This window comes from Sylvia atricapilla, chromosome 7 (genome assembly GCF_009819655.1).
Source record: "Sylvia atricapilla isolate bSylAtr1 chromosome 7, bSylAtr1.pri, whole genome shotgun sequence".
Classification (NCBI taxonomy): domain Eukaryota; kingdom Metazoa; phylum Chordata; class Aves; order Passeriformes; family Sylviidae; genus Sylvia; species Sylvia atricapilla.
This window is the reverse complement of record NC_089146.1, coordinates 12,416,525-12,553,103: the sequence shown is the minus strand read 5'-3', so window position 1 is coordinate 12,553,103 and position 136,579 is coordinate 12,416,525. Positions and strand designations below refer to the sequence as shown.

General features: G+C 41.4%; 3 protein-coding genes across 3 annotated transcripts in view; 2 read left to right on the top strand and 1 right to left on the bottom strand.

Annotated features, from left to right (window-relative positions):
* FASTKD2 (FAST kinase domains 2) overlaps positions 1–10,482 on the top strand; it is a 10,767-nt gene extending 285 nt beyond the window's left edge. The window contains 17 exon segments of the mRNA XM_066322637.1: positions 1–782; positions 1,182–1,285; positions 2,698–2,806; positions 4,162–4,285; positions 5,412–5,553; positions 5,831–6,001; positions 6,389–6,552; positions 7,047–7,059; positions 7,061–7,096; positions 7,098–7,156; positions 7,159–7,215; positions 7,218–7,268; positions 8,687–8,727; positions 8,729–8,772; positions 9,762–9,823; positions 9,826–9,872; positions 10,337–10,482. The exon segment at positions 1–782 is cut by the window's left edge and continues 285 nt beyond it. Coding sequence (XP_066178734.1) covers positions 123–782; positions 1,182–1,285; positions 2,698–2,806; positions 4,162–4,285; positions 5,412–5,553; positions 5,831–6,001; positions 6,389–6,552; positions 7,047–7,059; positions 7,061–7,096; positions 7,098–7,156; positions 7,159–7,215; positions 7,218–7,268; positions 8,687–8,727; positions 8,729–8,772; positions 9,762–9,823; positions 9,826–9,872; positions 10,337–10,456 — 2,004 coding nt within the window. The 5' untranslated portion in view covers positions 1–122 and the 3' untranslated portion in view covers positions 10,457–10,482.
* Positions 10,483–22,493: 12,011 nt separating this feature from the next.
* On the top strand, positions 22,494–36,283 carry CPO (carboxypeptidase O). Its single transcript, XM_066323302.1, has 11 exons — positions 22,494–22,573; positions 25,802–25,877; positions 26,293–26,417; positions 28,970–29,084; positions 30,130–30,231; positions 31,038–31,142; positions 31,647–31,757; positions 32,852–32,942; positions 33,524–33,726; positions 34,636–34,720; positions 35,918–36,283. Exons 1-11 carry the CDS (start codon positions 22,494–22,496, stop codon positions 36,184–36,186), a joined length of 1,362 nt encoding a protein of 453 aa, XP_066179399.1. The 3' UTR covers positions 36,187–36,283.
* Positions 36,284–66,627: 30,344 nt separating this feature from the next.
* On the bottom strand, positions 66,628–132,455 carry KLF7 (KLF transcription factor 7). Its single transcript, XM_066322635.1, has 4 exons — positions 132,032–132,455; positions 101,321–101,933; positions 80,964–81,087; positions 66,628–74,656 (listed from the first exon to the last, which is right to left on the bottom strand). The coding sequence occupies exons 1-4, from the start codon at positions 132,131–132,133 to the stop codon at positions 74,605–74,607; spliced, it is 891 nt and encodes a 296-aa protein (XP_066178732.1). The 5' UTR covers positions 132,134–132,455; the 3' UTR covers positions 66,628–74,604.
* Between the last annotated feature and the right edge of the window lie 4,124 nt (positions 132,456–136,579).

Sequence of the window (136,579 nt, the reverse complement as noted above, 5' to 3'; positions counted from 1 at the left end):
AATTGTTTTTACAGATGAGCGATCCTGTGCAGTTTCTTCAGAACTGTTTCCACTGGTAGAATGTCATTGCATCCCTTACTTTGAGTTGGCTTTTCAAATCTATTCATGAGGCATTAGCAGAAATGAATAATAAAATAAGTTACTTGTTAAATACTGTTAGATGTATGCACAGGTACAGTTCTGTGCTCACTCCCAAATCTTCAGCCACAACAAGAGAATGCATTTTATGGATTGGCAGATACAGGGATCCCTTAAGAAATGTGAACTTCAGGAAATTACTTTTAAATATTTTGCCTTCTCTGCATGGATCATCTCTTAGATTTTTATCTCAAAAGACAGATGTTTATAGCACAGGTGCAGAGGTGTTAGTGAGTGAGAAGGCTTCCCAGAGATCCTCGGAAGTTGAGAAGTTGGATGATTCCGTGAGCTTCAAACCAAAGCATGTAGCGGACAACAGTGACCCGTTCTTTACCAGTCTCCAGAAATGCACCTGTCCTTGCGATGCGCTGGACTTGGCTTCAGAGGCGGCTGTTTCCATTAAGCACTACACAAACGCTTTAACCATGGCTTGGAGGCTCTTCAAAGCGCTGTCAGAAGAGCAGCAGCGCTACGAGAAGCAGCTGATGTTTGAGCACCCGGCTTTCGCGAAGCTGTGCCAGCAGCTGCTGCGCAGCGCACGCAGGATGACGCGCGGGGACCTGGTGTTCAGCCTGCATGCCCTGGTGCACCTGGGGGTGCCACAGAACACGCTCCTCGTCCAGACCTTGGTGAGAGTGTGCCAAGTAAGTATGAAAATCCTTCTCCTAGATCTGGGCTGATTCACCAGTGGGTAAATCTTGGAAGCTGAGCAGCATCAGAGAGAGTTGGAATACATCCCTGGTTTAGTCTGATGTTCCATGGAAACAGTTCCCACAATTTGTGTGTGCTTCTAATTTCCTTAAATTTAGAAACCACTGCTTGATTTCAGATTTAAAAGGGAGACATCTCAAAAATCATTACCCCTTCCAAATCAGCTAAGTTTGACTGATGTGAGACCTTGTGGGCTCTGCAGAATTAAAGCTTCTAAATTGACTTTTGAGGGGAAAAACAAAGTGGCAGGTACAGATTAAGAGGGGTCAGTTTTTGTTTTCTGAAACTTTTACTGGTTTGAAGTAATCTGACATTGTCAAAACTTTTAACAGGAGAAGCTCAATCAACTTGATAACCGATGTATCTCAGTTTTGGCAACTACTTTAGCAGGGATGGATAAAGACAAGAATGTGAGCGCTCTTCAAGCTGGATTACAGTGAGAAAAAGATATCTTTCACGTGTCTTTTGTATTGAAATGTTGTTAGAATGCATGTCTGTTAGGAATCATTGAGGCTATGTCTGCACATAGAATGCGTTCTGTGGTTTTAGCATTTAAATAATCACATGAGATAGGAGCTGTGTTAGACAGTGAATTTTGGCACTGGCACTGTCTTTGCAGTTTCAAGGAGGAAGGCTTCCAGTGATAAAGGGTGCTAGACTGATCCACAGGGGATTGTGTTCTGACTGCAGCTTCACCAGTGTAGTTTTTTTGTGATGTTGATAAAGTCTCTTCACATTATCTATCCCTTTTTCATCTGTATGCACACAGGAGGTAATGAGACTGCCTTCATTAGGGACCTGTCTGATTTTTCATTATTAAAAACATTGCTTAATAGCCTGGGAATATTTTCTTACAGTTTAGTAAGTGAAAATTCAGGTGAAGACTAGTCCTGTCCAGCGAATCCCTCTGTGTAGTGATTTATCAGAATAACTTCTTTGGCTTTTTTTCTGGGCCCCTGTGATTTATGTGTGTAACCAATCTTCTCACTCCCATGAGCTGAATTTTATTGAGGCTATCACAAAACTTGCCATGGATTAGTACTTTTGACCCTGTATTACATTCTGCTTTGAGAAAGTGGATGTGATACCCAAAAACCAGGTTCTCCTGGAAGCATGGGTACACAGTTCTTGAAAGTTAGTGGAAAGCAGGAGTCCCATCTGCAGTATTCTGTCCTGACATCTGGAGCTCTGGCCCATTTGCAGGGATTTATTTCAGACCAGTGCACTGCCTTAGAAAGTGACACTTCATATTTTTGTAGTTGTGCTTACCTGTGCCAGTATATTTAAGGTTAGTTCAGACATAACAATTACAGTACGACCCACTGAGCCAGAGGAGTGCTAGGAGTGCCCCTTCATCTTGTGCATATGATCTCCATGTTAACCTCTGTCTGTTCAGCCCACAGCACTGTTTTGTTTTATTCCTCACTCACATCCAGTTGTTGTCTGTGTCCATTTCTGAGTTTCCTGTCTGTTTCAGAACTTGCCTGCACATCGATTATTTAAAGATAAAAGTGTGCAATTTTCTTTTTCTGCAGAAGGGTGTTAATTCCTTGAGGCTTAACAGCACTCATATTTGACTGTCACATGTGCAGCCTGGTCAGGTGCCCCTGCTGTTAAGTGTATCAGCAGCAACATTCATCTATCAGGATTAACATTAAGAAGGCATTTGTAATTGTTTCCATGTGCAACTATGTCATGTAGAATTAAGGCAGCATTTCAAAAAAGGAAGATGAGAGAGGAGCAGGGAATTACAGCTTTAACGTGGGGGATACATCAGTGAGGAAGAATGGGGGTACTTGACTGTTTCTGCTGAAATGAGGAGAGCTCTTGTGTGTGTTTCTCCATCAGGTTGCTAGTGGAACAGCGCATTTCAAGTATCAGAGACATCTTTGTTTTGCAAAACCTGATGAAATGCCTGGGAAAAGATACTCCATTTTTTCTGAAGAAGAAAATAGAGGTAAAGTAGTTAGAGGCTCATTTTTACTGCCACAAAGCCTGTGCTCTTGCATCATTTATAAATTGTGTATGGTTCTTTGCAGACACTGAAAGAGAAAATGGAATAGAAAGGCACTGTATTTGCTATATGCATCATAGTGCAGCTATATCTGTAGAAAGAACTTGTATTTGGAAGCTGGTAACAAAAGGAATTGGTGCAGTAAAACAGCAGTGCCCTCACCTCTTTGGGTTGGTCACATGGTGCTTCACAGAAGTGATTACAGGCTGTTTCCTGATTCCCTTGCCCAGCCTTTGACTGAAGATGAGATGACAGAAAACTGGTCTGTGATGGGGCTGTGTTCAGTAACTGTACAGGGCAGGAGGACTGGTGAGAGTGAGATGGCAGAACTCCCCAAGCCCCTGGTCTTGTTTTTCTGTGTGGGTGATAGGTCCCCTGGGAAGTACAATGGCTGGCAGCAGGCTGTAGGTTTTATGACAGGGTGTACTGGGTTTTGTCCCCTGATTTAAAACCCCATTTGGAAACTTTCTTTCAAACAAGGCCTGCCGGTGTTTTCATCACATAACTGAAGGGCTCTGAAGTCAGAGGTTTTAATAGCATTCATGAAACATCATAAAACTGAGAGGAAAATAACATTTGCGCTTGTTAACTTAAGGGAGCACTTAATTTTCTGAGCCCACAGAGTGCTATTTTTTTACAGGGCAATTTCTTATCATAGATACATTTTGTATTTAACCTCTGATACGTGTACAGTAAAAATACTGTATTTTAACAGCCAATACAGTTTGTAGGGTTTGTTAACTGTCATTTATATCAATCTAATGACGGTTTTGATAAATGAAATCTCCCTTCTGGCATCTGAGCTGACCTTCTCTGCCTCAGTCCACATTTGTAGCTGTGTGTTTGTATAAAATATAGGCCTCTCACATACTGTTGAATCACTTTGGAGGCTTACAGCTTTCATGCACATGTAGAACCACAATTGGACTACTATGAACTTTTAAGTTGACTTTGTCTGTTTTATTTCTGCTACTTTCTTGAGGGTTGGTAGAAGATGTGTATTCACAGTATTTGGAAATGACCTTTACTGTGACTTTTTTCTTTTAAAATAACAATATGAAGGCAAATTGCTAGAAACTTGTGTAGTAACACATTTCTAGAGCACTTGACCTGCTATAATTGTATATTAAGAAATTGGCAGTAGTTATTACATGCTTTTACTGGTTTTTTGCTTCTTTTTCTTTCATATAAATCTGAACTAAGGACTTTGGGAAAGTTTTGGTGATAATGTCTTCACCAGAAAGCTGTGATAACATACCTGAAGAATGAAGGATTTAATAAACTCTGGTTCACTTTAGATGGCAGTTGTGAGAGAAATAGACGATTTGACTTTTCCGAACGCTCTGCGTATGTTTTTGGCTCTTGCTGCAATGAATTATTGTTCCCTTCCAATCCTGAATCCCTGCAGTAAAAAGATCCAGGGTAAGAAAAAATATGTTAATTAAATTTCCCTTCCTTATACCAAATTCTTCCTAATTATTGTCTCATCTCCCTTTTCTGATTTCCTTTAAAACTCAGGAAACATCTTTATTTTACAGGATATTATAGTTATGTGGAGCCATTTGACAAGCAGCAGGACAGAAAATTACTGATCAATAATAAAAGCAAATAGCTCTTGTCATCTCTGCCCTTCTTAACATTTATCTGAATTATATATTTTTCTTTACGTTTTTCTGTACACAGGATTTAAGAAAAATAATTTAATTTTAGCAAGGAAAAGAGATTTCAAATAAAATTTTATAACAAATCTGAATTGGAAGTTGACAACTTACAGGATGGATTGGTGACTTTGTGTGATTAGTTGGTAAACTAAAGGGAAAACAGCATTTCCTTGATTACTGGATTTAATTATTGAGTACTGCTTAATAATTAACCTCATGCTGTAGCCCATAAAAATATTAAATGAAAGCTAATGCTTTCACCTCTCTCTGTATCTTTTCAATACATTGCTTAAGTATATGTGGTCAGTGTGTGTTGATTCGTGCTTAAAATACGTAAGAATTTGTGTCTCAAAAAGCATTAGGGTAGCAAAATATCATTTTAATAGAAATACCCATGTTGAGGCTGCTTGTATAGTCTTTGTTTGTCCTGGTCGTTCATATATGTTAGGACACAATGTTTAATTGCACATCCTAGTTTCTCCCATAGGACTTTCACCACACTCAGCACAGAGGCCAGGTGGCAGACACAGAAGGAGTAGTGACTTTCTTCAGCATTTTTTTTAGTGCATGCTGAAAATCAAAAATCCCAGAGCAAAAGACATCCTGGGAACACAAGCTACTTACTTATTCTGTTGATTTGTCCCCTTTTGCTGATTAATGTATTGTAGCTTGATTCTGGCTCAGTTTGGTTTCTTCTGTCTCTTGGTTTCTTAATGTGTTTTAGCTCAGTTGAGCTTTGCATAGCTAGTCACAGTCTTCTGCAGTTTCTTGCCATATTTTTCCCCTCCTTCACACCTTAACCAAACTGTTCTCACAATGTCTAAATGTCTCCAATCTACAGCTCCCATTGCTTTGTATCATTCTTCCATCTCTGACCTTTTTTACAGAAAATGTCCATGATGTTCCATTTCGGCAGTTAATTCTCATTCTGGAAGCTTGTCACACTCTCCTGTACCGTAATGTAAAACTGTTTTCAGCATTAGCAGACTATGTTAATTCTACTGCCTACCTTTGGGACAAAAGACAGGTAAATTTTTTGAGACCAAATAATTTATAGTGGTACTATTAGAGTATTTGCTGCTTTCATCTTACCTTTCCTCATGTTTGTGCATGATCTTGGGAGAACAAATGTTTATGAATACCAATCTGATGAAGCTGATAGATTTTTAAAATGCTGTTCTATGTATTGATAAGTAAAGAAACAAAAGTTTTGAAGAATTTGCTTTCATTAAAATGTCTTCTATGAAATCACAGGTAGGATCAATTCACTGGTTTCTTGACTTACAAAACTATCTTTTCTTTTAGATTATCCTTTTCTCTCTGCCTGTGAGACACTTGGCTATCAGCCTACTGAGTTGCTGGATTTTTTTGCTGAGAAGGTGACAGAGGACCCTGATTTCCTCAACTTGAAAAACCTTCTGACTGCTCTTCGAGTGTATTCACGACTCAACCATGTTCCCAGAGTCCAAAAGCATCTGTAGGTTTTCATTTAGAGTGCCTGATAATATGTTACATAGTCATTACAGAGTAATGTAAGGTAACTAGTATTTAATTTTATTTGTGAAAGAGCTCATAGTCCTGTTTCATTCATCTGTAAAGTAAATTGCTGTGTCTTTTCATATTTTTTCTAAATATGATTTTTTTTCTCTAAATGAAAGACCAACCAGGTTCTAGACTGACCAGGCTACTAAATCAGTTGATAGGTAGCTGTATCCTCAAAGTAAGAATCAAACACTAATGTTAGATAACACAAAATACAATAAAGATAATAAAGATTTCTAAGTTGTATTTTTGTTTGAAATATGTGTTTTATGTAGCCTTATTCGTGTACTTAGATTGTGATTCTAAGATTCTTTTGGAAAAGGTTTTTTGAGACTCTTCATAGCTGCTTGAATAAGTGCCTGCCTCAGATTTCCGACACAGAACTGCTGAAGGCAGTGTATTCACTTGGCATCTTAGGATATCTTCCCCATCGTGCACTTGATGAGCTGCTGCAAAAGGAGGGCAAGAATGAACTTTTTCTGTCAGGTCAGACCTTACTTTGTCATGTTCTTGTTTTAAACAGGATGTCTCCCTGTGTATGTAATTTGTTGTAATTGTGTTAGAAGATTAGAAATTAAAGAACACAAGCATGATTAAAATTAATTTTGAAAACCTCAAGACAAAGCTAATTGGTGATGGTGATCTGAGTGATCTGCACTAGGGAATCAGGCTTATTGTCTTGGGCCCCATGGTGGCAGCAGTTTAGCAGTAAGTTGCACTTAAACATAGGAAGTCTTAACCTTTACAAACTAACTTTTGTACCTGGAGTCATGAGTAAAAGTGGGATTTGGATTCCTCTGAGTTACAATAAGGTCCTTGGAATGCTTTGTAGAAGAGTGTGGTTTCCACATTACGATTTTGTACAGCTAGTAGACATAGTCAGTGAATTTTCAATGCTAGAACAGACTAAAAATGATAGTAAAACGAAAAATTCTGTGGGATAATATATTGTATGTAATATTTTTTGTATCCTTTTTCAGATGATCCTAAAGAACAATACAGTGATGCTTCACTCTGTGAAAACATGTATGACTTGACAGCCCTTCTTTCACAAAGCCTGCATTTGTGCTGACTGAGAATTTGTCCTCATTAGATCTCTTATCCTCAGAAAGGCTCAGGAGGCACTGATAGAACTGCTGGGAGATGAGAACTGTTTCGGCAAAATGTTCAGCTGCCATACGGATATCACTGGGTATGAAGCAGTATTACTGTCCTATTAGTTTAATGTGGAGTATAATCCCCAAAATAAAAAGATGGCAATAAATTTGCATGTGGTGCAAATGATTAAAAATTTCACCTTGAAGATACAGTCTTTTAACTATGATGTCATTGATTGGTGAATCTACTTTTAATGATGCTTCTGTTAAAGTTTTTAAGTCTTCTTACTAAACTTCTATGATTCCTCTTGTTTACAAAACTGCTTTGGACTTTTTTCAGGTGTCAATAAGCAGATGCTAATTGTACATAAATCCAGTGTGGCCAACTTTGAGAGACTTGACCTGTTAGTACCAAATCATGTTAAAAACAAAGCCAAACAGCAGCTGCCCTTTTCTCTCTTTTTTTCTCCATCTTTTTTCTCCTCTTTTTTTCCTCCTCTTTTTTCTCTCTGCTTCTCCCCTTTCTTTTATTTTTTTTTCTCTTTTCTCTCTTTTTTTTCTCTCTTTTTTCTCATCTTTTTTTCTCTCTTTTTTTCTCTCTTTTTTTCTCTTTTTTCTCTCTTTTTTCTCTTTTTCTCTTGCTCCTTGTTCTTTTTTCTCTCTTTTTCTCTTTTTTCTCTCTTTTTTCTTTTTTTCTCTCTTTTTTCTCTCTTTTTTTTTTCTCTCTCTTTTTTTCCTCTTCTTTTTTCTCTCTTTTTTCCCTCTTTTTCTCATCTTTTTTCTCCCTTCTTTTTTCTCTTCTGTTTTTTCTCTCTTTTTTCTCATCTTTTTTCTCTCTTTCCTTTTTTCTCTCTTTTTTCTCTCTTCCTTTTTTTTTTTTTCTCTTTTTTTTCTTTTTCCTCTCTTTTTTCTCTCTTTTTTTTTTTTTTTTCGCTTCTCTTTTTTTTTTTTTTTCTTTTCTTTTCTCTCGTTCTTTTTTTTCTCTCTTTTTCTCTCCTTTCTCTTGTTCCTTCTTGAAGTTCTGGCTAAGATTTAGGCTCTACTTTATGAGATGGGATATGACTTCTTGTGTTTCTCTTACATTTTGATATTGCCTTTTTTTTTTTGTTCCAGCCATTCAGCTTACCAGTTTTTCTGTACTAGTAATAATTTTATTCCTAAATATTTCTAATGAGGAATTGGATTGTGAGAAAATCCAGTAGGCAGACTGTGATCAAGAGTAGTTTCTTTAAATGATATGATTTCACTCCATAAACTTAAATCTGCACTTTCCCGAAACATTTTTTTTTCTTGAGATGGGAGAGCTATAATTTTATTTTCTTTATATCTTTGCAGGAAGGGAAAATCTATCAGTAATAATTCAATTATAAAGAACAGCAAGTAGAAACAGTCCTGATGGTGTCTATTAACTTTTTTCAAATGAGTTGTTAATTTGAAAGCAATTTGAACGATTAATGGGTTCAAATGACAACATTAATTTTAAACCTCTTGCCAAGTTAAATCTTCTGTTGTTTTGTTTTCAGATTTTGAAATCAGAATGGATTCAGACAGAAAGAAAGTGCTCCCCCATAGCTGCAACAGATGATCATCCGGACTCCCATGTTCAGAGGTGTCTTTTTTGACTACATATTTTTTCTAGCATGCTAGTTTATTTGCACGTACCCATCCATTACTCTTCTCTTCGGTTCAGTGATTTGCAGGAGCAAAGGAGATAACTCAAGTTGTTATTTGTGCTCACTGGTCTGTCCAAAAGTTGCCATGCCAGTGCAGAGCAACAATTCCCAGTTTCAATACCTTCTTCTAGCAGACGCTAACACTAAATTTCAGAGAAAGAGGCAGGAAACATCACAGTGATGTGATACTCTTGTAATGAATGCAGTAGCAATTTTAAAAAAAGTATTTGTCCCATTGAACATTCAGTTATTCTCTCAAGTCTCAAAAATTTGCATCTCAGTGATGTGTTATGGTAGTTTAATTCAGCTGCTGAAGTATAATTTGAATAAAAAGGATCATCATATCCACATTTAGGTGATTAATTTAATCTTGTGTAGAAGACTGACCTCTCAGTAACTGCAGCAGGACATATATCATTTAAGTACTGCTTAAGCAGAACTGGTAACACTTAACATTTATGTGCTGATCACTGCCACAGCATGTGATGAAAGGAGAGCAAGTGGATTGTGTAACAGAAATTCACTGTTCCAAGACATTCAGCTTTCTTCACCCTTCCAAATAGGTTATTAGGTGGCAGGAAGTGACTGATTCTGAATTAGCAAAGGATCAGAGTAAATGCAGAATCTGTCAATTAATGGAGAATGTTGAATGATCTTTCCTCTTATTGTGGGAGAAGTGGAGATCTAAGTACCTAATCTGCTGTAGGTATTTGGTAGATGCTGTGAAGCTCATGGAAGAAAAGAGTCTAATCACTTAAACCTGAAGAAGGAAGAGGATAATGAAATTTGTGCAGTCCCGATATTTTTGCCTACCGGAAAGACACATGTATATTCTGCAGTGCTAATCAACATCATCGAATCATTGTCTTATAAATGATTATTCTGCATTTGTACAGTGAAGTATTCCCTGCTTCCTTGGTTGCAGGTTGGCTTTTCTGTTTGCTCCTGTGTCTGCCTTCTGTCTGGGTAAACAACATCCCCAGGGGAACTGGCAAGAAGACGGCATCTCAGTAAACTGGGCTATCATGTGATTCTGGTGAGAAGAGCCCTGCTTCTGTCTCTGTTTCAGTGCTGTTAGCAGCACAGTGCTGAGAATGTTTGGTAGATCACGTTTTGTTCTTCAAAGCATGAAGGTCCACCAGGAGTGGTAGGCTTTCTCGAGAGTGGTAATTGTGTATCCTTCTAGTTAGAGGGTAGTGGTGCCTTCACTAGGGAGAAAGACAAGAGTAACTATGAAAGACAAGCTATGAAGCACTTACCATTATCAGTAAATAAACAGTTGAGGGGAAAAAAAATCAAGCCACAAATTGCTTGTACCTGAGAAAACCTGTGTTTTTATAAAAAATTTTCCCTGATTTTTTAGACTCTATGAGACTCTACAAGTGAACTTGTTTTCAGCATATAACTTCCTGTGGCCTTCTCATTGCTGAGTGCTTGGTTTGTAGGACAGGGTAGTTTGGGCAATAGAAGTAATGTACCCTGTCCTTTTACTTTTTTCAGATCCAGAACAAGAAGTTTCAGGAAATGAGAAATGAAGATGCAGTTCAGTTTTTGAAAAGAAAAATTTATTCAGAAGATGCTTCCTCTTTTCCTGAAGCAACTTTGCAGGATAATAATTAAAATAAACTGAGTTTTGGGTCTCCTGATTCTCTTTTTCTTGTGTAATTACTGTAAGGATTTTAACAGAAGAGAGAATTTTATAATAACATGCCTCTCCACCATATTACTAAGAAAAGTTTGAATGAACACTGCCTGCTGAGTGGGGCTTTCTTTTTATGAATGAGTGGAGCAGATTATCTTAGTGGAAGGAAATAATTGATCCAAAAAGCACTCTATTGCTGTTTCAAATGTCTTAATTTAATCTCTACTTTGCTTCCCTTCCTGCATGCCCTTAGTCAGATTTCTCTTGAACTAAGCCAGGGAAAAGATATCTGTTTCAAGTGCTGTTGGAACCTGGCCTACAACTAGACACTAGAAGGATTTCCTTTCAATATATAGTTCTTTATGAGAACTATATATGGTAAATCAGTAAATAACTAAGCTAAGCCTAGTGTATATTAAAAAAGCCAAGTCATGGGGAAACTTTCTGAAAAAATCAATCTCGCTCAGTTTTCAGAAAGTTTAGGGCCAATAATGGTCCTGTTTGCTGTGTGCTTTGTCTTTTGAACCCTTTGCTTCACTGCTACTGTAATAGATTTTGATGCTTCTCACTGCGAGAATACAGATCTGCTGTGTCTTTATAGGCTGACTCCTCTCTGTTTCTGATATTAGAAGCTCCACAACTATTCAAAGAGGTGTTACAACACTCAGATTTGTTCATTACACCCCGTGATGCATCTCCACTGACCTGTTATGTAGTGGTGCAATTGATGATGTTGGCAGAGCTCTAGAACTGCAAAGCAGCTTTGGACCTTTGATAGGAAGGAGCAGAGAGAACTGATACGTCTTTTCTATTCTTGGTAACGTGTACCTGATAAAAGGAATTTTGATCTGCTGGAGTTGCTCAAGTTGCTAGCAGCTGGCTTGTTTCTGTGGTGTAATGAGATCTTCACTCACAATTTTGCTGTAGCACAGTCACAGGCCCATGAGTATGTAAGGGAAGCAGGGAAACAGCAATACTTTCTACAGTGACTGTGTGCTACCTAACTGTGGTGCCCTTGCTTCACTTGCTAAGCTACAAGCACTGTGTTCTTTGTCTTTCTGAAGTAGCATGGACACATGGTTAAGGTACTACAATGATGATATAAAAAAAGGTATTACAGTAATGAGATAAGGTGGAAAAAAACAATACGCTTGGAAAAATTCACAGTCCAACTTTTTGTGGAACATGTAGATAGAATATGGTGAATATTTACAAAGGAAGCAATACAACCAAAGCAGCATGGCCATCTCTCTGTAGCAGAGAGCTGTTCAGCATTTCAGTCTCTGAAATGCAGCACATGCAGAAAAACAGATTTGAGGAAATTGTAAAACTTAACAGCCAGAGCAGAGATCATCTGCTTGACTTGATGAAAAGTTTGCTACACTCCCTTTTTGGATGTTCTACTTTAAGGAAGCACTGTCTGTGAAGCAGGCTGGTCAGTGCCATTCTGTTGTTCTGAGCAGGACTCATGGTACCAGCCTGCACTGGAGGATGAAATATTCTGTGCTGCAGGGCCAGGTAGCACACAGAGCTGTGTTTGAGAAAGTATTTGGTGCTGTTCAAGTTGGAAACCTGCAAACCAATACTTGCTGTGTCAGCCGTGGCTCTTGTCTGGGCTGGGGAGCTGCTTCCTCCAGCTGCTTCAAGCTTTTCAGTCATGTCTTCAGTTGTAGGTATGTAAATTCAGGGACAGAACTTTGGCAGGGGTGTCAACAGCCTGGACAGAACTAACCACCAGTGGGTACAAAATGGCACAGCATGTTAATAAACAAGCTAATCACTATATATTCTTTCAAACACCTTGTGAGTAGGTATACAAGCAGGGTGGAAGTGTAGTAGTCTGCTGTAAGGATCACCTTGCTTACTAAAGTTTCTTGCTCTGTGCTCTCTCAATAATTTGTGTCATTTCTATGTCATCTACACTGATTCAGAGTTCCAAGCGGTATGTAGCTGCTGCCAGACACTTCAGAGCTGTGAGTTTCTTGGATCTTTACATATACCAAAAGCTAGTCTGCTGAAAATAAACACACATTTTTCAGGTGTCTAACTTATGTAGTAAGGAAGATCTAATCCCCTTTTCTGTGCATTACAATCTATATTTAGAATACCATTCTCCTCTCCTGAATCATTATTAAAATTAGTGGGAGAGTCACAATGAAAATCACCAATAATTATTTTGTGTTTTTAATTATGAAGTTTGTCACTGCATAGAGTGCTTGGTGTGAAAGGTGCAAATCCCCCTTTTTAAGGCAAACAGGTACAAAATGAATTATGTTAGCTGACCTGCCAATGAGGCTAACTGGAGATGTAAGCTGCACCTTTTTCTACCATCTTCACAGTCTGCCTCCAGATTCAGGAAGATGTGTTTCTAGCCTTTGTTCACACTTGGAACACTTTGTAAGTGCAATGGCTGGAATTTTTTTCTCAGTGAGGAGTGAGAAACAAGGAAACTGTGCATGGCTTTATTTCATACAGCCCATGGAGGTATTTTACTAATGGATGGGACCCAGACATTTGCTGTGATGTTTGACTGACTAAAGGTACTTCAAGGGCGTATTGAATCTGTAGCAAGCCAAGGTTCTCAACTCCATGTGAAATGAAAATAGGTAATTCATGAAGTAAACTAAATTGCTGAAGAAAGAGAGGATTTTCAGTGAAATAAAGGCTTGTTAAAGAAAGTATAGGTCTTAGAGTACTTATATATATATATGACTTAAAAACAGGGGACTCAGCTGCACAAAGCAATCATCTATTTGACCAGACACACATAGGAAGGCACTATACTTTTTGTTCCTGGGCCACAAAGAAGTTGGGAAAGTAGAAGCATATCTTTCCTTCATTCTGAGTGATGAAATACTGGACTTCAGTACTTGTCCTGCCAATCTCAAAGAAACAAATGCTGCCTTTCATGATACCTGTTTTTACATGCTCCTTGCTGTAAGACATTATTTTATTCATAAATCTTGTCTTTTTATAAAACAGTAAAATGCCACGATAAAGCTCGATTATCTGGTAATGTTTTCTTGAAGAATAATGCATATACTGTTCATCTTTCAAAATCTCCACATCCTCAGAAAGCTATACGTACAAAAGGGTGACAAGGTTAGATCATTGTCATGTATCACACAATCAAAAAGAAAACACTGAGAGAAGGGTTTACAAATGTAAGTTATATGGCAAATTTCACAGGCCCAAAGATCCATGTTAAGCATTGCAGGATGTGTGAACAGATCTAAAATGAAAGCAAGAAACGGGCAGAAGATGTGGGGTGCAAAGGTCAGGAAGGTTCTGCATTGCATTAACAAAAAATTAACTGGTATCATCTGAGCAAAAATGAAACAAGCTTTGTGAAGTAATGCAAAATGAGAACAGTGAGTGTTTGGAAAAAAACACTCCAGTGTTTTTCCATATTTTCCATATATTCCATATTTCCAATTTTCTCCATAAACAGCTGGATTTGCAGACCCTGATGATTTAAGTTCTCTCCTGCTTGGATTTTCTTATGTTTAAAACTATTTTTGAACCCTAACTCCAGCCTTCTCAAGGTATGAAATATTCTGGCCATTCATTTCACAAGCAAGAACTCTCTTTGAAATTTCTACCTTGGTCTCAAAATGATATAGATATTCACAAGTGACTGTGAAAGAGGGACTAAAAGTCCATTGCTAGAGTGTGATTTTTGTTAAGAAATCAGAATCTAAATAAACTGCATCTTGATTTAAAGACTGTTTGTCAGGTATTGCAACAGTTTCTGCATGGACAAGAGGTTGAGTAATGCTTTGTATGCAGAGACCTAGAGATCTGGCTCTGGTTCATTGGTAAAGTGAAGAAAATACTGTTTTCCCTCTAATTGGCTTCCCCCCACCTCTGGTCATTGCAGTAAGTATTATTGTATATTGCATTTGTTAATATTGAGCTATTCTCTTTGCACACAAATATCAGTGCATGTAAGCTTGCATGAACGAGGTTACAGTTTCAATATCTCTTTACTGACGCTAGAATATTGGAATTAAAATAGAACTGCAGGTGTTTTGCAAAGCTCAAAATAAATGAAACGTGCTGAAATTAGTTATTTCAGAACAAAATCAGAGCCATAGTTATCTGATGGTTGTGACATGAATAGTTTTAAAGAAGTATGATACTTAAGTGTAGATTTTACTGAACATGTAAACCTTGTGGTATTGAGTTTTTTGCTGTAGTAACCACAGCAGTTTTAGTAGTTCTTCATCTCTTTTAACTGATGCAAATATAATATAATTCTGCGCTATGTTTAAAATCAGTCCTTCTAGTTGTAACAGGTTTCCCTTCCCTTTTTCAGTATTTCTGGGCAACAACAGTATAAAGTGAAAATATATGAATGTGATGGCTATTGTAAATAGCTACCCAGAAATAATAAGAAGGAGAATTTGTATCTGTCTGCAGCAAAAGTCCCACAGATAATCAGTGAGCTTTTTGTTTCATCGTATTTCCTCCCTCCAAAAATGCTCATATGAGTACTCCAGTAACATTGTTGCCATGGCACCTATTAAAGCCTAGATAAACTCCTGCTTTATGAGGCAAGATGATTTTTTTTATATATATATATAAACAGAAGAATTTCTTCTCACTTTTCTCACTGCCATAGGTAAGGGACTCTATCCATGCCTACAGACAAGGGCATTTTTTACTGAACACTCCTGATTCTTGAGTGGGCTCCACGGTTTATTCTTACCAGTCTAATTCACAAAGGGCACTTCCAAAATTTTCTGTATTTCCCTGTTTGATTTTCATGGTACAGATTCTGCTGCACATAAGGTGTCACCTGTACTTGATCACGATTTAGAAAGGTGGGGAAGTATGTGGGGACGGTGGGGAAAGGGGGAGTGGCTCCTCAGCTGGTTTAGATTAAAGTCAGGGCACTGCAGCAAATATACACCAGCTGAGACAGTGGCCCTACAGCTTCAAAAAACTTCAAGTGTTAAGTGAGCCCAGTTTTCTCCTTCTGCAGTAGGGAGCAGCTGGTGAATTGACCTCTGCACAGAGGCTGGTGTAAATAGCAACAGTTGTCACTGAAGCCTTGATTTGTGCTAACATAGATGAGATATGATTCAGGAAATATATAATGACCTGTTGTGGAGGAGCCCACATTTGAAATGTCATTCAAATAATAAAAGACTATTTAATCTTTAAAAATATGTGTATTGAAGACCAATACTGGATTGTCATTTGCCCTTGTGATGGCTCAGCAGTTAGATATGAGCTTTATAAGAACAGCAGTTCCTTGACACACAGAATTCTCTAGAAAAGACAAAGGAAACCTAGACCCCTTGAACACTGTTCTGTATGGGGCAGAAAGAGGGCAAAGATGATGCATTTGTATTTCTTGGTTCAGAATATGCTTCATTTTGCCAATGAATGATTTGTTCCAAGGACGTGCTAACTTCTAAATGAATCTTCAATCTGGGTCACTTCTGTGTAAGTGTAAGGAACGTGACAGAGAGCTGAAAAGTCAAGCAGACAGAAAAACTGTGTGTTCATGTGTGTTTGGAGATTTGCTCTGTATAAGTCTATGCTCAAGGAACAGTACAAAATGGTGAATGCCTCACTGATGTCAGCAAGAAGACTTTTAGAAGGCAATAATCCCCTGAAAAGGTAGTATTGAGGAGACTGAAGGTGGTTTCAATTTCTGCTGATGCAGAATAAAAAAAAAAGAACTTTCCAAAATTTCCGCTGTAGGTTTGATACTCATTTGCTGAACCTAATAACTCAGCATTTGAAGGAGGAAAAAGAGAACAATGAAGGTATGAAAACCACCCTCTCTGAACAGACATAAAATGACCTGACTCTAAGGTAGTAGTCAGAGACATGAGGAATTTGACTTCAGCTTCCTGCTTTGCCACTGGTATCCTGTCTTCTGACAGGAAAGGCATTGAGAAGGTCCTTGGGGTGCACCCAGATTCCTGGTGTTCTGCACCCATCTCATTAGTGCATGACTCCAAGAAATGCCTTGTTTGGCAGCAGTGGCACAGTTCCAGCACAGCCAGGTGTCTGTGTTCCCTGTCTGTACCTTGGGGATGCCCCCATGTTGAGTTGCTTGCATTTATAAACTCTCCCAGGCAGAGCTGGCTGATGTTTCAGATCCACTGAGCAAAGAGTAGGAACAGTTCAGATATGAGAATGGAGAAAGTCTTGGCTGCCTTTGCTGAGGAACTCCAAAGTCTGTGACCAATGCAAGCCATGTCAGCAGCCTTACTGCAAATCTACAAACCATGCAAACCTGCAAACCTGCAAACCATGTCACACAACAAGCACTTCAAAGTTACCTAAACCCAGTCCCTTACTCAGATACTATTAGCAGCAATTATTTTTAACAAAATCACACACCAAAATACGAACTCTTTCTGCTGCATGTCATACCCATAGATACACATCACACTTCAAACCTGGCTTACAAATTCTTTAAGGCTCATTTGCAAAAATATGCTGGAAATTCTACTGCCTGTAAGTTACGCAGGATAGACTCATTTGACTCAGGCATGGTCCGCTCTGAGATCTTCTGTCAGGTACTATTGACCTCATTAATGATTTCTGAGATTCCTCAAGGACATCATAAGCATGTTTAACAATTTTTCATGGTAGTTGAGGGGGCTGGAGAATTACTCCCTCGCATGGCCACACATACATAACTACATGCATGCAAACAATACATTTACATTCAGTGTGCTGGCATTGCACAGAAAGCTCTGTGTGTCTGTCATTGTTGATAGAATGAAAGACAAAGGTTAATATTAACATGTTTTATAGCTACAAAAGCTAATTACTTACTATACAGTCTGTATTGTTTGTGTTTAAGAAATCATATGCAAGCATATTCGCATCCAATCATGAAGTATTTTAGCACTTGTAACAGAACTCATTAAAATTATCTTGCCTATTCTAGGACACAGTGCAATAAGATTGTTTTGTAACCATTAGGCAATAATGGAGATTTATGTGCTGTCCTTTACAGTTCTGCTGGTAGGAATAATATAATACTAATTTATTTACATGCAAAGGTAATTATTTCATTTAAAAATGCAAGCCAGGTTTTTAATGTTACATGACGTCTTCTGTAAAAAGGCCTAATTAAAACAAACAGTGCATTACTATGACAGCTAAAGCTTTACAGGAAGTTTTGTTTCTTCTCAAAATAGAGGATTTTTGCCTAATTCTTGTCCACTCAGAACAATAACACAGGATCAAACACTTCTGCATATTTTTCCCCCTAGAGCAATACCTTTGAAATCATGAGTTCTAATAATGTTATCAGAAGGCATTCTTATAAAAGAAATTTTTTAGGACTGGAGAAGGTGAGTTTAAATAAAACCTTCTTTTTCTGACAGTTGATTCAAGCACATTAAAATCTTTGAGCAAATTGAATCTTTGATCAGACTTCAAGTACAATATTGTGCAGTCAGCCTTGTGTGTGTGGGCTTGGGCTTCAGCAATTTACCATTGTACCTGCAAAACACTGCTCATACTTTTTAAAGTTCAATTGCACAATTCTTATGCAGAATAATTTCCCATAGGAATTGTGTTTACATAGGGATTGTAGGATGTTGTGTGCAATTCCTTGTAAACATGATCACCCTTGACCCCTAGAACAGAACCAAAAGTGTGTTTTACCTTTGAGTAACACATGGTAAATATCATCTTGAATTCAGACTGCATGATCCTTAAGCAGTGATATTTTGCTGTCTAAAGGATGAAGTAAAAACAACCATTCAGGCCACCTACTGTTAAGGAAAGACAGTTCAGTACTAACGTTTTTCTTTCTTGGTTAAAGAAAATGGTGTCTGAGGAAACTGCTCTGCCAGGCTAGTTAGACCAATACAGGGTTTTGTCAGTTTGGTTTCATCCACTTCCATAAGGAGCTGCTTGCTGAATGGTACTTGAAGCTCCTCTCTGATAGAAAAGCTGTCTAAAAGCTGCATCACAGGACTTGGGCAGAAAAGGCAGGTGTTGTTTCCCACACTGACACAACACACTGGTTTTTACAGTTGCTCTCAAATATGTGGGTATGCATGTACATAAATGCAGTAAAATCTATTGAGACATCCTTGAAAGTGTCTGTAAATGTGTATTTCTTGAAATTGCTAGATCATGTGCCAATAGTCAAATTAGTTCCACTAAGATAAAGCTAATGTATCCTGTGTCGCTTGATGATCTGCAGGACATTTAAGGTTGGCTTAATGGAGCTAATTTAAGGTTTGCTAGTAATGTCATTCTAATCTAGTGTATGTTGGCTGGAATTCTTCCTGGTTTGCGATTATTTAAAAGTCCCAAATGTAAGGTTAATGGGGTGTTTTCATTGTAATATCAGAGACAGAGAGAGAACAAGGAAATGTCAGCAAGATGACCCTAGGACAAAATTGTTGTAATTCAGAGTAGTTTCCAGTATATTCCCATTTATCCTAAGATTGTTGCTGGAACTAATGAGGTTTGAGGACACTTAGTACTGTCAAATCACAATGGAGTCCAGAGACTTTCATAAAACCTTTCTATAACAGAATTGTGGAAGCTGAAGGCTTGGAATACTGAGGGGAACAATGATTCACAGTGCAGACCACACAACATATTGCTGAATACACAAATGCTACAGAATTACATATATATGTGTGTGTGTGTGTGTGTGTGTGTGTGAATATATATATTTAATCTTGTAGAATGAATTGGAATGTTTTTGAACACTACTTACATAAAACCAGAAATCTTTTAGCACTCATAGAAAAAGACAATACCTATAGAACATTCCTCTGACTAGACAATGGGAAACGGAATTGTCAATTCATTGTGTGCTTCCCCCAAGTAAAATTACAGTGATAACCAGAGGATATTTTAGTAAAACAGCTGAATTATCTACCCCCCTCTTCAGTGGAGCACAAGTCTAGGATTTAAGACACATTACTCTGCTACTGTTTTGACCCTACTGAGTGATGATTCTTTTTTGGACACATATGGTGAGCTTTCTGCAGCAGTGAGAGAGAGAGAAGAAAATTTAATGGAGGATGATTTTCTCTGAATCCAAATGATGATTAAAAAAATGTTGATTGTTGAATTCCATCTAGTTTAGTTAGGTTTTAGTTTCAGTGTCGGATTTAGCTGTGAAATGGGAAAGCTTAACATGATGAACTGGTGTTTGTGGAGACACACAAATGTATACATTTTGTTGTCTTTTTAACAAGCTCTTTGTCCTTGAAAGTAACATGCAGTTCAGTAGAGAATCCGGGTGCAGGCAGCTACCTGGATCAAACTCACTGCTATATGATAGTTGTTTAAAATATGTGGTATGCTTCAGTGTGCAATCTTTAAACAAAACAGCTCTAGCTTGTGGCTGTTGTTACACAGACTCTATGCAGATAAGTCACAAATAGCTGAGCATATGTGTGGTGCAAGGTTAAAACAATAACAAGCAGGTCGAATCATTCAAACACTGGAAATCACTTTGACTCCAGGCCAAAAGCTTAGCTGGAGATGATATCAGTATGGGATAAAAAGTGGATAAACTAACAGGCTTAGCAGCCAGCTTGTTGGAGTCAGCATATAGTATCTATACTTCCAGCAGTAGAGCAGATGGTCATATATTTAAGGAAGCACCAGACACAGAGTCAGGAGATCTGAATTCTATTCCTGGCTCTGCAGCAATGTTCCTATGTCACCTTGGGGAGTCACTTTTTTCCCCCTTTTTTCTTAATCTTTTAAGTAGTGGAAATAACATTTGCTTGTCTAACAGGGCAGTTGAGAGGCTAAACTGATGCTGAAACAAATGCTCTGAAGCTCTGAGAAGAATGTATGGAAGACATGCAAAGTGAGCTTTTCTGGAGAAAAGAGCACCACGTGGTTTCATGTTGCATGTTTGTGCCACGAATTTATGACCTTTTCTCCTCCCAGAAAGTTCCATGCCTTTTTGCCCACTATTTTCAAGGAGGTAATAAATGGGTTAAGCTGCCTTCCATGTTTGCTAGAAAGATAAGCAGCTGCCAGTAAGAACCTGACCAAAGAACAGACTTTATTACTGAGAGACACATTATTTATGCCCAAAAAGGCAATAGGCTTGTTGAAGTTAACTGCTCATCCCAAGATATTTTTTGCATTGGTAGAGGAATGATGTCTCTAATAGCCTTTATTCTGAATTCAGAAGTGCTGCTTGCAAGCTGAACATAAGTAGAAAATGAAGTATTGTCTTTCAGGAACAAACCTGCTGAAATCCCCAAAATAAGTCCATTTCTTAAATCAGAGAGATGTCCATAATTATTTCCACAGGACTTGCATCTAAAGCCCAGTAAAATCAACTAGACTTTAAAAGAATCCAAATCAAAGACCTAGCAAGCAACTTTCATTTCTTCTGAATTCTATATTCATTAAGCAAAATTACTCTATCTATCTACCTTCATAACTACTTGGTATCATAGGAATGATGTTTTCACCACAGAATAAACAGCTTCTGCTTTCAACATGAAGGTGAAAGCCCTCGGCTGGAGTAGAATTTTAGCGCTTACCATAATTTGTTCCATTTCTCTTTATGCCTCCATATATTTTTGTTCCTAGATTCTGAGTCCTTCTTAAGGGACTGAACCCCAGTTCAAAGCCAGGTCTTTTAAAAGGGCACAGACAACACTGCATAAGTTTTAAAAACATTAGTCTGCCTCATAGCAGTGGTGGAGACAAAGGAAACAAAAGCAAAGGTTATCAGAGCAAATGTCTTGAGTGTAAATATGAACTTCCAACATGAATTAGTTTTGCTGATTCTTCACAAATGAAGCTGCATCTAATCCTGTAAACTTGACTTCTTTCAGCTCTTCTGGAAGTCATTGTGGGTTGGATATCTACATGGGAGAAATACTCAGAATTTTCAGGTCCAGGCTCTCAAGAAGATTGCAATAAAAAAGAAAGGTCTGGTGTGATTTATGAAGAAGAGCATGTTCTTCTCTTGCCTGCAGCCTGGTTTTGTGAGAACACACTTTTGAGCTAAGCTGTTCCTCTTTTATACTGGGACAGTTCTGCAGTCTATTTCCTTGATAACAGCCCTCGTAAAAATGTAAGAGGACCCCATATGCTGATGAGAAGAATCTATAAATATCCCACGGTTACAGCACAGTATCATGTCCATTACATATGTACACAAACTGACTTACCGGAGTCTCTGCACCCCAAATCCATGCAGTTTTCTTCATCAAATCACCACAAGATAGTTTTAATCCAAGAGAGAGCATGAGGGAAGCAATTTCTTTCTGAAGGACTATGCTATACATCTAACTACAGTCTACAGATGTTTACTCTTGCTATGTGAACTAAACAAGAAATAAAATATTTCAGATAGTAACCAGCCCACTTTTTTTTAAAATATATAACACAAACACTCTTTATGACAGTGTAGAGTTGTAAGTCTGTGGCCAGAATCTGTGTCCAGATCTGGGCCAGATAAGAGGTGTTTAGATGAGACTCTGAAGTCCCAATATATCCCTTTTATGGAAATACTGGTTGTTCTTTCATGTCCTCTTTAGGTTAGGTAAGTGATAGAACTGCACTTAAGAGGTCACAGAAGTGTTCCATAAAGGCACAAACACAAAAAGAGTAAGGATAGAGCATATTTTACTATTGTTTTTCTGTTCTTCCCTATCTCTAAGACTTTTATGAGCAAACCATTATGATTTGCCATAGATCTTGCAGGTAACACTTTCTCTAAATACTACCAATTTTGTCACAAAACCTCTTCAAAGGCAGAAGGGTGACATGAAGAAAAATGTTCTTAATTCTTAGAAAAAGTGTTTCAGTAAGAATGTTGCCAATTGTGCTTGGGGTGCAGAAGAGACCTTTAAGGATTAAGAAAAAGTAAATTATGATTTATCTAGAACTATTTACAAGTGAAGTTAATGATTCTCCACGGGCAGGCTGCCCTCTAGGATGAGTCTAGTATATATATAATAATTGTATAATCCAGATCTTTCCTCTTCCTCTTTAGTTCTTCACTGTCAGTGGTGGGCTCTTTGTGCAAAGATGTGGCTTTCTCTTCGGATCATCTTTTCTCTGGGGATACTAATTCCTGGAAAATTCAGCTTGAAATTGCAATATGACAGGTGAGTGTGAACAGGGTTTCATAAAGAATTGTGCATGCAGTGAAGTTCTAGAAACTGTGTAAGAATAATAACAATTTTGAGCTGAAAACTGGACACAGGGTTACTAAGCTGTAAGTTTTGTAAGATTGGGAAAGAAAACATGAAGATGGGAAATGAAGAATGAGAGAATCAAATCCAAGCCAACAAAGACATAGCTAGAGCTGTAGGAGCCAGAGAATGGCCCTCAAATGCACCTCAGGATGTTCTGTTTCCATTAGTTGAAATTCATTTCACTTAGCCTCTTTCATAATGAACTTTGAAACCAGATGCTGCAGGAGTAAAATGCTTTTTCTGATTATAAAGCAAGGGGTATGACTGAGCAAAATTACATCTATTAATAAAAGACAGCTTAGGTTGTGTGAAAAAGATAGTGAAGACCTGTTGGAAATCTGTAACAATTACAAAAAAAAAAAAAAAAAAAAAAAAAAAAAAAAAAAAAAGCCAGGGGGGTTATTCTAGACAATCTTCATTCCAAGGTGTTCAGAGAATGAGATTATTACATTTTTTTATTAGTGATTAATGTTTTGAAAAGCATGAAATCTCTAGTTATGCTTTATTTTCCATTCTCAGTTCCACTTCGGAAAATGACTGATGTAAAATTATTCTGTTTGCCTGTCTAAACTATTTTTGTTCCATTCACCCTCAGCCTTCAAGGAATGGTAGGTAACTGCCATTGTGGCAGCTGGGATTTGCAGGGTGGGCATGACCACAGTGTGGAGGTCACCTATCCACATATAAGTTTATACATGGAATTTTCTAAAGTAAATGGAGAAAGTAGTCCGGTGCTGAATGCCTCTAGACAAATTATATCCCCTGGAATATAGTCATAAAAAGCACAGAAAACCAAGCATTACCTTCAGCAAGTAAGTTCCCTCATAATGTACCCATTCAGCAGCTCTCCTGGAAAATCTCCTAGCAGAGCATACAGAGTCACTACTTCAAAAGTGTTATTTCCTTGGATAATATTCAGTCTTTAGATTTGTATCTAAAGAGATACAAATTTGTAGAGATGCAGCTAGAGATTTCAGTAAATAGAATTCAGCAGGCCCTTGCTAATGTATTTTTCATTTTTATTTCTAATTATTGTCCAGACTTGAACCTTTTGAGTACTTGCATGGAATTTAAAAACAGGTATTGGATGGCCAGTCTGACATTGGGTGGGCAGCACCTACACAAAGACCAAGTCATTAGTAAAGCCCATTTTCATTGTCCTCTTCTCTGTTTAAAAATGAAATGACATATCAAATCTATGACCATCCAAGGACACACAACTTACGCTGAGAACAGTCCTTTAATTTGTTAAGAAAGCTAAACTGTAGAATTTTAAAAACTGTAATTCTCATGGGGTCACATGGGTTGACTTTGCACTTCTGCACTGAGAGATTTAGTCCATAATCATAAACAAATGTATGTTTTTTAATCTCAGTTTACTATTAAAAATGGTTTGTCTCCACACTGGCTATTGTGAAAGGTTTATCAGTAAATAAGAGCTGGCCATCTGGCAGCAATCTGACTGTCTGGAATTTCTCTGATTTGGTGTAATTAAGACATAATGTCAATGAGGATAGAAAGATATTACAGGATATTGTTTCCCTTCCTGATAGACAAAGAACAAAGCTAGCCTAGGCATTTAGAGAGAATAAACTCTGAACTGCAGCTGAGATGTTTATTCTGCTAGCAAAGATGTTTATCCTGCATCTACAAGGTTTATTACAAAGACATCATGACTGTTGTACCAATCTGTACAACATGACTGTCGTACCATTGCTGTCAGCAATACAAATATAATCATTTTGCCCCACAGATATGGGGCTATCAGCATCTCATAAACCAGTAGTAAACTGCTTGTTTTAACTATCAAGTTCTCACTCAACAAAGTTGATATTTTCAAGAGAGATGTAAAAACCCCACCAATTCCCCTATTCCTCTGGGGATAAAGTAAATGAATAGTGAATTCTACTTGTATTCATATTAAGCTGATAATTGTACATTCCTGCATGGAAGCACAAAAGACGGCAGTTGCAGTTCAGATGATGAGAGCATATTATGTTGATGCCCAAAATGACCATGGCTTGCTTTTGCAACAAGAATTTCTGTTACGAAAGCTTTAAAATGTAAAATGTTCATTTTTTATAGTTGTCTGAGAAAGACTCCACTGAAGTCACTGAAAGAGACTGTGAAACAGTTTTTGGTTGCCAGCAAATAGGAAAGTTTCTAGCATTCCCCATTCTATTCTGTTCTCATCAGGAGTGGATAACTGGTCTCCCACCTCTGAGTAATGCAATGCAGTTTCAACATCCACTCCTCACTCTGAAACTCTTTCACTGGAAACATTCCAATTGCTGTCAATCCTGGAAAGCTGATCTGAATGAACATTGAAAAACACAAAAAGCCTCCAAAGGCCTTTTTAACGGAACATATTGATTTGCTTTTTCTGCATTTCCATACATTTTATTTTGTTCTTTGTAAACTTTAAATATTTTCATCAGATAAGCCTGTAGTAGAGGAAAATTTCTTGGGATCTCATGAAAACATATACTAAGACACTGGATTCTGTATGTTTTCTCTAGAAATATAAAATGATAGATTCTGTACTATAAATTTTTATTTCATGTGAATTGAGTAAGAATATGCAGTTCTAGACACTGCAATATTCACTATTTTGGAATAAACTGGCTATTCTCATGACAAGCAGTTTGTGGACAACTCAAGTTCCTAGCAATGCTCATTTATCATGACTATCAAAAGTTTCTGCATGCTGAAATAGACCAGCCAAGCACAAAGTTAATCTGGAATTATTGAATAAATTCCAAATATGAGGAAAAAAAGTGACATCTTATCAAATAAGCAGTTTATCATGTATTACCAATGTCCTCATTTTGGTCCTGGTCCTGAAAAGGCAGAAACACACACCAGGGCTCATGCAAGCAGTTGGCTTCTGTGAAGCTGGTATGGTGAATAAAGCACTGCCACTGGCAAGGAAGCAAAGTGGCTAATGCTTTAGCAACAGAAAAGTCACATCACTTAGTCCCATTTGCAGCCAAAACATTCCACAAATTCATAGTTCATGTCTTTGTTGGAACAGCTCTGTCTTCCTTCTACATAACAAAAAATGTCCTTTTGATTTATGAAATCATGGATACTTTAACAGATGTTAAAACTGATCTTGTTTCTCTACCGAATTTCCAGGGACCAGGTTTTGCATATTGTGCCAGAAACACTTCAGCAAGTCCAGCATCTTCAGCTCCTTTGCAGTACTTTCACAGTAAGTTAAAACAACCACATGTTCCCAACGAGCAGAGTGGGGTCTTGGGCTGTAAAACAGATATGCATGTAGCTTATGAAAGGAATGAAGGTCAAAGCAAACTTGAAAAAGCTTTATTGAACTATTGATTTTTCTTGTTAGTGTAGTATGGAATTACCCTTCTACTACCTGAAGGAATTTATGTGAAGAAGTTAGTTCCTTTGCATGGCTCTGTGAAAGTGCTGTTCCTTATCAGTGGTGCCTGAGTCAGTAAAAACACTAAGCTTGTGCTGTGTGCTCTATGAACAGATGACTGGAGAGTTACTGGGACAATTTGAAGGAAAACTTCTTTCATTTGTTGATATGCAACTACTCTAATGTATTTCTCATTCTGAAAACAGAGTTTCATTTGTGCATTTCTTTCTTCTCTGCACAGCTGGATTTGTGGAAGCCCCTGCTGCCTGAAGACATCAGGGCTGGGGAAGACCTGCACATTAGGGTCCCAGCCCCTCTGGTGCAGGAGGTGAAAGACACCTTAGATCAGCATATGATCTCTTACAGGTACCATCTCTAATACCTTGATGGGGGAGTGTGGCTCTAATAATCTCCCTTGCTATCAGAAAAGGACCAAGGCTATCAGTGTGGCTCTAATAATCTCCCTTGCTATCAGAAAAGGACCAAGGCTATCAGTGTGGCTCTAATAATCTCCCTTGCTATCAGAAAAGGACCAAGTATCTGATAAACAGTCAGCTAGTACCAGCAATAGGACCCAACCTTTGTTACAAATGCCTCCAACTTACCTTGACCAGCCAAACCCAGAGATGCTATGAACCTTTAAAAGCCCATTTGCCTCTGCCCTATGTATCTACTTTCCACCTGTCCTGGGCTGTGACTTTGGAGCTGGAACCTGAGACAGCCCAATCTGTCTTGTTTCCTGCTGTGGCCTTCTCAGTGGTCACTGAGAAGATGGCACTTGGATATAAGACTCAGTTTTTTAGTCTAAACTCAAGAGGCCAAACTCGGTGTAATCACTACTTCTAGGAGCATGCTTTGCTCTTGGAACACATGGATATCTGAATGGAGGGTCCTTCCACTTCTGGAGTTTTAATTGGTGTCACTGCAGGGAAGCAGTCTCTACCTCTCCTTTTCCTTTCCCCGTCTCTTGTTACTCCTCTGGTTTGGAGAAGAGATCTTTCTAAGTGAATATCCAGCCACATTCTTTAAAAGCTTAATTTTTCTACCCCACTCCCTTCACCAGGCTGGTGAGAATTTCCTGGCAACATCCAGCCAAAGAGAGACATCCCAGCTTGGGACAAAGATCCCAGTGGCAGGTGGGCACTGTGCTCACAACTGGAGCCACAACCTGCAAATGTCCCACAATGTTTTATCACACCTATGCAGCCACGTCTTCCCTAACTTACAACCAGAATATCTAATCCAGATACAAAGAGTGTTTATAAAGGCAAATGGGATTAAATAAGTTCTGTTCCTCACACAGTCCTGTTCACATTTGGAATTGACTTTTTCAGGTAACCAGTAGCTAGTTTAATTTAGCTTTATTTAATGTAAATAACCCTGTAGTCATTCAGGGCTGATGACAAATGGCCTATGGACATACACTGACATTTACAAATCAAAGATGAGTTTAAGGAGGATTGGTGTCACTTCAAAGCTGTTTTGAGTTAAAGCTGATCTTGACATCCTGCATCTTGCCTGACATGTTCCTTTAGTAAGTGTGATGCCCTGACAACCAGAGATGAAGAGATACGAGGTTGAAGCCAGTACAAATTATCTAGCATGAGGTTTAGATATTCAGTACTTGGACAACATTCCAGAGGATATTTAACCTCTTTTTTATGTCAAGACTCTTCATTTTCTAATGGTTTCGACTGATTCTAGTGGAAATTTAAATACTAACCCGAAATTAGCAGCTCAACTTTGTTTTCCCTCGGCCAGTACTGAATCTACCTTACATAGGGTTCTAAAGAAAGAGAGGAGTAATTATTAGTCAAGATGAAAATTTTGGGTTTGAATTGCAAAAAGGCTGAGATGAGTACAACAATAATAGAGTCAAAGTTCCTATAACAGATTCAAAGCAGGAACCACCCTTTAGAAGGCACTTGACGTGCAGGGAAGGTAACATGACAGTTAGGTAAATAATGATAGAGACATAAATGACAAATTATAATAAGGACATCAATATTCCAACTGTGTCAGACCCTGTGGTTTCAATTCTCCAGAGCACTGATAACGTATTTTGTGCGTGTGGTTTCACTTCATGGGAATTTTCATTGCCTGAATTTTAGTTTGAAGTTTAGATGTGAAAAAACATCAAAGCTCAGAGTTAAAGTCAGCTGTAACTACTGTTAAAAGTTTCTTATGTGCAGTTTCCAGAAATGCTGAGAAGTGCCACTGTCAGCAGAAAAGCCTGTTAGTGCTTCCAGCATTTGAGATCAACAGTGTTGGAGCTACCTTTGCAATTGTCTTATCGCAAGCATTTACAATGAGCACAGATTTGCAGCAGTTACAAGTTACTGATTGCAGTGACAAGAACAGCCTCTGATCCAAAGTCCACTAAAGCAAGGAAAAGGTTTTATTGACTCCCTGGATCATGGAATCATGCCTCTGTTATACTAGTTTCTGAGCTATTTTTATAGCTAAAAAGCAAAAAGACCTTTTTGAAGGAAATAAGGGGTTTGTTCCGAGTTTTGCGAATTGCAATGAATATTTCTGTGAAATCTTTGCCAATTGAAAATGTCTCAATAAAATACAATGAAACCCTAATCTTAAATTTTTCTCTTTTGCTTCCTTTTCTCAAATGTGGTATTTTCGGAATTTTGCTTAAAAATAGAAGTGGTGAAGAAAAGAAAATCTTGAAATTTTTTTCTTGGTAGAAATTTGGCAGCTTAAAAAACCTGGTAAAAATTATTATTGTTAAAATCCTGTGAAAATCTCAGTACTTTGAACTTCATTTTACATAAAAGTAACCCTGGCAAATCACAACAGAAGAGGTTAAATCCTTTCATTTGCTGACATAAGCAATGTACCCACCATGGCAGTTCTGCAGTAACTGTTCAGGATTGTTTTCTATCTTCCCTTTCTCCATCCTTCAGGGTCCTAATACCTGATGTACAGAAACTTGTGGATCAGAGCATGCCAAGGGAGAGGAGCAGCGCCAGAGAGGTCTCAGGAGGTTATGCCTACACCGAGTATCATCCAATGGAAGAGGTAAAGAAGAACCGAACTCTGCTTGTGTGTTTTGCTGTTTTCTGTTCTGTAAATGCCACAGCAGGCAACTCTGTGTTTGCAGAAAGCTCAGCTAAAGTCAGTGGACCTCTTTCTGACTTTCCTCTTTAAAAAATCAGTCCTTACTTTTTGACTAAAATTCTAGCCTCTTTGAATTGAATATGGATTTGCCATTGGCTTTGATTAAATCCTCAATTCTTCACTGAACAAAACATAAAATGCTTTGTGCAAAGTAGCTGCACAGTTTTGTAGATAATATTCTGTGGTTCGTTTGGTTGGTATGCTACGTTTCTACCCTGTCAATCTTTATCTCTAGTTTTTATTAAGTCTCAGTTTGGTGCTGGGTCAAATGTGAAGTACAATGACTATTGTGGTGTCTGGAATCCCAGTGAGGAAGAAGAGGTGAACAGTGGGATATCTGTAGAAAGAAGTAATTTAAGGGCAGGGTTTTGACACTTTAGGAGAAAACACTGTCATAGGGATGGGCAGTGATGACTTCTTGGTGCCATGTTTCACACAGCAGTTGGCAAACCTGGAGAAAATCAGAGCATGGTGGTAATTCTTTCTCCTAGCTGCATAATAAAAGTGAGAGAACAGAGTCAACCCTCACGTATATTTTGCTTGAGCTACCCTTTGAGGATGACTGCTGCTGACTCAGATGTGGAAAATCAGTGCTGAGAGGGAAGAGACTGTAATACTGTTTTGAAGAGTTGATGGTATGACTTCTTACCTTGGGCACTCAACAAGAAGATGCCCAACAGGATGGGCATGTTGAATGAAATCCAGAATGGAGTATCCATATTGTATTGCAGCAATATTCTCTTTCAACACCTAGTGAGACATGGCCATGCCTTTGCCCAAGGGCACGTGAAACACCTTCCATGCCTGTAAGTGGCATCACAGACTGAAATAAATTGAGAAAAATGTTGCTTCTCTAAACAAAAGAAAATGCTTTAAGGTGGAAATGCAAGTGGGAAAGAGAAGGAAACTCCCACTTTGGAGTAAGAATTCTTTGCAATTATTTCAGATTTATCAATGGATGACTCAGATTCAGAAGAACAACAGTGAGCTGGTGACTCAGCACTTCCTGGGGAAGACATTTGAGAATCAAACAATGTATTATCTACAGGTAAGGGAGGAAATTTTCCTTAATAGTAAAATATATCTTAACAATAAAAGTACTTAGGAGAAGACAGGATTCAGATGTTTCCTAAGACGGTGTTCACCCCAACTCACTGAACAGGAGATGGTTTTACTCCTCTACATTACAGTAAGATTTGCCAACTTTCACGGACACTATCATTATGAGCTTTCTATTGCTATTATGTACTGAAAACAACAAATTTAACTGAAGCCTTGTTTAGAAATACAAATCAAGATGAAACTAGCTTGGCAACAGCTGTGTGTGAAGATAAAGACTTTTGGTTTGTTATTTTTATTACTTTTTACAGCAGATAGCCTTTCTGCTAGCAGTATTCCATGACTTTTTTTTTGGACACACTGGCAAAAACCATAGTCTTACTATTTGGGTTAGTTATTGCCTAATCTCTTACTATCACCGAGTAGTATTAGATTACCTGCCTTTTTGTTATTCCTCTTCTAAAAAAAATACAAACATTAAAAGCCTTCAACTAAGAGCAAGCACTCCTGTGAATGACAAATACAAGTGAAAAAGGAAAAAAATGAACTGTTCAATTAACTGTTCTACTGACACTCCTGCTCAACAGACACTTCAAATCTCATGCCTCGTGATACTATAGAGATTGGGTTATTATGAAAAAGAGCTTGTCATAAAGATATCTGTAATAATAATAATAATAATCTCAGATGGCTCGATGGCATATCAAGGCACATATTTTATGTTTTTTTGTATTACATTAAACTATTTTATTGTGATGTAACAGTTTTTAAATTATCACATTTACATTCTCTCAGATCAGCCAACCCTCAAATAAACCCAAAAAGATAATTTGGATGGACTGTGGAATTCATGCCAGAGAATGGATCTCTCCAGCCTTCTGTCAGTGGTTTGTGAAAGAAGTGAGTCCTTACTCTTCCATTTAGATAATAAGAAAACCATATCACTTTAGACACTTCAGTTCTCTTTTCTGTTGTGGTACCAAAAATTATGCTTTTCTGTTAAAATGTGATTTGCAAAATTAGTGTATATTAGAGATATCTGTGGAGACCAAAGTCCAAATCACAGTTTGAGATATGAGATAGTATTAATGCGCCAGTTTCTCCACCTGAGTATTTCCAAAGTCTTCTGAAACTCATATCAACCTCTCCTTTACCCACAGTGCTGTTGGGTCAAGCCTCCCTGTATCAAAAAGTCACAGTCCTCTTGAAATAAAGAAAGCCTAATCTATGATATAGCAATGTTCCATGTGTACAGAAAGTACCTGGCCCACTGGAGATCAAGTAGATGTTGAGTATCATGGTGATATCCAGGAGTGAGTGATTACCTGATGATAGCTCTAAACTTGCTTTTTCAGTAAGTATCTTTAAATCCTCTGCTCAGTGCTCTGTATTTTTTCTTTTCAGATTCTTCAAAATTACAAAACTGACCCAAAGATAAGCAGGTTTCTACAGAATTTGGACCTCTATGTCTTGCCAGTTCTCAATATTGATGGCTACATCTACTCCTGGGAAATAGTAAGTAGTGAAAATCCAGGAACTAGATTGAAAGTCAGATGGGCCTAGAATGTTTTGTTACTTTTAGATAGGGTCATTGAAATTAAACAGAAAACAGCAATACTCACATAAATCCTCTCATGAGAGAGAGATTTTGTTTCTCCTGGCAAATCAGTGATCACTTGTGATTGCAAACATCATGAGACTTGAGAAGACAAAACACAAGACCAATTGTTTTTGGGTTTCTGGGGATGGGATTATTTCTTTGATAACAGCTCAAGGCCTGGTTGTTGGACTTAACTATGTCTGGAAGAGTCATTAATTCTTCATAAAAGATATCTAGCAGCAGATGGGTCTTAGCACCTTTGCACGGGACAGGAGGAGAATTGGTCAAATATCAGGCTATTTTGTTATGAAATAGGTGTGCCCTCCCAAATAATCTTGTTCTTCTGATACAGAGAATAATGCAAAGTGTTGGTCTTTAGCCACTCACACCATGCTTTCAGGTCCCTGTGCCCAGCTGAAGCATCCTTTAATGCAGAACCTTTGGCTGGCCCATGGCTACCATCATGTGGCTGTCTCCCTGCTTGCTCCCTGGCAGGTGTAGGTTATACCAAACCTTGCACTCGGATCCACAGGTAATTCAGCTGGGAAGCTCATACAGGCAGTGCAGTGAGGTCTGCACAGAACCAAGTATAGCCGTGAGTATAGCAGGGAACCAAGGAGCAGTAGGAAGATTAGCTGACAAAAAAGAATTAATTTTCCTGAATTGGAAGCATACTTCCATCTCTTATCCCTCACAATGCCAGGTCTTGCTTAGGAGTGCCATACTGCACAGAAGCAGTTGAATACCCCAGAAAAAAGTATACTCTAAAAAAAAGGTCAGGAGTCTTATTTTAGGGTGCATGCAGGTTTGTAGCAGATGAGTGTGGCTGTAGTAGGTGAATTGCTCTGTCACTGAGCTTTATCATATTTGCACACAGAGTTGTACTCTTACAATACCTGGGTTAGTAAGAATGCAGAGGTCAAAAATTAAGGAGTATTTACAACACATATTCACTGGACCATATGGATCATTGAGTTATTATTATGTAACAGAGGTTACTTTTCTTCAGGATCGTTTGTGGAGGAAAAGCCGTTCTCCATATGAGAATGGCACTTGCTATGGCACAGATCTGAACCGAAACTTCAATTCATCCTGGGGCAGTAAGTTTGAAGTATTTTGGATGGTGAACACAAATGTAAAGCAAGAGTAATAACTAGTTTCTGAAATAAAATGTAGTCCTATAAGAAAGGAATATTCATCTTGTTGTCATCAAGGCCTATGTTAAAATAAAATCCTGATTTGTCAAAATATTAACTCACTGACTTTCAACCAGCACTCATTTTTGTGAGCAGAAAATTGCTCTTACGTAACTATACCTCTAACTCTCTGCAGGAGCAAGCATCAGCTCTAGGAAGGAATGTTAGGAGTTAGTCACTTAACAGCCAGCATTTACATTTACTATGAATTTCAAGGAGCCTCCGAAGCTTCCCTGGCATGTGGTACACTGTGGTGGTGTCAGAGTGTTTTTGTTGCAGCCATCCTGTAAATGCACAATAAATATTTCAGTCCTGTAGCAAATTTTAGTTGCTACCTACTGAGTGTAATGCTCAAGTCCCACTGAGCTGTCTAGTCCCCTGCCCACATAAACACATGCCTTAATACTCCAAGATAAATTTCCCAGTTCCCTCTGAACTGGTGTTCTACATTTCTCCATTGATTCAGTGTTTCTGTTCCTGCCCAGGTGTTGGTATATCTTTTAACTGCAGCAGTGATATCTTCTGTGGATCTGGACCAGAATCAGAGCCTGAGACAAAAGCCGTGGCTCAGTTTATCAAAAGCAAGAAAAGTGACATTTTGTGCTATTTAACAATGCACTCCTATGGACAGCTCATCCTCACTCCATATGGCTCCACAACCAAACCTCCAAGTAACAATGAAGAACTGGTAAGGCAGAACATTCATCTTCTACCTTTATAGAGAGCAAGTAGAGGCAGTAGTATGTGGTGTAACTTTACTTGAACTCTTGCCTTTCCTTCAGAGGAGCTGGGCTTGTTCAGGGACTTGGCTTCCAGAGTTACTGCTCCTCTGTTCAGTATCAGTAAGGTTTATTTGCCTCAGAAATCCTAATTCTTCATCTTAAATCAGGAAAAACCGAACTATTACAGATAGGGTTAATGCAAAGCAAGGTAACTGGAGAAGAGCACCAACTTTTATTGCATAAAAGAATGAATTTGTATATATAGTTATGATTGTATCCAGAAAGGGTATTCCAAACATGCTCTCAGAAAAATGAGAGCAAATTAAGTACCTATTTCTTGGTTTCTTCTTCCCTCAGTTTCTGAGTGTTCTGATTTCAGTTCATTTACATGTGTATTTATGAAGATTCAAGTAGCTGAAGCACTAGTCAAGAGCATGAGGGATTTGGGTTTGGACTTCATATGAGTCATTGGAGAAGTCATTTATTTTGTCTATGGATCAGTTTCTGAGGATGGTGGGCCTGTGGCAATTAAACTAAGAGGTCAATCACTGCTGTAGTCAGTACCAGTGTCTTATACAGCATAGACTCTAAATTCTCCAAAATACAGGCTCTAGCTTTACAGTAAAGCAAATAGCATCTCTACCTAGTAGCAGAGTAATCTTTAAAATTTTAAAACAATTTGCATTACAAAGAATCAAGAAAAAAATTGTCCAAATTTTCTAATGGGTTCCTCTAAAGACTTGAAGTAATATCAAAACCTAAAGCTGATCATATGTAAATGTAAAGCTGAAAGAGACAAAAATTTTGGTCCACTCAAAATAATTGCCAAAGATACTGCCACTGATGCCAATGCTGTTCCTATTTTGAATTTGCAGATGCAAGTTGCAAAGGAAGCAGCTGCTGCATTGAAAGGAAAGTATGGGACCAGCTACAAAGTAGGATCAACTGCTTTAATTTTATGTAAGTTTTTTAATGTTTCCCTTTGACTGCTCTGTGTTTCAAAGAATTTTTGTGTCACATGCATCAGCAAGTACTGTTTTGCTGAGTTTCTACTTTGAGTAATATTTAAAGGCTGTTTTGGTGCAACATGGCAGCAGCAGACATTTGAATACAAGATAACTCTGTAAGTTATAAAGCTGACTGCAGGAACAAACGAAGCATTGGTCAGAAGCTAGTTCCTACATGGATTCCTCACAGATCCATCACAGGGGACAGAAGGAGATTGGTGATAGATCATCCTGACCTTGCTGAAGTCAGCAGCTAAAGTCCTATTTGTCTTCACTGAAATCAAGCAAAAATTAAAATCCCACTCAGGTCCACATTTACTCCAGCAGACATTATCACAAGGCAGCTGCTTGCAATTCTGTGTGAAGTGTATCGGTTTCAGCCCTGTTCCTAATAGACTGGATGGCCACATCACGAACACATCATAGCTAATACAAGTTGACAGCCTTTACAAAGAGGATTGAAGGCCCTAGAGACTGCCTAGTAAACCCAATATTTTCCCAGTAAGCAATAAGTCACGCTAGTCAGTGAGAACAGTAAGTAGCTGGCTCCAGAACCCATGCAGTTTGCATATTCCAGTGGCTGTCTCTGCCAGTCCCTGAGTGACAGCCCCTGAGTCACAGACTGCATGAGCAATGCAGTGTAAGTGCAATGCAACCTGCCTGTGCCTAGGGCTGCATTTTGCCAGGGTTTGTACTTACACTGAATAGGTAAGAAAAACAATCCACAAGGAAGAGGAACAGAGATACAGGAGAAGCCAGAAATTTTTCAGATTTGACCAAAATTATGTTTTAAAAATAATTCTAGTCAGTATCCATGTAGGAAATGAAGTACAAAAACAGATAAACGTCCAATCCAACTTGTACCCCACACTAATCACAGTAAAAAGCTAAAAACACAGAATCCCTGAAACTCATCTCTTATTATTGTACAATATCATTTTATAAAGAATCGTGTCACTTAGGAAACTCCATGGAAGACTTAGTATAGGTAAGAATTACAGCACCTAGAAACTGTTCTCTGTGTCACAGTGATACATGGTTACTGCTTAGTTCAGGGATTCCGGTATAACCTTGTATTAACTATAACAAGAAGTATTTTCAAAGAAGCATGCTTAATAGAAATATCTCCTCTCTATTTTTAAATTCACAGACAATAACTCAGGCTCCTCACGGGACTGGGTCCACACGATTGGCATTCCACTCTCCTACACATTTGAACTGCGAGACACAGGTGACTATGGATTTCTTCTCCCCACTAACCAAATCCAGCCCACGTGTGAGGAGACTATGTTGGCTGTGACAACTATCATAGACTATGTTGATAAGAAGTACTTCCCCAATGGAGACGTGATGCTGACCTCCAGCAGCTTGGGCCTGAGCCTTTGCCTGAGTATTGTACTTACATGGACTGCTCTTTAAGAACAGCTTAGCCCAGCAAGAGACTCACATGAAAAATACAATGTCCCCTCAAAAATAAAAGGTTATATCAGCAAAGGAATTTAATGTCAAGTATTTCAATAAAGACTCATCTCATAAAATAAAAGGATGTGTGGTTTGATAGCTATGTTTTTGGGAAGAGGGAAAAGATAAAGAGCTGTGGCAATTTCCCAAGCTTCACTTGATGGCTCTGCTTATTCTTTAAGTGACCTTAAAACATTCATTCATGACAAGCACCCATGGGGACAGAGCACCGTTTCTCCCTGGTTCTTTGGAGCATGTTTTCAGGGATTCACCTGGGCCTGTGCAGCCCTTCTGTCAGGCACAGTCCTAACCTGTCACAATCTTCCCTACTGCCTGAGTGTGCTGACTGCTCTGTGTTGCTGGCCTTAGCAGGATGCCTGTGACTTAAAAGTCTTCAAATCCCACTACAGAAAATTGGATGGCTTCCTTGTCCTCCACTTTCCTTCCCTAATTTCCTGGAATTTGTTAGAAAATTCAGGCCCTCAAAAGCTGGTGAAAGGTCATGATCAGGAAACCATCTACAACAGCCTGAAACAAGGTGAAAAGCTGAACTGGTGCCAGCATATAGGGAGGTGTGGCCCTGTCAGTTGGATGCAGTCAGATTACAGAAGATAGAAGAAGATAGAAGGTGCCCAAATCCTCCAAAAGTTTGAAAGCAAAAGCGAAAAGAAAGAGAAGGATGGGGTGCTATTCCTACAAACAGACCAGAAAATTATTTTCTTGCATTGTCAACTTCCAAAACCGACTAGTGGTGACATTTATCCTCCTTAATTTAGACTCCTGAGGGATTTCATTGAAGATTGTACATTTAAAAAAAAATCTATTTGCAAAGAGGTTTCTTTCTTACCAACCACCTTAACCCTTTGGAGCTGTCTGTACAGAAGGGGGTCCAGTTGTCTGCTCTCTATCATTTGGGAGAGCCTGCAACCTTCAGAGATTTGTCTGGGATCTTATGCAAAACTAAAAGGGAAGTGGAGTGCCAGAGAAAGAAAATATTTCAGCCCATTGAGCAGGGACTCTCCAGTTGATCCACTCAAAAGGGAATGCCAAGGTAAGAGCTTCTGTGTTGTTACAGCCAACACCAGAGGGTGCAGGGCATTCACTGAAATAAGGAAAGCCTATTTTAACCTGTACTCTGCTTTTGAATCCAGGAGTCCTCATCTCAGAAATATGTCCACCAGGTTTGGCTCCTACAGGTAACAGATGGGGGTTTTGTCATGATAGAAAATTAAGAATCCAGGGAATAAGAAAATAAAAAGTATGAAATGTCTGATTTTCTTAACAAATGTCAAGATTGTGCTTGAGAATTGAAGAGTACTAATCAGAGATTTTTCAACAAAATATTTCCAGCTTTGGGGAAGAGAATGCTGTCCAATTATCTTCCAATGTTGCCAAGAGAAAGATGTGTATCACTTCACCATGGTATCATTTAAAAAAGATAAGATACAACCTTACTGTGATTTTTCCAAAGCACATCCTGTTGTCATTTTGTCTGTATTATTAGTTGACAAATCTTAGCTCCTGTGTTCATTGTCCACAGATTATTACCAATTGGTGTAACTAAATCTGCCTAACTCCTGCAGGTTCCCCAGGGCATTGTCTTTCCAGACCAACCACTCATTTACAGTAAGACCCGTCTGTTGTTAGGTGCTGGAGCAGGTGTCACTAATTAGCACCTCTCCCCACAGAAGCTGCATTCCCTAAACTGCTGTTTAATTTAGGATGTGACTTTCAAATCTTTATATTTGTATTTGTATATTCTGTCTTTGGAGCTGTGAGAAACTAGACAAGTCCATCTGGCCCATGACTGTGAGCTATCTTTAAGCAAGTGAGGTTTGACCACAAGTGTTCTGTAGCCATTTGCTGGTGCTCCCCAGTGCCACCAGCAGCAGATGGCAGCACCCTCTGGGAAACGATGCCCACATGCTGACCTGGCCAAAGCCAACCCAAGCCTGGGCTGCCACCAAACACTTTCCAAACCTAACTCACGACTATGTTGGTAGGAAAATGCTGCCAGTCAGGGCTTCCTTTCTGGATTCAGAGACATTGCACAGCTTCTATGCCCGGAGCCAGAGAGGAAGTGAACTGGTTTTGCTGATTGTGGGTATCTTCTGGTAGAAAGATTTATCACTAAAAGATACAACCAGGTGTGTCCTAAAGCTAATTAGCAGGCTTCTGTGGAATGGCTCAGTCCCTCACTAGCTCCTCTTGTTGTAATAACATCCATCAGGCATGGGAAGATACTCCTGAACAGGGCACTGAGGCAAGAGGATATGGGGAGATTTTACCCCAGCACTGCCAGCATTCAATAATCATAGAAGTGGAGAGGAAGCCTTTGCAGAAAAAAAAAAAAAATATATATATATATATATGTATATACATATATATATGGCAATAATCATTACCTAAAAGAATGTCTACTGATTATGCCTGTGTGTACAGCTCCTTGGATCTGTTAGCAATGGCTCACTCCTTTGTGCAGGGAAACCACAAATGAACATTGTGTGGAAGCAGCACCTTGCCCTTACTGCAGAACAGACATCCTGCAAGGAGTGCTTACAGCCCCTCTTAGGAACTATCATTGCACAAGCAAGGCACAATCATTAAAAGGCCAAAGCTGCAGCAAATTGTTGTTTACAATTTCACCTGGGCTCTATATTTCACATACCCTCCCAGTTTGCTGAGCTCTCTGTGTATCTGTTGTGCCTGTACAAGAGTGACATGTATGGCCGACAAAAATCACTCCAGAGATGGTGTATTTTATCAATTGTGTTTTGCAAAGGAAAATTTTAAAGAAAAATGTAGTATGGCTGTCTGCTGAAACTCCCCTTACTTCACAAATCCTGGCTTTCTCTCTCCAGCATTGCTTTGTTGCCTTCTCTGGCCCTTGACAGTTTTGCTTTATGATGAAGTATGGAAAGAGCTGCATTCTGATTTCCTGATCATGTTTCATTATCCTACTTAAATTATAGTGAGACTTTAGATTCACTCATGTAAACACATGCTAAACAAAAATTGTCATGAAAAACTAGAAAATTCCTCCATTCATTGTCATTTCTCCCGAGTGATTTTACCAAGATCCATGCTCCTTCCCTTTCTTTCTCCCAGTTAAACACCAGTATTGTGCCTGCTTTATTATATAACCACTACTGTGAAGGTTTAATTACTTCTGGTCATTCAGGTTATTGAAAAAAACAAGGGCATCCCAGTTACAAGTAAGAGTGTTCTATATTATCCTTCTTAACAATGTGTTTGTAGTACAAAAATAAAGATTGATAAAAGGACCATCAGTGATCTCATTCCATTTCACACAAGGAGCTTCTCTCTCTGCTAATTTTTCCTCCATGCTATGTTAATTTGATACAGTCCTCAGGCTCTAACAAGTTAGCAACACTGCCCTCATTAAGGAAAGTGAACATATCACAAGGGAACTATATTATTAAATGACTGTGTGTAGCCTCATTTCTTAGAGCATCACATAATAAAAAAGCAAAAACCTACAGTTTTGAGAGGGCAGTAGAAAACATCTCTTGCAGATTACCTTCTGGGGAAGCATTTGCAATTCAAGTTGTTACTTCCTGATAAGCTGCTTAAGTTCCAAATATCCTTCTTTTGTGAAGATTCTATTCCAAGTAAAAAACTCTCAGACTTAAATATCTTACACTGCCTATGAAAATTGGGCGGAGTCTTAACCAGAACAAACCTGCTCAGAAACACAGAATGTTCTCAGTGTGTTCCAGACAATTTTCCAAACATAGTCTGGGGGCCTACTTCAGACAGAAAGATCAGGCTCTGATTGAAAATCAAAGTATCCTGAGCTGGTTTTCAGCTCCCTTTAGCCAAAAAGCTGTAGGTACACGTGGTCCTGATAACCTTTATCTCTTATCTCATTGCCCATGTATTCTTCTGGCTTCATCTAGAGTGAGGTTTCCTTGATTGGGAATATCTGGGATGTCCAGTCACAAAATTATGTATCATACACAAAAAAACCAGCAAAACCCATTGCTTTATTGAGACATGCTGTTCTAACCCTTTCCTTCCTTGTAGATGGCTGGCCAAGCTACTTTGTTTTCATTACCACTAATCTGAGTGGGGACAAATAATAAAACAAAATTACCAGGGGTTATGACTGGGCATCGGGATTAGTAAACTTGGGTACTCTTAATCTTGTCTAGAATGCATTTTATATTTCTTGTATCTGTCTTTCAACAAATCTGTATGATCCCTGTTGGTATAAAATATAACAGAATAATTTGATAACAACCTGTCATCACTTGCTCCTGCCTGCCAAATCTCATGTGGTCTGTTTATGCGCATGGTAGGCATTCATAAAACTCACTTCTTTTCTGCAAGCTGGCAAATAATATGAGTGCACTATTCAGAAGTGGCAAACGGAAAGAATAAGTGCCATGTCATCACCACACCTTTTCATTCACCTCAGTACCCAAACTTAAAGCACATCCCATCACAGCTGCATTCTGTTGTGTGGGAATGCCTCAAATGAAGGCAATGTAATTTAGGGAGAGGTGGTTAAGATTGTACAGTATCAACTGGAATGGAAAATCTCTAGAGGAGGGATAGCATTTGTGGAAATGCTGGATATTTATTGTGCTGACAAAGATGTAAGTACCCTGGATCCAGCAGTGAGAATGAGGAAATGGATAGGTCACAGACAGACTAATCATGCCATTTTCCTAACTTTAGCCTCTTCTGCATGAGTGTCTAGAAAGACAGGCCTTGCTTTTAAAATGCAAACTCTTCCTGTTCTCAAACACCCATACAGCTTTACCTGGGAGGGTTCTGTGGAGGAAAAGGATTACTGATGAATGTTACTTATCTCTGATTAGCGAGGCACAGGGCGGAAGAAGGATAAAATTAATGAGGGAGATAGAGTACACCAATAACCAGCCAGCAAGCAACATACAAGTAGGCAACAAACTCTGTGGTAATTAGATGTGAAAGTCTATTTGCCAGAGACACATAACTGAAGTTCCCATCCTGAGACTGCAGTTCAGGCCTTTAAGTCATTTACTGCTTGTGCCAGGGCAAGTCTATCAACTGACTGCAGTAAGCACTCCCCATCCACTGCCTAACACACAAAAAAATGTATGTTTGTATTTTGTGTCTGTGTTCCTAGTTTCTAAACACAAAAGAAAAACGCATGAACCTATGAAAAGGCCACTTTACTCCAAATTTTATCTTTTCACTTCAGTCACTGTTTTTGCAAAGTCTTGATTTGCCTCTTGGGACTCTTTTTCCCCCCCAAACTACTCAGTTAAAACAAATGAAAGAGATTTTTTAACTCAGGTTTTGTGGGGGCTTATGCTTCAGCTTCCACTTGAAAAATGAGTCTTCACTTGGATGAACAATGTCCCTTGTGGTTGACTACTTGTGATACTGGAATTGCTCACGAATTTGTTGACGTTTGCTTCACCAGTTACCTGTGACATTGGTCTGAGCCAATCACAGTATGATTGTGAAAACATTTAAAGAGATCATTATCTAGACGTAGAAATCTGGGAAAGCCAGCTTGGTGTTGAACAGTTAACTAGGAAATATTACAAAAGGGTCATGCACAGGGATAACAAACCATCCCACATCAGAAGACTATAATTCTATTGGGGACATGACTGCACAAGACTGCACAGCCAAAATGCATTACTTGGCATTGCTCCCATCTCAGAGACAGGTATTAAGCTACTTGTGCATGGGCAAATCTATCCTGATGTATTTCATCTGCTATGCAAAAAATCCCATTCATTTCAAAAACTTGTTAGTATCTTAAATTCCCAAAATATTATGCAAGGATGTTCTTAGCACCCAAGCAACTGGGAATCAATACCAGTCTTGAAGAGCAAGATGAAAAATAAAGTTTAATAGCAGTTAGTCATGGAAAACAATCGAAATCATTTTTTCATATAATTTGGAGTGCCAAAATTAAAGGATTCTTGAGTGCTAAGGCCATCTCCATCATGATGATCCTGTGTCTTATTGAGTAGGACCAGGGTATAACTCACTTTTTGTGACCCTGAGTTATCAAGGACATGCTGGGCAAACAGCCAAGGTAATACAAGCTCCATAACAATAATCTATATTTAAAGTTAACATGATGGCTAGTCCATGATGGCTATGCCAGTTGGAGGAAGGCTAGACCTTCCAGCTCTGGTAACTGCTTGACTTAGTATTTTTTCAGTGCATAAGAAATGTTATAAAGTAAAGCATATATCTTGCAAGTGAGAGAGAAGTCATGCAAGGTAATCAGCAAAGAAATGGGAAGAAGTAGCAGAATGATAAGGTGGAGAAGCAGTGAATCCAAAAGCAGTTTGGACACATTTTTAGGGAAAAAAGTCAGTAAAACCCTTATGGCTTCATCTGCACATAGGACTGTCATTGTGTGTGCCAGCAGAACAGATCCAGATATTGATAGGAGTCCTGTTCTATTTAAATGACACAGAAATGTGTGGAATCAAAGAAGTTAGAAATGGAAGACTATCTGTCTCTTAGGGTTGCTCTCTGGGGTGCATTCTGGGTGATTGTCTACTTGAGTCAATAAAGTCTCAAGCTTTCCTCTTCTGTGTTCTCCTTCAAACCGTAGAGTTGTACGTTTGCCCTTTAGCTTTCCTTTCCCAATGTGTATGACTCCATTCAGCAGATACAGTTTTCACACATATACTTGTTTCATTCAGCCAGGTTTACTTGTCTTAGCTACTCCTGTGGGTCTCATGGACTTCCAAAGATTCAGGACAGCCACTGGCTTCACCTATTGATTATCTTGTGACACAGTGTCCCATGGATTAAAAAAGAGTAAGTTCCAGAAACTGTCACTTCCATTAGACTGTATGGATAAGATGGATCATAAAGGGTTTTTCCAGTAGTAATACATAGGATTTTGTCCAGGCTACTAGCAACCTGATATTTATCTACTGTATGCTTTCTTTATAATATCTGAAGATTGAGTTCTTCAACTCAAGAGAAGAGATTTAGTTCTTCAACTATCAGCCAAGGAAAACCAGGAACTCCATTGGAATTCTCTAGCTAAGCTAGCTGTTGAGACAATGCTTGTTCAAACCCTATACCCAGTCATGTAGGATCACTCAAATTGGGTGGTCTGGTCAGTCCCACTGATATTATTCTTCAGTCCAGGCGAAGGTCTTCTTAGAGGATCTATGTTGATGCAAAAATGACCAGAAAAGAACAAGTTATTCATTTTTGAATCAGCTAACATGGCACTTTCCTATGCTGTAAACTTTCAGGGACAGACACCATTTATTTTACCTCCCTATACATCAAATGCAACAACATCTACTGCAAAATTATTTGGGGTGCTATTTGAACAGCAAAAAATATTTTTATGGGACTTCAGTACCTCCAGTGAGGCCAACACAGTGAAACCCTCATGGCTACTGAAAGTGTTACTCTTACTAGAGAGACTACCCAGCAAAGCACATGTGAACACATGAAAGGAAAGAGAGCCCACTTACTTCAGGTACCTGAGAAGATGGACCACAGACACAGAATGGGCCCTACTCACAGCCCTGTATTCAAACAGAGACACAGAGCTTTAAAACAAAAAAGGGTTTCAAAGGAAAAGAAATTGTTTCCAAGCTCAGGTCTAGTCTGAAAATACATAGCATCCTAGAGCTAATTGATATTTTCTGCCTATCACATTTCTTCCACAAAGCATTTTTAGTAATGTAGTGCAAATTTCTCATTCTGCTTTTCTAAAGAAAAAACAGGAAGAGCATTTGATAGAATGTCTAACAGGCATTCCAGTGAAATACACCGTATTCAAAGGTCACTTTTTTTTGGAGAGACCTTAGATTTCTATATGCAGTGCAGCAGGTCTTACCTAAAGGAATAAACCCAAACGTGGACATGGTGCCATAATATTCTTTGAAATTACTGACTCCACCTCTTTCTCAGCTTAAAACACAAAAATACTTGAAAGAAACCCATCAGGAGCATTACTGTGATGCTATGTCAGGAGGAGGCTGCAGTGAGCTGGTGAAGTCTGACCTCACAGAAAGCTGGAGTGTCTCAGAGGACTCTTCACTAAAGAACAACAGCATTTTCTATCCCAAGAGTGGAAACAGAAGCTGCTTAAGGAGAAATCATCCTCTTTGTTGAGTAGTCATTTTTTCTAGATGAAAAGGAAGAGAATTTGTAAAACCACAATGTGCCTCCAAGATGTAAGTAAGTATTGTTTAATATGTTCAAGAAGAAAAGATAGCTGACTACAATTTAAAAGGCAATGTTAAACTTCCTGTAATGACTATTTCAAATTTAAGCTTGAAATTAGTCCACATCAACACAGTCTAAGCACATCAACAGTGTCTAAGAAATTTCTAAGGTTTCTGTCACCATGGTAGCTAAGTGGCAATGGGCTTAATCCTGCACACATTGAGTCCACAGTCAGACTTCTCCTGGCCTTAGCAATGCTGGATCTGACCCTGTAAATCCTAACATACTTGAGCCCACAGCTTGATTTCTAAAACCCTTTTTACCCACTTTCCCACGGCAAATTGGGTAGGGAATTCTGTGGAAGCCATTCACTTCAAAGATGTCCGGGGGAGATTTCTTTCATTCAGCAACAAATCCCTGACTGATTAAAAGAACTATGTTGACAGCCCTACAGGAAGCCATGCCATCTACTCCTTGGGCAGCAGGCACTTTTGGCAACATGAGCCAATTTAGAGGACAGGGAACAGTAAGGGAGGGGAATCAGGAGTCAGACAAGGTCCCTGGAAACTTGCAAGCTGTTTTAAAGAGAAGCGAATTGTTTCCTTGGTTAATGCAATTCCCAGTCTCTCACAGTCAACTAGACAAATCAAACCGTTATACTAAAACATTTATGCTGTCCTTTGTGGATGATGATAAAATGTAATGATTAGATAATATGCAGGAGTACACATAGTAACTCCTCAACAAAATCACCAGGTCTGTGGTATAAAGATGCCTCTAAAAGCCCAGGGCCATAGACATAAACACTTAGGCTCTAATCACCTTCTGTTTTTATCCTCTTTTCCTCAAGAAATAAGGCCTGAGAGATCATACTGTCTATCTCTCAGCCTTTCCTTAATAACTTGTGAACCAGCTGGCTGCCTTCAGCCAAACTGGCAATGTGAAAGAGGTCACAAAAGCAAGAAGTACTTGCAAGCCCTGTAAGAAAAGGTGGCTGCATGGAGCACAAAGCCGATGTTTGTGCCTTTAAGAGGGAAAGGGGTGCACGTTGAGGTCAGTAATTAGGACTTGTTTGAAAAGCGCTGGTGGGGGAAGGCTCTTCAAGAGAAGAGCAGAGGAAATTGCGGGTGCCTTTTGGCACACTTATGATGGAAATTGAAGAGAAGTGGGTTGCAGACTGTGTGTGGGCAGGGACACAGTTTCTGAGAAAACTAGACTTCATTAATTCTGCTGCTTGGTTGTATTATTGTTTTCTGTAAAAATGATGAGGATTATTAGACATAGTTGGTAATTGCATTACCAACATGAAAAGGCCTTAACAAAACACAAGGGGATGATGAGAAAAGAAGCTCCAATACTGAGAAACCGTGCAAAATGTCATACAGAAGAAAAGCCAAGATCAACATATAACTGACACTGCATGTTGACTAAAGTAATGTATATGAAAGCCCTCAGAAATAGGAAAGAGCCTGCAGGGCATTTAGAGTAAGGGTGGCACTTTCATAAATTGGTGTATGTTTTTGGACATACCAGAGTTCAGCCAATGGTGGTTCAGAGAGTTCTTTGATCCCTTGGGAAGCTGGACAAACTGAAAGACCTTATGCATTGCACTGTGGCTTCCTGTGGAAGTGTTAACTCAGAGCTGACCATCGCACGCTCTAGAAACACACTTTAACAAGTTTCAGTTTTGTAGGAATATGCTTAGAGCATCAGGATAAATGCTTAGAGACAAAGCAAGCATCAGCCCTAAGAAACCACATCCTTCAGACAGATCTGAGATGAGGCCTGTGGGAAATGAGGAAGCTATAAGCTACGCAGGAGCTGCCCTTATGGAAGTGACTGAAGAGTCAGATTCTGCTCCTATTTGTGGCTTGAAAAGAGAGTAAGCCTGTAGAAATGATGGGCTTTTTTCCAATTTAAAGGCAATCTGGGAATAAAACCCGGTTTCTATAAATTTAGCTCCTGCTGAAAAGACTGTCTCACTCCTCAATTGTTAAACTACTGCTTTTTAAAAAGCAAACAGAAGGCAAAGCAAGGAGGGAGTTTTTCTCTACAATAAGATCTGATAAACACATACTCCATTTCTTCATCAGATGACAGGATGATAATTTGAACAACTTTTTCTGTTGTGTAAGTGTCACAAGGCGCAAGGGAACTACTAATTCCCTTTCCTGCAATGACTCAGGCAAGGATTTCCCTTAGTTTTGTTATTAGCCTAGTTGCTGTTTTTCCTCCTATCCATTTTGTTGCTTAGGAAACTGCTAGTCACAAAAAAACTTCACAAAAAAAAACAAAACAAAAAAAAACCCCCACCACACAACACAACAACCCAACAAACAAACAAACAAACAAACAAAACCCCACACCCCAACCCCCAACCCCAAACCCCCCCCCCCCCCCAAAAAAAAACCAAGGCCCATTCCTGCCACTGCTACACCAAGTTATAGAATGCTAAATGCTCTTGCCTCCTGGGATATCTGCCTGCACAGAAGGAACATGCTGTATTAGTATAAATAGTTGCCAAGGGAGTAATTTTTCAGGCACTGACACAGTTTGCTCTCCAAAAGCCAGGTAGTATAGATTTATTCTTTGTGTATTTGGTACGGTAACAGAAGTTTGCCAGCTGAATCATGTAACTGGGCAATGACTTCTGTGGCAGAGGGTTGGTTGGAAGACAGAGTCACAAAACAGAGCAGCAATTTCCCTGTCAATACATTAGGACTGTGCAGTTCTATAATAATTATACCTACTTCCCTATGTAAAAATAAGAACAAATTCTTTTCCCAGGGAGGTTGTTTAGCATACATTCTAGCTCAGTATGATTATGAAGCTCCACAATAACTTTTCTGCCATGTTTTCATCAGAAGATCTGCTTTCTAAGACTGATCATCATAATTTCTTCTCTTCCCCCTACATTTTTTATCCTCCCTTCCCACCTCTCACTTTATAGAAGGTGAAACTGCAGCCAAGAGCTCTGGTCAACAATAAGAGATGCTGAAAATTCCTAGATTCTGGTCCAGTCTTCTAATGACTAGAGTCATGACTATCACTCTAAAGAGAAACCAGTGTAAAATGTTGTTCAACACTTCACACATGGTAGAAAATGAACCCTGCGTTGCAAGCCCTGTCTTTTGTCATTTTCTCATTTTTTAAAACATCCAAATATGTAATATCTTGATAATGAGTTGAAGCTCTTTAGATTTCAAATCTCTTGAAAATTCTGCTTCTAATTTTAGGATCATAGCTACAGGTTTAAGAAATTAACGTCAGGCTCCTATTCTTGACAAGCTGAAAGTGTGGGTTTCTGGCACATGCATTTAAAAACGGATGTGTTATAAATTGGCTTCCTAGGGCCTGAGGACTTTGGAAAAAAAGACTTATTAAAAGTTATGCAGCATTAGGAAGCAGAACACATTCAAAAACTTCTGCTGTACAAGATGACTCATAAGGTTATACCACCGATTTTGCTAGTAACACCAGAGGAAAATTATGTCCTAGATCAAAAATGCTCAGATGTTGTGAACTTGTTCCTGGGGAAAGCATATGACACATTTTACCATGATTATGTCCTCAGCTGAATGAAGTGACTGAGAAAGCAGATAATATCAGCATATTCAATGCAAGCAGCAGGCAATGAGGGGCTAAGTTGTTATGTCTTGATCTTGTTCTTATTTGTAGATGCTGACACATCTCCCTTGGACTTCAGGAAAGTAGGACTGACAGCAATATAGCAGTTCTTAATTTCCTGCTTTCTTTTCCAATGCATTCTTCCTATCTGTAGTTCCCTGTGACTTGTCTTTTTAGATTCCCTCCCTAGGAAGCTTGTTCATGTCTTCCTATCTGTCTGCCTAAGCCAGTGTAGCTCTTTTCCTTTATATTACATTTGCTTATGAGCCAGTGGTATCTCTAGAAGAGCTGGTACTTTCAACGATCTATCTGAAGCATGGACAAAATGATAAGACTGCTAATACCCTTACAAAATTACTGTCCTCCCACTGGCAGGGGCAAGGACATAGATGGGTTGTATGTGAACCAAAATCTATGATCAAGAAAGGACAAAGAGACAAAAGCACTTTCCCAAAAGAAGAAAGCAGATGAGGTTACATTCAAAATATATGTTCTATCGTGAAGCAGCAACCTATGGTTGAAGACAGGGTCATGACCAGCCCACCCTTCCTTTATTCTTAAGTTAGGAGAATTTATGTATTAATTTCCATTTCTGTAGCTCTTAAGACCAATACCAAGAGGTCAGGGCCATGCTATAAAAGGTATAGTGACATCTAAAACAAAGGCAGTTGCTCTTCCCCATAGATAGCACATACCTTGCAACCTAGACAGTCTGCAGCGCAAGGAGAGTGACACATTGCAAAAGGGAAACATATGGAGGGCAAAGCAAGAGCCAAGCCAGGGGCACTAGAGCAGGCTTGTTGCTCAGTCACAGGCAGAAGCAAACATCCTGATTGATGTCTGCTGCAAACTAACTGGGTCATGCTGGCTGAGGGTGTGAAGCAGATTTCATTTCCATTGCCATCCTGTTTTGCTACAGGCAGCAGGAAAAGCACAATGTGACTTCAGGAGCCCACAGATAACTGCCTGGAACTGACAGTACAATCCACTTGCCCCCATCACAGGGAGAGAACTTTCCTCAAGTATGGTTGCTTTAATTCCCCCTCATTTTTAATGTAAACAAGAACAACTGAATCAGATTTAGCAAGGTCTTCTGGCTCCAGCTCCTAGACTTTGAGCTCTCATCTGTCTGTTACCTCTCTCAGCTAGGAACTGCTCAGTTCAGCTGGGAATGCTTCTCATCCATTTTCTTTGCTGATTTCCTTTGTAAACCTTCTTTAGATGATAATTTCTCCAGTATCCTCACTGTAGTCTGTATGTACAGCATCAAGCATGACATGGCACCAGATCCCTTTTTGAAACATCTATAATTTACTAAAATTCAAACAGAGCTATAGGAAGGGCAGAGGACAAAAAACAACTCCAAGAAGTTATGGGGAGCAAAAAAAGGAAAAAAAAATTATGAGTGTTCCATTACCTTCTGCCATGAGGAAAAGGGAAACAGTTGTGCCAGCAGCTACCAGGAATGTCCTTAGTAAGGGCGGGGGACACGGTAGTTGTGGTTGGTGGTAAACAACAGGCACCTGTGTATCTCACACCATCTTTCCTTTTTAAATTCATTTTAGCATCTCTTTTGACAGCTTCTACCTTTTTTCCACTTTATTTTAATCAAATAGAAGCAGTTGGAAGAGGGGCCATTTCTGAGTGCCTAATGCTTTGGTTTAGAAATCTGGGGAAATACAGGGTCACTTCCACCTTGTCTGAAAGGTATAAAAAACATCTGACCCTACACAGGTTACTGCTTCCTTGTGGATTGTTGTTGCAGGGTTAAGCCCTGTTTTAAAAATGGAGGAAAACTTGCATGGAAAGAGCCTGGAGGCTTTTGGACTGGTTTATAAAAATAGCTGCATGAAGGAAAAAAAGAAGAGAAAAAGAAACATGAAAAACAAATTCAACACCAAATAGTTTCTAGTGTATCCATCTCTTGCAACTAGTGTGATATTAATAGAACACACAGCAGCAGGGAGTGGGAAAATAAACATATTTTCACTCACATAAAGGGACTGCCTAAGTGACTCACATATGCAAAAAATAAATAAATGGCTTCCCATGATAATCTGAAACTATATTTTATCCACATAAACAACTCAGTTTCTTAACGGTAACCTAACATGTTAAATTCAATCGGTTTTATTTGAGGGCATGGACAGATTGAATGATCAGTCTCTATTACTCTGAGCTTTTTTTTTTATCCCTTCCTTACAGTGCCATTTTTCTTCCCACTAGACATTTTAGTTCATTTCCCTGAGCCTTCTTCAGCTTAATAGCTGCATTTCAGACTTACAGGGAAAAAAAAGCTATCAAACTTCCAGAGGGGAATGAGTGTAAATGAATGTTGTGCATGAAAGGGGAAATACAGCAAATAAAAACGGAGTAAAAGGGCAATTTTCAGCATTGCATGTGCTACACTTAGAGGATAACAGTTATATGTTCCAGTTTCATAATGGAGATGTTCAGGGTCAACAAGGTGCTGGCTTCAGATGCTGTAAAATCAAGAGGAAGAGGGTTTTTTGTCTTGTAGAACTGGCAAACAGGTATTCCCCTAGAGAAATGGAATGAGGACACAACAATTAACTCTCCCGTTCCTGCAATCGGAGTGCTAATCACATCCTTAGCAACTGCATGGTCACTATGGCACCGACAACATCTTTTGCTCAAATCCTTTCTGACTCATTCTCCCGGTAACTTTGGCGATGGTCGGAGCAGAGGTGACGTGCACTCGCTGACACTGTGCTGAACGGTTCCATCAATCTCCCTTCTGCAATATTGGACGCTATTGCCAATCAGGATGAGCTCCAAGGAAAGAAAGGAAGCCAGTAAGTGTCCGGAGAATCTGTGCTGTTTGCTTTTCAGAAACATTGTGCAAATGACAAACACAATGCTTCGCTACAGCCTCTCTGCTCTAATAGTCTTAAATGTGAGGCTAATGAACTTAAGCTTTCAACACCATTGAACCTCATTTATACTGTACATACCCTCTGTGTCACATCCTTTTGTGATTCAGATACCAAAAACGATAATGAAGCTATCAAAAAAAAAGGAAAGGAAAAGGCCACAATCTTAAAAAAAGAAAAGCCAGTCAGATTCATCTTTCCACAGCAACTATTTTCCTGGGAGAAGCAGTGGGAAAAAAATATAAAGGTTGTAATGGAAAAATGCTGGATATTGAGACACTTAAGGATGCTAACAGAATCAGAAACTAACATACAGGAAATAGACTGTCCTTGACAGAGTTGCTTAGAGTGGTTGCTGAATCTCTCCTGCAAGAGAGTCTAAACCCCATGCACTGCAGACACAAACAACTGGAACCAGCATTTATTCACTGAACATGAGGGGTTCACAGCCCTAATCTATAACTGCTTTGAGTGCTCCAGTGACACAAAGCAGATGGAAGCCCAGCCCTCACTGTCTGAAGAGTACTGCTGATTCCCTTGCCTCCCCAACAGTATAAAGTGATGAAGGAGAATTTACTCAAGACTCCACCCTTTTATTTTCAAATTTCAACATTTTGGTACATGGGAAGACAAATCTTACTATCAGTCAAGCAGAGAGAATGAAACAAATGTTTTCAGGAAGAAGATGGACGTAATGTAATAAAGTATATTAAATCAATATCAGGACACCATGAAATTAAAAGGAATAGGAGGAAACATTCCATGGCAGCATATTTGCAATATCTCCCCAGATGCAGGATTATGTCCTGTGATAAAGCTGGTACTGATCATTTCTGGAGGCAGAACCAGCAGATGCTTTGTGGACCTAGGGTGAAAAAATCTGTTTTCATATGTGGGAGGTAACATTAAGATGGAAGGTATGGATACTAGGAGGAAGTCAACTGAAGTAGGAGTAGTGCTGACTGAGAATAAGACAAATGCATGACTTAAGAGGGAGTCACAGAGTGGACATCCTCTATGTCAGTATTTAGTATGTGCTCCTCATTGGAGGACCTCAGGTCTTCACTTTCCTAATAAATACCTGCAACAAATATGCTCTGAATGATGTATATACCACTCACTGATTGCTGGGCAAACATTATCAGTGTCAGTATTTGCTTTTTTTTCTAGAGCCATCATTGTTTGAGAGGGTATAAGTCGTTTTGGATAATGCTCTGCTTGAGATGTATCAACTAATTCACAGACAAAAATCATCCTGTATGCCTACTCTGTGCTATATTCATTGCATCTTACTTACAGTGAAAACAACTGCTAGTCATCTGATAAATCCAGAACCTGAGTAATAATTAGCGATAATGGACCTGGAGGTAAACCCATAATTGCAAGTTTGGTCAGCTTACCCAAAGCCTTCACCACAAACTTTATGAAAAACACTGCTCCCTATTTGCATGAAGTTGTAGTACCCACAGTATGGTAATTTGACAGAGTGACTGAGCTATAGAGCTGTGCAGTAACACAGCTGTTCAATATATAGGTAACTATATTTTATATAACAGCCCCCCAAGGTAGATGGAAGTTCCCCAAGATTTTTGGGAACAAAATGCCCGGGGAGTCTCCTGCTGTGCTTGGAAAGAAGACAGAAGACAAGTGGATTGCAAAATCAAAATACTATGGTCTTGGCTCCCTGACATAGGTCAAGAATATGCTGTTTGGAAGTTGAACACATATCTCAGATCTAGAAATCCATGGCACAGCATCAGAAGTTTTGAAAGGACAGCTTTGTTACCCATGGTTGTTTTGCTCACTTCAATGTTTTTCCTCTACCCTGCTCTATAATCAGGTTACAGTTTAGCCTTGTATATAAAAAATGTGCCTTTCAGTAGCTGTTTAAATTAATGATTATCTTATGAAAGTCAGTTGGGAAGGTGTTTAAATCCACGATATGTCTTTTTACCTGTGCAGAAATTTGGTTTCATGAACAAGAATTTCAAGCATCTGAAGAAGCCAGAAATCTGTGGTAAGGATCTGACAAGAAATTTTGTGTTCTATGCTAGAGCTTACATTTATATGAAACATTACCAAGATCCTGCTAAACAGGAATTTGTCTTGTCATTACACTGTTTGGTAACTGCTGGTCAGTGTAAATCATGTTTTTCTTTGTGCATAGTCTGAAGAGAGCAAGAGCCTCTCGCAGCTCCAGTTACACAGGATAGTTCAAATATTAAAGCCTGTGTATTCAGCTCTCTGTACATTCTTGGGACATTTCCCAAAGGATCAGATATTTCAGTAACACCACAAAGTTCCTTGCTTCCTCATTTTTCACTTCTGATGAAACTTCCTCTATCAAAGACCAGAGTTAATGATCCAGATTTAATCAACAAAAGTATTTACATTTCAAAATAACGAGACCCACTCAGCTGGTAACTTGTTAATTAGTTCCCAAGCATTCTCCTTTTATCCTCTGGTGCTGCAGTGGTGCAGCTGACAATCCTTCCAATATTAAGGGAAGTTATTTGAGAAGCGTTATCTCAGAGTCCTATCTTGCTCCAGGATCAATTTACACCAATGTGTTGATTACAGGAGAACTAGTGATTTACCCGGAGGTAAATGCCTTCATGTATCAGACTGTCTTACCCTTCCTAACAAGTTTTTGCCTTGTACTTTTGCAAGTTTAATGTCTACAAGGCAATTAGGTATCTGAATTTAAGCCTCTTTGCCCTGTTATCTTTTAGAAATGCGATTCTTTCACTCTAGAGCTCCTAACACTTGATCCACACTCACAGAATAGCTATTTATACCACTTTATAATTCAGTCTCATTTTTTTTCTTAATTCTACATAAAAGCTCTTCTACCCAGCAATACAAACGTACCAGAGTGTAAATAAGAATCTGCCCACAAATAATTTTTTTAGCGGCCCAACATTTGCAAACGTGAATGGACATAAAGAATGAGGATCTGTTCCCAGTTTCTGTCTCAGTACTAGTAAAATCTGAAATACACATGCTGGGTTTCAGTCTTCTCCAACAGCTCCCTTAGCAACTGGAAAACTCCATCAATTAGTCCTCAGTGCAGGATATGCTTCAGCTGACCTGCTGGTAAACAATTACTCCAAAGCCTAGATCGATTTTGCCCTGTGATTATCAATTCTCCCATCAGACAGAAACAGATGATCTCAAAAACAAGAAGACATTTCAAGAATTAAGATCAGGATGTGTTACCCCACACAGTTTCCTCCCATAACCCAACTTTGTAAAGCACATAAGTGCGTGTTTATCTTCAAGCACAATTAATCACCTTTTTAGTAACAGGAAGTTTTTTTCTGGAACTGGAGATTACATCTTCTCTTCTGCAGTTCCATACTTGCGTGGTTGTGCTTTCTTTTTCCTTTTCATTTTCTCTTTCTTTTTCTTTTTCAGATTAACATTTCCTCTCTTCCTTTTTCACTGTCATATGTAATACAACTGTGCAAAGTTCTTCTCTTTCCTAAACATGGTGGGTGGGCAGGGAGAGAATTATTTAAATCATATGGTGGGGGAATAAGTTATAAAAATAGCAGTATATTCCTAACTTTTTACCAGGAATTTTTTAAACATTAAAAATTCCCTGGAGGCCAGAGGACTAAGTACACATAAGATTGAACCTGGCTTTTTAATTAATTGTTTATCTTCTATAAATTATTTTCATAACTTTCTGAAAACCACAAATTAGCTCCAAGAAGCTGCACAAATTGCAAGTAAAACAAAAGAAAAGAAGAAACAAAACCTTTATCCTTCCCAAGTCTCTGGGATATTTTTTGAATAGCCATCTAATTTTAAATGTTTGTGATCATGGCAAAAAATGCTGCCACATGTTGCAAATGTGGAAAATACTGCCAATATTTTAAAAATATTTGAATAGAAAACTCTCATATTTTAATCAGACATTTAGAGTCTGGATGTGTTGCCTGTACAGCCAAGGCAATTATTCTGATCTTCACAAAAATGTGATCCAGCCCTAGCATTGGCTGAAGTTATGCTTTTTGGATCTGAGTTCCAGTGAACAAAATTCTAGAAATATAATTAATGGACTGGAGGATTCAGTTGGGTGTATTTCATTTGCAGTACTTGAAAGGAATCTAGTCACTTCCTTCAAGATAATCTCATGTTTTTACAAGGATTACTTATGAAGATGCATTTTTTCACAAGGTTTCCAGCTTGTTTGTCCATAGGAGGAATAAATCTTGAAGACTATCAAGATTTGATTGCCAAATTTCTGTCAAGCAGGGAACTAAGTACCTGCCTATGCAAAAACTGCTCATCTCATGAACACTCCCTGATTAAATAGATGGCTCACTAGAACAGAGTGGCTCCCCTGACTCCTTTTCCTGCACTTTAGAAAAACTTCACCATCCTAGAATAGTCTATCGATAGCACAGGCATTCACAACAGAGTGGACTCTGATCCACTTTCACTGTTAAGACAGATCTTCCATGGACACCAATGAGTTTGACCCTGAAATACACTTTTCTCACTTCCTGGTCAGAGCTCAGCTTTGCTGTCCACTTCATGTAATGCAGACCACAGATCTATTTATTTAGGATCCAGAATGAGAAGTGAGAGTTACAGAAAATCTGTTCTGTACTACTGTAGTTTAATTTGGATATTTGTGGGATTCAGTGGAGAGCCAGAAAGACTAACCCAGTTATGAAATGTTAGCCATTGTCCATCAGGCCTTGGCCACATAATTTTTCAAATACAAATAATCTCTGTTGTGACTATGAAGAAACAGGGTTGGGGTTTGGTTTACCTTCCTTTTGTTTTGTTTTGTTTGTTTTTTGTTTAACTTTTACATGACATTTGGATATCTGTTCCTACAAAGAACTGTTCCAATATTTGACCTTAAACTTTGTGGAGCAGCCTTCTACACCTCCCAAATTTAATTCCTTCATTTCAGCATGTGCAAGGTATAAGATTAAGCAGCTCAAGGATGCTTTGGGGCATTCTGGTCTATTATCTGCACAGTGGTGTGGGAGTCTGCAGATATCCACATCAGCAAGAAAACAGGTGGATTATTGTCACCATAGTTTTGCAGTTCTATAGCTTGTTCACTAGCTTCTCCATTTGATTTTGTAATTTTTGTTAGAAAATTCTTCCTTTGTGAATTTTCAAGTTACTCCTTGGCATGCTGCTTACATAGGTTGCTCAGTAATGCTATGGTCCCTTTTATTTACTTCTAACTCCAGTTGTGTCTTGTCAGCCATTAATAGATAAATATTTTACTATCTGGTTTTCTTCATCTACTAAAATCTTTTCTACATAGAAGAGTCTGGCAGCTGCAGAGTCCTCTTCCTACCCTTCACTCCATAACCTTACATATCCTCACTCCAGAGATTACAGTAAGTCTTACAATATTCCCTTGTATTTTAACACTCCCTCATTCTTCAGGAACACCTATTACATCAAGTTCTCCTTCCATGGTCTTACACTCTGCCTTCATCTGTTATTATTTTTAAGCTTGTGGTATGGAGACATTGATATTACTTAGTTTTGGCCATCTACCTATTTTTAAACAACTCCTCTGCTTAGCTCCCTGCTTCAGAATATACCACTGTGATTTCAGTTTAGTTATCCTTAATGTCATCCATCACCCCTTTTCCTCCCACCTTTTAGAACTGGATACAGAGTTAAGATGCTAATGGGGGCAAGATATGAGGAAATGGAGGCATTCTTTTACCCAAAGACACGACCACTCACATCCTACCCAGTGCAGACAATTTGCTGCCTGATCCTGCATGCTGCAATGAGATCAGAGCTGTGTGGCCACAAACCCCTTTCCATAATTAGATAAGGGCTGCATTTTCCCTTGGAAATGCCCCTCTTTATCATCAAGATATTTCAAAGCTCACTTTTCTTTTTTAATTTTTTTTTTTTAAGCAATAGGACAGCTGATTTTTCCTAGCAATTTTTTCCCTGTCAGGAAAATGATAATGAAAAACAATTCTATTTTGAATTCTTTCAGCTATTCCATTACTGAATCTTCCATTGGCTCACTGGAAACTGTGAGAAAGGGTTTGATTCTTTTCTGTGGAAAGAACATGGAAAAAAACTTTACTAGGCTTTTTGTAGCAAAAGAACAATTTTTCTTTTATCCAGGATTTTGCTTCAATTTTGTATAACATTTCTTTGAAAATACATGTCCCAGTTTCCTTTTAAACTTCTTTATTCTGTTCTGCTACTGAAAAGGCTGCAGATGGAAGGGGAGAACCAGGAACTCCCCATGTCAATCAGCTCTATTCATTCAATGGCTGTATTTATTAGTTTCATTAAAAACATATTGAGCAGGACTGGTTCCTCAGTTCTGCACGCCTACACAATCCTGACTGCCTTGCCATTCCCCTGTCAGTAAGGGCTCTATACTGAGGCCTCTCTCAGCTTGAGATTCCTCATGAAACACGAATCCAAGAGATATCACATGCTTTTAGGTCTTGTTGGTAAGGCTTCACACAGCCTAACGGGTGTGGAGAGGGATGGGGACAGTTAGATGAGGAAAAAATAAGTACTCAAGATGAACTGATAATTCATTTTTAAAAACACCGAAATGGAAAGAAAAAGTTTGTGTGAAGCTTGGAAAATGTCTCCATTGCTATTGCCATCACTGAAAATGAATGTACATGTAACATCTGACAAGCACATTGCTCATAAACTATAGTTTTGTAGGAAATAAAGCACTTTGGGCTCCCATCAGACAAGGGAGCAGTTCTTGGAGAAGGCTCTTAGTTTGTAATGCTGAGGCGTGGAGTGGTCCCCTTCAGAAAGTATCATGTTCTTTATATACCTCCTTCTGTTATTAAAATCAAAACTATGTGGAAGAGCAGAACTACAGCAGGAGCCTGCTACTTACGGTGCAAAAAGAATGGGTGCCAGCAGAAGTATTAAAACTATGTTGGTTGTCTTTTAGCACTTCTGTTGGTGTCTTTAAAAAAAAAAATCCTTCTTTTGTTGTATGGCAAAATCCAAGAAGTTTTGTACAAATCAAAAGACATCCATACTCAGGACTGAGAATCAAGGTTGCAGTCTAAGTGCTACTTAAGTTGAAAACCTACCTAGTATCTCTAGTGGTCTTTAGCTCAGACACCAGACTAGAGATGACTTGTCAGAAAAGGAAATTAATTTCTGTATTCAGCCCTGAAGAGTGATCCATAAAAATCTATGTGCTCAGCCACATTAGAAGTTAACGTGTTCCTCTCTTTGGAAACGATCTCTCTTTCCATAAACATCAGATTGGATAACTGCTACCTAAATACCCTGAAGTGTTTTTCTTTTCTTAAATACATATAGACCACAAACTTTAACACCTGCACCCTCACAATTCTTCAACAAGGAAGAGACTGGAGTTTGCACTGATGCACTTAAGCACCCTCAAAGATATATCACATACAATCTCATCCATACATATCCTCTTTTTTTTTCTTAAGTTGGTCATAGTGGATCAACCCACAGTGTGTTACATAACCATGGTGCTTGTTTGTCTTTTATTAGAGATTTTAATAGAGATTCAAGGATACAGCAAAAACATCTGCTTTATTTTAAAAAAAATGTTATTACTTGCCCTGTCCTCAAAATATTTGATCTGCATAGCCACATTTGACAGAGAATTCTCAGAAATGCTTCTTTTCCAGATGATTAAGCATAGGTGCACTGGCATCACAAAATATCTATCAGTATCACATCAGCATGGCTTCAGCCAAGACTGAATACATACACCCCCTGATATTTTTGTGTCTTTGTGTGATGAGAAGTAAGCCCTACTGAGACAGAGAGCTCATCCAGTTCACAAGCACATGCTAAGTCCTTACCAGATTACACACAGCCCCTGAGTGATGCATCACACAATTCCAACAAAGAACACAGCAGAGAAGACAAGGCAGGGAGGGGGGAGAACCATGGCAAGCACCTACCTGGTGCTGCCAATGAAGGTATGACTTTGACACCTTGGCAGTCAACAAAGGAGAAGCTGGTGATTAACAGGATATAACTTGATTGAAGGCAATACAAACTAGGAATGACATGGTGTTGTAAACAGACTAGCAGACAGGTAAGACGAGGGAAATTAGTCTGTAGCCTCTGTCTTTGGAATCTGATAATTTCTTTAATGCAGGTAACCCTGTCTGGTAGAAGATCGTTATCATCCCTGGTTTGGGAAGTTAATGGGAGGATAAACACTCCAAATATCAATAAAGATATTTAGGTATTGAATTCTACTGTGAATTTGGATCAAAGTGATAGGTTTACATAGGCACAGGAGTATCTGGCTTGACACACAAGGTTTCTTAACACTACACTTGTATTACACTCAGAAGAGCTTTGTTCCTCTCCTCTCTGACATTGCTTAACTACAGGGGTGGGGTAGGAGAGTGTCCTTAAGGATTGTGGTGCCGCCAGAAAGGGAAGGAGGGAACACAAAACCTTTCCTATTGCTAAGTACCTGTGTGTATACACATGTATAAATACATATGCACATCTGTGGGTTCACACAGAAAGCAGTGATGGTTCTGATGGGGCCTGATGGGTTCTGATGGCTGTTCACTCTGACAGTTGCCAGCACACAAAATACATGTCTGGTTCCTGATAGGTGTGTATCCCCTTGCACACCTGGAGATGCTTGGCACAGGTAAGAGCGACTACATTCACCAACCCTTAAATTTAAGTAGTGTAGAAAGTGGTTTAGTCCTCCACTTCAAATAGTTATTCTGGGTAAGCTGTGGGGCATAAGGCATGTGAAGGAAGAATCATAAATATCCTTGACCTATCAAGTGTTTTCACCAGCCACAATTTTTCACCAAACACAGCAAAACAAAAAACTTCCTAAGTATAAAGTGATTTTGGCATCAGACTCTCTGTGTTTTCAATCCAATCACATTGTAAGACAACTGGCACCATAATCAGATGAATAAAAATTCTGGCACAGTCTGAGGGTCACGTCTTTTTACTGGAACCATAGATTTTTCTAAAACTATTCACAAATTCTTTTCAGAAAAATCAACACAAGGAAAAAATAATTTACTCTTTGTCTTACTGCAAAATTGATGTACTTATAACAAAGGGTATTGTACCAATGGCTAGAGTTACATGGAGTTGGTTTTGGTCAAGGAGAGATGCTGTTCCCGACTTGGCATCAAAGTCAACTCAAGTTCCCTGCAGACTAGGCTGTAAATTCCTAGAAATTTGATACAGCATAGAATTCAGAAATAAAAAATGATAGTTTAAACCATCCTCTTGAGCTTGGCTACTGTCAGTAGAAACCCTTTCCCCACTGCTTACCATTAATATTTGTACTTCTGTTAAGTGTACCATCTGTATTCTCCCCATGGAAAGAGGAAACCAGCATTAGGCTTTCACAGCAGAATCACCCAGGCAAAATGTCTACATAGATATCAACAACTTTTTTTGTATTTGCTAGAGCCATGGAGCAAGTGAATTCCACGGCCATTGTGTCCTTAAGCTCTTTACATTTACCTCAAATGTCTTCAGTGGTGTAGGTACAATCTGGCCCTTCCACATCCTCATACAGTCCCTGACCATACAGCTCCTCATAACATCTTGCTCTATTCAAAATCAAACTTGAGTTGAGGTTTTCTTTGAATGTTTTGTCTTCATTGTCCTCTTCCTACCTCTCTCTTCTGTTAAAAAAAATCAATAAGGCATTTAAATCTGAGTGAACATTTCTCTATTAAATTGACACAAACATACAAGCAATTTTCTCAAAGTTGTTGACCACTTTTCATCTGTTTAAGCAGCTCCCAAGCAAGTCCTTCCCTATGTGGAAATAGGGCATTTCTGAATAGTGAAGAATAATTGGCCAAAACCCTTTTGACACAGTGACTCACTGACAATGATTTCTGATTAATTAGGGGCACATTCTCCTCTTGATCTGTATACAACATAACTCCACTAACATCAAAGAGAAAGCTGCCCTCCTCAAGTTTGTCAGGCAGCACCTACCCAGGGGTCTTTTGCTGGTCTTTTGCTCAGGGGCTGAACAGAATTGCTCAGCCTCTGGATGTTTTTTTTCACCTGCCCACTGCTGTGGGTGGCTCTTGCTGCCAGTGACACCCAGTGCAGGCAGCGGCAGGGAAGGAGGAGGCCTGCCCAGCCTGGCAGCCATCCGGGCTGCTGACACCTGGAGGCACCATGCTGGACATCTGAGCCACCAAGCTGAGGTGGCCCAGCTCTCGGAGGCTGCATTCAGAAAGCAGGGCAGCTACTTCTCACACTGCAGATCAGTTAATTTTGGTCAATACCTGGTCACAGTGACACAGCTCCTGTGATCTCCTGGTGCTCCTCTCACAGACATCCGTTGTTATCGGGGAGCCCGAGAGCAGCTGCTGGAGAGAATGGCACCGTGTGGCAGAGTTGGCAGTGCTCATGTGGACACAGAAAGGCACCTGGAGCCTCCTGGGGCAGCCTGCTCAGCACAGCTTCCTACTCACACCACTGAAATCTCTTCTCTTTCCCCACACAATCTCCTGAAACAGCACCCATGTGTCTGCCTTTGAGCACCCACTGCCTCTAGGTCCCACCCAGGCAGGGCCGCGGGGGCTGACAGGGCCATACCAAAAATTGAACAGCAGGGACAACCAGACCGTGGCTGTGTTGAGTTTACTAATAAAAATGTGACTTGCAGATGCCTAGGTGGCTGAGTTCAGTCCATACCATGGCTCACGGGGGGCAGGCCACTCAGCATCAGGAATGCTGATCGAAAAGCAGATGCGGTAATAGTAATGTCCACCCACAAAGATCATGGCAACATTTTACAGTTCTTTGGTTACATTTTATAATTCTTTAGGGAAAATAACCCCCCTCCTGGCTCTACAGAAAGCCTGGACCGCTTTGCAATGAGGCACACCAAAAGCGTGAGGTGGCAGAAGAGGGGTGACAGAATCACTGTACAGGGAGAGGGCAGCATTGCTTCCACATACCAGGAACGAACCCACCTGACGGGACAACACGTCATCCTGGGCTTCCCTTCAGCCTTTATGCCCCTGCTGCTGATGGCACCACGTCCAGTTCTGAGGCCTGAGCAGGGCTGGCTCCTGCAGCCGATGCCGAAAGGTGCGGGGCAGGCCAGACGTCAGGCAGACCTGTGCCTGAGGGGGGAAGGCGCCATTCCAAGGGCGCTGGGCTCTCCCCAGGCCCCGGCTGGAGGCGCCGAGGGGCCCCGGTGGGGCCTGCTCTCCACAGGGCTAGGGAGGGAAACTGTCATCCCGCAGCACAAAAACAGGGAAAAGGAGAGAAACGAGGAGTGGGCTGACATGACTCGGGGAAACGCTTGCAAGATAAGGATCAGAAAATAAAGGCAGAATGCAAACAGTTAAGGTTTATTAATCACCATGACTTGGGATTGCAGAGTGTTTGAGGTGATCCCTTGGAGCTCCTTATGTGACTTTACCTGGAGACAAAGATCTGAAGCTGAGTCCTTTCCTTCTGTGCCACAGCTCAGGAACTGTATTTAGGTTACACACTGGCAGCTCTCACTGTTTCCCAGAGCATCAGGTGGTGTGCTTTGATCATGAGGACTGTGCCCTCCTTCCTATTCCAAATTATCTTTTTTCTAGCAGCTCCTTCTGTACCATAAGGCAGCCACACTATTTCAGGGTCACAGGAAAGAGGTGGGAAGTAACATTTATTTTTGGGACCAAAATATTCACCTGAGAAGGCCAAGGCTCTCACTGCTGAATTTTAGGTACTTGTATTTATTTTGCAAGGATAAGAAGTTTTGTTGAAGGGCAGGAAAGTTCCTGTTTCTCAAAGATCCTTCCTGAATATTCCAAAATGCTTTTAAAACTGTATCATAACTCAACTACATTTCTCCTTACCTGCAAGCTTAGTACTAGTCCTAGGTTTCATGACACCAGCTAGACTGAATCCTGAGAGGAGAAGGGCCTCATGATTACCTCATTAAATTAGAAATACTAGTAAAGATCTTCAAACCAGAAGGCAAATATTTGCTTGGAGTGGGACTTTCAGTTTCCACACTCTATGTTACTTGGAGATCTCAAGTCGAATTCTTGTTCTACCTGTTTGAGATACTTTTGTTCAGTCTGCACCTCCAAAAAGCCCAGCAGAAATTCAGCAGATAAAGATAAATTTGACTGAGTTTGGAAGAGTATTCAAAGCCCTGAAAAATTTTAACCTCAAGACTAATTAGCTGCAGCATCTTTGTCTTGTTCAGTTTTATTGACTCTCATCAGTGAACATTAAACTGACAGAACAGAAGCAGACAATGGATCTGAAACGATGCACAGGGGTGCATGAGGAAGGCTCTATGAAAATAGGATGTAGCTATTAAGATTTCAGACAAGAGATTTTCCAAAAAGTGAAGTCAATGGACAAGCCATGGACACAGAAGGCCCTGGAAGTAATTGTTCCAAAAACCTTCATTAGCTCCCAGTATCACAGAGGCACATGATGAGGCACTCGAGATCTCAGTCAGCAGATATGGCTAGTGACTAGGTCTTTGGAAAGATTTCCAGCCAGGCAGTCAGAAACTGTGAATGAAAAATTGTTTATTTCATATCAAAACTGGCATCTTAAAAAAAACAATTAAACCCAGAAGTACTACAACTATTTGTAAAAGGCAGTAAAATAACATGGTTCTGGTGGCAAACTTTTGCTTTCATTGACATTTGATGTTTTTCACCTTGTTTACTCTCTTTAGAAAAAGGTGAGTAAAGCCAAAAATAAAAATCATAATTAAAAAGAAGATTTTTTTTTTTTCTTTAAGAAGAGGGGAGAAAAACCTGAGAGTGCTGGCGTTGTTCAGCCTGGAAAAGAGAAGGCTTTGAGGGAGACCTCACTGAAGCCTTCTAGTGCCTTAACAGGGTTCATAAAAAGCACGGTGAGAGTTTTCATATAGGCAGATAGTGACAGGACAAGTGGTAATGATTTTAAACTAAAATTGGGCAGGCTTAGATTAGGTATTAGGAAGAGATTCTTTACTCAGAGGGTGGTGAAGCAGTGGAACAGGTTGCCCTGGGAGGTCTGGATGCCCTATCCCTGGCAGCGTTCAAGACCAGGCTGGATGGGACTCTGAGTAACCTGACCTAGTAGATGACATACTTCCCCCTGGCAGGGAGATTGGAACCAGATGATCTTTAAGGTCCCTTTCAACCCAACCTATTCTATGACTCTATGTCTGAAAAGTCATGCTCAGTTTGCACATGGTGAGTTTGCATCAGATGAGCTCAAGAGGAGACTCATATACAGTTTAACCCTGGAAGTAAACAAATTTTTCTTTCCTCAGAAACTCTGTATCCAAAAGCAGGAGTTGCCCAAGGTGTGTGGCTGTGTGCTACTGAAAAATTTCGAAGAGGAGGAGTTAATTCACTTTATGTCCTTTTCCCTGGCCTCCACACCAGGGAAGTGTCTGACAGCTACTCCTGCAGACTAATAACCTACATGTTTCTAAGAGGACATGTTTGATAGCAAAGCATTGTATTTTCTGAAACTTCCTGGAAAACATCCAGGTTATATGCTTACCTGTAATAGATAATCATCCCTCCAGGGTTGGATTTCATGCTGTGCTGCCCTTCAAATGGTTCTTCCAGAAGTCTTTGGAAGTCCCTCTCACAGGTGGAGAGCAAAAGACTAAATTACACTAGAAGTATCTTTGTCTAGATGTGCAGACACATAATATGCAACTGTCAGACAGATCAAGGTAGGTGAGATGCTAAAAGCTTCCAGAAGTTTTCAAGGAAGAGACAAAGTAAAGGAGCCTGGACCTTGTCTTTAGGAGGGAAAAAGCCATCATGTGAAAATTTGATTTGCAGAAATAATTCTGTCGAACATGACTCCATTCATACCTACATCATACAAATCAACCCACAACAAAGAGACTATTTTTTTTCAGCTATGACATCTGTCTCAATCACTCAAACTCTGTGACACCAGGATACCACTGTCACACTGAAGCAGACAGAACATGGTCCAGTTTAGACCATTTGAAACACAAGCCCAAAATGTGGACCTGTGCTGAGCCGTTTTTCAGTGCTCAAGAGTTGTTTGTTAACATACACTCAAACACGACTAATTACATCCATCATTAAACACCTGGTACAACCTGAGCAACCAAAGCAGCCATGAGCATCACTTCTTCATTGTCTTCCAACTTGACCCCACATGGTTTTTCAGAAATGCTTAACAACATCTCAATTCCTTTTGCCTTCAACTTATCCCCTGGTGTGAGCTACCTCTGGACATGTCTCCCTTCATTAGCTACAGAGGGAGTATAAATGGGCAGGCTAGAACGATCATCTGACTTCTAGATGCAGATGTCAGGAGGGGAATCCTACCCCCTGTCTGTCTGTCATAAACAATCCTAGCAGGTTCTCCAACAGGGCAAGTGAGGCATGTTGTCCCAGAAATGAAACCCAGACAGCAGGCATCAGATGGGCCCTTCAGAATGTCCTGCTGCAATGCCCACTGAGGTTGCTGCAGTGTGTGGGCACAAGGCAAGAAAAACCCAAAGGGATATTGGCCTGTCTTGAGAAAGTAATTTCATTTTATGTCATGACACTGCAAAGTAATTGTGCTCAAAATAACTGGTTTTACTGCCTAAATACGTTTTTAGTACTTGAGCATCCAGGTGGATTCAATTGTGCTTGCAATTTTGCAGACATTAATGAGGGAGACTAAATGACTGAGGCGGGGAAAGAGAACAAAGCTGCACTCCTGTGAGACAGCCCGACACAGAGACTAGAGCACAGCACAAGCTCTCAGGAGCCTCAAAGTCTAGTCCTGTTTTGACCACTGACTGACAAATGTTGTAAAGCTAAGCAAGGAAAATAAAAAACAACTATTCTCTGTGTCTTTTACAAAAATAATACTGGCTGAAATCTTCAACAAGTGTAAACTATCAAATAACAGAAATCACTGACTCCAAAAGACGCTGGATTACAAGCCAAATTCAGTCAGCTTTTAAGAATAAGAACATCCTTCCTGAGCATCTTTTCCAAAAGCAGCATGTGACACAGCACGAATATAAGCAACACTTAAACTATTACAAAATACAATAAAAATAAATTACTTAAGTCCAGAAAAATTATTCTAATGGGACTAAAGCACACTTAGAAATTGTATTTTTTTGTCAATAACTGTTTACAGAACCATAGCCTTAACTGATACTCCAAAAGCCATTTCAGTTTTCACAGAAGTTTTCATAAAGAAATAATGTACAAGGCACACTAAACACTGTCAGGCCAAACACATTCTACTGTTTATTACACATATTACATTCTTAAATAAAAATGCGTCACATAACATTTTTGCATAGATATCTTACAATATACCAATTTAAAAAAGAATTATGAAACAGACCAGTAACAAAAATAAATTTTTTCTTCATTAATAATTTTGTAACATTAACATACCACCATCATATAATACAAATAATATTTTTAAATCTTAAGACTTTTTGTACAGCAAAAAAACTGACAAAGTAATATATTTATATATATATATATATATAAAAAGCTTAAAAAAAATAAAATGTCAAAAAAAGGCAGAACTGAGGGCTACAAGATTGGGTACTTCTGTGATATATTAGAAATACCAGAGTAGGCCTGAGAGAATGTGACCGAGGGCATCTCCGAAATGCACTTGTCAGACACATCTGGTAAAAGAAAAATTATAGTGCAAAATGAAAGTCCTTCAAGCAATGTTGTTTGTTTTTTTGTTTGTTTGTTTTTTGTTTGGTTTTTTTTTTTGTTTTTTTGTTGATTTTTTAATAGGGAGCATTCATACATTTTGTTGTTGTTGTTAAAGAAAAATTCCCCAAACAAAACAAAAAAAAATAATGTGTGGTAGAGAGCAAGAAAAGTTTCAAAGAACAAGAGGGAAAACAGGTCACTTCGCAAAGAAAAAAATAATCTCAGCTTGCATTATTATTTTTTCAACTAGATGAGCAAACATGCCAATCTAAGGCCTTGTTTCTAAGAGGAAAGCTGTTATGGTTTATATGCAGTGATTTCAAAATCAGGTACTTAAACTGGTGCCAGAACCTTCCTGTAGAGGTATCTTAATTAGTTGAAGCATTTCTTACACATCAGCTTAACTGCATACGATGCCAATGCAAACTTGATCCAGGCAATCACAAACAGGTGCAGCTACAAAGTGATTTAGCTAGACTGACTTTAATGTAGGGCAGCTTCCCCGGTAGAGACATGGCCTTGGTAACAAAGTAGTGTTTAAACCAGCGTTTTGATCTACTTCCAGAATCTGACAGGTCTGGGGATTTAAATACAGAGTGATGGGTAAAACATATGCTGCAAAACATAAAGATCAGCCCTTCAGCCATAAGGCCTTCCAGGGACTGCATGTTAGCTTTTCATTTCCCGAGAGCCCAACAATAAAGGCTAAAATTGCCATGTTTCTGTCCATTCTAGTTCCCTTTAGTGTGTACATGCGAAGCCCTCATTCCCCTCCCTTCCCACCTCCCCTCCCAATCCCCAAATTTGCAGCCTACTCATTCACAGTACACAGCAACATGTATTTCCCAGCACTGTTGAAAACTTTTCTACAGAAGCTGATGTGATTCCTAAAATGCAGTGGCAATAGCAAGTGCCCTCCCTAAATGAAAGCAATAGGCACGGTTGGCTACTACAAACTGTAAGTCAGTAGCTCAGTTTGCTCTTCTGTGTAGGTATATACAGTATACTGTTGTACATCCACATCCACACAGAGACAGGGTGGAGAACCTGTTTTCTGGCAGTATATAGAAGTTAGGACCAAAGCACTTAAAAAAAAATCATCAAAGCTTTCCTTTTGAAAATCACAGAGTTCCAACTTCAATTATTACACCAAAAATGCCATCAACAAGCATTAAGGAAAACTATAAAACCCTGTTTATAAATGACACCTGCATTTGAAAGTTTTCAGGTAGGGAAACCCATTCTTGAGGTGATAAAGGCAGTCTACTCTCCATCTCGACATTTTTATGTATATAATTTATATATACAACTACATTATATATATAACTTATATAGCACAAGTATTCTCAAGACTTCCTCCTCTAAGAGAGGAGGAAATTCTCAGCTTTACAACACAGATCTTAGTACCTGATAGGCCAGATCCTACAATCTTTACAATGCTAAATCCTGCCACTGAAGCCTGTGCAGAGTTGTGGAGGAGAAAGACTGCAGTAGTCATCCCTAAAATATTAATAAAAGGAAACACAAGTGTGACAAAAGGAAGAAAAATATCCAAGTTTGATCTGGAAAAGATCATTCATGAAAGTGTAGCTTAAAAGCCAATAAAAGACAGGCAAGACTTGTCAATGAGTAGTTGTAATATCTTGGGAGGAAAATATTTCTATTTATTCAAGGCAGAGTTAAATAGTTATTGTCAAGCATCGTTTTTTTTCTTGGTATGTAGATATCTTTACAAGTGCAATTCTATCTGAAATCAGCAAAAAGTACTTTTGCAGTTCTGGGTTAGAGCATCGCCCAGGAATCAAAGCTCAAAAACAGTCTTACTGGATGGAATGACAGAATGTGCCAAGTCCTGAATGAAATCAAGAGTAAAATCCATTGATCCACTGAGTGCTGGCCTTGTAACATTAAATTATTTACAAAATTTTTCTCTTTTTTATTTTTTTAAATTTAAAGATTTTGACATACATTAAGAGAAGAAGAAGGGAAACACTTAAGGAAGTTGAACTTCATCAGCTTTGTCAAAAGTACCAATTACCACCTCTTTTGTATACAGACAAATAAAGTGTGTTAAATAGGAGGAGCAACCTTTATACTAGACACAAACCACAAATTGTCTAGGGTCAGATAAAAATGAAGGAGAAAGCCTGATTCTGTGGATATCAGAAAGATCACACCTAAGATACACTCAATCACTGCAACAATCATATTGATCAATTCCATTTTAGCTACTCACCCTAGTGATTAGTTAATTTTTTATGCCTGAAGTTTAAAGAATTCCGAAAGCAAGGACTGAGGGAATCTCCTGCATTCAGGTTCTTCTTTCATATCTGTGTTTGGTCAGTGCTTCCCACGCATTAAGTGAAAATGCTACCCCAAGAAAAATAGCAATTCTAAAAACTCTGAGGAAAAAAGAATGAATGAATAAAACAAGTTCACCTTTGTAGAAATATGTTTGCTTAGATTTCAGGTCCAGGAAACCTTTTCTGAGACATAGCATGGATCTTCCAGGCTAGAAACTTGTTTCCATAATATCTGGCTGATCCCTGCAGCTGTATATCAAGATATGATATTGCTTCAAACTGGTCTGCTAAGGGTTTATGTTTTTTTAAACATAGGTCTCCCTCATGAAGAAACCTTATAAAGTTTAACAAGGATGAAACTCTCAGAATTTGAGGAAAAAACCTATAGATCTGCCCTACAGTCTGTATCATCAGCACAAGACCATGCAGAAATAGAATCACTACACATTTAATCAGTGAGAGCTGTGAAATGAATCATAGAAACACTGAGAAATTAATATTGGAAGGTACTTCTGGAGGTCGCCTAGTCCAACATTCAACCCTTTATTTAAAGAAAGATTAGTGAGATCACACTGCTCAGAGCCTCATCCAAGACATTGAAATAATCTAGAATTTCACTTCAGTTGCCAGTTTATCCAGGCAATGTAATTGTTTAGCCTGAGTACTAGCTACTGAAAAAGAAAAACTCAGAGATAATGAAAAATACTCCAGATTCTGCCATGCACTTTTAGATCAATTTCTATAAAATACATCTGATATTTTATGTTGCTCCTTATCTCCTAAGGGGAAAACCAAACAGAACAAAGATGCACTGAAGTGTAGTTTTAGTGTCAGAACTTACTAAAATACAGCATCATGTGTCTTCATATTTGATACAGTACAAATGAAACAATACATTTTTTAATTCAAAGAGAATCATCAATGATCATGCTGAGAAAAAGACAATTTTGCTAGCCGGGCCTCAAGCTGGCAGTACGTAAGTATATTTCTATAAGCATATTTTTATGCACAGATTTGGCAAATTTGATTAGAAAACTATTTATAACAGTGCTTCCTAAGTTATTTTTTATTAGTCAGTTTTCAAAATAGAATCTTGACTTTAAGTTATCTCAGACAATGGAAAAATCCAGAATAAATAAATTTTATCAACACTGTCACATACGAAGCACATCTTAACCTGGAGTATTCTATCTTGGTCTCCTCATTACAAGAAAATAATTGACATATGGGGGCAATCTAGAGTCACCAGGAAGGTGGTGGAACATATGATGGATGAAAAGAGGCTGAGAGACATGATTCAGCCTTAGGAAGAGAAGGGTAAGTGTAGATCTTATTGCTATCTCCAAATATCTAACCAAGACTGTAGAGAAGAAGCCAGACTCTTCTTGGAGGTGCACAGTGGAAGAGGCACTGAAAACAGGTTTGAACGTGGAAAATTCCTACTTGACACGCAGATTTTTGATTTTTTTATTTTTTTTTACAATGAAAGTGGTTAAATATTGGAACAGCTTGCACAGAGAGGTTGCAGAATTTCCATTCTTGAGGATATTTAAAACTCAGCTGGATATGGCCATGAACAACCAACTCTAGTTGGAGGTTGGCTAAGATGGCCTCTGGAGGCCCCTTTCCACATGCATGATTCTATGATCAACTGTTCTGATCCAAAATATTATTCAGCTAATCACAAAAACTCACATTTGTTTTAATTGCTTCCTCTGTGTACACTATTTTGTGAGACTGTTAGCTCAATTTGTTTTCATCCTATAGTTCTATGGCCTTGGAAACCACCATCTTACTTTTTTAACATGGCTTCTCTTTTGCAAATAGGCATGAATGTTGCTTTGAAAGAAACAAGGCAAAACTTCTCCTTTCTACAGCTGGATAACTCAGTCCTCAACTGTCACCAAATTTAAGGGTTTGCTTTCAAGAAGCCTTACACAGAAACTTTCTTCTTTAGTCTGATTCTACTCATAATTTACAGAGAGAGGACAACTGTACAACTTTAGCAAGGAGACACAGGCCCAAAAAGAAACTAACTAAAACAGACCACACAAGTTTGAAGTGTACAGCTTAAAATATCCACCAAGAAACAAAACTTGTCATTGTAAAAAATCCAATCCTGGAATGTGTCACTAATTATGCCTTTCCAAAATGGAGATTCCTGCTATAAAACACCAAAATTATTGTTGAAAATTTTAGTAATGACTAAGACACTTGCATCTGAGCACCCAAAAACTGAAGTTAAGAGATTGACTGGGTACACCATATATACAGATGAAAAATATCTCCCTTTTCAAATACAAGAGGTGGTTCCAAAGCTCAAATTTTGGCTTCAGAGTTCAAGATCTGCTACAAAGCCTGAGAAATTTGAAATCTGCCTTTTACCCTCCTTTTTAGGCTATTTGGATCCAGGATTTAGATGTAGGCCTGCCTTTTGAACAAAGTAAAGAGATCATTCAGCATTTTTCCCCCGGGGCCCTTGTTCTGGCATATTTAAATAAGATGCCAACAAGACCATAAATGACAACTGGAACTAAAAAACAGTCTAGCTTGACTTTTTCCAATTTAAACAGTCTGAAGTTTAAACCATCACTTAATAATTGAGGTTTGTATACTACTGGTAGCACGTCTAAAGGCAGGTGTGTCCAGATGGCAAAGGAAGATATTTATGCAGGTTCACAGCCAGTGAATGTTGTAGTGGAGAATTTCAGAGCATAAATTTTAGGACACTACAGTAAGGAAATTCTAGAATTCTCCTATACTTTTTTAATCTAATGCATTCACTGGATGCTCTACAGTTTCACACAGCTGAGGTTTCAGTTCCCATTAGACATCTTCCTGAGGGGCAGCAGAGGGGCAGCACCAATCTCTGCTGTCTGGTGACCAGTGATAGGATCCAAGGGAATGGGATGGAGCTGTGTCAGGGGAGGTTCAGGCTGGACATCAGGAAAAATTTCTTCACCCAGAAGGTGGTCGGGCACTGGAAAAGGCTCCCCAGGGAAGTGGTCACAGCCCCAAGCCTGCCAAAGCTCAAGGAGCATTTGGACAACACTCTCAGGCACATGGTGGGATTCTTGGGGTGTCCTGCGCAGGGCCAGAAGTTAGATTTGATGATCCTTGTGGGTCCTTTACAACTCAGGATACTCTGTGATTCTGTGATCTGACAGGATGCTCTATAAATTCCAACACAAATTGGATTCTAGGGCCCTCAGTCCCAGTGAAACAGCTGGGTGGAATGGCCATAAAAAGTATGCAAATACAGAAGTAGAGAAATACGAGATTGTCAGCAAGCAGTGCTCTGCAATTTTTAAATGTATACATATATATATATATATAAGCATATATATATACACATATAGAGTATAGTTAGTTTTAAATCTTTGGAATAAATTCAATTTTTCTTCTCTCTCTCTTTCTGACTTTCACTCTCTCTCATGCTCTTATCGCGAATATTACATCATTGTCCCTAAAAGATGGTTAGATTTTGGTCCATATTTCATGCCATATGGGCCAGACATCGTATTTCCCCCCTGTCCCCAAAGTGTTCAGTTGACAGTCACAGTGTTTTGTGAAAACTGTGAGGAAAACCAGCATCTTTTGAATAAATTCAATCTCTCACTGGAACCAAAGGTTGCAAAATGCTGAGAATTCAAGTGCCAAGGATCCCGGTGACAGCTCATAAAAACATCTATTGAGTTTCTTGTTTGCTCTTTTTTCCCCTTAGAGTACAATTTTACCTCCCAAAACATAAATTAAGGGAAATATTTAACAGTCAATGAGTCAAAACAGTCAAAGAAGGGCAGTTGGCTAATACATTATAAAAGAGCAGCAACCATTTGTGGACCACACACTATTTTGTTTCTTTTCTAGACACATCTTGTAGGCATGGTCCAAGAATATACAAAATATACAACCTAATGACCACCTGCCTGCTTGCATAGGCCATTTTTATGGTCCTAAATGCAGTCTTTGGAGTCAGGGCCAGTGCCAAATACGTTCAAATACAAGTTATGGCAATACATTTTTTAGGGTTTTGTTTTGTTTTTTTTTTTTTTCCTTTTGAAATGAAGACTTTAATCCACTTTGAGCCAAAGAAATCAAATTATCAGTATGACGGAAGGGTGAGCATGAGACCTCCACTTCTCCTTGATGATTCACACCGTAGGCCAAAATGGACCTCTAGGTTAGTAATACTTTAGACCAATCATTTGGAAATGCCTCACTGCTGTATATAAAATCCCTTCCTTCACCGCTCACACGGTTACATTTTTCATATAGGAGTGGGCTACAGCATCAACTTGATGAACAGAAAAGCAGGACATTGATAATTTCTTTAATGGGCTAATGCTGAATGAAGCCATTGTACTTGGAAGAGGTTCTTGATTTCCTACTCAGAGACTGGAGTAGGATTTTTGGCTTGGGGTTTTTTTTTGTGTGTAAGATGCTCAACAAACAGGTTTAAATTAAAACGTCTGCAGGTGCTCTTTACAGAAAAAAAAGGCTAATGTTTTAAATTGGTTAATAGAAGAACTGCAAGAAAAAGCAACATAATTCACCACTAAATCACCGTGGGTTGTGGCTAATATGCTCACATGATGTGGAAGGAATCCTGTAGTCATGCCTGTGTGGCCAGTCCCAGACTGATATCCAGGTGAAGACAAGGAGTTCTGAAGATCACTTGTTTGTGGAGAAAAGAGAAAAAAGGTTTAAGCTTCCAAACAAGCTTTTAAAGTTTTTTGTTCAAAAAATAAACAAGAAGTCCTAGCTATGGCAATAAGGTGAGGCTTACAGAGATATTAGGTGCTGTATCTCAGGGGTTTATCCCTTGGCTACTTAGCCATCATGGCAGCAGCTTCCAGAGTCCCTAGTGCATATGTTGTGCAATAGCTAAAAAAAAAAAAAAAAACAAAAAAAAAATTAAAATTAAAACAACCAACAAAAGATATAATCCTCTGTGAAGTCTACATAAACTCAGGCCAAAAAGAGGATGTTTGTGTCACAAGTGTCACTCCACAGTCTACTGCCATTAAGGCCACTGGTATTGACTTAAAAGGATCTCAATAGCTCAGTTCTAGGAAGAAGAACCAAAACCAAGACAGGTCAAAGTGTCTGTGAGAAGTCTGATGCACTGAACATTAGGAATTCTCAGAGAAAAAACAAAAAAACCCAAGAGGTTAATTTTGGCTACCAAATTGGGATTTGGTTTTCTAGGTCATTGTTTTCCCCCCATCTATTTAAAAAGAAAGTTAGTGCTACAAATATGCAACTTCAAGACATCATATTCTTCTACTGAGTTGCACTGAGAAGCAAGTTAGATAAGCCCCTCCTACTGCCGTCCACCTGCAGGGAAGCCTCCTCTGTTTTCTTTGATTTCCATTGGCAAAAACAGGAAACAAATCCAGGAGTGATGAAGTACTGTAAGTAATTGTTCTTTTTCACTGACTTCACCTCTATACCATTTCCTCGCCTGCATCTTCTCCCATCCAGCTGGGGCAAGGCATAAAAGAATCAATGTAGGTATTGAAGTGTAACTGGGTGCATGACACTGTGAGCATGTGGTCCCTGTACAGAGGATTACACAGGATCAAGTTCTCTTCTCCTGTAAGGTAGCACGTTGTAACTTCAGTTCCACTTTCATCTCACAACACTTAGCCCAGATGACATCCACGCCAAGCTGACTGATACTTAGATGTGTCTCTTCATGTGGAGGGCGAGGTGATCCGACCTGGAAAAACACCTGCAACATAAAGCAAGAAGGAAATGAAATAAGTATAGGATTTTGGAAAACAGGGTTTCTGCTCCTCCCTTGTTATGCACAGGAGAAAATACATATCCCAGTTTAGAGACATTCCTTGGCTTATCCATGGAACACCAGCAAAGCCTGTGTGATTGACCTCTGTGACCACAGATAGGCAACTACCCTGGCTCTTCAGCAGCTAAAGAGATGACTTTTATCCTTTCCCTGCCCCTCTCCCTCTCGCTTCTTTCACTGAGTCAGGCATCAGGGAAGTGTGCTCATCTGTGCACCTGTACAATAAAACCATATATTTAGTATGCACATGTTTGCATATTAAAAAAACAAATAAATCAGTATTATTCAAGTACTCAGCAACACCATTTTTAAAAATACCAGCTTTCTCAAGTGCCCACTCCTTGCAAAAAGCACCAAAGAATGATGCTAGTTTTGAAAGCTGAATTCTCATTTCTAACTCCAAACTGGAAGGAAAACTGGCTCAGAGTTTGGATGCTGACAATCCATCAGGCTTCATATCTCTCTTCCTCTCAGCTGGGAATTGGGGTGGTAATATGTGGACTCTGATGAATATTATCTCCCTGAAGGATGTTGACAGAAGATATTATGCCTGTTTTGTAAGAGTGACAATTGAAAGACAGAGAAGGCAAGGAAGCTGTAAATCACACAGGTGTGGTAAAACCAAGGAGGAAAAAAAAAAAAAAAAAAAGCAAGAAAGCAAGGACTTGAGCTTTCAGCTTCTGTTCTTTATCCACAAAGACTTTTCCATTTATTAAAAAAACACAATGTTTTGTCATTCTGAACATGTAATTGGATCCTGATGAGATGGACTCCATACCCATTAGATATGGGGTTCAAAGTACCAATCCATTACACCCAGCACCACAATGTCATTTAAGATACGTATGGCACTGGAAAGCAAACCACAGGAGAAGCAGGCCTAAAATGGAGCCTGTCACAGTGGTAGGACTCAGACACACCCAGAAATTAAACTTTTACTTGAAACTTCAGTTGAGCACTTAAAAACAAGAGGTTTTCAAGCTCCCTGCAAATTCTGGCTTACCTTCTTTCCACCTTAAGCCACAAGATACTGGCTTACTTATTTTAAAAACATTTACTACAAATATCACACCAACCCCCACACAACTGTGGCTTTTGAGTAAACTGGTTCTGTAGGCTCCAAGAACACTAGGAAAAGCTGCTTACAGAACTGATTTTCCTGTCATGTCTTTTCAGTGCTCCACAGAACCAGAATATAATGCAGCCACCAATAATGGTCTGAAGAATATCCAAATGGCTTATTGTGAGAATCAAGATAGCTTATATATGGGCACCAAGTGTATTTTTAAAAAAGCAGTAGTTGAATGTTTTGTAGTTTTCAGAAAGGAGAAGCAGAAGAACAAACTGAACAACCCCCCAAAAAAGCCAATACAGATAGATAAAAAAAGAACAGTCAATCTAAATGCCCAAAAGATAAACACACTAAGCAGAGAAAGGCTGAGAAAGAGAAGAACTATAAAAATGAAGCTATTTTAAACAGTTTGGGGATCTTTACTGTCCGGCTGAAGTATTCCACTGCACATGTAATTGGTCTGCAACTACACACAGAGATGAGTGACCAAGACATACATCTTTAAGACAAAGAAACCTTTAAAAAAGACAACTTCCACAAGAAAAGTCATTTACTCATCTTCTGTGAATGAGCAATAAGTATAGCTCTTCTCAAGTCATCTCTTCTCTGCTTGCAGGGTTTACAAGGGAGTTAATACCTTCAGAATGGCAAAAATTAAAGACTTCAAAATAGGTTGGAGGAGGCATTCCTCCAAAGTCCTGCACGAGGCACAGCAAGACACAGATGAATCTGACAAGAGACACAGGGCTTTCAACAGAGCAGGCTCTGCACAGCTAGAATTTTCTAGCCCTAGAGTGACAAAATACACCCTTGGACCAGTGTCTCTCTCATCAGTCTTAAACTGAGAAAGCAGCATGCTCTGGCTACAAGGGCTGCCAAAACAAAACAACAGCTTGAGTGGCTGCCAAAAAGACATGCACCAGCTGGCACTTCAGTCTAGGACTAGTCATAAGACCCCCACCCAAGCACAGCTTTTCCTCTCCAATTGTCTCTTTTATAGATGCAACTCAGGAAAGTGTATGCTGAGTCACACCATAGCCAGATCTGTTAAAATTATAGATTCAGTACATTGTTTCACATCAATTACTACCATATTAGCATCTATAATATTTTTATAGGTAATAAAATGGTGCCATATTTGCTAGTTTATAGCTAATAAAATGGTACAATACTAATTCTTCACATTCTCCTGCTGACTAATTTGGTTAATTCTCTCTTGGTAAGGCTGGTGGATGTGGATATTTATTTTCAACTATAAAACATTCTGTACATAATTTTTGCAGCTAAATCATACTGTCAAAAAGCCTATTGACTACTGGACACACTTTTTTGTTTTGGTTTGTTTTTTGTTTTTTTTTTTTTTTTTTCTGGTACTAGAGGCAGCAATGGAAGAGGCTACACAGGATAAGCTGTCAAAGGAAAATACTCTCTTCAAAAACCAATGAACAGGCTTTTCTCCAGTCCTGCCCATGACATGAGACTTTGCTCTGCACCTCTGGCTCTACAACTTTCATTTCCAGACCAGCTCTGCACATCACACATGGGCCCATCACAGCCTTCTCTGTCATCCTTCCCCCAGTCTAGCTCTTCCTAGAAAGAACAGTTTATGCTAGAATAAGACACTCTAATTATAAGTCATACAGGGATGTGTGATACACGAATTCCCTGCTCCCAAACATGATTCCTTCCTTTCTCTTTTTGCAGTATCTCCTTAGCAACACAATACTGCTTAACACTGAAGCCTCAGAAGGAGAAAAAGGGAAGGTAAGTACAGTGAGAGAGAATACATTGCTCAGCCATCTTTCCTACCAGCTGTGGATTTTCCACTGTGGGATGTGCTCATTCCAGCTAAGTGCACTTTTAGCTTGCTATCAACAAGGAAACCATGTGCACATACGCAGAGGGGAAAATGCATCCCAACAGTCTGACACTAAGCTGCTGTCTCCTAAACACCTATTTATGTAGAATCAGCAAGTGCCACTACCCTGTCAAATTCTTTCCCTTGAAGTGCTGAGGGCTTGCACTGTGTGAGGAACAACCCCAGCCTGCATTTCTGAAGAGCAAAATGCCTGGGGAATGCTAATAACCAGCATAACTCTGGCATCTGGAAGGCACTAAGGACTTTCCTGGAGTGCTTTCCATAACGCTTTAGCCGATTCTCCTTTCCCGCCTGCTGCCACAGAGCCGCGCACCATTTGCACTACATACAATGTTACTCAAAGCAGTGGTCGTTTGCCAGCTACGACTAACAATGTGATCTGTGGGCTGCATGGTGCTAGGATAAGGCTGGGACAGCAGGAGAAGAGAATCTCCTTATCTCTTTTGTTACAAAATTGACTTACACACACAGGACATTAATACTCCCTTGACATTGGTCAGAAGGTGAGACACAAGCACATCTAGAAACAGTCTTGGAAGGGAACTGCAGCCAGACTGTGGAACATCCCCCTCTGCTATCTGAATCACCCCTTCCATGCTGTGTTTGCCAAGATACAGCCTTCAGCTCTGAACAACAACAGGCACAGGATTTGTACTACATCAGTGTTGTTAAAACAGTTCCAATCAGTTCCTTAAAACCTAACAAGCCGGCATGTCTGAGAGAGTGGCCACAGCTTCTGTCAATAATGGGGAGTGCAATAAAGGGTAGCAGTTCAAATACAGAGAAATTGCTCTCCAGCTGGAACCCTGGCTCAGGAAGGCACATCTTTAAAAGTCTGCCTAAGTGGCTAAAGGCAGTTTTAGGCTCATGTTTCAGTGCTTGCTTGAGATGACCTCTGCAGTAGGTGGTAGCAAAGAGACCTGAAAATGAGAAAAGAATGAAAAACACTAGTATGGCAGAGGGGCAAAAGAAAAGGCACTGTCACTCTAAAAGCTTGCAACAATAAAACTGGGGGAATAAAGACAAATCTGCCTCCTATCACCACATACAGATAGTATGGGCATAGAGTGCAAATGCACAATCCTCAGCACTCTGAATTTTATTAATAATGTTTTTCCTTCATTTACAGATTCAGCAGAAGAGCAGAAAATGCATTAGATGATTACAGGAATATATCTCTTGACTGCAGTGACTGAGTTTGCTGCCAAAGAGAAAAGCTAGGTGGACAGGGATAATATGTAGAGGGAAAATAATGAACACTTAACAAAGGGCTGAAAGAGAGAGACCAAGGAGTTGAAAATACTGGCTGTATTTCTTTAGATCTCTGCTAAAAATATTGTTTGTCCTGACATAGGAACCCTGGGGCTGTGTGTATATGTGTGTGTGTTTGTGGGGCCACTCTGAGGAATGAAAAGAGAAAGGCAATGCCTTACATTTAAAACAGAGAACATAATTGTTCTCATTCACAGAAGTGCTTGAACAAAAGCAGAACTGCAGAGGTCCCTACTTGGTTTATCCTGTCCCTCGTTCTCAGCAAACAAAAGATGATCCAGGGATAAAACAAAAGATAATCCAAGAGGAAGCCCTCTGTGGGGGAAGGGGGACGGGAAGAGGGGAGACAAGGGCAGAAGAGCACTTAAGGAGATGAAGCTCTTGGAAAGGCAGGATGTGAAAATGATCAAATTTCCTTCCCATAAAAGGATGGTGCCCCTTCTTTATGTCCCACACATCCTCTCTCCACGCATATTCTCTGTTGGTCTGGTGTACCCAGAGGCTTCCTAGAGGCTTTATTGTATTACAAAACGTTTCCTTATCACAGTCGAGAACCTTAGTGCTGCATTAAAAAGATGGGTAATTTTCTTAAGCCTCTTTTAAAAATATATATAAATAGGATTAGCTGGATAACATGTTCAGATGCAAGCACATTATTTGATTACTCAATAGTGGATCCAGGTTTCACCCAGGGCACTGCCAATCTTCAGCTGGGGGGCTGAATGGAGGAGAAGTGCTCATTGTTCGATCCTGTCAGTGCTGTCAAGAGTCATTACAGGGGTAATTGCTTTTGCTCCACCCTGATTTCTTATCAGTTGGGATTGGGGATGTGGGGAAGGGTGTTCATTTGGTTTTGTTTCTAAATTGAAAGAACCCAGCTTTCAAAAACGCTCAGCACGGAGCAAGGATGACCAGATCTTTCAGAGAAGCTCAGTTTTTACTGAAGCAGCTAAAGCAGCGAGGATGTGAAAACGAATGGCGGTGAGCGGCCGTAAGGGCGGCACTCCCAGAGCTGCTGGGTGCTCTGCGCACACCTCACTGCTGGCTGCCCAGAGCACTGTGCAGCGACGGGCTCCCCAGGAGCCTCGGCCCGGAGCACCTGTCAGCCTTTTAAATCTGGACCCTCATGGAATGAAGGTGCATGCAGGGTATTTCCCACTTCAGATGTCAACAGTGAGATTTAAAAATGTAGGAAAAGATTCATTCATTAGCAGGAACGTGCAGAGATCGCTGATCTTACACAAACAACCCCATGCACATGAACGGTAAAACGTGTCTAAGTTACACTTGGGCTTTTGAAAATTATGCCCTCTGCTGTCTTTTCTTTAGGAGCCCTGGACTCAGTGCTAAAAGAAGACAATGATCATACAGAAATTAAATGCTTTTCCTCTAAAGGTTTCCTGTAGATTTGGGCCACGTTGTGGTACAACAGCCACACACTCTCCATTCCTCCTGCGATACACCAATGTTTTTGTGAGGCCCACCCTGCCAAAAGCCGGTAGCCAGCAGGGGTTGGGGTTGTCCTTGAAGCAGAGCAAATAGAGGCAGCTCTGCCTTTGTGAGCACTGCAGGCTTACAGAGGGTCAGGAGACAGAAAGCTGGAGAGATGCTTTGTGGAGAGGTCCATCACTGAAATGGTCTGAGGCCCTCTGGATGGTCTTCTCTGCTTTAAGAATGTTGACAAGAACTCCCCTATGAACTGGATCCTGTGCCCACAACAGACACCAGCAGCGTTCGGTCAGACCTACACCTGGTCCCACATTTTGTTCTGTGCTGTGGGATGGAAACAGCTTAGACTGCTTAGGATGAATTCCCCATCTGCCAGCCTGCCTAGCCACTGCGGCAGAGAGGACAAGGGCCAAGCAGAGGGTCCCTCCAGAGATCCAGGCAATGGAACAGCAGGGGCCCCTCTGCTGGGAGCCAGGTCTCTTGTCTCTGGGAGCCGGCAGCTCCACGCCAGCCATAAAAGTCCACAAGTTTCTTGAACACCACGTTAGGAGCTGCATTACCTGTCACAATGGTTGCATTTAAAGGGCTTTGCACCCGTGTGCTTTCTGTAATGCCTCGTGAGCTCGTCGCTCCGTGCAAAACGCCACTCGCACCCTTCCCACGAGCACTTGTAAGGCTTCTCACCTGCAGAGGGGAGGAGAGAACAGTCAGCGTGGCAGCAGAATTTCTGAGCACTCAACGTGAAAGCCCCGTGTCCTCCCACCCTGCCTCTAACCCATTGAAGTAGATTAGCCCATCACACAATTCATGGTCAGTGTGGGATGCAAATAACTTAGGCCTTGTGATGTATTGTTCCGAGGATAGTTCCCGTCCAGATTTTACCACAGCTAAAATTCTCGCACAAGCTTTTATCTTGTTTCTAACAAAACCAGCCAACTGGTGTTTGAAGAAGCCCTAAGAATGTCCTCAAATGCCTAAGCAGCTGGGCGGCTGATTTTCAAACAGCTTTTCAGCTCACTCTAACCTTGCCAGATGTATTACCGTGGTACACCTGAGTGACAGCTCAAGTGTGCACCTCTTCTGAGTGACCACCACTATGCATCACACGCTTTACCCTGATTCTGTTTACCCTTTGCATGGCCAGCCTAACATCTGTTCCCCACAAGCATTCATGCCTGCTGCCCCCAAGGATTGCACCTTTTTTACTTGCTTCTGACAACAAAATCTACTCCTAGGACCAAGAAATTATGTGTCAGGTCATTGAGTGTGAGAAGATATATTTTCACTTCTTTGAATGGGCTGGTCCTTCAGGCTTCTTATACTACACCTTCATCAGTTGTTATTCTGCCCCAAAATATTAACAATACCGCTGAAGGCTGTGAAATGGTGTAGTGGTAAGACAGGAGAGATTTTAGTCTGCTGCTAGGAGTTGGACTCAATGATTCTTGTGGGTCTCTTCCAACTCAGGATATTCTACAATTCCGTGTTAGTATCTAACTATCTTCTAATACACGTCAGTCTCTGCAGATCAAAGTCTGCCATGGTGTAACATCTGTGGAGTCATTAACACCTTCTGATGAAGAATCCCAAGCCATGACTCCCTTTTCCTTGTTCAGTGCACACGCATTGGTGTGCATTCATATTTAACATCTCCTCCCAAAACAAACGCTCCAGTGCATCTCCTCCTATACAAACTCCATGTCACTCTTCCCCATCCAGTCAGTTAAGATAAAATTCAGACAAGAAATCATTTTCACTACCAAGCTTCTAAGTGGATTATTACTTATTTATTTCGCAAAATTGATAAGAAAGGAATCTTTAAAACCCCACAATGGGCCACATTGAGAATGCAATCTGTAAGACCCCTCTAGGCCAGTCACACAAAACAGTCACTTGACCACAGCAGACAATGCAGAGACACAGATTGCTATATTTAGTGTGTCTATTCAGCAAGTAGAAGAGTGAGATCTGATTATGGGAGACCTATGTATATTATGTGATGAACTGGAAAGGCAAAAAGAGCAAGAAAAGTGAAAAAGGAAAGAAAATTGCAGCAAAATACATGAAAAAAAATGCTGTCCTCTTGCTTGTGAGTTTTGGCAGACTTCTTGTTGCACAGGCAGCTCTGCTGCACAATGGTCATCTGCCTCAGACAGAACAGCAGAATGGGCTGAGACCTTAACTGAAGTTGCCCCATTTTACTGGCTTCTGAGAAGCTTCTTCGGCTCAGTAGTTCAATTAAAGGATTCATTGGAATGAAGTTGTGAAGAGGGGGCAGCATTTGGCAAGACTACACCAAAATATCCATTTAAACCACAGTCCCTAAATGAAGAAATGCCAGCCTGGATGTCCCTGTTGTGAATCAGTCCTCCATGGGAAAATGCCCAAAAGGACAATGGACTGAGCCAACATTAACACTACCCCACTTAGAATGCACCTGCTTGGTCATCTCTGCAGACTTACCTCTTGTTCCTTTATCCTTTGAACAAGATTTCTTCAGGAAAATAAGAAGTTAGAATCTTCTTAGTGAGCAAGGTGCTGGTGTCTTGTTTCTGGGCTAGTTACTCAACTGTACCTCAAACACTGTCACCAGTGCTGACCTCACACACTGGAGCTGCAGTTGCAGCAGTCTTCCCCCAGCCCTTTGCATCCTACCTGACAAACAACATCTTCTCTCCTCAGAAAAATGGGATTTCCCAGGCCTGGTCCTGTGCCTGTGATGGAGCACCACTTTTGTCTGAACAGTTCATGCATTATTTTAAAAAGTTGTCAGTAAGCAAGCCTCGATGATAATGTAGTTCCTTGGTTCTCTGACGCTCTCTAGTGCCTACCTTAGAGTGGAGACAGCCAGGCAGAGAAAATGCCTTGCAGCAGTTTGCCACACACACGCTGCAAAGCAAATTCAGAAGACGACTGCTCAGCCAAATCTGGCAGGTACAGCCAGTCTGAAGGATACAGTCATCTACAGAGCAGAAGGGTGAAGGAAAAGCATCTCAAGCTTTCTGTGAAACTATACAGGCTACTAGGATTGAAGTGGAGTTTGGCTTGTTAAAATTTGTCAAGAGCTTTGCAAATATACAGTGCTATATATAGGTTACCAGAGACAGAAAAGCCAAGCACCATTACTGGTAAACCCACAGAATGACACATATCTCTGTTACTTGCTGCAGGGGCTCCTTGCACAGCCCTGAGCTGAGTTTTGTTTTTCCTTCATAACCCAAGCCCTGCTCAGCAAAATGTCAGACAGTATTTCTCAGTGCTCCAGACTGCATGCTGCCATACTGTGCCTCCCCATGCACACGGTAAATGCAAAGGAACATGGTGACCTTTAAAGCCATGTCAGACGGCTCCTTGACCCAGAGACCTCAAAGAGGTTAGATTTCCTGCCCTCCTGTAGCTACTCAGAAACACAGGAGGGAAGGAGGAGAGAGACCTGCCTGTCTCTGCATGTGAAGACTACAAACAAACTGCTCCTTTAATAGCTGCTTTCACCTTACACGAAGAACAAATGAAGTGTATCTTGCCAAGGCGCACATATGTAGAAAGCATGAGAACGAAAAAAGGGGGAGGATCCTCCTACCTCACTACTGGAAATAGCAGGGAGAAAAAATGGGAAGGATCCTTTCCATGTGTTAGGCTGCTCTTCTCTTGTTCGGAAGATTAGTGAGACTAAAAAGATACATGATGAAATCTTCCTCTGCTGAAGGCAATGGCAAAACTCCTACTCAATTCTACAGGGCCAGGATCTCCCTCTTTTTACAAAATTAATTATGAGCTGCAAAATCCAATTAAAAATAGGAACATCACGGAGTTGTGCCACACTGACTTTTTTCCTAATTTCTCAAATTAAAAACCACATTTAAAACTTGTGCCTGCAAGCCAGTCCCAGGAAGGAGGCTCTACTCCTTATGTCACATTTGTTCAACACAAGGATCTGTGCAGTACTTAAACAAATCCATAAATCCACATTTATACAAACTCAATGGAGGAGCCAGTCCTCATCCCAAAAGAAGCCAATACCTAGGAACATGTTAAATACTCAGTTCTTTCAGTTCAGAACTTACTCCACACCATGGGGCTGGTTCAGATTCCATACATCCATAAATGCACCTGGGAAGCAGTGCAGATATATTCAAGCAGTGAATGATGAAATTTTCCTAGATGAGCACTTGTGTTAAAAAAAAATGTATCATTTGGTTATGGAAAATCTGTAAGCAACATAGAACACTGACTTTCAGCTGCTTCTATTTTTCCCCTGGGAGTCAGAGACACTACCTAGTGATTGCAAGCTTACTGACTTGTAGTTTCCGTGGGCAGCACGTGCATGAGAGAGCAGTGCAGCACAGTGAAGGAGAGCTGCAGTGAGACAGTGGGTGCACAGGACCCAACATCCACACTGTGTGCATTGGAAGGTGTTATTTCTGGCCGGCCACAGCCTCGGCCTGCGGCCTCAACCTCACTCATAGGTGAAGCACACCAGCTGTGCACTCACACTGCAGCTCCTGGGACAGGAAAAAAAACATGCCTACACTCTGGCCAGGCTAAACCAAGGCACAGTGAATGGGGGCAACCAAAGCCTCATGTCAAGAGGTCACTTGATCACCAGGAAACATATCAGACACATCCTGAGTTGCCTGGTGAGGATCCTGGAGAAGCAGCCTGCACACACCTGCTTGTGCACAGAGCCGTGTGCTGAAACCTACTGGTCTGGAAGGGCTGTGTCACCGAAACAGACCTACAGAAATGTTATTAGCCCTTCAGATATGCTTTAGGTTTTCAGTCCATCATGACTGCACACTTCTGTAAAGCAGCCTCTCTTCACTGTGGCTGTGTCCTGTGGTCCACACCTCATTTTAACCTTTTCATGTTCCTGGAGCACATTTTATACCCTTAGACTGGGATGCTTGGGGAGTAGGCTCTCTGTTCCACTTCTGTTTATGGCACCCCACCCAACTGAGCTCTTCTTCTAAAAGTACCCCCAAAGCACATTTCAGTACAGTCTGGCCCTCCATCCTCTATTTCATCCAGCCTGGTCCAATCTGGTAACTGGAGGACAAAGACCTACTAAAATTTATGGGAAACATGCAATAGTGAAGCTAAAATTATAAGTCATAACAAAAAATTCATCAGACTGTCAACCCTGAAATCATGTCATGATTCCTTTTGTGACTAAGATGAATGCAAGACTAAATATTAGGCATCTAGTTACAAAAATAAACAAATGATTGGTACAGCTTTCTCTTGACAGCCAAAAATTTATAATTTGAAAGTATGAAAAAGCCAAGCACACAATCCCATTTACACTCCTGTGGCAAACACACTAGGTTTCCAGCAAAAGATAATGGGTAGAGCTGGGCTGGTTCTGTAATGACCACCACACTGGTTTTTGGAACTTCTCCCTCCATTTTCCAGCTTCAGGCATTCTTGGTGAGCTTCATTGCATGCAGCTTTAGATATTGAAAGCCATCATCTGGCACTTCCTCCTATGGCATTCTTTTTCAAGTCAAGGGGGAGGCAAAAGCAAGGGTGGACTGTAACACATCATACCCAGGCAGACTGGAATTGAAGGTGAATTTCTCTACTTTGATGGTGCAGGGGGCCAGGCAAGCAGGTCAGCTGCATGCATCTGTATCTTTGCTCTCCAGGCACAAACCAGAGAACATCAGGTTTCTGCTCCAACACATATTTGAATTGTAAACCCTGTACAGACCTTCACAACAAGTATTTCCTCAAAAAACACAGCAATGGGGATGTCTGTTCTCAAGATCCAGAGACCCCCTGTCCTTGCCACCTATGTCCCACAGCCATGTTTTAGGTCCCAGACATATTTCCCTTGTCCAAGAAGTAAGGCAGTGTTTGCAAAGACATCTCAGAGAGGCTGTTTCAGCAGAGTGATTAGTAGAAACACCAGGTTACAGGACACAGAGCTACCTACTCCAGATCAGCTGAGGACATGGCTGCAAAACTACAGCACACAATGGGCACGTTATATTTCTTATAGCTGCACTCTTTACTGCCAATCCCAAGGGTTAAAAAGTCACAAGTGCACTCTTCTACAGAAATAATGAGATTTTAAAGAAGAAAACAATAATATTCAGACATCATTTGCCTTCTGCTTTGTACATAACCTAGGGCCATGGTTTTAAAACTCTCTTTGCAGCCCTGCAGGCTAGTAACATTTATTTTGAAATATAGAGGAAGAAATTGCCTCTTTATTCCCCGAATTTCAACAGCAGGGACTTTAAGAAGAAAACTCTCTAGATTTTGGGATGTGCACAATGAGATCACAGAGTTCCAGTCTGATAGGGTAAAACCCTGGCTCCATCCAAGTTATTGGAAGAATGTTCATTAGGCTCAAGTTTCCCCCTGTATCTTTATGGAATTGAAAGCAAAGATATTATGATTATCCATCCATCCATATCTATTTCCTTACCCCTCCCCAGCACTCTCCTGCAGGGCACTTAGTAAAACAATCAAGTAGTTTAAGCTCCCAGTCCTGCAGTGAGCTTCAGAGGAGAATTACAGTCAAAATAGTTGCTGCTAGTTCTCTGTGCTAAAAATGTGGTAGTGACATGGGACTCCTTTAGTCTCTTGACACTCCTTTCTGATTTAGCAAAAAATGTTTAAAGAAAGTGAGGCCAAACCCCCAAATTCTACCTATATGCATATTTTGAAGGCCATTCAAAGCAGACATTCATTGCACTATGTTTGAAGAGCTCCTTAATATTACACAGCTACACAAAGCCAGTATCTGAAAGTGTGTTTCAGAGAACAACAGAAAAAAACAGCATGTGTTCCAATCCACTGAGAATTTTTTACATATAGTTTCAAAATCCAAGAAAACATTGTCTGAAAGAAACACAAGTATTTTCTTCTTTTTTATAATCTGTAATTTAAAAATCATTTAAAATTAAGGTAGTTCTAAAAGTCTCAATATCTAAAAATATTTATTGAAAGACAGTTTCAGCTACACTTGTTTCAAGACTGATGTTCCCAGAGAACTAGACAAACTGTAAAATTACAACAAAAAAAAAAAAAAAAATTAAATGCAAGATTTCTTGTATTTTTCCTGTAAGGAAGTTCTGGGGGTCTGAGCTGTATGAAGAAATGTATGAAGAATCAAGTAGTGATTTTTAAGAGTGTTTTAATAACTTTCCTTTACCCTAAAAGTGTTTTAATGATTTTTCTTGCTACCTTTCCTGAGAAATCCTTTTCGGACACTGCTCCCGTGCTGGTGAGTGGGACCATGCCATTTCAGGAGCAGCAGTGTCACTGCAGGATGAACCCAGGCATCCTTCAGAGGCCAGTGCCTGTGGGGATGCTGCTGCTGCAGACACAAGTCTCTCAGAAGTGCCAGAAGCTGGTGTGGTTTTTGGGGAGAAGCAGCCCCCCAGAGTACCTCACAGTGAAATGCCAGGCAGGCATCTCTAGCTGCTCTGCAGTTTATGGTGAAAGTCTGCCTCAGCACAATGAGATGCCTAATGTGGAACTTCACATTACCAATATTTTATGTTTATGTAGCACTCTTCATCTCCAAGGGTCCCTGAGAGCTTTACAAGCTACATACATGGCATACCAATGAAGCCAAGCCATAATTCTTTTAATTAGCTGAACACAGCACACAGCACATATCACAACAGAAAATGTTACTGGTCACTCCTCTCTTCCTGTGTAAAGTGCTATATGAGATTAATAGAAACATGTCTCAGAAGGACATTTGAGTTTAAGGATCCCTGAAAAACGAAATCTAATCAGACAGGTCTCCTTAACACCAGTGCCTGTCTTCCCTCATTACATATACACACTTTGTCAAAAATGAGACACAGAAGAGGAGCTGTCCCAGACCCGCTCCCCACTTTCACACCAGATTCAGCATGTTACCATCACATGGCTCAGGCAGCTGCTCTGCTGCTAAGGTTACAAAAAAGCTGGTGAGCAGCTGCAGTCCAGAGCACAACAGCATCAGCCTCTTTTTAAGATTAATAAGTTCATTTCTTTAGCAAAAAGGAAGAGCAGGCTATTTAATACACACATCCTCTGGAGATCAATGCTAATATCTAAGCATATGTGCGTGCAACCCATCAACCAGTAAAACTAATTACAAAAATCAATTTCAGATACTTTTCTGAGCCTTTCATTCCTCAATATACTCTTAATTGATTTTTGTTGGAGAATAGAAAGCCTAATTAATATTTTTATTATTTAAAAGGAATGCAAAGGAGGGGATAATGGTCAGTGCTTAACTGGCCTAGAAATGTTTTCTACACAAAAAAAAAGACGAAAAAAAATTAAAATTGGCATTTTATTCAGTTTTGCCACCTGCTGGAAAAATGGAAAAGCCTTTGAAAGGGTGACAAAGCAAAAGAGAAAAGCTGGCAGAAGACAGTATGGGGCAGAAGAGGAATGTGACAGGATTGTGAAATACACATTGTGAGAAGGTTGTACCTATTTTTAGAAGGGCAGGGATGATCAAGTGTAAAAGCAGTATATTTCCATGAATGATGTACAGCTCCTTTCATCCAAAAAGGTCAGCAGGGCCCTTATAGAGAGGTGTCTCTGATCATATCTATATTAGAGATGGGGGATAAGAGGTTAAGAAGCAGACCCAATGTCCAATCAGTCTTTCTACAAACTTCAAAGCTCCGGATTAGTTCCTGAGGGCCTTGCTAAGGCTTGTCTACCAAGCAGCAGTCTTCAGCATGTAGCCATTCAGGACACAAAAAGAAACCCATTTTTGCAGCATTATGTCTTATGCACACACAAGCACCTAACGCACATCCACAAAGCCCACTTGCCTAGCTGAAAAGCTGAGGAAAGCAAAGCATGCAGCAACATTCAAAGGAATGGAAATGTTCCATTTTCTACTCAAGAGGCTGCATTTAACAAGCGCACATTGCTCTCCTTACTGAGCCCTGAAGGAGGGGAGGAACGCCTGGCTTTATCTCTTTGGGTCTGTGCAAGACTCCCATCGAGAGTGATAAAGCCTTTGCAACGTGCTCCCCGTTCAAACCCCTCTCCACAGCTCCTCTTTGAAGGAAGCTCCTGGACGATGGGAGCAGGGCTGGGGGACAGATGCTGGTGCCAGCCTGAGCACAACAAGCCCAACTTCTGCCCCATTAATTGCCGGCACATCCTCCCCTGGGCCGGGCCCTGGGGACAGCAGCCGAGCGGTAGAGACAGCCGAGCACTCGGCAGCAACACCAGCAGCAAAACTACCCAATTAAGCCTTCCGAATGACTGCGGAGAGGGGAGAAAAATGAAAAAAAAAGGAAGGAGGAGAGGGAGAGGGAGGAAGAAGAAGAGAAGAGAAGAGAAGAGAAGAGAAGAGAAGAGAAGAGAAGAGAAGAGAAGAGAAGAGAAGAGAAGAGAAGAGAAGAGAAGAGAAGAGAAGAGAAGAGAAGAGAAGAGAAGAGAAGAGAAGAGAAGAGAAGAGAAGAGAAGAGAAGAGAAGAGAAGAGAAGAGAAGAGAGAGAAGAGAAGAGAAGAGAGATAAAAAAGAGAGAAAAGGAGTTGCTTGGCAACGGGCGGGCAGAAGCAGCTGTGCAGCAGGTCGGGCTGGTACCCAGGCGGCGGGGCCGGCCCATTAGCACCCCGCATCTCATGCATTTCGTGCCGGGGTCTCCTAGTAACAGCCTGTGCACGCCGGGCTGTTGCGCTTCCCCTCCTCTCCTCCTGTTTCTCCCGATCACGAGAGGCATCGCTGTTTGCCCTAATTACACATTCTCTGTTGCTTCAAGCTGCCATTACTTAGGTCCCCAGAGGAGCAGCAAGAAATTAAAAAAAAAAAAAAATGTCCTCTAATAAGGGCTTCTAGTTTCAGATTCTGTGGAGCTCTGCAAGCTCAAAGATGCAAAGGAAGCAGCGGCAGAAGGAGCAGATGAAAAAGGAAAAAGATTCAGCAGCTCACTGGGTCAGATTTTTCCAGTACTCTGAAACATGTTCTCTTCCCTTTGTTTTTTGTAAGGTATCTTTGAGGGTGGACAATGAGATAGCCTTTAAGGGACATGGTGCATATTTACATAATCCAGAGCAGTGGATCGAAGATGTGTTCCTTGGAAACCTACGGTTTAGCTCAAGAGTTTCTGAGAAAATCCAGACTATATATAAAGGCAAATAGGCCAGGAAAAGAATGAGATACATATATCACAGACCCTGTCCAGAAATTACAAAAAAATTCAGAGGAACAGACTACCCTTTTCCTGATACTAACATTTTAAATTGTTTTGCTCCATAATTTTGCTAATGAATGTGAGGTTTGCTTATTCAAACTATTGCAGTGCTGACGTTTTTCAGCATTTACCATCTTCTCTCTTAAGTCACTAGAAAATAAGAGAAAAGATAACCAAAAAAAAAAAAAAAAAAGAAAAAAAAAAAAAGAGAAAAAAAAAAAAGCAGACTGGCAGACACTGCACAGGAATAAAACATGAGGGAAAAAGAACATAGATCCCTTCTGATTTCCCATTTTTGTCAACAACAAAAATGGAAAAAGATCCAGGATCTCAATCATTCAGATACTGGATTTGATTTGGGGATAGATGCAAAAGGGAAATCATGTGCTTAGGCGTAAAGAACACACTGGCAAGTTCTCTCACTAAAGGCTGCCCTGGTGCCAAGGCAGAGCTACCTCCACGCTGGCAGGCATGTTTGAAGGAGATCTCTCCTTTCCTGGTGCTTTCTGTCCTTGGGCACGGCTGGTAGGCTGCATCCAGCAGCACACAAGCTCCTTGCTGCTCCTCACTGAGCAGGGCTCAGTAAAAAGGCCTTGGCAATGCTGCTGGGCAACCCTTGGTGAACCAAGCAGACTAATCTCAAGAGCACAAGGCAGTGAGTAAAGATAATTAATTTTACCAGCTAGGAAGTTTCCCCATCTGGATTTTGGAAAAGGCACAAAGGATTACCTGTCCTTAGCTCCAAGGGGGTTACATGCAACCAGCTGGAAACCACCCAGATCATTCATGCTGCCAGGTGAGTGTAAGTAACCAAAGGAGAACACAAAAGTATTACAACATTCCATTGCGGGGTGACACTGTGTCCTCGGGGAGAAAAATCAAAAAATAAAAGAGGTTTTCTGTATGGAACAGGTTTACTAACACACATTCAAAGCCAAACAAAGCCCAAGAAAAAAATCACCTTTGGGATTCTATGGGTCTTACAAAGAATTAATGATAAAATACCACTCATATGGAAGTCAGTTTACAACGGATCACAGCTTAATCCATTCAAGTTAATTTTTACCCAGATATTCACAGACAGAAATCTTCTATTATTTTCAACTACATGGGCCAAGCTTTTAGCTAAACTTGTTACACTGTGTACAGTTCTTTTCTCTCTGACTCTCTCCAACACACATGCTCCAATTTCTAAAATAACAAACAACAACCATACTGGAAAAAAACCCCAAATGTGGAAAATTTCACTCTGAAGAAGGAAAGGCTTTGCAAACCTTACAGGTGACCAACAAGATATACAAATGGAAGCTTATATTAACTAAGCTATTAAGACCTCTCTGTGTGTGGTGAGAGTCCAGATGTACAGGAGGAAGGAATAAATCCCTGCTAAGCCTCTGAATGTGCATGGCCATACAGTTGAGTACACCTTCCTTTCAGAACTCAGCTGGGCATCAGCTTTTATCTTGAAACCCATGTTTGTCATCAATAGCTTAGCTAGCATGCCTGCAAATGTTTTTTCAGCATTCAATTTTTGCAGCCACAATTTTCAGTTCTGAGTTTTGACAGCCAGACATCTTCAGGAACAAATCTACCTAACACAACATTTGTGTGCTTATCTGCAAATAGGGACTTCTGGGATTGCAAACTGGCCTGCAGTTTTTTAAATACTTTGATTCTTATTAAGCCTTCTTATCATGTTTAAAGCTGACCAGTGGAAAGATTTTGGTTCTGCAGTCATTGTCCGGAAACAGGTGGCCTCACCCACTGTGCAAGAAGTTGATCCACACACAGAGTTGAGGTATTTATTTACAGTTCTGTAAGGGGTGCTGGGTGGCAAATCCACAAAGGTGTAGATGTGTTACCTATTGCTTTAGTGATAATCTGAATCACCACACGTGTTATGAAAGGAGTAAGCTCCTTTGAAATTTTATATGGCAAACTGTATCCAGTTGACATTGTTGTGGTAAAAGATGATTAAACACATCTGAAAGGTAATGGTATGTTGAGAATGATTTGTTATTCCTCTTACAGGTGAGTTTGTCCAAGACCCTGCTCAAGGGGGGTTAAGACTTTTAGTCAAAATGCATGAATTTTTGGCTTTCCTCTTAACATGGGTTGCCACTTTGCCCTCAAGAGGATTTTGTGTGGAAACACATCATGGCTGCCCAGCTGGGGCACAGCACTGAATGCAGCTTGGATGGAGTCTGGGCACAGCTCACAGTGCAAATCCTGTGGGACACAGTGCCACTGCACTGCTGGGCTCAGTGTCTTTCAGCAGGCATTGCAGTGGGACAGCCTTCAAAACCCATCTACCCAGGTCCTTCCCAGCTGCATTTTGGCCTTCACTGCCTGCTGGGCAGGCAGACAAAAGCTGTGACATCACAGAGCCCAGGTGACAGCAGCCCATGATGTCACACTGCCAACATGTGCAAGCGCATAGAGCCTGGGCAGGCACCCAGCCCGAACATCACAGCAGGAACTCCGACCAACATGGCAGGCCGAGGCAGCTCACGTGTCAAGATGTCACCCATGCAAAAGACCAAAAGGAGGCTCATCCTGGTGGTCTTCCTGACCGTGGTGCTCCACAGGCTGTCTCTGCCATTTGTTGCCGCCACATGTATGGCTGAAGAATGGACCAGCAGCCTTGACCCTTGCAGTCCCAAAGGTTGGGTAAGGTTCAGGATGGACGTCATTCCTGAGGGTCCAAAGAAACCGCCTGTTGTAGCCAAGAGCACGACTGCTGAAAGGACCAGCACCACCGGCCTTTGCAATTCCCAGGACCAGGTCAGGGAGAAGCTGGACATTGCTCCTGAGTGACTGAAGCAATCGCCCATTATCCCAGAGCGTGCAGCCTCTAGCCTGCCGTATCCTTTGTGCCAGTTTTGGAACCTCCTTGCCCTTGACATGACCTGGTTGCTCTGTACGGCCTGGCAACCTGTGGGGCTGCTCAGCATGGCTTGTATTGCCCTCTGCATCTGGAGAAATGTGAAGAAACCTCATGGACAGGGAAGGTGATGGATGTCCTCATCTTCAGTAGGAACAGACTGCTGGGGAAAGAGCACCTTGATGTGGTCCAAATTGTTCTACAAGGGGAGGCCAAAACCAGCTTGCCCTGCAGGGCCATGGAGGCTTTTCTACCACCTCCACATGAAAGAGCTCTTCTAAATCAAGGAACAAAAGACAATTGACAAAACAACCAAGATAAGACCAGATTACAAGGAAAAAACAATGCCAACTCATCAAACTACGGAAAGGGTAATTTTGGCAGAGGGAGATTATGAACATTGACTCACGGCGCACTGATTCAAGAACTCAAAAGTAGAAGAAGACTGAGCAAAAGGAGCAAATAATTTAACCGAAAGAAGATTCAATAATTATTAATGAATTAATAATATGTACTATGACTTGTAGCCAAGGAATATTAATGCCTTTGTTCCTGTCAAATGTTCTGTGGGACTGGCTAGATCAATTGGCAGCACAGAGGTAAACCCATGTAGGCTGTTGAATTGTGGCAACACATTGCCACAGGTAGAGAAGCTGGCTGTAAAAGTACACCACGTAGATGCCCACATAACCAAGAGTTGGGCTACTGCAACAATGAACAGGTGGATCAGGCTGCCAAGATGAAAGTGTCAAGATGGATCTGGACTGGCAACATAAAGGTGAATTATTTTTGGCTTAGTAGGTCCATAACAGCTCAGGTCATCAGAGAAGAGATGCAACACGAGGGGCTCCTGATCAAGGGGTGCACTTAACCACCGACAGTACCTTCCAGGTCATCCATAACTGTGAAACATGTGCTACAATCAAGCAAGCCAAGTGCAAAGCCCTTGTGATAAGGAGACAATGGTTGAAATGTAAGTTTGGGGAGGTCTGGCAGATCAATTGCATCACACTTCCAGAAACTCACCAAGCCAGGCACTACACGCTGACAATGGTGGACACAACCACTGGATGGCTGGAGATGTACCCTGTGCCTCACACCACTGCCCAGAACATCATCCTGGGCATCGAAAATCAAGTCCTGTGGTGACCTGGAACCTGAGTCAGACAATGGAACTTATTTCAAAAATAGCCTCACAGACACCTGGGCCAGAGAGTGTGGGATTGAATGGGTGTCTCATATTCTCTATCCCTATCAAGCCAGTCTCCCTACCTGTAGCTGGTTTTTGCTATAAGGTGGGCACCACTTATGCCATTGTGCCCATGGATTTATTTGGGACCCCACCACCCTTGGCAAAAGCATAGAAACCTCTGCTGTATTTAGGTCAGCCTCCATGAAGCCTTGTAGTTCATCTGCTCCTGCTTTCAAGTTACTGCTGCTGGTATATAGGTATGTGGGACTGTGTCCACATGGGGTGTGAAAGACAGGCTCCAGGTTAGGAGAGGTCCATCCAGGCTGCTGGCTACTACCCGCCCAGATTTGACTCAGACTCAAACACCCACACTGTGCTTAGGAAAAGCCTCTAACCCAGCACTTGCTTTTAAGATGAGAGGTAATGCACTTGGCTTTTCCTGCCCAGAGCACTTCAGGTCTCCCAGTCATGCCCACCTCAGCCTAAAACAGCATTTCTGAGGACACATCTCCAATTCATCTCTGGCATGACCTCAAATACTTTAGAAATGCCAGCACTTTTGGACAAATGGACAAGAAAATAATAGCTTCTTGCTGTTAACTTGGCAATTCTATCCAGTGTGGGACAGCAGCAACACAAAGGGAACTTGGCAGAAGACAAATTGGCAGGTTTTCCTTTGAGTCTCTTTTTGTGATCTCTATCATTTGCCCACTGGCTGGGCGCTTCACAGGGGCTCAGGAGTGGATGGATGGGTATAAAGAAAACACTAAATTACAAACTCAAGAAGGTTCCTCTGTGCCTTACCAAGGCAGACTGCCATAACACTTGGAGGCACCTGCACTTGCCCTCCTGCAGCTGCTGAACAGACAGAAAACATCAATTTCTAGGTCTACCTTGTGCCAAAACCCTTCTCACATGGCAAACAAACAAACAAATAACACCAATTTACATTTTCAAACCCGAACAATAAGATTGTCCCATCCCATGCTACTGATTTGGCAAATGATGGAACAGAAACACAGGACTGAAAATTCAGGTATTGACAACTAAGCTATGGATGAATACCACTGGTGTTTTGAATGGCAAGGGCTGCTTTTGGCAGGGGCCATCCTCCTGCTGCCTGGGTGGTTCTCAAAGATCATTTCCTAAGTCTAAGCTCTTGCTGTAATAATGAAGTGAGGCTCTGACTCTCCACAATGAAATCACAACACTCCTCTCCAAACTTGCCAAATGGCTAAAAGGCCTCAAGATCAGGAAGTTATAAGGAGCTCAGGATCAAGCTGGGCCTATTTTAATCAGCCTTGATAAAGACTTGTTATGTTTGTACACAAAAAACTTTTTATAAGTCCAACATCAAAACGAAAACACATCTTTCCAAACTGGCTAAGCAACTGTACTCCCCCAAAAATGCAGCCTTGAATGAAGGTCCTTCACATACCCTTCCTCCTTCAATTCTCTGGCTTTCATTTCCAGCAGTGTATTCATCTGTTGCTTCACCAGCTGCCATTGGAGCTTCAGGATCCTCCATGTCCCTCCATGTTCCCTTGGCAGGTTTCAGTCCTGCACACAGAGCTGTGAACTCGCCACAAAGCTATGGGCCTCTGTACAACAAAACATCTTGGGCTTTTGCTGTAATTTCTCCTATGCCACCAATACTGTTCTCCCAAATGCTTTTCCCTACGTCATTATTCAGTCTTGCATCCTGCAGAATTTGTGCCGTGCTTGGCTACTTGCTTTTTCCTCCTCTTCATTGGCTTTCTGCTCCCAGATACTACCGCACTAAAACAATACAGCAATGCAGCTTCCCATTACTATTACCGACACAGAGTCTTTATTTTCTCTGTTATTCCTTTACTTTGTATTAATCTTCTTTATCTGTCATCCAGCCTACTCTCCTCAACCTTGTCCACTCTAATAATTTCCAGATTCCAGATATTTACTCTTTCACCTCCAATACTTGGGGAAACGTCTCTATTATTTTATATGCCGTCTCAAAAACCTTCTGTTGGTTAATGCTCTTTCTAATCTCTCGTGTGTCTCATCTTTTTCTTGCAGATGTAGTACTTTGTTTTCCTGCAGGGTGGATTTGTTTGTTTTAGTTACTCTCACCCAGCATTTTGAATCAAAGAACTATATAATTTAAAATAAGATGTCCTGACAATGGGAAACAAACCCCACTTGAAGAAATGCTATCTTAAAATCACATGTGGACTAGTAACATCTATTTACATGGGTATTTCCCTCTTGTTTAGCCCTTAGAAACCTAAATATAGATGTGAGATGCCTAACTCTTGTTTCTCAGACTTGAGCTTCAGTTTTATCCAATCCTTGTTTTGGATGGATAAAGAAAAGAAAAGCAAACCTTCTGATACTCATAAAATGCAAATCCTAACAGAACCCCATAAGGGTAATTTTTTTATTACTGTCCCAATCTTAAGGATTTCCTGGCCAGTTTTTATGGGATGCATCATCCCCCATCAGAAAGTATCCACACCATCTTATACCTTCCCCTGCACATTACTGCAAGGAAGGCTGATAGGAATGGTTTTGTCAGGAGATAGAAATCTCCAGCAGTCTTTGATCTGGGAGACACAGTTACATCCCATGACTAATCTTTCCACAGGTCACAGGCCAGCTCACCCTTACACTTATTTGCATTCAGACACTCTCCAGCAATATCCTGTTTTCTAATTTAGGAAGTACTGATGATTATACATGGGGTTTGGCTCATTGGAATTCCTTCCCTCTCCACTCTCCATGACATTGACAATTCATCTCCATGCATGTGTGAAGGCAGAATGAAAATTTTCCTCTCTCAAAAGAGAGAAAATACCATTGTTTGCACTGATGTCTGCTCCATGAACAACCGTGAGAGAATGTGCTAGGGTTGAATTACCATGCCAGTCCTGGTTCCTTCTTCTTTAGATGTTTCTACCTCACCTTCACACTGGCAGTGTGGTTTTTCCAAACCTACAGCTTGCCTTTTCCTCCTGTTTACAGGCCCAGCTGCTATTTCTTTCCTGAGGGGCTTCTTTGCTGCACTCTGACAGTCAGTCCAACCACTGCTCTTAGCTCCTTTACACACCCTTAACTTTAGATGCCCCAGCTTGCTTTGAGTTCAGTCAAATATTTTCATTTCCCTTTCCATACAGACAGTGTTTTTCCCTTTCCCTTCCAGATTAAATTCTCTCCCACACAGATTATTGTTTTTCCCTCTCCAAAGGTCATCCAGAAGGTGGTTTCATAACCAGTTCAACCACTGATGGGCCTTGTAGTGGTGTCCTAATTCTCTTGCAGATGAGATGTGGGACAGTAATGTGGAAGATGCACCAAGTATAACATGGGGTCTGATGGTCCCTGGGCTTCCCAGCAAAGTAAAACCCCAAGAGAGGATTGCTCCCAGTGTAGCAAGCTGCTATCAGCCTGCATTGCCTGCAGCCCAGCCTGGCTCCTCACGCAGCAGTGAGGAACAGCAGCCAGCATCTGTCTGGTCAGCCTTACATATGAACGAAAGGAATGCAGCCTCCTTCCGCTGCCTTCCACCCCCCACCCGCTCCCCAGCCCATGGTTTCTTGTTTTCATGCACTGCAGTAAATCCCTTTGATCCAGCAAGTGGACTTTGCACGTGCAAGCCGAGTGATCAGCCCACATCTGCCTCTCTGCCTGTGAACCCCACACTGGGAGCTCTTTGTGTGTGGGGCACTCATACCCGTTTACAGAGCCCACACTGGCAGACTGCTCTCGCATGACACACTAACAAACCACCAGCCAAAGGAAAATATCTTGCAATCATTTCAGACCCTCTGGCTCAGCCACTGACTAAGCCAAGTGGCTACTAGCCATTGGCACTGCTGGGTGCATTCGCAACCCACAGCACATTCAGTTCAGGCACGGAAAAAAACAAAGCACCCACGGAGAAAAGGGCTCCTTGTCCCATGCCCTGAAGGCTGCATGGGAGAGGACACTGCCCTGACATTTATAATTCAGTCACAAATATCCATAGCTACTCCTCTCTGTCCCACTTTTTTACCAGAGGCAGGGGCTCCCTGTGGGGAACCCCACTGAAGAAGTCAGTGTGAACACATTAAATGTCTTGATTCTACCAGCTCTATTTAAGGCATCCAATGGTCAGTGTTTTTAGGGAGCAGAGCATGTAAGCAGTATGAAGGGCTCTGAATGATTTTGTGCTCCAGACTCAAATAAGCTGTTTAGGTAAGCCTATCACACTCCTCCCCTCGATTTACTCAGGTTGCTCACAGGATGTAAATGTTCACAGGTATTAAGACAACCTGCTTTCTACAGACAAAAAGGAGAGACAGGTTTCCTGCTCCCAAGTTCTGCATCAAAGATGTGTTTTAACAACAAGGCTGCATTCAGTCCTGATCACAAAGGGAAAAACCATGCTTTCTACAAAGCTATGCACAGCTAGGACATGTACACGGTGGTTTTACAGCTGTTAAGACAGAAGAGATCATCATTCCAGGTTTGTATTCCCTCTTGTTTTTTGCCTTCCTGCTTCCCTAACAACCTGTGCTATCTGCTCAGGACATGGTGAATGGAAACAGAAACACTCCCATAATCTGGGGCTGTTTAAACCACTGACGGTTTAACTGGCAAGATCAGAAGGGTAGCCGATGCCACCAGGTGAGGTGCTGGGAATGGGAGGTCTAGGCTGTGCACCCAGGCAGCTGCAGTTGCATCATCTGATAAAGGTCTTCCCTATCTCCCAGCAAAGGCAGACATGCCACCACATCCAGACTGCTGTGGATGGGCAGGCTCAGCATGTCATGGCACCACGTACAATCCAAGGCCATTCAACAGAAAGATCACAGGGCCAGTGAGAAGTGTTTCTCATGGTGTATTAACTGTAAAATGTAAGATTTCACATGGTAATATTAGAGGGGAAAGGTTTTGGCCTGAGAAAATACAACCAGACCTAAGGTTGGGTTCAAAAGCATGCAAACTCTTGTAAGATTTTGACACCAAAGGGTAAAGGTGCTGAGAGATTAGTAGTTTTTGTAAGTGCTCCTCATGACTCCTCCATATCCTCATCTGTGTGACAACACCAGGAAAACTTCTCAAGTTCACCCTTTCCAGGCTATCATGTCATATCACTGACTAACTTCAGGAAAAGCTGAGTAAAACCCATCACTTCCAGCTTGAGGATGAACACAGAGGTCGTGTATCTGAACAGACAAGATCACTGGGTGAACAGCTTTCATACTCTTCACTTATGCCTTCATGGAAGCTCCATCATCTGCTGGAAGGCCTTGGCTGGGATGTCCCACTGCCAGCCCCAGCAGGGGCAAGCCCTCAGAGTAGCATAGCTGCTACAAGGAACCAACATTCTGACCATGTTGATGCTGATTTTACAATTATTGCACTACTTTCACTGGCTTTCAAATCACTGAATCACAGGTGAGGTCACTCCTGGCAAGGTGGCTATCCCGAGTAAAAGCACTAGAAAGCCCATATAAAAAGATCAATGCCTTTTATGTCTTACTATGATTTATACTTCAGACCATGTAACTTTTACAGTGCTGCCTAGTATGTGATGGATGCAGCTCTCTTAACAACCCACATATTTATCTGATTTACTGCGTTGGTCCAACGTGTTATTTTCTACCTTGCAAGAACAACCCTGCTTCTAGGAATCTGCCTGCATGATAAGATCGTGAATTAAGTGTGCAGTTATTGTAAGAGACCACACATTTTACAGTAAAATTGAGAAAACTGATTATAGCAATCCCTCTGGAAACAAGAATAATCACATGATAAGACAGTGCTAATGGGAATTTATCATCTCTCATCACGTGTGAGGCTTAGAACAAAGCAGCAACGTGTGTGAACTGCATAGCTATTAATGCCAATGAATACCAGCTGAAAAGCTGCTGGGGACTGAAGAAATGAGAGGAGGGAACCTGAACAGCCAGCCTAAGCCAATTCAGTATGCTTCAACCAGCTTACACACATTTATATATATAACATTTGTAAAACTTACCCAAAACAACAGCCTGACATCTATCCATAGATCCTAGTCCCTCTCTACCTACACGACTTAATTCAAATTCCATGTCATTCTTTTATTTGTTTCCACTATATTTTAGCACTGGAGAAGTCCAAGACCATGAGTATCTGAAGGGTATGTGCCTCTGTGTGCCTACACATCTCCATTTACACATGCTGCCTCATGCACAGAGTATTCCTAAACCGTGTATCTAAGATCTGAAACACATTTCTCTTTCTCCCATACAAAAGGCACCAAAAACCTACCCACGCTATTTTCTATTTGAAGAAAATAACACTTGACTAAACTTTACATTTTTTAAGTTATCTTGGGGAAGTGAGTGCCAAAAACCCAGTGACATGCACATAGTTTTAACATGAATGATTCATCTACATCCTTTAGGCATCCTAAAATTACTCTGCATCAAACCCCACAACATATATGAAACCCCAACAGGTATTTAATGGTAGATGGTGAACTTCTCTGTTCTGCTGAATAATGGGTACATTTGCTGGCCTACCATATTTTGCACTGCCCCGTTTCATAGACAGAAGCTTGGACTTTCAGAAGAGATATTTTTTTTTCTTGTCTAAATGAGAATAAAAAGAGATGGTTACGGGTAGGTGGCAGGAGGACAAGATGAGAGGAGCATCCTACATAAGTACCTGTATGAGTCCTCTGGTGAGCCTTTAAGTGGGAGCTCTTTGTATAAACTTTCCGGCACCCATTAAATTGACAGCGATGAACCCTCTTCTTGTTTTCTGGGGATGCTTCTGTCCCTGCACCTCCTTGCTCACTGTCACTTTGCCCACTTTTTATTGTCCCCGCAGTCGCTGTTGCTACACCCACTTTCACAGAGCTGAGTGAAGTTTTCTTGGCTACCAGTTTCAACGTCACTGTGCCATCCACTGCTGTGAGAGTCTGTGGGGTTTTTACGAGGTGGCGGCTGAGCTCTGGAGAGGAAGGGGGTGTTAATGAGGTCACTGCATTGAGCTGGGCCTGGTTGACAGCTGTGTAGCCCTCTGTGTTAGAGCTGGTGGACTGCGAGCTGAGGCACGTCTCAGACAGCAGTTTGTCACGGGACAGGATAATGTCCATGTTGGCGCTTTTGTCACATGTACTCGTCTCCACTGGTAAAAGGATGGGGTCCAGCCGTCGTATATTGTCCTCTGCATCTGGGGCTGAGGAGGCATGAAGGAAGCAGTCCAAATCCTCACCAAAGGTCTCAGAGATCTTCCGTGGTTCAGTCTGAAGGTATCGCTCCAACTCCAGGCACGTCTGCAGAAGGGAAAGGGAGAGGGGAGGGAGAGAAACCGCTGTTAGAGCGAGATTACAGCAGAGCTGCCACCGAGGGCAGGAGAACATGGTCCAGAGGCATTTCAACACAGCACTCATCAGCACCAACATCTTCTTGTGAGATGGTCACACATTGGGAGACATGAAGATTTGGCACTTGTTTGAGGCTGATCAGAGATAGCCTGGGAATACCCACAAATGGCAGCAGGTATTATACTAGAAGTGAAGATACAACAACCAGAAAGCATCTACTACGTTTTCATTAAAGTCTGTACATTGTTCCAGGGGTACCAGAGCCTTCCCAACTTTAAGTATAATCTGTCCAACAGTCACTTTCATCTGAAACTATACTAACAGACTCACATACAAACAAAAAGTCACCTCTCCAAATAACTGCTTCCTCTTCCTTCAGAAACATTAACTTTCCAAATTTAACTCAGTGTAGTTGGCTGGGGCCCAATCATCCTTAAACAACAAAATTCTGAAGCATGGCATTTAAGATAGGAGGTAGGAAAGCTTCCAGCGAGACCACAACTTGTTTAAGGGGCCTGAAAGAAGGAAAGGTGACAGAAATAAAAGGACCTACTGTCAGTTTTAGAGGGAATTTTGGCACATCTGGTCAAACAAAACTTCCTGTGTACAGGACTCTAGACTTGCACACAAACACACACACCTTCCTTTATTAAAAAGTAGGTGAAGTTGCAGTCAAAGAGGCTGCCATATAAAAATGTGCTCCTGCACCTCCACAGCAGTGATCATCAGCACAAGAATGGGACAAGCCTCCTACATGAATGTGCCTTATTATCAAGTGCCCTGAGCTTGCCTCAATAAAGCCTTCAGCCACCAAAGCACTGCCCCAGTGTCCTCCACAGCCAATATTATAAATTTTTATTGTTTATAGAGAACCATATGCTGTAGTTTCAGGAGCTTTTAATGGAGTTTATTAGCACTGTTTTTCATTTCTTGCAGCTTGAAAGGATAGTTAGTTTAATACCACCACTGTGATTTCACAGGGCTTGGAGAAATAGACATTCTCACTAATACATTTTAGAAACCTCTAAAAACTACTCCTCAGAGAACACTTCTACCAATATTAAAAAGGAGTTTTAGTCAAAAATTATTAATCTATGGGAGTTGGTGACCCAACTACCTCTCAATCTGGAGAGTTCAGCATCTGATCAAGAAATAAAAGCTTCATGTGACCAGAGGAGAGACAGAGACTTCTGCCTTCTGAATATGAAGGTCCCATCAACAGGAATGTAAGGAGGCCCCACTCACGGCTCTCTAAGAACTGCCAGGTAATTGGAGATTATTACTTTCAAAGCTCCCAGGAACCAGCACTGTTGGTTGCAGATACAATGTGGTGGGATGACTTTCAAGTTCACAACAAAATCTGCCACACTGTTGTTTCTTTTTTAAATAATAGCTGATTATAGATCTGAACTGTAGTGATACAAAAAAAGCAACAGAACAGAATATATCCAGGTGAGACATGCTACACTTCAGCATGTGTGTTATATTCAGAGGTATGAGACTGTCTGTACACAGGCCTAGGGGTGGGACACTTACCAATTGTACTTGCCTTAAGCAACCTTTCATTTTCTTTATAAGGTGCATTTCTGGGACTATGAGAAACAGTTTTATGTGAGAATCTGGTCTCTCCCCAGATAAATCCTAATGGGTTTTGGGAGAAGCTTTCCAACATGCCATGTAGTCTTTCAGTAATAACCCCTACCACCAAGTGAGGTAATACTTTTTGAGTTCTCCACATCATGTAATTTGGGCTTTCTGGTCCACTTAACCTTCATCCAATGGGGCAGAAACAGGTTTAGGGGCCCAATAAATGAAAGGCTTCCAAAGGAAAGAGGAAGCATAATCACAAATTAGGGGTGGAAAGGGGGAGGGCAGCAGCAGGGAGGAGAGACAAGGACTCAAGGCCATTAAATCTGATGAAAATGACACGAAATTTCAATTGCTGTGGCATCAAAAAGCTGCATGCCAGCTCTGGGCTGCCCATAGAGGGGAGGCAAGCAGGAGGTGCTGCTCCTTTAAGGCATCACTACCCCGTGACAACAATAGTGGGCCTGACAGTTTTTCCAGCTTCACCATTAATTTTCCATAAAGAGCAGTTTCTCGATGAGCCCTTTTCAGGCAAAGCCTGATGCTTCACAAACCTGTAATTATTCCTGGCTCCCCCCTCCCGCAGCCACTGCACCTGTGCCATTTCAAGACACCAGCTGGTCATGTCTTGCCTTCTGCCTCTGAAATCCAAAACCAGTGGATCAAGCCCATCTCCCCATAGAAGGGGGGAGAAAAACAACTCAAAGAAACAATGTAATGCAGTCCCTCCCACCCACCCCCCTCAGCCTCTCCACCAAGTCAATAGCAGGGAAGAACCTAGCAACACTGAGCCAGAAAAGCCCTGCACCTAATCTGCATGGCAGACAAAGCCTGCCGAGGGGTTATGGCCACAGCCCTTCCCTCACCTCCCGCCAGGGCCCTACCTGCTGCTGCACTTTTTTTTGGTGGCAAAAACAAAGCATCTTTCCCCATATGCACTTCCCAGGCTTATGCCAAGTACCTTATGCGACCTTCTCTCCTTGTGGTCCAAATGTCCCGGGCAGTGGTGAGGAAGGGTTTAGAAACCAGCCTGCTTTCTTTACTCCTTGCCGTGGCATGACAATTTTTAGGCCAACTAAGCCCACCACCTTGTCTTGAGCTCTGGCCTGGAGAAACAAGTCAGCCTGAGACCACCAAGGTTCCCACTCCAGGCTGGTGGACCACCAGGAGGGGCAGGAGAATTCTTTGGTCTCCATTTCCTATTTGCCACTGAGCACATCAAAAACTACTGGGTTTTTTTGTTATTTTGTTTGGGGGTTTTTTTGTGCGAGGAGCAGGATATTGACCACTATCTACAGAGATACAAACTCAAACTGCTGAATTCAGATGATGGTGAATCTCTATAGATCTCCAACTTCCACTACCAGCCTGGTAAGAAAAAAAATCAAGAATATCTCAGACAGGAGTGAGCTGCTCTTGTCATGCCCTTATCAAAGTTCTGCTGGACGTCCAGCTTCTCCTCACCACTCCTGCAAGAGAGGGAGCTTTGTGTAACAAATGGAGTACTTAACACATTACATGAAGTCCCACTACCCCTCAGTTGCTACACTGCAGGCAACATGGTGGGTATTAAACTTTCTCATCCAGTGCCTGTACAATACACAGCTATAAAGTCTTAAAAATTTGGAAGGGGAAAAAGAAGATGGCTCCCTTCAGGAACAAAAGAAGAAGATACATAAGACTGCTGTTGGCTGTCAAGCCAGTTCCACTGGCTAAGGATAAAAAAGTGTGATCCATTAATTCAACCGATCTGCCCTGACTAATGAGGGTCATTCTCCTTGCACCTTGCTCGTCAATTTAACCAGTTAAAAGAAATGACAATTCATGCCTGACAAATAATAGGATGTGGCTTTGTGAGACACTCATATACTTAAAGTAAGCCAGATAGAAAACAACAGTCTGGCAAGTGGACAATCCTGTCAAGGCCGCCTTCTGATTTTTCAGTTTCACATAAAATTGCAAAAAGTCTCACTTCCCCAGCAGAGGAACATTTCCATCACCTGCAAGAAATGCTATGTGTTCCAGGAACTCAAAACATCTCTTTGCTCCCCATATTACACTATCATCCAGGCCCTCTGGGGCATATGTAGCGGCCCAATACATGTGAACTGCACACCATGACACTTCCATGTGCAGTACCAGATCCTTCAGACAGTACAAGACAGCCACTGTAGAGCTGTCCTGGTAAGGACCTACTTCTTGTTAGTCTTTTCAGAGTTTGCAGCAGCACTGGTCCAGAAAAATTCAGTGTTCAGTACATTTGTCAATTGAGAAAGGTACGACCTCTAATCTAGTTGGATTCTTACCTCTAAAGCTCATTTACTAAAAGTAAAGATTATTTATGAAACACATTGAGTATGCTCACCACTATGAAATACAACAGAAGAGAAATCCAGCGTGTGTCTCTGACAGCAGAGATGTGATACATGTGTACTATTTTCAGCAGAGCTTAGTCCTCACCTAACTCTACAGCCAACAGAAATCAAGACAGTTTTGCCACTAACTGCAACAAGACAAACCTCAGACTCTGCAATCCCTCCCAGAACTGCAGATACTTGATTTGGTTCAGAGTCTGTATTTTAAGGTGTCTATCAGCTATCCAGGTTAAAGTTGACCCAGAACCTTTAAAATTCAGACATGAAGAAGCTGGCATCACCACTCATGATGCTGATGTTTGACTTCATCTCTCTCCCCCAGAGAGGAACCAGGAGGAAGGTTCTAGCTGTGACCACCACCATCATCAATGTGCCAAGCCCCAAGGCAATGTATCTTCCCTTTAGAGAATGATAGGGGAAAGACATGCCCAAAGGCCAGGAGCCTTTGCAGGGACACAAGTTTGGTGTCTAGGCTCGTGTCCAGACAGTTCTGGGAAACCTAATTCCACCTGATGAACCAAAATAAAATCCCAGATCTCAGGGTATAAATCTAAACTTGCTTCAATGAAATGCAAAGAACTAATCTTAGTTGACAGCCATGATATGTATTGGAATCTCACACATACATGCAGACTTTGGAAAAATAACAGGTCGCGTGAGAAGCACCTGCTCCTGTAAGTCTTTAAAGCACCCAAACTTCTCCAGCCTTGCACAGGTAAACACAGGTCAATATGGCAACAGTAACATTCTGCCAAGGGTTAAAAAAAAAGCCCAAACACTTAAAATAATTTGAGGACAGAGCATCAGGGAAGGCACTTTATCAATATGTTCATTGGCTTCCTCTGTTTTATTGATGCTGAAGTATTTTATAATATCTTGACTGAATTTTTCTAGCAGATCATCAGAAGTTCTTATCTGGAAGTGCTAGTTACTTCTAAGTGCCATTTTACTGCAGATATAATTGGACATCAAGCACTGAACTTGGAAGCTGTCCAAAACCTAATTAGGAAGTTGGATACTTAGATCAGGCTGTGACAGAAAATGAAAATGTTGATTGTGGCTGACAAGTAGGTCTGATCTACCAGGCCTGTTTACAATACTTGAAAGGATTCTCTTTGTAATTTACACAAGCAAAGCAGAGTTACACATACAATAATGAAGGTCAAATTTCAACTTCCATCACGACCCCATTGCTTCCCACTGGCATGTGAAAAACAGGCCACATCTCTAAAAACAGTGAGAAGCTCAAGACTGCATTGGAGGAGAAACCATCTTCAACTGAAGACAACCCAAAAGAGCAACAGTAAGGTCAGTGCCATCACCACTCATGCACGCTCAGGGCCAACAGTGGCACCAGGTCCAGTGCCCAGTATCAGTGTTTCATTGTGCAGCAGAACAGCAAAAGCCCTGAGCGACACTGACACTTGCATTGCTGACACCACAAGCAGAGCTGAGCTGGATGTTGTGGGACAGCTTGAAGTTAAGAGAAGTAAGAGATTCAAAACCTACCTGCCTCCTCTGAAATGCTATGCTATTTTTTATCCTTAACCTACAACTGGATTTGAACGATGGATCTTCTTCCCACTGCCAAAAGCCTTCATTACTTCCTGAACAACAACAACAAAGCCCAATACTCTTGCCCATCTATTCCAAGACTGTCATCTGTTCCCACCCAGCTGCCAAAACCTCCAGCTTTTCCTCTTGGCAACTTTTAATGGGCAGTTGCTAGTCATGAAAAAGCTGCAGCACATCAGAAGCTTAACATTTGGGACAGAATAAAATAAACAGTTTTAGAATTAAAATAAGTAGTTTTGCAAAATATACTTGGGAAAAATGGGAAACTGCAGCCTGAAATGAACGTATATCAGAAAATGTTTCAGTTGATAGCAAATAATTTCTATTGCAAAGGTTTTAAGACAAAATTAGTCATGTGCCAGCACATCTTGCCTATGTGTTATATAGTTCATTGAAAAAATGAGAGCTAAACCCACTTTTCAGGTACAACAATAAGATACTTATTGACAGCTAACTTGTGGTAAATATCTGTATGCATGTTCCTAATTCCTTGTATATACAAAGGAAATCGACTTAACTGGATGCTCAACAAACAGGCTTTTGCCAAGTGCAAAAAACAGGCACAGGCACAGCCAGCAAAGAAAGATCATATGACATGTAAAGACTTGTTTTCCTGTGGTAACTCCACCATATGCCTGAGGCATCAAGCCAGGCCTCCCTAACATCATCCGAATGGGCCACACTGGCCACCAGTCAGAAATGGAGAAGTCTATTAATTCTTGACTCCCCTACAGAGGACTAAAGTCTCTGTTTGCTAATTTCTTCAATAAAATAATGGCCTGTGCCCATTCTCCCTCTTGGTCTCAGCCCAAAGAATGAACCGTTAAGGAAGTGTATTTAGTCAAATCAGCCCATTCACTGTTATTCATGCACAACAGCACTCTCAATAAACTCTCCCACCATGACTCAGATGGCTTTCTCCCTGGATCTTCTCCTCTTATACTTCTTCAGAGTGTTAGAAATGCTAAAATCAGAAGCCTCAACTGCATTCAGCAAAGATAATTTTAAAGTAAAAATGAGGATATAAAGGACAGTATCACTATTTTCATATAAACATGATTCATTTTCCTGTCGCTCTGGAGCATGATGTCACCAGATTATCAAAGATTTTAATATCAGACTCTAAAAAATCAAAATATCAAAATCAACTTTACCATAAATTACCAATTTTCACCAGCAGAAATAGGTAGTAACAGATGTCTCAAGTAGAAAAAAAGTCTGAACCTGTAACTCTAACCAAGGAGTCAAAATCAGGCTTTGTTCCCTAACTTGGTTTTAATGAAATGCATCTTTATCTAACAAATATTGTTTTGAACAGAAAGCCAATTTTTTTCACTAAAAATCTGTGGTATTTGGGCCTTAAGCATAGAGAATGTCAGTGCACTGGTTATGAGATACTGAACAAAGGACTGCAGCTAAGCGTGGCTGAATTTGATAGGCATCTAGATAGGGAAAAAAAAAAAAAAAGGATGAAAGAAATCTGCAAGCACTGAACTAGGGCTTTTGGAGGGCTTTTGTTGTTTTTTTCTGACCGTTTAATAAAGGCAGAAAAAATATCTATGACCAGTCACAACAAGAAAAAATAGCATCAATGTCAGCAAAGGATTAAGGATAGCCAAATCAAGAATTCAAAAGTGCAAGCAAGCGCATTGTACTAGTATCAAAATATGATAAAAGCCATGTGTGCTTGTACACCACCACATACCCTGAATGCTGCCATACAGTCAAGACAGCAAGTAGCCATACAATGACCATTTGAAAAATTATATATAAAGTAAGAGTGTTTCAAAATGTTTCTGAAGAGAGCATTTATTTATATAACAACCTTGGATGGCTTTGAGTGAGCTGGCTAGGGGCCCTCACTGCAAACTTTTCTCCAAAGTTCATCAAGCCTGTATTTAACCTGTTGTCATCCAGTTTGGAAGCAGCTTTGGTTTAGCATTATAAACAGCAAAAAAGCACAATTAGCTCCTTGAATTGTCAGTCCTAGCTCCCACTGAAATCAAAGGATCAGGTTCAAAGCATGCCCCAGAGTGTGGTAAACTTCTCACAGGAAATGGATACGCAAGAGCAAATGCTGACGACTGTGGAATGTACAAAGCAGAGCAATATTTTAGGTCTCAATCCACAATTAAGATTCATCCCTAGAAAGTATTGCAGGGGTGCTACACAGCAGAATTGGATTCCTTATAATTACTCTGGTTAGGTTCATGAATGAAAAAATGTATTCTTTAGAGGCCTTTTATTAACACCCAGAGATATCTTAACACTTCTTACTCAACAGCTGACACAAACGTATACAGCAGTTGTGTTCGCGCACTCTCAGGCAACAGCATATTCATAAGCACAGTGTGGCACAATTAGCTTATTAAACCAAACCTGGAGAAGAGATGTGATCAATACACTCAATATATGGAACGTTTCGTATGAGTCCTGGGTTGTGAGTCATCTCGTCTGCTCTGACCTAAAAATATATTAAACGAGAGGATGCGTAACACTGAATTCCTAACCCAAAACGTGCAATTCCTCACACTGACTTTGTGTGATCAACATTTTTGTGCTGAGACTACCCTGTACATGACGCCCATTCATTATCACATCTCAGGGCTCAAAAAATCTTTTGTGTGTTCCCTTTTGTATTATTTTTGGCTGTGGGGAGGAAGAGGTGGGGACCTGTCTGGGAAACAGGAAGCAGGAGGGGAATGCATTGTAGAATAAGGGCGGAACAAAAAAGAATAAAAGAGCATTTATACCATTTCTAAATGATAATAAACATATAGACCAAAGCCTGCCTCCAGCCATGTGGGGAGCAGTGGGCTACCTGGCTGAAGTTTAGACTTTATTGGGAGCAACTGTCCAAGTGCATTCACAAAAAGCCATTTGCTGCTTTTTTCTTTGATTTATTTTTAATCATTTGGGCAATTTGTTATCTTACAAGAGCAAGAAGATGTGTGTGGTACTGTGATAAACACGCCAATCTGGGCAAGGAAAAGAGAAGACAACAGACTTGAGTTTTGCTATTGCACTAAAAAAAAAAAAAAATTCAGACTAGAAACAAAGTGATGGGAAGCACAACCGGATTCTCAGTTGGGGTAAATCAGCACAGAGCAGCCCTGATTTCATGGTTCCTGTTTACATCAGCTGGGGACCTTGCCAACACTCAAAATCCATGAAATGCTGCTCTTGATTAGCACCACTTAACTCTGTGGCTTACATTAAACAGAATTTGACATGTTTTTTGATGGCTGGAGATGGTTATTTTCTATTACAAATCTTGTCTACTTTATTAGGGACAGTGTGACCTAAATGGAAAAATAGGAAGGATTTAAAAACAACTGTCAGACATCCTGATCTTTGGATTTGTCTCTTTTCTTTATCTCTTTTTTCTACGTTTGGGTCGTTTGTATGAGGTGTTCACAAACTGGTTTCTGCCACTTCCTGGCCAAAGTTTTCATCATCCATGCACAGAAACAACAGACTCCATGCTTGAATGTCCTACTGCAGGTAAATGTGCAACTCACTTTAAAGCCAGGTGCCTTCCAAAGAATGCTACATTACAGTCAAAGATGTTTTGTTATTGCTTTTCCAGTCTACACTGTTCTGCCAAGGCTCTTGTTCCAAACCCCTTAGCCACTAGGGATTTTGATCAGCCTCAAAATCTCATGGGCAGTGGACTCAGGCTGTCACACACCCTGAAAAAAGCAGCATGGTCCTCTTTAACAGCAATCTGTGAGAGCACATTGGTTAAAAGCCTGCCAGTATTGGCTCAAACACTCAGCAGCAACCCAGGCATCTGAGATCTGTATCCCCAAAATGCATTAGAGCAAAAAAAAGAGAGGGGATCTGGCACAGCCTTTTGTGGATATCATTAGCAGCACAAGGTGCGCTGTCAGAACTGGACGAGGCACTGCTCAGCCCCCGTGAAAGGATCACAGATCAGCCTCATGTCAGCTCCCAGCAGCCGTATGGCACTGGCTGCACATGGCAAGGGAAGGCTGGGTCTGGAGAGATCCCGTGAAGAGCCCTGCCATTTGCTGACTTGAGGAAGCTCAGCAGGTCAGGCCCTAGCTGCTCAGAGTCAGCACACCTCTGTGAGCCAATTGACACAACCACAGCTCACACACTGGCTCGCTTTCTTCAGTCTGTTGACTGTGGACACCCACCCAGTTGTTATGATTTTAATATGCTGCAATATGAAAGTGCTATTTCAGGACAAAGTTATTAATAGCAAAGCAGCCAGAAAACAGTCTAAAAGGAATGCAATGTTTCGGCATTCCTGGAAGATAGGATGACTTCTCAGCATCCAAGAAACCACCAGGGTTAATTCAAGATGTTTCTATGCACAAGCCTGTCTTTTGTCACTATATGATAAGCATAATTTCATAGGACCTGCACACTGTAGCAGTCCACAGAGACTACAATGCAGAAAGGCCCAAAAGGTGGTACTCTAAGTAGTGGTGAAAAGCAGAGGTGGGGTGCTGTGACAAAGCATCAGTAGGAACAGGTTAGGAGAAGCTCTACTCTTCCTGAAGGACAAGGATGGATGGGACAGAACCTATTAAAGCCCTTCTCAGAAATCTGTCTGCCTCCAGGACCTCAGAGAGGCTCTCTTCCCGTCAGCACTCTCTCCTTCCCTTGTTTATTCACACTGCATTTCCTCAGCAACACTCTTGGGCAGGAGCTGCATAGTCAAGGCAAGTCATTGTCCCTTCTCAGGTTCTCTTTTAACCCTTCTGCTTCTCCTAGCACAATATCCTTGGAATGTATTGGAGAATACTGCGGAAAACACCAGACCCTGACTCATTTGTGTTGGCACCTTTCCCCATAAAATTAATTGGGAGGGCTCTCAAATTAATTCCAGGTGCATCACCAGGCATAACACTCAGTACCACCTTTCAGAGATGATACCACAGGAAGGCATCTCTCCACTGGCAAGGCTCTTGGCATCCCTTTTACCTGCACCTACACTGCTGAGAGGCTCTCTGTGAGGCTTTTAGCTTTCCAGCCCCATCCTTAAGTATCCTCCTTGACCAAACCAAATGAAACTCAACACTGCATCTTTCTCTAAGAGGAAAAAGCCCAAATGATGATGCCATGGAATTGGAAGATGTCATGTTCACAGCACTACAGCATTACCCACTAAACCACCACAGAGAGCTCCAGCCCACTACTGAAAATGCGTTGCAGGAAACTGCAGTCCCCCACCACACTCCAAAAAGGAAACAAACAAAACCCACTGACCAACAAGGAAAAGAGGAAACATATTGTAGCCATTATAAGCCTAGCAGTGGACATTGTTATCTGGCATATTTCCAACTCAGACATTGAAAGTCCGAGGGACTCCACAAAAAATGTAGCTAGTTTACATTAAATGTCCTATTTTCCCCAGTTTCCCTTTTCCAGTCTACTTAAGTCCATACAGCATCTCCCAAGACAAGCCTGCCTTTGTGGGTTGGCTTTATATCACTCTTTCCCTCTATTGTCTTTCTGAGATGTGATGGAAGTCTCCAATGTCACGGCTTGGAAGGCTACAGTCAGCTTCCTTGGCAAGGTTTGCAGGAAGAGGATGGGAGGGAACTGAGGAAGGACAGCCTCTCCAGCTGCAGGAGAGGGATCCTCTCATGGTCCAGCCAATCCTTCCTGGCATTTTGTTTATCATTAACACTGTTTACTAAAGCTGTTTTTTAATAGCCCTCAAAGGTGGAGTCTGCAGCCAGCTTGTGTCATCCCAAACACTGCAGACCTCTGTCACTGTGCTTTGGTACAAGCCCTGCAATTGCAAACATAAACAGTATGTTCCTCCAAGTACAAATTACAAATTTCAGGAACTGCAATTTTATTTTGGTTATAAACATACAAAGGTAGGCTTTATGGTGGGAGAGTAGCCACATGTGAGACCACAGGCTGAGTCTTTGCTTTGCAGGAACATTCCTGGGAGTACTCTGTTGCTTCACCTCCAGCCAGCTCTGCTTCCCAAGCACCTAGCTTCCCAAGCAGTTGCACTTCCCAAGCAGCTGCATGATATCAGAGCTCAAAGGAAAGCCCAAATGCCTTGTGGTGGCCTTGGCTGCTGGAGGGATCTGCATCAGATCCTGCAGTCCAGGAACAGGGACTCAGAGAGAGAAAGAAACACACTCAAACTGTGTTTCTTTAGCTATAGCTAGCACTACTGACAGCCTATGCATTCAGAATCATTTTCCAGGCATAACTTGTGACCTGGTTGTCACTCTGAGCCCCTGCAGGATACATGGCAGCAATTCTGAACACGTGGGCTCTGCTCAGAACACCTTGGAGGTGCTCTGACCATCACCATAACAAGCTTCAAGGGATTTCCTCAGTTTCAAGTGTCTCTAACCCTTCCCTGCTCTGCACACCCCCCATCACTACCCAGCACCAAGCTCCTGACACCCCAAAGAAACATGATATCAAATTGCTCCTCCAAGCCCCTGAGTACCCCTAGGCATTACAGTCCTCCTGTCAAGCCTGCTAATGTGTCCCTTCTCTGCCACGAGTAATGATGCATTCCTGGAAGCAAAAACTGCATTAAAAGTCCTCTTTACATGTGAGCTAAGAGCATTCTTTGCCTCATACCATTTTTACTCATAAATATAATATCAAGGTGATCGTGTTCTTCTCAGACTACTCAGAGTGTTCTGTAAGTAAAACCTGCAATTGGCAATTTATCAGATGGAAAAATAAAAGCCACATTCGGTTTCTCCCTACACTTAAAAATGACCACGTGCAGTCTCTGAAGCAGTCTGATCTTTTTAACAAGGTCATGAATATCAGCTGAGGGCACAGGAGGAGAAATAAAACCATCCTGCATATGTTTTCCCTTCTGTGCTGCTTTCTTACTGAGGTTTTGCTCACTTTCTAAGCAAAGAGGAAGCCTCTCCTGTTCCACGTGTTTATCCACATTCCAGCAACCAGTGTCTGCTCCTCCAGGTGCTCTCCAAGGGCAAACAAACAACTGGGTCTTGCCACAATGCAATTTTGAACTTGAGCCACATCCAGCTGTGAGTGGGAGTGAGGTGAGAGCCCTGTGAGAAGCAGTGATAGAAGCAGTGGATGGGACACCATGAAATCTTTTGAAAATGTTGCTCCTTCAGGCTTAGACAACAAGCCACAACACACCCTTTGCCCAGTGAAAGGCCTGGAAAATGCACTTTAGGAGGCAGAATAAATCCTCCCAGATGTCCCTGGTGACAAAGCAACCCAATTTGATCAATACAGCAGCATTATTAACACTGCACTGCCTTACATGAGGATAGTCATATGTTCTTGCCTCTGCTGAGAGTGGGGGAAGGGGTGAAAACTCCTACAACAATTCACAGGGGAAACGTCTCTCTCAAAATCATTAAGCCTGCACAAAGAATCTCTCACCCATTTTCATGGAAGCTGCTTTTTTGGGAGCTGCTTTTTTTGCTTTTCTGCTTCACTAGTATTGATCAAGCTTGGGTGGAATCCTAGAAATAGTATGTGCTTTATGGTTTTCTCAAAAATAAATTTTGCTTTTAACAACTTACAATCTCTACCTTCAGGCTTTTGTTTCTGCAGCCATGAATATTCTCCCTTACGGAGATTGGATATAGACACACAAATGTTGGCAGTTAACAACAGAAGGCAGGACTTAATGGTTAGCAAAATTTTTTAAATTATTATGAGAATTAGCAATTTAGTGCATTTGGATTCAAGCAGAAATATTAGTAGGAAAAAGGCATATATCTCTATATATAGATACACACATATATCTTGCTGCTGCTCCTGAGCCCCAGCCAGTCATGGCCTTTCTGCATTTGGCTCTTGACAAACACATTTACAGACAGTGTTGGTAATTTGGGGATGGCAAGAGAATGGGAAGGCGAAGAAAAACAGTCCTAGCCTATCACCTGGTTAACCACAGCCAACAAATCTGAGAATTTTGTTAAACTATGTCCTGTGTGTGCCTCGTGACAAGTTTGCAGAAAGCTACAGAGGTACCACCCCTATGCCAGGTGACTCAGACTGGGAGAAAAGATATCAGAGAAGCTAAAGGCTAAATGGTAGTAATGGCATGGGAGGAAGAACTGACTAATAATAAACAAAAGACCGGCAAATAAACCGGTCTTTAAAACCATGAAAAAACTTTCTTACCCACAAAGAGAACTGTCGCACACTGCTGGGGAAAAAAAACCAAAACTCTACTATAGAAATGGTGCATCTGCACCAGCCACCTTTCTCCAGCACTCATCTGGGACAACACATTGTCAAAATGACAGACTCACTCCCTCTTCACTGGGAAGAAATCCTGTCATCCTTTCACTCTGCCACCTCTCCACCAGAAAACACTGAGACCATCAAATCCAAACCCTATACCAAGAAGGTTAAAAATGCTAAGTTCAAGCACACCAGGCCACCTCCACATTGTATCTGGTAAGTGTTTCTCACCAGAGAAGTGTGGTGCTGCTTCAGAGCTGCTGCCACAAAGTTCTCCCAGAAAGGGGTGCTGCAGAAGTGTCTAGACAGACTAAAATTAAAAAGAACAAATTATATGACACTGCCCACTGTCTGCACAGCAGGGCCAGATTCTCAGAGGGAGGGGTAAATAGCTGGGGCCATAATCGTAGCTAGTGGAGTCATCTTAATTTACACTGAGCAAGTATCTGGCCCAGAAAAATATTCCTGTAAACTTTGCAGCCAAAAATTCCTCTGCTAGACCACATTCCACCAGTCAAAGTGCCAGGGAAGACAATTGCAGAAATAATTTAATTAAAATGGAGATCAGGGAGCTGGTATCCTTTTCAAGCTCCTCTCTCCAACAACTGAGAGCTTGGGTGTCCCAGTTTCCCAGCCTGTAAAATCGGCATGCTACAGCTTCTCTTCTTTCTGAGGACAATGGCTGTGAAGCATCCTATCTGTTCAAAGCCCAACCATCAAATCAAACAGATATCTGAATGCTCTAAACCTCCATGTCTTGGATGAAAGGGCTTGTATTTTTCTCTGCTGAAACAGCCCTGTCGTTGCTCTTGGAAAATTTAATCTTCAAAACGGCAACTTGCAAGTTTTGCTTCCAAGACTGTAGGTGTCAGGTTCTCTGATTTATTGGGGTACTGCTAAGAATTTTTGCTGCTTCAGAGTGCTCAAACTTGCCAGCACAGTTCTGGTACTGAAGTAAGAGTTAGGTAGAGAGTACTGCTTCTCCACAATTTTGTCATTCATATTTTATTTCTGAACTTCAACTTTTGGTCTGATTAGCATCTGGGAGGATAGTGAATTTTCTGCATATTCAACTCTTTCAGGAAGTCATTAGATGAAAAAATATTCCCAGGATGTAGACCAGTGCAATCACATGATCAAATCATAAGGACGGTGCCACGTGATATCTCATTGTAGCTGGTCCTTTGTTTTCATTCCTCAATTTCTGTTATAACTTTGGCTTTTGACATGCCTGGTCTGCAGAATCATTAGCAATGGCACATGGTTTAGGACCTGTTTTTTTACAGTCCTCATGTTCCATGCAAAAAACTCTCACAGATACCCACGGCTTAAGAGCTTTTTGAATAAAGGGGAGGTAGATTACAGTTTCTAAGAGTTTTCACAGAGGCAGAAAGAAGCAAGAACCCAGAGAGCCCTCCTGCCTGCAGCCAGCTGTGTGCCTCACTGCTATTTGATAAGTTTTGTTATAACCCCAGTGGACCCTGCATGGGGCCAGCACCTTCCCTTCGCACAGGAAGGAAAGGGAATCACGTATCTTCTGAAACACCAGGAAAATATTTCTTCGTCATGCAAGCAGCCCAAGCTGACTCAAAGGAGCAGGAACTGTTAAGTAGCACAGTGGACAAAGACAGCAGGAAGGCCCAGAGTCCAGGGTGTCCCAACAAGCAAATGAAGAGTGCCTCACAGCCTAGAGCAGCTGAGGTTCATGTGTTCCCCTTCTATTCCTCTCCTGGCTCTGGCAGGCTCCTCTGCCTTGTGCGAGGGGCTTTGGCAAATCCTCTTTTAAGGTGCATGGCCAGGGTGCCAGGAGCCACACTGCTCAAGGCCACTACAGTCAATAGTGGCAGAGTGGGGGGACCCTCCAGAGGATCGACAGTGGGACCCCACTACTGACCACACAGCATCTCAGGCAGGCTGCTCATTGCCCACATTGCAGCAACTCCCTTTCTGAAGAGCTGTGCGGCTCTTGGAAGGACCTCGCCAGGCTGCAGAAGTGAGCAGCAAAGAACAATGTGAAGTTCAACAAAGGCAAATGCCAGGTCTGGCACCTGGGAAGAAACAACCCCATGCACTGGGACTGACCTGCTGGAGCAGCCCTGTGGAAAGGACCTGGGGCTCCTGATGGACAACAAGCTGCTCTTGAGCCATCAGGGAGCCCCTGTGGCCGAGAAGGCCAATGGGATCCTGGGGTGCATTAGGAAGAGCATTGCCAGCAGCTGGAGAGAGGTGATCCTGCCCCACTGCTCTGCCCTGGTGAGGCACATCTGGAGTCCCGTGTCCAGGTCTGGGCTCCTCAGCACAAGAGAGACATGGAGCTCCTGGAGTGAGTCCAGAGGGTGGCAACAATGATGATTAAGGAACTGGAGCATCTCTGTTATGAGGAAAGGCTGAGGGAGCTCAAGGTTATGGGGTCTCCTTCACTGGAGATATTCAGGAACCACCTGGACACAATCCCGCGCTATGTGCTCCAGGATGACTCTGGATTAAACCAGATGATAGACTGCGGTCCCTTCCGACCTCACCCACTCTGTGATTCTGTGAAGAGAAGGGTAGAGGTGTGCTAGGTGGGCACTCAAATTCAAGAGGCCTTTACTCTTTAACTATGGTCCAGGTTAAACACTGTTTCAATCCATCAACCACAAAGCCAGTGGTGTTTAACTAACTAATCAACATACAGATACTTTTTCCCAAACGAAGGTCAATGCACTGCAGCCCCTAACATCTTTTCCCAATAGTAATACTACCACACAGTTATACTTGTGCTTTTAGGCTCCTTGAAATGCTGAGATATTTCATGACTCACTGTCAAAAGCCAGCACTTAGAACCAGCTACCATCAAGTCAAGTCATCAACACCAATTTGACTTCATCCCATTTAAAGTCTGTTTCATTAAACAAACAAACAAACACAAATTTGGCATCATTTTTTTGTTTCCCTTTACTCTGAAGGATCACAGCCCTTGTTATAAAAACATGCTTAATAAAAACAAATTGGAAAATTAAGGAAACTCATAAAAAGCTCTGATTGTGAAGAAAAGCAGGGAAAAGGACTTAAGGAGGAAATGCTACATTTTTCTGTGATGCCAGCAGAAAAAGGCAGTTTATAAAGAAAACCACAGAGTGGCAGGAAATAAATCTTTGAGACTGAATTTGGAAAAACACAAATTAATGCATTTATGGAAGAAAGAACAACAAGACATGGACACCTAACATAAAGCAGAGATCCAGTAAGGCTGACAAGAGTCCCAGAACAGATAAGACACATAGAAGACCAATATAGCTTTGAGGACACATTCTAAGCATCTGATACACAGGAAAACTGGAGGGAACAGAGAGATGGAAAGTATGACAAAACTCAAAAGGACATGCACCTTTATTACTATTTATCGCATCTGCTCTGCAGTCAGAGTTGTAATCTCCAGTCAATGAGCAGGGGCCTCATTCCACATTTAGATAAAAAATCCATGAAACAGGTAATATAGATGAAGATGGGGAAAAGCATCACAGCTTTGTGCAACTATGAACATGGTGAATCCAAACAAAGCAACAGACTTGCTCATGGAGAACAGAGAGAATATGGGAGGGAGAAGACTTGGGCAGCAAAAGACAACAGTCTGTTAGATATCTCTCCCCTAAATTAGGTTTTAGCACAGGCTTCCAAGGAATATAAGGCTTCACACCAGGTGGATTTCAAAGGACACTGGAAAACACCACTGAGGCATCCGTTAAGAAATGATACCTGGGCAGAATTTCATGATCTAACAGTGCCAGTTTCCAGAATTTGCTTGTTTGTTGCTGGGCCAAATCTGCTTATATGCAGTTTATTGCTGCTGGAATAAGACAGAGACCAAAAATGCTTTTCATCATGTGCACTCTGCTCTTGAATCTCATTTGCCTTCAAAATTAGCCAGTAAAACCCACTTGCTGAACACAAGGTCTTCTCTGACCCTTCTCCAACCTTAGAGACCACTTAAACTGCAGTGCAAATGCGTCCTTTTCCCCCATGACACAGCACAACACAGGCTCGGGTTGGATTCCAGCCAGAGGAGGAGGAAGACCCCACTACCATGAACCTGGTCTCTCCTCTGAGACATGTTTCCAACCTGACACACAGGACACATGTGACGGATTCTCAGAATGAAATGTGTTTGGCCATTCATGTGTGCACACAGAGGGACCCTTCATGACTCACGTCTATACTCCAGCATTTCAATACCATCAAAACTGAGAAAAAAGGCCTCAAAAAGGACTTCTGTACAGAAGTGGGTTTTAATGTCAAAAAAGACCACTCTGATAATTTAGTCTCACCTCTGGATGATACTGAAGTGCACAAAGAGCTCCCTTAAACACTCATTTATAACCGCTTTCAGGTTGGTTTCCACAGTTAGATATGAAAGTCTGAGGGTAAATCAGAATGGGAACCTCCCTTCTATCCATGCATTGAGACTTTCAAGAGACCTCTCACCTGTCATCATTTCACAGATGGGTATGACTGTCCTGGGGGAAGCTGTGCCTACACCAGACACTATCCTACCCTTGCACTGTTGGGGAGGCCACATTTAGCTCTTAGAAACATCCTCTAGTTACTTCCCACACCCACATTTTCCTCATTTATAAAACCAGTGAAAACAAATCATGCTTCTCCCTCAGTTTTACAGAGGGCAGCTCAGGACCTCTCATTTCTTCATGGAAAGAAAATTTCTTTCTGTATAGTTTCCATTATTTATTAGCTGAAGGTCAGGGGAGAAATGGTATTTATAAGATGCCTAAGGCCATGCTCACTATAAAACAGAGTAAGTCGATATAGCTACAGCACAACTTAGTGGCCTGTTGTGCAACATTTTAAAAAATGTACTCTCTCTTTATAGTACTTGAGAATATCTCCTCCCCAACACCAGTGAAAATACATTTATGAGAGCTATAGAGCAACAAGATTGTTTTAATCAAATCATTAACATGGGTGTGCTGTTTTCTGCCCACATCCTGATATTTAGTCCACATCCTGACAAGATCTGGGATATGTATAGACTATTCTCCTGAAAGATGTCAAGTGACATCGTGGACACTGGGCCAGGGTAAATTCACTGTAACTTTGGCAGATCTGCACTCACTGACTGATCTGAAATCCCCAATGTGATGTGGCTACTATTCTTTCCATTTACAAAGAGCAAAACCATTCAGAACTGAATGCCAAAGGTCTCCTTGACCTTTTCTACTTAAAGAAATGGAAATGAGACAGAAATTCCCATCTTACACCATATTGGAACATCACTTGACCAGAGATGCAGCTTGCTCAAACAAAACTGACTGAATGGTATATGGCATAGCTCTCGCTGCATGAATTCACGAGACAGTCCCAGTGAGGAGAAGCCTTCAACCTAGAGCATCCACCAGTGTACAGCTAGGGCACTCAGGACCTGGAATCACACACACTAAAGGTATTTGGGAGTAAGAAACCACCAACACCTTCCTTCCCTTGCTCTCCCTCAAATGAATTCTTATAAGAAATGCACTTATTATGTGAGAAAAAGAAATCCCAGTGCAGCCTTTGTAAAGCTCTGTGCACCCACTGGCATTCTCCTGAGTACTCAGAAACAATGCTAGGAAGTCACCCAGACAGTCACCTGTCTACCAAGTCTCCCACACCAGAAAGTAACTCCACACTGGAGTTCTTCTGTTCACCCTCACACTACTGGGCTTTATTCATGTTTTAAACAAACCCCCAGAACTCAGAAAGCCCAAGACATGTTAGGCACCCTCAGTAAAGAGTATTTAAACTGGGTACCCTGAAATTTATTTGCCAGGATCCAAGAAAGATTAATAAAGGAATCACTCACAGAAAACAAAACTGTCTTGAGGGAAGAGAAAATCAAGGGTGCCTGAAGAGAAAGCATGAGCTTTGCAGCCAACTCAGAAGTACACTGTGGTGCCAAGGTCCTAATATTACCTTTTAAACCCCCAAATCACCACAGATTCTGAGGAGGTTTTATTCAAGCAAACAACTTCACCCAGGAGGCACTGGAGACAGGTATTTCAGACTGTGTCTGGAAGGTTTCAACCTTTAATCAATGTAACAAACACCAAAGCTCCCACTGACCTTAACTGACTCATTCCCTCTAAAAAAGCCCCTCAGGTGAAACCAGGTCCTTCCATTTTCAAACACTGACTACAAGAACTCTTCTTTGCACTTTAAAAACACAGGAGAGGTAGGAGAAGTACCAATAAGAGGAGTCTACTGTTTCCCTGCAGTAGAAAGTAGGAAACTCCTCCAGGTAACATCCACTTACCCTGAAATTCTCAACCCTGAAAGAAGAGCACCTTACAAGTTCTTTCACTGGGTCTCATCACTTAAAGCAATCTGCTTTGTCCTCCAAGATACTGAAACTCTAAGTGCTTTCTTCCTCTGGTCTGACCAAACATGCCTTACTCCTCCTATTTGACTTCAACCCCCCTGCTCTTCCACAGGTATCTTAGAACCCCAGCTCACAGAGACTTCTGCTTACATCAGAACCACCTTTCTCAGCACTAAACCCAAGCTCCCAGCTTCCTCAATTTTGCTGGAAAGCCTACTAGCATAATCCAACACTACCCTGAGAGATCAAAACCCAAAAACAAATAGAAGAAACACATACCTTGGTAAGACTCTCATGTACAGCAACCTTCAGATGATCACAACCACTCTGAGGTGCTGGCATAGTATGAACAATTATAGTTATGAACAATTGAGGGAGGACGGTGACACCACCAGAATGCACTGCATTCTGACAGTGTGTCAGCAGCATCAGTGGAGCCAGAAAAGAGCTATTTTACCCAAACTGACTGTATTCTCAAATCAGCCCAGTACTCTTTGCTTCTGCCTTATTACCTTAAAATGCAGACAAATTTAAAAATAAAAACAAGAGACACTGAAGTTCATCCCCATTTGATCTAGACACTAATGAGGGAGGCTTTTTCCACTGGCACCGATCTTCCATTGTGCAGCAAATGCAGCCTCTCCACTGTCCACGTGTCAGAAACAAAGCCACTTCTGGCCTGATGCTTTCCATATGAGACACTAGATCCCATCTTTCTTCTCCTCTCTGCCTTCCTCCTTTCCATACTTAATTACTCAGCAGCTGTAGTAGGTTACAGATGAGTGGAATATTTTCTTTGGAGCCGCACAAATTTTCCAGGCAGACTGGGAAGGCCAAAACGATGAAAAGAAAAAACAAAACCCCAACAAGAATTATTTAGTACTTCTCACCAGCCTGAAGCAGGCAGCAAGCTCTGCAGGGCTGGCACACCTCAAACCACTGTACAGCCACAGGAAAAGAACAAAGCCCCTGAGCCACTCAGCCCACCCTACACCCAGGAATGTGGGGCACCTCAGCTCCAGAATCCAGCAGCAAGCCCGAGGTGCCAAGGCAGGGCGAGTGCACAGACTCCAAACCAGCACACCTCACCAGCAGCAGCTGAGCCAAGGAGAGAGGAGACCAGCAGCTGCAAGGAGATAAGGATCACGTGGGACTGCACTGCTTCTGTGCATTTTGTGTACCAACAGGCCTTGCCAGGCCCTTCCCTGAGGAAGGGAGAGCAGGCACCCAGCTAAGAGATCCGAAGTATCCAGACACTGCTAATGGTATCACGTAGTGTTGTGGATGCAGTTCTCCAAAGATGCAACAGTCACAGGGCGCAGAGAGTCCGGATATCTTTGACCAGCCAAATTGCTAATAGCTGGGAAAATAATCAACTTTTAGGGGCACAAGAGAAAGATCTCAGCCAAACTAAGTCTCTCACACTGAAGGGTGTCAGGCTCTCAGGAAATTCTAGGAAGTACAACCCGTTGAAAAATTTCTAACAAATGTTCTCGGAAAAGAAATACATTTTGCCCAATCTTTTATATATACTCATTTTGGAGTCAATATCTTATCCACTGAAATGTCACACATCCAAAATGTAATCTGTAAGGGCAGACTTGAATCAAGCGATGCAGTGACTGAAATCTGGGTCTCACACCTAAGTGCTGCCACGTGCATTTTGGGTGTAAAAAGCAAGCAGACAGGAGCACCTCTCACCTCCCTTCTACTTGCCACCCAGTGAAAAATTTTCACCGTGGCCTTTGATAATTAAAACCTTTGTTTTCCATCCAGCCTGAGTAGAAAACAAAGGCAGGCGATTAAAGGCAGTCCCATACCTCACCCCCACCAGCACAAAGCAATTCAGCACAATGCTGATTCCCCTCCTGGGCTGGAGTGAAGGCAAGTCAGCAGAAATTGCAAATGTTCAAAACCCAAGAACTTTCCTTATGTATGGAAGTGGACTTTGCCCACTTGGGAGTCCGGATTAAAACCAAATTACTAACACTATAGTAGCCTATTAATAGTGAAAACATTTTTTAAATCTAATTTCCTTGCCCTGACACATGCCTTTTTCCTCACTGCACAATCTAAATAACACTTATTTTCACTGTAATTCCCAGTCACTTCAGTTGTACCAGAAGAACGCCGCAGTGACAGAACTGCAAAGCCAGAAGGTGGGCCAGATGATCCAGATGATCTAAACACCACAAACTCTGTTTCCAGGGCTTTTTGGATTATCTAGGTGGAAATACTTCACTGATTGCAGTTTCTGTCAGAATATGCTACCTTACAAAGATCCTTTATGGTCAAACATAAACCCTATGTCAGCATCCCTTTAAAACCAACCTTCTGAGGCTACAGGTTTAAAGGGCAGGTTTTGTAAATCAAGACTCTAATTGGAATGTCTCAGAAGAGCCTCTCACAAGCAAGTGTCCATCTACTTTGCATCCTTTCCCATAAATCACACTGTCTCCCAAGCTTGCCTGTGTCACTGTCTACTTCTGTATCCCTCGTAGAGGAGGAGCTATTGACGCCATGTATGATTTAAACTCCAGCTTTGCAGTAAGGTCCACAATGTTGGGAAATAACAAGAGGATTAGGACATGTGACACACTGCCTGTAAGCATAATGTTCAAAACCAGTACAACACTTAAGTATGGTTGGTGAGCCTTCAGCAAGCATAAATGACATAAACGTCTACATAAAAGACTCTCTGCTGTGTGTTGTACAATACACTACACATTGCTTAACAGTTCTTTGAAAAGTAACTCATGTAATGAATACACAGTTGCACTGACTGGAAATGCTTTGGATTAAAAAGGATCCTCCACATGCAAGAACAGGGAGTGGATGGGTACCTGCTTCAAAAGCATTAACAGCATCAGAGCAACTTAATAAATCAGAGTTGATAGATTACACTTTTAAAAGAAAATAAAATTAAATGCTTTCTGCCCAACCTTCCTACACTCAGCTCCAACCCCTATCAAAAACTTGAGAAGGGTCAAATCAGTGCCATGCATAGGCTGTCACAAAGACAACCCAGACCTCTGGGAAGGGGCATTTAAGCTTACCTTTAAGAATCTTCTTTTGATTTTTTTTCCCAGAGGCAACACCACACCCCACCAAGGGCTTCTCTGCTGTCCTGGCAGCTGGTATGGCAGGATCTGGGCCTGCAGCTCCAAAGGGGCTGGCTGCCCACGTCCCCGTGGCCTCACACAACCCTCCTCTGCCCCAGCCACTGTGCCCAGGCACCACAAACCTACAGCAGGAATCCCCACAGCAGCAGATCAGAACACAAGAGCTGCCAACGCATCTTGTAACTGAAGAACTGAGAAGCAAAGGTTTGGTGTCCTGATTAAATCCAAGATGTCTAACTATCTTTGAGCATAAAGGCTGAAACATGAACTCAGAGGCAGCTTACTCTCACAGGCAGCCTAACAACCTGAGCAGCCAAGCAGTCTTCCTCACCAGCTGCTGCCAGAGCAGGAATGGTAAACACACCCTGGTGACCAAAGCAATACATGAGCTTTTTCTGATGTACACACCTATAAACACCACAGTACTTTCATTTTCTTAATGCTGCTGGAATCAACTAAGAGTTTGAAATCCCAAGTTGTTTAGGGGTTTTGTTCGTTTCTTTGTTTTTGATAATAAAAGACAACAAAACGAATCTTCAGTGTCTCAAATGCAAAGAAAGTATAAAAAATAGAAAATTAAAAAATAAAAGGTCTGCGACTTTAAAGACAATCTCAGTGTCTTGGGAACCAGGCATGATTTTTTAACTTGCAGAGGCAATGTTGGGAGGAGGCTCTTTTCCTGGCAGGTTTGTTTTGTTTGCTTGCTACAGAATTCGCTGAACTCTGTCGTTCGAGTGAATCCACAGTAATTTTTACCAAGGCAGAAGCACCCATAATACAAACAGGACATGTGGGGAGAATAAATTTGGTAATTCAGGTGAGTGATTCCCACAATGTCAGTCTAAAAGACACCACAAAAATGGCACTCCCAGCTTCTGAACGCTGCCAGGAGTTTGGAAGTGGTGGAGACACTGTAGATGCAGGGAATGGACAGGAGGCACTTGAGAGTCCAGGGAAGCAGAAAAAGGAACTCAGCACTACTCTTGAAAACACCTTTATTAAGTCTCAAAAAATTCAGGTTTAGTATCACAAAAGAAAATCATCATCAATTACAATGCCTGGGTGTAACTTTTAGTGAGGTTTTGAGCATGATGATCAAAAGTCTACAATTTTTCTTCCCCTCTGCAGAATGTGACAAACTTGATAGGAGATGAGGTGTACTACTAACCCATTGCTTAATGTACAAAACAGCAGTATTGCTCAGTCAGTGAGCAAAATCCCTTTGTTTCATTAGGATAACTGCAATCAAGGTCGTTCACATGCAGCTACAATCAAAGAGAAGCAGCTTCCTTCTTGCTTCCCTAAAATGTTTCCTAATTCATAATGGAGAAACAACACACTGGATGTTTCTGAAGTGGAGAATCATTTGACAAAGCCTCAAAAAATCCCCCAATAATATCCAGAAGATACCATTTGCCTCAACCCTGGAGAGCTTGAGTATTAAATTACTATCTGGGATCGAAAAACTTCTGCCATTTCTACATGGAAGTATCACACTGCAGACTAGCTATGTATCATGATTTTCATGTAGTCTATTGTAATTTATGCACTGCCTATTCAGGAGAACATACAGAAGTGTACAGGCTTGGGAGAGGGTAGATTTAAGCATCCCAAACAAGTAAGAAAAAATATTTTCTAGCTGAGTACCCACATCAAGATTGTGCATTACTTAAAGGTATTTATCCCATTTCAAAATCACTTGATAAAAGTCATTCACATAATCTGCTATTTTAAGACCTGTAACGTGGACTGTGGGACTCTATGTTTTCAGAATGCCAAGAAATAATCACTTTTAACAATAGATTCTATAATTAAGAGATCATTTAACAATAGAGACAGCAGTTTCAAGTTTGTCTTTCCTCTCTTTGTCCATCTCTTTCTGTAAGGTGACAGGAGCATGCTTTCAGCACATGGAGCAAGCAGAGGGACTGCAGGTATAAATGGAGTGGAGTTCAGAGTCTGAAACACACTGCATTACATATGTGGCTGTTCTTGGAAGTCAACCATTTCTGAAAGTTATTCTCAAGAGGCATGATGTACTATAAGCACTTAAGAAATGTGTTACACTGTGACTGGAACCAAGATGAAATAGCAATATTAGAAGAGATGGTTTAGTTTATGTAGTGGCCAACTATGCCATTAAACTAGAACAATGGACACGATGGGGAGGCAGGAATGTTCTTCAGTGTGATTTATTCCTTTCCAGTAGGAGTGGAAATTTTTCCTATAGGCCTGAAAATGACCCCGTCTGCCAAGCAAAAGTCAGCATTAAGATATAAGAATTCTGCTAGATTAGTCACCTTGGGATACTCTGCTCTCACACAGCACAGGGATCTCAAAGCTCTCTTCCAGGATGAGTCAAAACTGAGCCTTCTGAGTGCCACAAAAACCATTAGGTCTTAGCACTGCTGCTGTCAGTCACTTCAGAGAGAGGGAAACTGAGGCTGGAAGAATTGATTAAAAACAGACAGAGAAGGCTATATGGAAGGATCAACAGAAAAACAAAGGCTTCCTCGATCCTATGCTTTACAGGAAATGTGCATCTTTCTTGAAAGGATCATTGTTTGCTGCAGCCGAGAGCAGCTGGGTCAGCCAAGGCAAAAGGAAATGTTATCAGGCAATGGTTATCAGCAAACAATATAATGCCATTTCCACTTCTGCCAGCCAATTAGACCTGTGCTGCCTGCTGACACATGTGGGAAATGCTATCTCCTCCAGAATAAACCAAGGTTTGGCACCTAAACCCTGCTGTTTTTATACAGCTGCATCAGCTACACATGGTGACTCTGTGCATCCACCTGCTCTTTGTGCTCCCATATTCTGACATTATGGGAACTGCCACGCTAGAGACTGCCCTACACGCCCCATGAATATGATGACAGTCCCAAAATGTCTCCTGATCAGACCCTTGTTTCACAATAGGACAGTGAGTTCTGAGTCCGCCAAGGGGCCTACGGAGAAGGACAACAGGGATGTTTAAAATGTCACCCCTAGGAAGAGGCATATCTGATTACAAAAGACGTCTTCTGCACCCTGATCTTTCAATGACCCCCTAAATGACATTGTGAAGGCCCAGCAGGAAGAACAGAGTGAAGCCCCATGTCGACCCCTTCCAAATTCTCAGCCCCAGTCTCCCCCTCTCTGCAGCCTGGCACACAAAGTGGGACCATGTGCAGCTGCACAGGCTATGATCCTCAGAGTTATCTCCCTCAAGAACAGCCTCCTACCCACTTCCTTCCTCTGCAGAGTAATGAGGCGCTCTTCAGCCTCGTGCTGCCTCTCCCAGCAGTCTGGTTCCAATCTCGGGGATGCCACATGAGACAGCCAGCCCAGAGCAATGGCACATGTGGCCAGAGGTGCTCCTGCAGCAGCACAGCAGCCACGCAGGTGCTGAAATCTCCCCCCGCCCTGGCCCTGAACTGCAGAGTCAGCTCGCAGGGACAGAGAGAACTAGGACGGTTCACTCAGAGTCAGGATGAAGCACCAGGCAGAAACACGAGGTACCAGCCAGCTGACTTAGAGAAAACGACTCATTTCCCAATGCACACAGCCCACCTCTTCCTTTAATCCCTGCTCAGTGCCATGGAGGCTCAACACTGCTGGAAAAACTAAACGAAGTTCTCGCTCCTGATGAAATTGTGCTATTGATTACTCGTTAGATTCTGACATTCCCACTCCAAGAAAAATCCTCCTGACCTCAAAAGTGTTTTGCATGAAGGAGTACACAGAGAGGAGTTCAGCTTTTGTTACCTAAAAATCAAACTCTCCCTTCCCAACATGCATTTTAAAAAAACCATCAAACATATCACAGGTTCATTTCCAGCTTCCACTTCAGGTATTTCCACTTCCACAATGCAAACTATGTCCAGGGTGGAATAAGGGTTTCTTTGTATTTTTGCCTTCTAAAACAGAAACCTACACAAAAGGAGACAATTTGTTCCTACACAAAATCTGTTTGTTTTGTACATATTGCTGGGTTGCACTCATTCAACTCCAACACTAATTGTCAAAAGCACAGATAACAAACTTGCTCACATTCCTCTTGCAGTGGGAAGGAAAAAACGGGAGATCAGCTGACTGTGTGCAAGCATTTAGCAACCTGCCTTTGCTGTCAGTGCCCTGTGTGAGTAATGGGTGTTTCACAATCTGAAATACGAGCAACTGGCCCAGCTGTATGTTCCTCAGCCAGCAGCTACCAGACTGTTTTCCAGACTCAGAAGAAAAGGAAGGCAGGACTGTGTCAATGCTTTCATCCCAAGGCACGCTCTGATTTTCAGTGGGGCAGGTGCATCCTTCACAGTATCACAGTAAGCACCACTTCTCAGAGCAGGACCTGGCACTGACTAACCTCTGCACATCATGCACTAGTAGCTGCTAATCACAAAACTGCAGTTCACAATGTGATAAAGAAGCTTGCTCTTAACCCACACATCTATTTTCCCCCTCAAACCCTGCCTTTTTAAGAGACTGAAGTAATCTCCTGGGGCGCTGCTTTGCTGCTGGGAGAAGCATTGCCCTGGAGCCTGTGTAGCACTACTGGAGCACAGGTAAGACTTGTTCAAGTGTTTTTACTAAAAATTAAAGCTGCTGTTTCCCCCTTATGACACATCCCACAGGGATAAGTCAGCTCTCTTCCTGGAGTCTCAACTGTAGCCTTTAGTTTTAAAGGATACTTTAGAAACACACACATTTTTTTGTCTCAAAGTTGCTACAGTTTGCCTAAAATAAGTAAATCCCCAAGACCTGATTACATTGCAAGTGATTTAGAAGAACTAAATTGGGGTCTCTGTGTCAGTGGGTCTGCCAAGCTTGTGTAACAGCATGGTCTCTGCACAGCCAGCTTCAGCTGCTCCCACCACTGACACATCAGTTTTGCTGCCTGTTGTTTGCAAGGAGAGTCCAGGCAAGCAACAGGGGAACAAACCGTAAATACAGGATGCATTATGAAACATTGGGCACCGGTTGCAGGATTCGAGAGGAAATAAGGGAAAATGTAGCAAATTATTTTCAGCTTCTCTGTTTATGCATACGTGGAGAATCAATGGGTTTTAACCAGGAGCATGACTTTAAATTCTGCAATGGTAACAGTGAGATTGGGTAGGTACATGCTACTGTATAAAACAAACTGCTGCTCCTCAGCACATAAAAGAAGGCAGAAGGAGACAGAGTATCACTCGCAGCACTGCCTGAAGCATGCTGGCTGTGTCAACACACCATGTCGCTTTGGACTGTTTGGACTGCTAGTAATATGCAACCGATGCAACAACGACGCTATGAAATATTTTTTTTTAATTAAATTATATTAACCTCTTCATTTTAATTAGCATGTTAAAAATATAAAAGGAAAGCAGATGTGACCATGATGGATGTGTGCACTGAATATTAATAACAAAAAGCATCCCCTCCCCCTCGGAGGATAAAGCAAAGTTGGTTCGGTCATTTTGCGAAATAAACCGTGAATGTGTTCACCCTGTAGCTAACAATAAACCTCTGCTTTGTGTGCACACACATACAAAGCTGAAGCCAAAATGATTTTACTGTGGTAAACCTTTGAAGATCCAGCCCTGGTCCAGCTGGCTGACAATGCTACAGCCCGAGTACTCCCCAGCAGCTCTGCCATCCACATTCCTACCCATATACACTTCTAAGGAAAATTTAAATTAACATCCCAAAACGGTCACTTACTGGAGACCTAACACAGGCTACCCTTACAGCAGCCAAGACTCAGGTGAAGGCTGGCAAGATGAAATCCAGTGGCTCATTATTCTCACACTGATAGTGCCACGGGTCCGTGCGCTGCAATAGCACCACATGTCATCCCAGCCACACTCCACTATTTCTACCCACCAGCAGATTTTTTTTCTTTTAAAGAGACACCAGTTTCCAGAATTTCACCTGGTGTATCACCTCTACCAAAAAAATCACATCAAAAAGCAGGACTACCTCACAAGATTTGGCCGTAAAGAGAAATGCTGTCTTTCCTATTCCCTCAATATCTCAGCTGATAACTATTTATAGTTAACAACTGGATCCACAGTGTATTTTATACAGCTCTTCTCTGCAACCTACTCTTCCCCTTGGTCTTACTTGTATTCATGCTACCATTCATCATTTTAATGCATTTATACTACTTGATTTCCATCTTTATCCTTATTCTGCCTGCATATTAACCCTACAGTGCCTCAAAACACACTGGTTTACTGGAACCAGCCTAAGGCGTCATTGTTTCAAGACAGCAAGAAGTGTGCGTTCTACTCATCTTCCAAGAAAAAAAAAAAAGAAAAAGAAGTCACATTCCTAGTTACTGAACTTAGCCTTAAAGCTTTTGCTAGTGCTTCCACACACCTGCCCACCCTCCACCTCCGACTTAAGCTACGATTTTTATTGACATATACTAATTACCTGAAAATAAGAATGATCTATTCCATTTCCACCAGCTGCCAGTTGTCAGTACTGGCTAGAAGTGAGCAGGCTTGTTTAAAAGAACAAAACAAACCCACCCCAAAAAAAATCTAAGCTCAAAAATAAAATAAATAGTAGTCATCGTAAAAACAAAACCCTAAAGAATGCCACCGGATCTCAGGTACTGTTGGGTGTGCTCAGAAGGGACTGAGGGCAGACAGATTTGAATGGACTGCTCAGTTCGTCGCGGTAAAAAATACAGAGATTTAAAGGTCTACCCACGCGGAAAAAAAGAAATAAAAAAAAAAATAAAAAAGAAACACCAAAAACACCCAACCCTAAATTAAAGAAGAAAAATAAAACAAAGTCAGAAATGCAGCCTCAATGCATCTACTGTCTGCGCTTAAGAGATTTACAGGAGTAATTTAAATGATTCACCTGCTGCCAGTTTTCCTCCAAGGATGGCAAAGCTGAGAAGTAGCCGGTGTCGTGGACAAGCTGGAGTTCCTGGAATATACTATAACTAGCCAAGACATCCATGCTGCTGCTGAGCAAGACCCTTTCTTTCTGCTTTTGTGTGTGTTTGTTTGCTCGGGTGGGGGGTTGTTTTTGGTCATAAAAAAAAAAAGGAGGAGGAAAATCAACCAATGATAGATCCAGCGTCCCTTTGGCTTTGTTTTGTTTCAGTCACACTTTAAAAAAAGAGAGAGAGAGAGAGAGAAAGAGGATCAGCGCGGAGGGACAGCGAGGTTCCGGGGCCGGGCCGAGGAGGACGAGCGGCGCCGGCGCGCACCGAGCACCCCGCGGGCCGCCGCACCGGGGCACGTCCCCGCCGCGCTCCGCGCAGCCCCGCGCCGCGGCCATGCGCGCTCGCGACCGCCCTCCCCGCCGCCCCCCTCCCCTCTTTATTTTCGGGACACCACATCCCACATCCCGCCCCCCCTCACGCCGCTTCCCTCCCCGCTTCCCTCTCACCCTCCCTCAGCCAGCCCGGCCCGGCCCCCCCGCGCGCGCAGCCGCGCGGCCGCGCTCAGGCAGCGCGTGGCCATGTAGGGTAAACGGCGGGGCGGGAGGGGCGGGCCCGCCGCGCGCCTGAAGATACTGTGACCCAATGGCGGCGCAGCTCGGGGCGAGGGGGGCGGGGCCGGAGCGCCGGCGCCGGCGGCGATTGGCCGGCAGCGCTGCTCCCGCCCCCTTCCCCGAGGCTCTCGAGGCGGTGCGCGGAGAGCTATTTTTAGGGCGCTATATAAGAGGGCGGCGAGGCGCGCGGCGGCGGTACAGAGCGGTTCGCTGAGGGGCGGCGCGGGGCCGCCGCGCTCGGGCTGTGGGAGCCGGGCGAGCTGCGGCCCGGCCTGGAGTTGCCCCGCAGGCGGGTGCCTGCTGGATCCCCCAGCCTTCCCGCACTGCGTGTACCCTTCTGCCTCTGTCCATCCTCTAGCGTTCGAGTCCCCGGGACTGAGGATGGCCAGACCAGTTCGCAGGAGGCCGGGGAAAGATGTGCGGCTTATGAGGCTGTTGGAAGGAGTAGGAGTAGGAATACAGCCCGAGCAGGAGCCGCCGGCATCAGTAGCACGTGCACGATGCCTGTGTGGACAGAGCACATGAGCCCAGCTTCCGAGTGCTGGTCCAGGCTGGCCGTCCCCAGAAATGCACGTGCGCTTGCTTAGGCATCTATCATGGCATCTAATCAGGCTGAGATGTGGGCTGAGCCCTCTCTGAGTGCTAGTTTGGCTTGGCTAATGAGCTGTTTGACCTTAAATGGTTAGTGTGGTGCAGAGCTTCCCCAAAATCGCTCTGGCACAGGGCACGGTTGCACAGTTTCTGCTTTTGGAAGGATTGCAGAACTGAGTGTGCTCATTTGAAGATGATGGGGGTGGGGAGGGGCTTCCAGTAATAAAAGAAATATGTTCTCTTTGTTGCTCTGAAATCAGAGGGCCCTATGGTCCCATCAGTTCCATTGCCAAGGTTGTATATGGCCACCAGGCTGTGGGATGAAGGTCCCTCTGGTGCCCTTTGATGGTGGGTTGTCGGCACTGTAAGTTGGACTGCATACCAGGGCAAGCAGATGCTGCCAGGGATTGCTAAACTACCTCCTTGTAGAGCAGTTGCATCACACTTTCCTTGCCATGACTAAGATGTCTCTTCTCACTTTTCTCTTCCTTTTGCACCTGGATGAGACTGACACAGCCAGGCCTCACTTGGTGCAATTGCACCCTAATTGGTGCAATGCCATTAGCACAGACACATCTCTTCCCAGATGTCCCAGTCAGACTGATGTGAAAGTATGAGGGCACAGAACTCATCAGTGCTGATTTGTTCATGGTATGTTTTCTTTCTTGGCAATGAAGACAAATTGCCTTTTCCAAAACTGGGTCCATGTTAACGGTTTTGAAAACTGTTTTGAAAACTGTATTTGAAGAAGACTTGTCAGAATAAACGTCTACAGGAAGCCCAGATAATGGCTGCACCAATCCCAAGTTCTTGTAGGTGCTGTGAAGAAGAATGAGTCAGAGTAAGCATCTCTCTAGTCTGCGGAGTCAAAATGTAGAGGGAAAAGGGGAAATGAAGCTGGTGAAGAACTGCAATAATCAGGAAAGAACTGGACATAGGCAATTTTCTCAAATAAATGGTCTCACCACTACAAAAACACTATCTGGTTGTGATGAAGAAACAAACCTGAGGTTGCAGGTCTGGACAGTCCAGGGGCAGCTCCTTGAAGTTGAATGTCTCCTGTGAGCTGCTTGTGAAAACTATGCCATGCCCAGCCTTCACCTGGGGAGCCGTAGGTTGTCTCCATCAGGACCATTCCTGGCATCTTTAGCTTAGCAGAGAAGCTGTGTGTGAGGCTGGACATGAATAATAAACTACCCTTTCTCATAAATATACCCATAAATGTGTAAATGTATGTGTTAGTGGGAAGATGAGAGGAAGGTTAGTGCAGCAAGCACTGCTGGAGAGGTCTTGCGGACCATCGTTACCCATTCCAAGCATGCCTCAGTCTGCCAAAGCAACACCTTTCCTGGACACCTTGGGAAGGGAAAACTTTTAAAGACTGTAGACGAGAGAACATGACAAAGGTGGTCGGCTGTGCAAGGAACCAGCACTTAGGTACCATAACACACTCCTGTACTGAGAGGGTTACACAAGAAATACCTGTTTCAGAAAAAGCTGTCTATAAGCATTTATCCTTACCAGCTTGTCAGAGCAAGGCTGAATGCATATGCAGAGGCTTTTCTGACCTAGGCAGAGAAATAAAGGACAAAAGCAGTGAAGGTTTATGCTCTCAGCTACTTAAATATCTAAATGTCTTAAGATTTTTGTCTTTGAATTCTGTAATTCCCATATCTGAAAAACATTTTGGTGCTTTATTTCTGACCTTGTTTAGCATAACTACCATTTTAATATGTAGAAATGTTAATCTGATGTCCAAGCTCCCCTCTAGCCTGGCATGTGCTAGCTATAGTTGAGTGGACTTTGCAAGTTAATCACTTTCCAGCTATGGGTCGTTCATGCTGTGGTTTACTGCAAAGCTTGATGTACAGGCAGACCAGGAGTCCTGTCTGATAGTCACCTCTGCTTGCCACTGAGTAGCTCTCATTTGAATCAATTAAAAATCTTTCTAGTTGTCTACCTTATCCTGAACTTTCTCCTGAAAGCATGTCCTCTAGGAACTGCCAGCTTTCCACCCTCATGGAAGAGGTTGTCCTCAGTTGTGGAGCTCAGCTGCTCTACATCAGCGAAGAGCCCAGACTGTGCCCAGGCTGCACTGTAACTGGTGGGCAGATCTGATGAGCAGATGCTGCTCTGTTTCTCTGGCTGGCTTCAGGAGGAATTGTGTCTGAGGGCAGGATTTTGGCTGTGAGCCTTGAGGTGAAGAGCTGGGCTACAGATCTGGCCGCTTGCCTGGGTGGTTTCCAGGCAGACATTGCATTTTTATTGTCTCAGATACTCTGCCTTGGAGGTCAGTCGAGAAAGCAGAATGGGGTTGTCACTTGGCAGAAATAGAAAAGCCTAAATAAAAAACGAATGTGGTGGTACACTGGTATAAAACTGTTAGTCCAGCAGCAGAGGTGGCATCTACCTGTGCTAACCCAGAGGTAATGGAGGGCTATTTCTGCCAAGCTCTTGTTTCCCAGGCTGTACTGACCTTTCTCCTGGCAGATTGCCGCTTTCCCTGCTCTGGCCCAACCACGCCACCCATCACGGAGAGCAACGCAATCAGATGTGGAGGAGGAGCAATATCTCCCCACTGCTACACAGCTGGGCTCAAGGGCGTAGAGGACTACACAAAGATTCAGGCAAAGGAAGCAGGCTGGTTCTGCAGGGAGTAAGGATGGGCATTTCAGCCAGAGCACAGATTTGTCCCATAACAGGTAAAGAAAATAGCTTGCATGAGGAGAAGACTTCATCATTCCTGTTTCTTGCTAAAATGTCATGAAGATGCAGGGAAGTGGTATGGCTGGTTGTACTATAGCACCAGTGCTCTTTGGCACCTGGAAAGGGGAAGTGGTTATATTCTTGACTTTAAGGGGCAATGAGAGCAGTTAGTCCTAGAGAAAAGAAAGAGAAGAGAGAAGAGAAGAGAAGAGAAGAGAAGAGAAGAGAAGAGAAGAGAAGAGAAGAGAAGAGAAGAGAAGAGAAGAGAAGAGAAGAGAAGAGAAGAGAAGAGAAGAGAAGAGAAGAGAAGAGAAGAGAAGAGAAGAGAAGAGAAGAGGAGAAGAGATTTCCCTGTTCCTTCTGCTCTTCAAGAGACAGAGGAAAAGTGTCTTCACTGTTTTCACTGAGACGCTTGAATTTATCACAGTCTGCCACAGGTCCTCTGGCAACAACATTTTCTATCCTCTCCAAGTAGGGAGTGCAGAATCATTCCCAGCACTTTGCTGGGTCCCTGCAAGGCACTGGTGTGCACAGAAGCACAATTTTGGTTGCTCTGATTGCTTTCCCTTGTGATATTTCTGTCCCCCCTGCCCCAGAAGCAATGGCAAG

Coding starts and splice junctions, on each gene's coding strand:
- CPO (XM_066323302.1), top strand. CDS start 22,494: ATGTGGCTTTCTCTTCGGATCATCTTTTCTCTGGGGATACTAATTCCT. Junction 26,418..28,969: donor CAGCATATGATCTCTTACAG/GTACCATCTCTA, acceptor TCCATCCTTCAG/GGTCCTAATACCTGATGTAC. Junction 30,232..31,037: donor AAACAATGTATTATCTACAG/GTAAGGGAGGAA, acceptor ACATTCTCTCAG/ATCAGCCAACCCTCAAATAA.
- KLF7 (XM_066322635.1), bottom strand. CDS start 132,133: ATGGATGTCTTGGCTAGTTATAGTATATTCCAGGAACTCCAGCTTGTC. Junction 81,088..101,320: donor TCACCAGAGGACTCATACAG/GTACTTATGTAG, acceptor TCCCCTCTGCAG/GTGAGAAGCCTTACAAGTGC. Junction 74,657..80,963: donor AAATGCAACCATTGTGACAG/GTAATGCAGCTC, acceptor TTTATGTTGCAG/GTGTTTTTCCAGGTCGGATC.